Source organism: Protomyctophum parallelum (genome assembly GCF_964188405.1).
Source record: "Protomyctophum parallelum genome assembly, chromosome: 5".
NCBI lineage: Eukaryota > Metazoa > Chordata > Actinopteri > Myctophiformes > Myctophidae > Protomyctophum > Protomyctophum parallelum.
In genome coordinates, this window is record NC_139702.1 from 52,561,256 (window position 1) to 52,683,294 (window position 122,039).

General features: G+C 42.1%; 1 protein-coding gene, 1 long non-coding RNA gene and 1 pseudogene across 3 annotated transcripts; 2 read left to right on the forward strand and 1 right to left on the reverse strand.

Moving 5' to 3' along the window:
- The first annotated feature begins 4,616 nt into the window (after positions 1-4,616).
- LOC310858774 (A-type potassium channel modulatory protein KCNIP2-like) lies at positions 4,617-23,944 on the forward strand (annotated as a pseudogene). Its single transcript has 9 exons — positions 4,617-4,689; positions 17,650-17,762; positions 18,551-18,663; positions 20,453-20,522; positions 21,096-21,166; positions 21,422-21,529; positions 21,798-21,902; positions 22,705-22,767; positions 23,897-23,944. The product of its transcript is annotated as an A-type potassium channel modulatory protein KCNIP2-like (transcript).
- A 23,690-nt stretch (positions 23,945-47,634) lies between these two features.
- LOC310858523 (junction plakoglobin-like) lies at positions 47,635-82,619 on the reverse strand. The gene is made up of 16 exons (XM_083764674.1): positions 82,474-82,619; positions 60,496-60,548; positions 59,786-59,959; positions 58,581-58,834; positions 57,458-57,696; positions 56,223-56,424; positions 54,967-55,111; positions 54,245-54,348; positions 53,592-53,930; positions 51,323-51,475; positions 50,932-51,051; positions 50,502-50,652; positions 49,987-50,108; positions 49,749-49,788; positions 49,303-49,445; positions 47,635-48,835 (listed from the first exon to the last, which is right to left on the reverse strand). Exons 2-15 carry the CDS (start codon positions 60,506-60,508, stop codon positions 49,309-49,311), a joined length of 2,193 nt encoding a protein of 730 aa, XP_083620800.1. The 5' UTR covers positions 60,509-60,548; positions 82,474-82,619; the 3' UTR covers positions 47,635-48,835; positions 49,303-49,308.
- Positions 82,620-91,538: 8,919 nt separating this feature from the next.
- LOC310858686 lies at positions 91,539-114,032 on the forward strand. The gene is made up of 3 exons (XR_014569222.1): positions 91,539-91,980; positions 97,484-97,647; positions 113,856-114,032. It is a non-coding gene; the product is annotated as an uncharacterized lncRNA (long non-coding RNA).
- The last annotated feature ends 8,007 nt before the right edge of the window (positions 114,033-122,039 follow it).

Here is a 122,039-nt window from a genome sequence, read left to right on the forward strand (position 1 = left end):
GGCAAGACATATTTCTATATTCTAACCACACCTGGAAGTCTATTAGAGTAATGTAGACACACACAAAACAGAAAAAGTACAAAAATCACTTCACTCTGTCTTTAAGGAGGGGGAAATAGCTTCCTTAGGTTAGAAGCAGAGGACTGAATGTTAGCACCAAAGGGAGAAGACAGCAGTGAACAAAGGTGGGAGAAGTCATCTGATTGGCCAGTTTTGGGCCACTTACTTTCAGCTTCCCTGATACGAGTTCACTTCAGCTCTGGGAATTGCAGATAACCAGGAAGCTGATGGAAACAGACGTGCTGGCTTGAAGCCTCCGAATTGGCACTCCTGTGTCCGTCTTTGCCCTCTCTTCTACAATTTGGAGAAGAGAGGGTCAGTGATGGGGTCAGATGTAGTAGTAGAGAGAACGGACGAATTTGCAGAATATGTTGAGGGGGAGGGGAAGGAATCCAGGGATGCCTAGAAACAATAGCAAATATACATTGCTGCACAGTTATGGTTGTCAACTTGCATTGTTGACCGTGTTTTTTGCCTCCTGGAGGAAACAATAAATACTTTTTCTTTCATATTGTCACCCTCTCTGTCTCTCTGTCAATATTCTGTCTTTCTCGATTCGCCTTTCCTCTTCCTCCCACCGCTCCCTTGCTCCTCATTCTCTTGCAAAAGTATAATTAACCATTATCTCTGATAAACTTTGTCCTCAAGCCTCCTCCTAATGATGTATATATCCTCTGACACACACACACACACACACACACACGCACGCACGCACGCAGGCACGCACGCACACACACACGCACGCACACACACACACACACACACACACCATTCAGGAAGTCATAGGAAATCAGGCAGAGACTGTAGTGTAAATGGATATGCTTTTACAGGCATAATGTGCTTGTGGTTTCAGAATTCACCCCCAGGAGGACCATCACACTCAACACTCAGTGATCTCTGATGACAGACATCGGAGGTCTCCTGCCATCCCCTTATGACTAGTCTATTTAACCCATTCTGACCTGAGATCAGATTCATAACGAGGTTTCCGCCGGACACACACTGGTCTGATGAACTCATTCTGACCTGAGATCAGAGTCTAAAAATGTCAGTCGCTCTTCGATTTTTCAAAAATAGCAGACCTACAAGCTCGTATCGCGCCACTCGGTGGCGCGATATGAGCTTGTAGATCTGCTATTTTTCAATAGCTAAAGCATGACATGATGCTGACACCAAAATGGGTGCCCGTTCAGAATGGGTTAAGAACCCACTGATTTGACTGAAATTATATTGGCCTGTACATTAACTGCCAGATACAATGCGTGCGTGTGTGTGTGCTGACACAGCCAAGCACAAGGGTTTTACAGGGACAAGCACTCATTGTGTATTTATAATGTTTCATTTAAGTATATCAGCCTCCTCATCAAATATTAATCTGGAAGGAAGACGTGTACTTTGTCTCTCTCGTGTGCGTGTGTGTGTGTGTGTGTGTGTGTGTGTGTGTGTGTGTGTGTGTGTGTGTGTGTGTGTGTGCACAGACACAGATGGGTGTGAACTGTATATTTATATTAAATATATATATATATATATATATATATATATATATATTAATCAATCTGATTATTGGTTATCAGTCATTCCCTCCTAAAACCCAGGGAATCAGGGATCACCATCAGCACAGACATGGACTGCTCTTCTGTCCATACTATATCTCTTGAGTCCTTCCATCTATTATTCTCTGTCTGCAGTTCTGTACAGTAAGTTAATATATGGACCCAAACAAAAGAGCATTCGACTGCGCTTATGTTGTTGTCTCTCCACAGGCTCTACCATTATCTACTGTATTTTTTGCCAATCCCTCTCTTTGAAAATCTTTTTATCCCCCCCCACATCATCTGTGTGTGTCTTTCATCGCCCTTCTCTGCTTCCTCCGTCGCCTCCTTAAGGCTTTCCCTTCCTTCCTCCCTCCCTTCCTCCCACTCTTCCTCCAGCTGCTGAGAGATATATTCTTGTGCGCTCATCACTCCCTTGGCTTTGTGACATCATAATCTCTCGCCTGTCTGTCTGTCTATCAGCCAGTTTTACCTCATTATCACCAGAACGACTGGACGCGTTATCCACAACAAAGCTTTATTTTGCTTTGTTTGGCACAAGGATGTCATTTCCCCCTCCCAGCATGGTACAGCCATGATACAGTTGAGTGTATATGAAATAATAATGTGTATTGTGTAGTGTTGCCAGTCGTCTTCACTAGGGTATTTCAGTAACCCAAGTATCATCTATGGGTATACTGCTTTAGTTATTTAGTGGGTACCCTCCTGTAGATGTTGTGTTTGTTTGTTTAATTGTTTGTTTTAACTGAGGGCAGTACTTAGTATTTTTGTATCTATGACTGGGAGACATCATTGACACACATAGGAGAGGTAGCCTACTGTTAAGATTTTGATTGCTGTGGTTATATTGATTGATTGATTGATTGATTGATTGAAGTATTTATTAACAGTTTGCAGAATTACAGTACATTTCAAGCGCAACTCAATACAAAAACTGTTAACTGTGGACGACACCATAAAGCATTACACTTGTTTACATTTTCAATTAATCAGAACATTTAGAGAACATCTCCATAAATCATAAATTTGACACATTTCAGTGGGATCAGCCGCGTGAGATCATACTCAAATACCTAGCACTCACTGTTTAGAACTTTAGATCCTTAAAAGGATCCTTGGCTAATAAGAAAAATATGCCTTAAAACATTATACTTTATACCTTAAAACATTATAACATTATACATTATAACTCAAATTAAAATATAAAAACACCTTATATATTTTTTTCTTTCATAAAAAGAGACTTTAATTGGTCACTCAATAGGAACTGCTCGTGTCGCAAGTTGATGATGTCATATATGTCCATGTGTGGTCCAGCCCTATAGACTGATTCACAGAGGGGTGCCCTGGGCGCGGCCATTACTGAGGGGTAATCCATGGAGCAGGTGCTCCGTAGGCCAGGTGTAGCTAATCAGTGCTGCTGCACTCAATGGTACACCTCAGTAATGGCCGCACCCAGGAAACCCTCTGTGAATCGGTCTATATGTAATGTATGGAATGCACATGCTAATAAAAGGTATTTAAAATATTGCTTTGATGGTCATATTAACCTTTTTATTAGCATATGCATTCCATACATTCCATACCATAATGGGCATATGACATCATCAACTTGCGACCGGAGCAGTTCCAATTGAGTGAAAGATTCTCTATTCATGAAAGATTTTTTTTTTTTTTGTTATCAAATGTTTTTTATTTTAAGACAAAAATCACAAGACACGTTATGAAAGAAATATTTAAGATGTTTTTATTTTTGTATTTTAGTTATAGAGTATAATCTCACAGTTCTGGTTTGCTTTGTTTCTCTGTCACCAGAATTCTACACACTAGGCCTATATACTCACAGAGCCTCCCCCAAATGTAAGAGGTAGAGAGACTATTATGGGAAAGTAGAGAGTAGAGATATTATCATTGGCCCAGCATGAGCTCCTGTTTAAGTGTTATACAAATCCATTTTGGTAGCTTATGCATATTAAAATCATCTTGTTACAAGTACAGCTCACAGTAGTGGGTCCAGCTGCATGTCCCCTGTCTGTCGCCCCCTGCTGACAGAACAAGCTGGAAGTATCTGCTCCTGGAATATAAAATAAGATTCCATTGAGTTGCATTTACACATAAATGCGAGGTCTGAAAAAGTAGATACCTGACCCCAGTCTCAACAGTGGTGGGCATGTATTTCCCCCCAGGCTGCTAACCGGGCGCGCACACGCACGGGTCGCACGCACACACGCACACACCCCGTCACCTAGGGTGAAGAAGACATGTCACTTGCTTCTTCTAATTTTCCCCTCTCTTCTCCTCTCTTATATCTACAGTATAAGCACTGATGGATCATGATGGATCATGATGAGAGGAAAGATGAATGAGTCTTTTGGGCTGCTGTTGAATAGAGGAGAGAGGTCACATACTGCTCTGCAGTTGTCAGCTTGTTGAATTGGATCCCCATTCTCCTCCCTTCCCTTTTCTTAAACACAAGTTCTCAGTCAAACTGTCATCCACTCTCTAGTAACAACGAACCTCCCTCCCCCTCTCTCTTCCCTGACCCCCTCCCTGACTCCCCACCCCCCTCTCTCTCTCTCTCTCTCTCTCTCTCTCTCTCTCCCTCTCTCTCTCTCTAACTCAGCGCTCATTTGACTGAAATTTCATCTTCATTTCTTTAAGCCTGAATGCAGTCAAGAAAGAGTCAACAAATCACCAGATTTAGTGACAACGAACGAACTACGTCCAAACTCCAGGTCGTGTTATTTCATGCAAGCGATTTATTGTAGCCTATTGTATAATTAAGAGCGAATGTTAATTGGGCTGGACGGCTGTCGATCTTTATTAAACAGCGGAAGAAGAGCTTTTTGACTGGTTTTGAGTCTCATCATCTTTCTACATAGATCCAAGTTTGTGTGCGTAAAATGAATTAATGAATATCAGTAGCTGCACTGCAGTCTCCGACTCTTCTTTATTCTTCTTCTTCTTTTTACCGAGGATCTGGTAAGCATATCTCGCCCGAAAATGAAACAAAAAAGTCGAGATCAGAGTTTGTCTGATTCCCGGGAGCTGGATAGGTCTTACGATCCACTGACAGGTAGGTGCATGAAATGATTTCAGTTTTTCTTTTGAATGCCTGAAGAAAAGTTGGGTTTAACTTATTAAGCTATAGACTAATTTAAGAATGTTTATTTAGTTTGCTGGTCTGCCTTAAACGAAAGGATTCTTAAATTAAATGTAACTTCTTAAAACATATGTTGCGTTAAAAAGCGTGCATACGGACTCGTTATTAAATCATTGGACCTTTGAATTTCAAGTCGCCGCCTGCACCATAGCACCAAATCATCTTTGACAATGTAGGATTTTGCTCAATGCTCATAAATAAATTACTTATGGGTCAATAGGATGACACTCAGCAGCAGTTATTCCACAAATCACCACATTCTAACTTCTGACGCCGGCCCTTTACTTTTTGACCACTTAAGTAGGTAACAGGTCATCTCGCCCTCGGCCCAAGCCGTGGAGCTCGCCCTCAGAGCGTGGATATCACGCCCCACAGCATGGATATCTCGCCCCATGTTTATTTCACCTTATTTCTCATATTAGAACATTTAGAATCAATGTTGTTGTTGGTCAAATGAAAATGATGCATGGATAAGGAAAGTATGCAGCACCAGTCGGGGAAATAAATAAATAGGCTATAGCCTACATAAATAGACCTGCAGCCATCCCCCAATTCAGACATTCATTCAGACACTGTGTGTGTGTGTGTGTGTGTGTGTGTGTGTGTGTGTGTGTGTGTGTGTGTGTGTGTGTGTGTTTGTGTGCCAGGGAAACAAATACATGTTCAGAATCTACAGCTTGGTAGGCTGCATGCCCATAACCAACACAACAACATAGCCAACGCAAAATATATGCTTATCAACAACAGATAAAGTTTGGCTACTGCCATCGGTTAATGTCAGCTTTATTTGCCAATACCGATATTGCCCGATAATGGCAAATATCAGCCCATACCGATATGTGGCTGATACGTGCATCCCCAATAGTAACCTCTGTGTGTGTGTGTGTGTGTGTGTGTGTGTGTGTGTGTGTGTGTGCGTTAAAGGAAAAACCTGAATACATTTTATTCAGGTTTTTCCTTTAATTTGTCACCCATCTGTAACTCTGTATAATTGTAGGCTATAATGCTCAGAGAGAAAAATACATTAAAGCCCAATGATGGTGCTGCTTACCTGAAAATGTAGTAGAGTGAAAGTGAACGCTTTAATTTTTCATTCATCGTGACACTCATGACAGATTTAAAAGCTCTCAAACTCTTTATTTTCTCCCACATCCTCTCTCTCTCTCTCTCTCTCTCTCTCTCTCTCTCTCTCTCTCTCTCTCTCTCTCTCTCTCTCTCTCTCTGATTTCTTTTGTGCTTTAATTATCTCCATTCCATTTCCTTCTTTCTCTCTGGTCATATCTGGTTCATCTCTTGATCCAAGCCATGCACCCCCCACCCCCGCCCGTTACAGTCATCTCGCTCTCTTTCTTGGTGTGTGTGTGTGTGTGTGTGTGTGTGTGTGTGTGTGTGTGTGTGTGTGTGTGTGTGTGTGTGTGTGTGTGTGTGTGTGTGTGTGTGTGTGTGTGTGTGTGTGTGCGTGCGTGCGTGCGTGCGTGCGTGCGTGCGTGCGTGCGTGCGTGCGTGCGTCCGTGTGTGTTCGTGTTCGTTCAAAGCCCTGTTAAAACATTGTTTGTCTTTCCACAGGCAAGCAGCTGTTGTATGTATTTGACAGTTTGATTGGCATAAGTAGCCTACCCATGCAGGTCAACACACACACACACACACACACACACACACACACACACACACACACACACACACACACACACACACACACACACACACACACACACACACACACACACACACACACACACACACACAATTTATGTTGTGGTAAAGGAAAGCAGTGGCTTAATCACATGAACCCTATAGCATTGCTATTCTGGACATAATCTTCCACAAAATAGCCTAGGTGAACATTCTGCAAAAAGAGCTGATCTAAAGTTGCAATGCGTTGTGAGCTTGTAAATCCCCTATTTTCACTATTTTATGTCAAGGTCTTCCTTAAGGTTTGGATCACGGTGCTCTCACTCACTCACTTTTTTTTTTTGTATTGATTGATTGATTAAAGTATTTCTAACAGTTTGCAGAATTACAAACTGTTAATAAATACTTCAATCAATCTGTATAGTATTAAGCCAAGGAAGGTAGATTAAGGAAGAGACGCGCTGGATCATGGATGCTGGGCATGTGACAAACACTATTTCCGATTGCGACCGTTTTCATATAATTGATTCAGGAATATAAAAGAAGACATGTGACTGTCACAGGTTGTTTTGTGACCACTGGTTTTTCGATGTGCACAGTAGGTAGTTTTATTGAGGCATCTAAACAACGCCAGTGAGGATCGAAACATTGTCAACTCAATAAAGTGATCCTTACTTGAAGAAGGAGAATACCAGCACGCGTTTCGGCCAGCGGCCTTCGTCAGCGTTGATATACAATGCTGACGAAAGCCGTTGGCCAAAACGTGTTCGTTGTTGTGCTGTTTGCAATATACCTTACTAGAATGAATCAATAAACTAGAAAAAGTGCCCTTCTGGGCACAGGTCTCCACCAGGATAGGAATGTAGGACATTGCAGCTTGCCTTCATCTGGTGGTTGGATAAAAGGGCAACAAAAGTAAACTAGGGAGTTGGCATACAAAGTTATCCACAGATCCGTGCAGTTAGAGGTAAAAACACTTTTCGGCCAGTTATAGCGCCACCTTGAGGCTGAGTTGAAATTGTTCATGTGGCATTTCTTCCTCGGCCTAGTGGGAATGTGCTTGCACAATTTCACGGAAATCACGCGATGTGTTCATGATTTGCAGCATTTTGTTTGAAACTGAGCACTCCTGTGAACTTTGGAAGCCAATCTTAACCAATCAGGATGGAGTCTGAGAAATCTGAAAGACCCGTTTCGTTCTAGAGAGACTGTGTACCAATTTGCGTGATGTTTGGACAAAATCTGTAGGTGTACTGTGCAAAAACTTGTTTTGCACAAAGCGGCCTCCTGGTGGCGCTATAACAGGCCGTTTTGGAAAGTTTGGGGCAGAGGTTCATCGTTGGCAGTGTGTGTGCAAAATTTGGCATCGACCAGGTTAACGGTGGCTGAGATTAGCTGCTCACGGACACACACACGGACGGACACACGGACACACGGACACACGGACGGACGGACGGACGGAGTGCAAAACATTCTCCCCCCCCATGCCTTCGGCCTGGTGGAGACAATAAAGTGCCTTAAAGGACTAATCTGTGAGTGCCTGGTATTCTCCTTCTTCAAGTGACTTACTGACCGTTTGAGACAAGTTGGAGTCGTGCGTGGCGTGCTTCCTTCATTTAGAAACCTTTACCTTGAAGACCATTAATATTTTAACCTGGCAGCAATACTTGCTTAAGTAGGCTAAACAGGCTAGAAAGCATCACACTATAATGCTACAATGACATCTATCACCAGTCAGCAATACACACACACACACACACACACACACACACACACACACACACACACACACACACACACACACACACACACACACACACACACACACACACACACAGTACAAGCACAACAAGTACATTTAATATGAAGCCTTTTTGTTGCTGTACTACAGAATCTGTCAGTACAGTGTGAGACCTCCCTCTTGTGGCAGGAAGAAGGTATTACTGACCAGGGAGCTCTACAGTAGCCTGTACTTACTTCTGCTATTGTAGTATTGTAGCAAATCATACATACTGTCTAAGATGAACTAATCACCGTTATTATCAAATTGTATACTGTGTCAAACACTGTCATACATTTATGAGGCTTTGTTAGTCTTAAAATATAATTATGAAATAGAATGTAGGTATTAAAGACTTTAGTTAAGAGCATTATTTACAAGTATTAACTTAATACTTAGTTAATACTAAATTGTACTAATCTGTAAAATGTTGTAATTTAAACAATACTTACAAAGATGTAAAAAAGGCTCAATACTAACCCAAAACAACAACAAACAGAAAAGTATATAAAATGAAAAAAGCAGGAGTGATTTGTACAACTGTTCTCCATTCCAAATAAATAATAGATGCAGTGATCATTTGCTTCATGGCCTTAAGTGTCTCTGTTGGCTGAAGGCCATAGTTAATGTTGTGCTGCTGTTTGTAGCTCCATTGCTAGCCTTTCTTTCATCAAGGGTGAAGGGAGCTGTTGCCATGGAAACGCTAATCAACTGCGTTGTGGAGCCAGAGAGGCATGGAAGAAATGTACAGAGACAGACCGCTGCACACAGCAGCGCTTGAGGATTCAAAAGCTGATAAAAACAAATAAGAAGGTCTGAGGACATAAGAGAGAGAGGAGGGAAGGATGAAACACAGAATGGCTGTTTAAAGAAAGAGAACATGGGAAAGTGCGAAAGATACAGAGAAAAGATAAGAAACAGGAAAACAGAAAAGATAGCAAGAGGAAATAAGCTAGAGAGACTGTGGGTATAAAGTAGTGGAAAAAGGAGAAAAGTTGACGAGAGAAATAAGAGAGACAAAGAGGATGAGGAAAGGGAGAGAGGTCAGTCTTCAGACAAACTACTGGTCTAAACAACTCTGGCCTTGGATCAGAAATACGTGAAAAGAAGGAGCCATCAGAGAGAGGATAGAAAAACTAAGATATAAAAAGCAGACAGCTTGAAGAGAGGCCAGGGGGAGGGAAACAGGGAGGAGGGGAGGTTAACATCTCAGCAGGAGGTGTGTCAGTTATTTTACAGAGAATAGGAATGGAGGCAGAGGAGGAGGTGAGAGTGGGGATAGGATGGGAGAGTTGCTTCTGTTTCAATCAGCTAGGGGGAGAGAGAGAGGTCTGTAAGATAGGACCGGATAGAATTGTAAAACCTTTTGCTGATGTCCACAAGGATAACTGGAGAGACAAGTGGATGTTTCCAAGGAAGGTGAGACATTTACAAATGCCTGAGAGACAGTAGGAAGGATGTGCTCGAAGATAAGAGGAAGGTTTCTTCAAATCAGGATTATTTCAGACTGAGCACCTGGACTGACCTGGATTCTTAGATACAAACCACTTGGGTTTCAACAAAGGTCAAATAGTATTATTATATTATTACTGGTTCTTTTTTTAATCAGTTTGTATAATTGATTATTGGTTATAAATCTCGATTCTTGGCTTTGGAATAGAGGGTCATTTGACCAGACCAGAGATGATCGAGAGAGACAGAGGAGGGCAGAGAGACGGAGCTCCGCTTTCAGGACGCTTACTTTAGGCTCTTATCGAGACCATCTGAGCACCACACAGACCACAGGGAGGAACTGACACTCAGGCCTCCGGATAAAAACAAACAGGAATACAGGACATCCGCTGTCACATCATCTGGTCGCCTCGGCACAAGACGCTCATCGGAATTGGCATCAGGAGGATTATGAACTCACTTCAAAACCACACAGAAGAGCCGCGCCCTGACCTTCTGAAACATTCATGTCCCCTTTGATGACACTCTGAGACACTTGCTCAGGGTCCATCCACCCACTGGCCTAGGGTTACATGCTTCTGTCCTGTGTCTGTCTCCCGCTTGTCCTTCTGTAACGGGAAAGCAGGTACTAAACATATTTTTGACCAGAAAGAAAGATCAAGACTGAACTTGTAAGCATGGGCCGACGTAGGACGAGGTACAGAAAACGACTGGTGGCTTTGGGAAGATACCTGTACCGCTGGGTGACTGGCACACTGTTACCAGGTACTTTTTAACTAAATAGTTTGCTTCATCAAACTTTTGTTACATTGCTTCTCTGCAATACGTAGATTGTTGAACATGACTGAATTGATTTGGCTTGCTGCTAAATTCAGCACAAACATGATGTGCCAAATCATGTCATGTCATGGGTGTGTTTCTTCGGGTAATGTGGACACTGTCATTTATGTCATAATAACCTGTTGTCACTGTGCCGTCACAAGTGTGGCAAACGTTTCGAATTACAGTGCACCCTGAGGTGCAATTTGTTTTATCCTTATCCTTTGTTTTTATTTATGTTTAAAGCAGCTACCCTGTCCTACATTCAAACGCATGCACACATTCACAAGCTGCACTGCTACAACTGCAGTCTTTGCATTTTGCCACTATACTAGGGATGGGAAGATAATGAAAATTACACGTCACGATTATTGGAGGAAAAACATATTTCCGATTAACAATGTCTTAAGATAATCAAAATATGCTATGCTTTTTTGTAGGTTTTTTATTTGGCTTTTTGCCTTTATTGATAGTTACAATTGAAGATAGACATGAAAGAGGGAGAGAGAGAAGGGGAGAGACATGCGGTCATCATGAGCGGGACTTGAACACACAACACGCTGTCAGGCCAGAGCCTATATGTGGCATGCCGCATGCGCCTAGGACTTTAACCACTTGAACACCCCTCATCCATAATCTGGTGGGGCCAAGAATAGCCAATCTACAAGCTCACAAAGCATTGCATAGCCACACCTTGTGAGCTTGTAGATCTGCAATTTTTTGCCAAATGCGCTCTTTATAGGTCCGTTTTGATCAAGTATGGTTTAAGTGGTACTGAATTTGCAGCTCAAGTGGTCCGGCATGGACGGTTAGCTCAACCGTCTGGGCACCTAGGCTGCCAAGCCAGCCGGACGGCGTGAGCCTAACGGCCTTTGCCGCGTGTCACTCCCCATCTCTCTCCCCCTTTCCTGTCAGTCTACTGTTCACTATCAATAAAGGCATAAAAAAGCGAGGAAGCCCGAAAAATAAATCTTTAAAAAACTAAATTCATGACATTAACTAGAAAAAGTGCCCTTCTGGGCACAGGTCTCCACCAGGATTTCTTCCTCAGCCTAGTGGGAATATGCGTGCACAGTTTCATCGCAATCGGACGCTGCATTGAGGAGTTGTGGCGATTTGTACAAAGCTCCTGAAAACTGTAGGAGCAAATCGTGGCCAATCAGGATGGAATATGAGAAATCAAACAAACCTGCCTTGATCACATGACTATGGAGATCATGTGTACCGATTTGCGTGAAATTTGGATAAAATCTGAAGGAGTAATAATAGAAAATGTGTTTTACATATGTCGGCCTCCTGGTGGCGCTATAAAGAGCAGATGTGAAAAATTCCAGGCAAAGGTTTTTCCTTGGCCTCTAGGCACAGATCCGTGCAGTTAGAGGTAAAAACACTTTTCGGCCAGTTATAGCGCCACCTTGAGGCTGAGTTGAAATTGTTCATGTGGCATTTTGTCCTCGGCCTAGTGGGAATGTGGGTGCACAATTTCACGGAAATCACGCGATGTGTTCATGATTTGCAGCATTTTGTTTGAAACTGAGCACTCCTGTGAACTTTGGAAGCCAATCTTAACCAATCAGGATAGAGTGTGAGAAATCTGAAAGACCGGTTTCGTTGAATGGCTCTAGAGAGACTGTGTACCAATTTGCGTGATGTTTGGACAAAATCTGTAGGTGTACTGTGCAAAAACTTGTTTTGCACAAAGCGGCCTCCTGGTGGCGCTATAACAGGCCGTTCTGGAAAGTTTGGGGCAGAGGTTCATCGTTGGCATCCAGGGAGTGTGTGTGCAAAATTTGGCATCGACCGGGTTAACGGTGGCCGAGATTAGCTACTCACGGACACACGGACGGACGGACACACACACGGACGGACGGACGGACGAAGTGCGTGAAAGCACCTCAGAGAGAACATTGACGTTTGTGTTTGATTGCTGATTGCTGGTGGTGTTCTGCCCCTCATCAAACTAAAATGTTTGGTCAAACCATGTGACTCCCATTGGAAAAGCATTGTGGTACTGGTGGCCCAGAAAAAAAAAAATATACCAAACGTTTGTTTGATTGGTGTGAATGAGGCCCTAGTCTGCCTACTTCGTCTCCCTCCACACCGCTGATTAATGATCAATGACTCTTGACACTTTAGCTCCTGTCCTGTGTTTCATTAGTGGCTGCTGTTGCTGCCGTGACCAGTGTTGCCAGATTTAGCAAGAGAAACAAGCGGCCAGGTCTATGAAAACAAGCCCAAAAGAAGGTAGCCTGGGCAGCATTCCATTTCGGGTTTATGATCCGGTCTGTTAACTTTCATCTTGTTGTAGTCAATGATTTGTAGTCATCTGGCAGGAAACCACAAGGTGGAATCAGTACTATGAATGGATACTTCTTATTCCGCCTTGTGGTTTCCTGCCTGATGACTACAAATCAGTGACTACAACATGACGTAAATTACCATCTGCTCCAGACCGGTTCACATGGCGGTTAAAAGGAAGGAAGCCCCAATATTCAACTGCACTTTAGAAACAAGCCCAAGAAAACGCAACCCGCAACTACCAATATTTACAAGCGACTTTATAGAAGAAAAAGCCCAAAGTCGCGTATAATAAGCAGACATGGCAACACTGGCTGTGACACCTGAATCTCTGTATGGGGATTACATTGCTTGTTAACTAAGTAATTTGAATCAGCAGTGTAGAGGGAGACCTTGTAGGTTAAGTAGGCAGACTAATATGACCCTGATTTCTGTCTGGTTGTGTTACCACATTCTTGACTGATTTGATCCCTCAAATTAATGAGTGACAGGAATTGATGCCCAAAATGGACACGCGCCCCTTTTCCCCAGTAAGCTCCATTTGTTTGTTTGTTCATCTGCAGCTAGACCGAGTGCTGTGTAGCAGCACTCGTTCAGGTTCAGGTTTATTTGTCATTTGTATAGATACAGAGTATACATACAATGAAAATTGTTTTGCTCAGAGCACTCTCAGTCTTACATACACAGGACATAAACAAACATCTATAGTGCAAGAAAAGACAAAAAACAGGAAAAGAAAAGTGCAAGTGAAGTGAAGTGCAATACAGTTCAAGGTCAGCTGTTCAGCAGCCTGACTGCCTGGGGGTAAAAACTGTTACTGAGACGGGTGGTACGAGATTTGATGCTCTGGTAGCGTTTTTTGGAGGGGAGTAGTTTGAACAGGGTATTTGCGGGGTGGCTGGTGTCTTCCATGATGTTATGGGCTTTTTTCATACAGCGAGTGGTGTAGATGTTATGGAGACTGGGTAATTCTGTAGTGCCGATGATTTTAGCTGCTGTTTTAATGGTCCTCTGCAACCTATTGCAATCCTGAGCGGTCGTGTTACCGTACCACACTGTGATACAGCCAGTTAAGACACTTTCAATTATACAGCGATAAAAGTTCACTAGTCCTTTTGTACTTAAGCCAAACTTTTTAAGGCGCCTCAGAAAGTAGCCTACAGTCGCTCGTAGGGAGGAAAGGGCAGGGAGAGAAAACGGTTCCATGTTCTGTAACATGGGGCTTACAGTTAAGAGACCCTGTCCATTGTAGTTCTATGCACACAGCCTGCATGGGCCCGTTTGGACACTACACCAGTTGGACGAATGACATTTGCCCTCATGGTGTTACAGAGTGTGACTGGTATGTGTTTCCTCTCTGTGTCTCTCAGTCTTTGAAGCAGATGTAGCAGATTTACAATTTACAATTTTGGTAGACGCTTTTAATCCAGGGTGATTTAGACTTGTCATTCAGCAACAAGGGTAATTCAAGGTGCTTTACATAAAACATGAGACATAAGACATTGAGACAAGAGCATTAAGCATTTAGAGAGTGAGGGACACATTCACTAAGCTTTTATATAAATATTTTGGGTTGTAAAGGAATTTTCCAACTTCCCATGTTGGTAGTCTAGATATGTGTGTGTGTGTATGTATGTATGTATGTATGTATGTATGTATGTATGTATGTATGTATGTATGTATGTATGTATGTATGTATGTATGTATGTATGTATGTATGTATTTGGTTAAAATGGGTAGGGTTTAAAAAAAGGCAAGAGTTTGCTCTGGTGCACTGGCCTAAAAGTGGGTCCTTAAAAACTGCTAAAACTTCTGAAATGTATGTATGTAGGTATGTATGTGTGTATGTATTTTAAAAGGGGAGGCTTTTTTGTAAAAATCCCTGCCCGCAATACCTTCATATATTTAAAATTAGTCCAAAATAGGGTTACCAGTGAAGGGCAAACTGCCTATTCACTGGGGACTATGCAAGGCAGAGGCGTCCACCCCAGGAGGAGTCCAAGTTTAAGCTAGACCGCATACGTATGTATGTATGTATGTATGTATGTATATAGGCCTATACACCGTCTATATCTATATCTAGGTGTGCCCCGAGATTTTTAGGCTATGAAAAGTGTGCCCTGGGACAAAAAAGGTTGGGAAACACTGGTCTAGAATAAGGCATTCTAATGACATGTACTGCAAGCTTTGGTCCCATGGTCATTTCTTCTTCAGTGCAGAAGAAATTATTCACAAGGCTCAAACGTTTCCTGATAAGAAACACATACGCGCGGCGTAATATAGGCAGGAAACACAGGTTACTCTGATAGGAAACACCTCTCAGGTTTTAGAAACATGTCCCTAATAGGACCCTATTACATTAGGGAAACTAACTTTCAGGGTAAGCTGAAAGGAAAAACCTGCATTATCACCTTAAAGAAAGGAAACACCTATATCCCTAATAGGAAACACTCATTACACTGATAGGAAAAACCTATCAGTGTAATGAGTGTGACAAGTTGAGCTAGCTGGTCGCAAGCCGAATGGCCCCATGCAGCACTTCTGGGCATTTCCTGGACGTTCCTTTAATATCTTCTCGAGCTTTGAGCAGCTGTTGTGCCGTTTTTCTAGATGTGTAGTTCTTTGAATAGTGCTATTTGTTCTTAGCTTACGCATGTTTCATGATAAATGCTTTTTATGTGATGTATTCCCATGCTTTTTTGTTCTTGCTTAATGTAAGGATTAAGAGCGTCTGCTAAATGCCTAAATTGTAATTGTAAGTGAGGACAGAGGAATGTACTCAACATGAAAACATTATGCACATGCAATATCAAATATTAATATTATCCAGCAATATGAAAACATTAGTGCACCTTGACAAAATGAAGAAACTTACATTATTTGTGAATAGCATTAATAACCACATGAACCCCAACATGCCTATTCTGGGGGGAACATTTGCCAAAAAATTGCCGATCTACAAGCTCATAGATCAGCTATTTTTTGCAGAGATTTGGTGTAGACAGAGAAAAGCAGTCCAAGAAATGTGGGTCAGTTTTTAGTTTACTGAGAATAGAGGGTTTAAGTAGGCTACATGTGCCTTATTATCATATGGTAGAAGGGTGCAACTTATGACAATAAAGCATAGTTCTATTGTAGCCCACGTTGTGGAACTGTAGAATTAATTAAAATATTTTCATTTGGATAATTTTCTATTCTTTATTATGCTCACATAAACCATTCAGATCCGGTAAATAGTGCAAAGTATTCATGCCATTCACCACAAATATTGAAATCTTCTGGCCTTTGTTTTGGGTTATCTTCCTTGCATTCCCTCTACATTACTGATAGACAACTACAAGTGAAAACCCGCATCTGTCCTGATAGTTCACCAATGCTGAATCCGATCAACCAATCCATCAACTTATCGCACCGATACATACAGTCATACAGTCTTTCTAATCTAATGTTTAACCTTTAGATTTAATTTGACTTGGCAAACACACATCTCTAAGGTGCTCTAGCAATTTCACTTCTTTCGAAATTCAGCAGTGAGCCCTAACTCTTCTATAAGACTCTTTCTAGTAGTTTTAAAGGGATTGTGACATTAAAAAAAAGGTTTTGGAATTGTTCTTATTTTTTTTTAGGTTTTCTAATCTCAATTGCACCCAAAAAACATGAACTTTTAACATTCAGTTGATTTTCTGTGATCTGGGGTTTTCTGGCTCAAACAGGTGCTCTGATTTGCCGGCAGTAAGTGATGTAAGATCCTGCAAATCCCATATATGTCAATGGGATTTGCCAGCAGATGTCACTGTTTTCACTGTGTTGCCTGTTTTCATTGTAGCTCAAAAGGCTTCCAAACCACAAAGAAAACTTCAGACCACAGAAAATCCACTGAATGTTCAAAGTTCAGGTTTTTTGGGTGTAATTGAGGTCATAAAACCTAAAAGAAATAAGAAAAAGAAATGAAAATTAATGTCATAAAACCTTTAAAACTCACTTTCTTGACATCTCTAACTGTAGGTATTGTCCCAGACAATGGAAAGTAATCCTGCTGTTACACGTTTATACTCTCAGAGCTAAATTAACACCTATGATTTTATTGTGTACAATAAATCCAGCGTAAGCGATAGTTCATTGAGGCACGGAAGGCAGAAGGTTATTCTACATAGTTCCCCTCATTCATTCCCCTTAGTAATTCATTCTGCTTCTTTAATCAGCTGCCTCTCCAGGTCTCCCTGCTCACTCATTCGCTACGAGCTATCTCATCCATGCCCTCATTCCCACGCGTACAGTGTTTCCACACCTGAGCGGAAAAACGGCCGACAGCCGCAGACAGAAGAAGCTGTGTTTTACGTCATTTCCGAGTTCTTTTTTAGCACGTCTATAAAAGTGCAAAAGATAATGGTGGTTTCGTTTTATTATCCTAAGCTCTTCAGGCGTGTCATTTGACTCATTTCACATTGTGGTACAATGGCCAACAGTTTGGATTTGTATATGGCTCACAATGGGGCCAAAACCAGACCAGCAAACTAATTTGCTTAAGAAAAATCTTTTATAGTGTAAACATTTGTGCTGCAGTTTGTTTAGTATGTTATTCTCGTGACATGATGTAGGCAACATAAAGTGGACAGTTCCATATGAATGACTTTATCATAAAGAATAAAATATACATTACTAATAGTTCATACACTGAAATAATTTGATTTGAGTAGTCACTATTATATATGGTGACTACTCAATTCAAATTCGGCAATAATTATACTACTCCTACAGCAGAATACTGTATAGTAGGCCTACTATAGTACTGTATAGTATACAGTATAGACAAGTAATGTGAAAGAAAGGAGCAAATTGTGTAGTTATGCTGTCTCCCCCTCTAACCTTTGCTGTGATTGGTTGTTTCCTAGGGAACGCTCCATCTAAAGCCAATAAAAAGACCATAAAGCAGCGGTTCCTCAGGCTCATGCCATGCTGGCGCTCTTCCTCCAGCTCCTCCGTCAACCAAAGCAAGTGCTTGTCTGTGGACGTCTGGACCCCCGCAATGTCTGGCCTCGTTACAAAAAGCACTGTCCCCGTGAAACCAAGTCGTTTTTCCACTCGTGTCGCTCAACAAAAAATAATCGTACCTGTCACTCACTTAGCTAGTATACAGTATGAGAGCACACACACACACTCCTGAGTCCTGAGTTACTTTCTCTCTCCCTCTCCTCTGATTGAACCCCTGTTTTGCAAGCGACTACCTGGCCTCATTCAAATTAGGCCCCAGTATCCCCTCGGAACTGAGAATTTTAACATAGAATCTCAGCTAAAAAAAGACTACTCTATGTCCTACTTCTCTCCACCGCTCTCTTTTACTGGCCCTAGAAAGCAGGCTCTAGATCTCATATGTTTGACCCCACAGACACCCATTTGGTGTCACAGACCTATTTCTATGGGGTCGGGAGTCATTCGTTTTTGTTTTCCTAAAGAAATCTTCTTATTTCAAAAGACAAAAGACAAAAAAAGAAAAGAAATTTCTAAAAGAATTTCAGACTTAAAAAAAAAAAGAATACAAAAATCCATAAATTAAAAAGAAATGTAGTAGTGAAAATAATGAGCTGTGTTGCGAGCTTGTAGATAATTCATAGTGTATTTTTGGGTCTGTGGCTGAAAGGTTTGGGATCGTCTGTCTTAGTCGTACACCAGCTCTACTGAGGTTCCCGTGAACACTGAGAAATGTAACGTAGAGGTTCAGCTGTACTGATGGTGTTACAGAGTGTGACTGGTATGTGTTTCCTCTCTGTGTCTACTCAGTGTTTGATCAAGCAGATGAAGAAGAATCTTCTACTCAGCGTTACAGACCAGATGGCATGGACAAGCTGCTGCAGCAGACCAGCTTCGACAAGAGAGAGCTACAGATACTATATAGAGGTTTTAAAAATGTCAGTTACACGCACGTGCGCGTGCACACACACACACACACACACACACACACACACACACACACACACACACACACACACACACACACACAAAACTACAGACATAGTTTACTGTAGATTCCAACCCTCAGTAATTGCTATGTCACCATATTTTAGCTACGGTCCTGGAAAAGACAACTAATCATGTGTTATGTGGATGAGTAGCAACATCTTTGAAGAAGTTTAAGATATCTCATTCATACAGAGTGCCCTTCTCCAAGACACCAATGACCTCCTTTTAACTAGTGGACTATAGCACTACTGGGGATTGTTCTATTTGTGTTCTCTGATCGCAGTGCTGCTTTTGACACTGGACACTATTGGTAGTAGTACATGCAATGCATAGTTGTCGTAAACCATTAAAACCTCAGGCCGATTCTACAAATGTCTTCTAAATAAGTAGTTCTCAAACGTCCAAATCAAGTCCTGTGGTGTACCACAGGGCTTGATTCTACTGTATAGGTCCCATCTTATTATTGTATGTTCCCCCATGGCTTGATCATCTGTTATCATGTATTTCTCTTTCCATTGTTATGCAGAAGGCATGTTGTATGTCCCTATCAGATCTGGTGGTTCTTGCTTTTGATGCTACTGATGCTACATACATCAGAATTGTATTTCTACAGTATACAATTATTGAGTTTATTAGGATTTTCTAGCCCTCTTGCAGCAAACGATAAAACAATGGTAAAGAACGTAGGGGTAAATTAGGGGTCATTTTATTCTGAACTTTTATATCAGCTGACAAAAATATATATACACACAAATACATACACACACATATATATATATATATATATATATATATATATATATATATATATATATATATATATTGGCATCTGGGGACCTGGAGAAAGTGAGGCATGCCTTTATTTACACAATTTACATTTATGGAACTTCTCAACCTTTTCTATCACTCTGTCAATTCTTAGAGCACATTTATTTTAATTATCATTCAATCGATTGTGTTGCAGCTTGGATCAATGGAACTAACATAGTATACTACTATTAAGTACCCCCCCGTATCACAATGATAGTTAATTGTTATATAATAATTAAAATCTCTGTGATTTGTACAGTATTTTGGAGCCCACTTAATATTCTCAAGGCCAACCAGTGGGCCCTGGCCCACAGGTTGAGAATCGCTGAGCTATAGCAACCTACTTTCTACGCACTGCTCCAGCACTTCTTAATAGGTCAAGGAAAGGAGAACACATCACTCCTACCTACCTCATCTTTACACCGGCTGCCAGTCCACTTCAACCAAGCTGCGTCATGCTAAGGAAACAGGAGATAGGCTCCTGCCAGTATATACAGGCTTACATTTTATCACAAGCTCACAAAGCAAGCATTGCATCGCAACGTGTTGTGAAATTCTAGATCTGCTATTTTTGCTGAATGTTCATCTATTATTACATAATAGGGACACTAGATTCAAGTGATTAAATTGACTTCAAAGATTTATTGATTACTTTTAAAGGTTGGTTAGGGCTGACCCCTATCTGTTGACTGACATGCTCCTTCTACCTGTTCCCAAGGCCCCAAAACATTGGAGATGCCGTGTTAATTTTAAGAAAATCTCTTCTAAAACCACACTTTTATGGAATTGCTTTCACCCTTTGATTAGACATTTTGCGCTGTGCCCCTCTACTTTTACTGTATCTTTTTAGGTATCTATTGGTAACTTTCACACTTTTTACGAATGAATTGTGTTTTTTGCTCGGTGTGTTTCTTACTGCTCTTACAGGAGTGTCCCAGTGGTGTGGTGGATGAGGATGTTTTTAAAAGCATCTACGCCCAGTTCTTTCCTCAGGGAGGTCAGTTATGTTTTTTTTTTTCACTCAATTCTTCAAATGCCTTCATATTTGCAGAGATATGGCATACATACACTGTCTGAAAAGTCAGGAGAAGGGCACCAATATTAATGAGGTGCCAAAGGCCTAAGGGGATGAACAATGAAAAAAGAGGCAAAAGGCTGCACACTCATAGCCACGATGCTGGAAATGTATTAACAGAAACCAACGGCACGCACGCACGCACGCACGCACGCACGCACAGACAGACAGACAGACAGACAGACCAGTAGGTCTGTAGTTTGTAGTCTGTACAGTAACTGCTTTATTGCGTGCGTGCATGTGTGCGTGCGTGCGTGCGTGCGTGCGTGCGTGCACATTATAATGCCATTTTCAGGTCACGGAGACCCGCAATATTATGGGCCATTAGTAAATTTGCCTATATTAATACATTTTTGTAAGTTATGGGTCCCGGGGATACACAAAATGTATGTTTTGGGTCTGGAGCTGAAGGTTTGGGAACCCTTGAACTAGAGTGAAAGGTGCCACTATATCTTAGCGGTCACTGTACTCTACTGTATTTTCTCTTCCTGTCAGATTCCAGTATGTATGCTCACTTCCTGTTTGAAGCCTTTGACACCAACAACAACGGAGCAGTCAGCTTTGAGGTGTGATCTCATTGGCCTCTACTTTCCAGCCAACGTGCTTTGCTGTGCTCTGTCTCTCCTCTTACCCCATGGTTTATTCTAGTTAAATGAACACTTCACATTAAGTTTATCATGTATTATTCCTTGCGATGGGACTTTCTGCTGTTTGTTTGTGTGCACAGTGTGCTCTTTCAGTGTGTCTGTAACGGTATCTAAAACGATCTCTCTCTGTTTTTCTCCCTTCTTTCATGAATCCATTCATTTGCCCTGCTAAAGGACTTTGTAACAGGCCTGTCAATCATCCTACGAGGCTCCATCACTGACAGACTCCACTGGGCCTTCAACCTGTACGACCTCAACAAAGATGGCTGCATCACCAGAGAGGTGACCAGGGCCCTGTATTTGTGTGTGTGGATGCACATGTAAACCCACATGTGCCCACAGTGCCCTTAAACCCTGTTCATACTGTAGTGTATGATATTGTTGCGCTGCAAACCTATCTACAATCTTTCATAATAATAAAAAAGAAAAAACAGAAAGGCCTATAATGACATGCCCCAAAATAGGGACGCCAGTTTGAAAGTGGTTATGAGAGGTGTGACTTCTGTAGTGCTCTCCACAACATCACCCCCTCTTTCTTGGTCCTGTCCAGGAGATGACAGACATCATGCGTTCTATCTATGACATGATGGGAAAGTACACCTACCCCAATATGAAAGACAACTCACCCAAAGATCACGTTGAGCTCTTCTTCCAGGTAAACCAAGCAAACAAACACTAGCCAGGATATAACAATGCAATGTGATAGTCAAACAAAGAATGCAAAAGGTGAGGGCTGTTATCCAGACTAGGATATCCAATTATCTGATCACCAGGCTGGATAATAGACGTTTTTCACGACAGCCATATTGACATAGTTGTGTAATGTTACTTCCTTCAGGTGTTCCTTACTAATTAAGGTGCTGTTCCGTGTAGCAGAGCCTTTCCACAGCTTGGCTGAGATGGGGGAGGAAGTACTTTGTTTCATGTGATAAACGATTCTGTCCACCACGGCTTGCCAACATGGACAATGTGCTGGACGGCTGCTCGATGCTGCCCCTTGTTCGCTTAGCGGCTAACTCAGGCTACAGTAACATCACACATCCAACTATTGGCAATATGGCTGCCATGAAAAAGATTTGTTTGGAGTTTCATAAAATGTGCACCACACAAATGTAACTCGCAGAAGTAGAGTATAATCGCAGGAGTAGAGTATAATCTCCCCTCCTGAATCTTCATCATGAAGAGTTCACAAACAGTTCAAAACAGTATTTGTCTGCTAGGGCAGACCTTCAATGGTGCAGTGTGAGTTCAATGTTAAATCACACTGCTACAAAAGAATGATTGTCAGGTTTTTATTATTTGTGTAAAGAAGCCACAGTAAACCTGACTGATCAATTTAACTCAGAGTGTAAAAACATTAAACATTAAATGAACACATACAGTGCATCCATACTGTATGCCAGGTTCTGTGTCCTGGAGTTTGTAACTTGTTGAAGTCCTGTGTTTCATCTCAACAGAAAATGGACACGAACAACGATGGAGTGGTTACCATAGAGGAGTTCTTGGACTCATGTCAAAAGGTCTCCTACATTATACCCTATAGTACTATTCTTTGTTAACCTGAGTCCCCCGGGAATCTATACTAGGCCCCCTCCAATTTCCCCCCGCTACATCTCTTTGCAGAAAATAGCCAGTTTACAAGCTCATAAATTAACACATTGTGAGCTTGTAAATCTGCTATTTTCACCAAATGTAACGTTCACCCTCAAATTAGGACACTAGGGGCTGTATTTTGCGTGTCTTAAGTACCAGGTCTTATTACCCAACTTGAGTAAACTAAAGACCTGGAGGCGTGATCAATGCTCTTTGGCCACTCAGAATAGCCAAATGGCATTGATCACGCCTCCAGGTCTTTAGTTTACTCAAGTTAGGTAATAAGACCTGGTACTTAAGACACGCAAAATACAGCCCTCTGTTTCATGAGGTGAATTTCCACGTTAATAGTTGTGGTTAATCGTTAGAGTTACTCCAATTCTACTTCAGTTCGACAGTTCAGCTCAGGAAGAACCATTTACCATTTATTGCAGTTTGGCGGTGTGACTCTGCTCCTGTGATACTACAGATTATTCCTGCACAAGCATAACATAGAATCTGAGATCACAAACCCACCATAAGCAGAGCATGAGATACAGAGTTAATCATGCATCAACATAGAACCCTTTAAGGCATGAATTAATATACAGATTTACATACAATCCTCAGAAACAAACATTTAAATATTGAGCCCTTTAAAGACATGTGTATCTAAAAGCCCTAACACGCTAACATCTATTCTACATCATACGGTTCATAACAATGATGCCATCGACTTGTGAACTGCTTAATGCTTATAAAGACAGCCTAAGAGTGAACCATTAGATTGAAGCTTGTTAACTTGTCAGCAAATCAGAAAGAAGGAGCTGAGAGAGTTGAACGCTGAATTAATGGGAGGCTAACAGTGAACACCTCCTGCCTCATAAAATGGATTGTATGAGCCCTTGTTTAGTTTATTGGAAATGGGTATAACATACACTGAAAAGGGTATAGGAACTAGATAGAAATAAAATGGAAACAAACATTTTTATATAGCCCTGTTGTGAAATGTTTCTTAATCTGCCCACTGGCTTCTAAATAAAGCTGTTCTTTTGTTCATTTGTCCATTCCATGCAGGATGAGAACATCATGCAGTCCATGCACATGTTTGACCATGTGATTTAAGGGCACGGTGGGTGGACTTTGAGCAATATATGAGAATGTGGTCTTTCATCCCATTCCCTGGACTTTCTGGAACCTTTTTGCAGTAATTCCTCTCCTTCCACCACACCCTAACCCACTCCACTCCACTCCACTCCACGGAGCCCAGGGGAGAGACTATGCAAAGTAGACCTATGTTGAGGGAGAGGGACTGGCTTATACCAACCTCCTGTGGATCCCTGTACTAACAAGTAGCGTTTTTTATTCATGACCAAGAACATAATAACATGATTGAATTGATTCATCACTGTAGGCGAGTGTGTCTGATTCTTAAAGGACTCGAGTGGTTCACCCATTCTTGTGCTTTCACTGAGCTGTATTGAACACTGCATGGGACAATGAAGTGATGTCCTCCTGATGACACCACCGGGAGAAAACTATTAACTTGACCAATGATGTAATGTGAGACTTCTTGATCATTTCATGTGTAAATGTGAGTTTACTTGCAGAATAAATGTTATTTCTATGAAATGCCCTTTTAAATAACAATCCTATATGGCAACCTTTTCTGGATCAGAGCCCACTTGAATGGGCTTTGTCTGTCAAAGATGCCAAGTATATTAATGTCTGTTGTTAACTTTGCACGTGTAAAGAAACACTTTGTCTTAACGTGTTGAAGCATCTGTTTAAACACACACGAGAAACACAGAGCTCCACCCCCCGTGCAGGCAAAACAGACTGGATTTGATCCGCCAGGACATACATGGAGACTATCTGAAGAATTGGCTCGAGTCGTCACTGGGTGTATTGTTAATGTAGATGAGGTTAACCCGTCCCTCATGAACAGTTGACTCTGCCTCATTTACATCCATCATGGTCCGGAGCGGTTGCGCAAAGACCCGCCCGGAGGCAGCACTGTTTAATGCAATGTATTTGTGTGTGTTTAATATACTTTTTTTTTATTTTTTTATTACTCACTACAAAGTTGTAAAAGTCAACAGTATGTATATCCATAAAATAAGCAAGCATCATACTATATCGTTTCAGCCTGTATAGTTAGGATGTCGTTAGACATTCCGCATTTTAGATAACAAGATTTAACTTAAACCTTGAACTCCCAAATCATTAAAAGTTCTTCCTATTGAGTTCAGAATCATTAACAGTGGTCTGGGTCTCCCGTCTCTCCTATGGGCTATAATATAGTCTTTGAGTGTGAGAGACCACTCAGTAGTGGAAAAACTATTTGAGTTTAGTAAAAGTATCAATAAAAGAAAACCAAGACAACGTCTTGCATGTGCAAGACAACATGCAGAAAATTCAAGGGTAGACACTTCTTTGAGCGATTTTCGACGACATACTACGGTATGTTGTTTTTCATGGTTTTCGACGATTAACTTAAACGCCCAATGCATTCTCAATGGCAATAGCACAAACTTTGGCATGCTACTAGTCCTACAGACTTACACCTAGAAACCCCATTCAAACCTATTTAGGTTCATCTTATGGTGGACATGTTTGCCTGAAAAGGAATCTTTGAAATGTTTTATAGTTTTAGAAATATAGTGCTATAGTAGAGGGTCTATAGAATAGATAGATGTTGATAGTATTAAGTTAGTGACTTTGACAGTGTACAAATGGAACCGGTTTTCAGCAGGTCAAATGAGGTACAGAAAAACTCCCAGGCTGATCTCACTGGGGGAAAACTATGAGTTTATTTGTTTAAGAACTAACAATACATTGAAAAATATATTCTGGATGTGACACTTACAAGCCGAAATAGCGCAGTTGGGCATTAGACTGAATATCTAAAGGTCCCTCCCTGGTTCAATCCAGGCTTTCGGCAGTTGAAATGAGGTACAGAAAATCCTATGACTCTTAGGCTGATCTCACTGGGTGAAAAACTAGATGAACAAGACCAATTTCAGGAGAACATAAAAGCAGTGTGAATTGTCTGTGTGTTAGAACACTGGCCACATGTTTGGGAGATGGTGAGTTCAAACCCCACTCAAGTCTTTACTTTCAAGACCGATTTACAGAAGAACAAAACAAACAAAAAAGCAGTGTGAATTGTCTGGAGCCAGTGGCTCAGTGTGTTAGAACGCTGCCACATGATCGGGAGATGGTGAGTTCAAACCACACTCAAGTCTTTACTTTCAAGACCGATTTACAGAAGAACAAAACAAACAAAAAAGTAGTGTGAATTGTCTGGAACCAGTGGCTCAGTGTGTTAGAACGCTGCCACATGATCGGGAGATGGTGAGTTCAAACCACACTCAAGTCTATACTTTCAAGACCGATTTACAGAAGAACAAAACAAACAAAAAAGCAGTGTGAATTGTCTGGAGCCAGTGGCTCAGTGTGTTAGAACGCTGCCACATGATCGGGAGATGGTGAGTTCAAACCACACTCAAGTCTTTACTTTCAAGACCGATTTACAGAAGAACAAAACAAACAAAAAAGTAGTGTGAATTGTCTGGAACCAGTGGCTCAGTGTGTTAGAACGCTGCCACATGATCGGGAGATGGTGAGTTCAAACAACACTCAAGTCTTTACTTTCAAGACCGATTTACAGAAGAACAAAAAAAACAGAAAAGCAGTGTGAATTGTCTCGAACCAGTGGCTCAGTGTGTTAGAACGCTGTCACATGAACGGGAGATGGTGGGTTCAAACCCCACTCAAGTTCAAACAAAAAAATAAAGGGGCCAATCCCACCCCAGTCTTTACTGTGACACTTTGCATTCCACACTAACATCAAGTAGCACAGAAAAGCTGTGTTGTAGTAACCAGCAGTTAGCTCAGTGTGCTGAGTGGCCGTGCTTGTGATCCACAGGTCCAGGGTTCAAATCCCACATTAGTCATGTGGCTCTGTGACATTTTGCTTTGCACACTGACTTTCAGAAGGACAACTTTAAAGCAGCACAGAAATTCCCCATGATTGTGTGCCTCAGTGGCCCAACGGGTAAGTCAAATGTTATCCCTAGTATACCTAGTAGAAGTGTGCCGGTTCAAACCCGGTTCAAATCACAGACAGTGGATAATTGCTATCCATAGATCACCGACACTGTCCATATCCAATTATCCATATCCTAGTAGAAGTATGCCGGCCACATACTCCTAGTAGGATGCTGAGTAGGTAGGAGTGTGTGCAGTTAAGAGCCCTGGTGGATGAATCAGATAATATCCATAGAATACTTAGTGGGATGACAGGAGGAGAGTAGGCAAGGGGGGGTCAGGCAGGAGGAGAGTAGGTGAGGGGGGTCAGGCAGGAGGAGCGTAGGCGAGGGGGGGTCAGGCAGGAGGAGAGTAGGCGAGGGGGGGTCAGGCAGGAGGAGAGTAGGCGAGGGGGGGGGGGTCAGGCAGGAGGAGAGTAGGCGAGGGGGGTCAGGCAGGAGGAGCGTAGGCGAGGGGGGGTCAGGCAGGAGGAGAGTAGGCGAGGGGGGGGGGGGGGTCAGGCAGGAGGAGAGTAGGCGAGGGGGGTCAGGCAGGAGGAACGTAGGCGAGGGGGGTCAGGCAGGAGGAACGTAGGCGAGGGGGGGGGGGTCAGGCAGGAGGAGAGTAGGCGAGGGGGGTCAGGCAGGAGGAGCGTAGGCGAGGGGGGTCAGGCAGGAGGAACGTAGGCGAGGGGGGTCAGGCAGGAGGAGAGTAAAAAAGTCACTTTCACCTAGAAACTTTTTATTATTCAGCTTACTGTGGAGACACATGCTGGAACTTTTTACTTTGAAATGTTTTGTAGTTTCTGAGTTATTTCACTTAAACGCCCAATGCATTCTCTATGGCAATAGCAAAAAATTCGGCATGCTACTAGTCCTACATACTTACACCTAGCAACCCCATTCTAGCCTACTTAGGTTCATCTTATGGTGGACATGTTTGCCTGAAAAGGAATCTTTGAAAGGTGTCATAGTTTTAGAAATATAGTGCTTTCAAATTTGAGACATTTAACATGGGGCTCAATGGCAGCTCTATAGGCACGTCAAAAGTCACTTTCACCTAGAAACTCCATTCACACTTTTTATTATTCAGCTTACTGTGGAGACACATGCTGGAACTTTTTTTTATTTTTATGTTTTGTAGTTTATGAGTTATTTAACTTAAACGCCCAATGCATTCTCTATGGCAATAGCACAAACTTTGGCATGCTACTAGTCCTACATACTTACACCTAGCAACCCCATTCTAGCCTACTTAGGTTCATCTTACGGTGGACATGTTTGTCTGAAAAGGAATCTTTGAAATGTTTCATAGTTTTAGAAATATAGTGCTTTCAAATTTGAGACATTTAACATGGGGCTCAATGGCAGCTCTATAGGCACGTCAAAAGTCACTTTCACCTAGAAACTCCATTCACACTTTTTATTATTCAGCTTACTGTGGAGACACATGCTGGAACTTTTTTTTATTTTTATGTTTTGTAGTTTATGAGTTATTTAACTTAAACGCCCAATGCATTCTCTATGGCAATAGCACAAACTTTGGCATGCTACTAGTCCTACATACTTACACCTAGCAACCCCATTCTAGTCTACTTAGGTTCATCTTACGGTGGACAAGTTTGCCTGAAAAGGAATCTTTGAAAGGTGTCATAGTTTTAGAAATATAGTGCTTTCAAATTTGAGAGTTTTAACATGGGGCTCAATGGCAAATTTTGGCACGTCAAAAAATCACTTTCACCTAGAAACTCCATTCACACTTTTTTGTTTTTGTTTTTTAAGATTATTTTTTTTGCGGCTTACGCCTTTATTGATTTTTTTAAGGGATAGAAAGTAGGCTGACAGGAAACGGGAGAGAGATGGGGGGATGACATGCGGTAAAGGCCGTGTCGGGTCCGGGAGTCGAACCCGCGGCACACCGCGACTGGATCACCAGTCCGGTGCCCAGACCGTTACGCTACGGCCTGGGCTCCATTCACACTTTTTATTATTCAGCTTACTGTGGAGACACATCCTGGAACTTTTTACTTTGAAATGTTTTGTAGTTTCTGAGTTATTTAACTTAAACGCCCAATGCATTCTCTATGGCAATAGCAAAAAATTCGGCATGCTACTAGTCCTACATACTTAAACCTACCAACCCCATTCTAGTCTACTTAGGTTCATCTTACGGTGGACATGTTTGCCTGAAAAGGAATCTTTGAAAGGTGTCATAGTTTTAGAAATATAGGGCTGTATTTTGCGTGTCTTAAGTACCAGGTCTTATTCCCTAACTTGAGTAAACTAAAGACCTGGAGGCGTGGTCAATGCTCTTTGGCCACTCAGAATAGCCAAATGGCATTGATCACGCCTCCAGGCCTTTAGTTTACTCAAGTTAGGGAATAAGACCTGTTACTTAAGACACGCAAAATACAGCCCATAGTGCTTTCAAATTTGAGACTTTTAACATGGGGCTCAATGGCAGATTTTGGCACATCAAAAAATCACTTTCACCTAGAAACTCCATTCACACTTTTTATTATTCAGCTTACTGTGGAGACACATCCTGGAAAGTTTTACTTTGAAATGTTTTATAGTTTCTGAGTTATTTAACTTAAACGCCCAATGCATTCTCTATGGCAATAGCACAAACTTTGGCATGCTACTAGTCCTACATACTTACACCTAGCAACCCCATTCTAGCCTACTTAGGTTCATCTTACGGTGGACATGTTTGTCTGAAAAGGAATCTTTGAAATGTTTCATAGTTTTAGAAATATAGTGCTTTCAAATTTGAGACATTTAACATGGGGCTCAATGGCAGCTCTATAGGCACGTCAAAAGTCACTTTCACCTAGAAACTCCATTCACACTTTTTATTATTCAGCTTACTGTGGAGACACATGCTGGAACTTTTTTTTATTTTTATGTTTTGTAGTTTATGAGTTATTTAACTTAAACGCCCAATGCATTCTCTATGGCAATAGCACAAACTTTGGCATGCTACTAGTCCTACATACTTACACCTAGCAACCCCATTCTAGTCTACTTAGGTTCATCTTACGGTGGACAAGTTTGCCTGAAAAGGAATCTTTGAAAGGTGTCATAGTTTTAGAAATATAGTGCTTTCAAATTTGAGACTTTTAACATGGGGCTCAATGGCAAATTTTGGCACGTCAAAAAATCACTTTCACCTAGAAACTCCATTCACACTTTTTATTATTCAGCTTACTGTGGAGACACATCCTGGAACTTTTTACTTTGAAATGTTTTGTAGTTTCTGAGTTATTTAACTTAAACGCCCAATGCATTCTCTATGGCAATAGCAAAAAATTCGGCATGCTACTAGTCCTACATACTTAAACCTACCAACCCCATTCTAGTCTACTTAGGTTCATCTTACGGTGGACATGTTTGCCTGAAAAGGAATCTTTGAAAGGTGTCATAGTTTTAGAAATATAGTGCTTTCAAATTTGAGACTTTTAACATGGGGCTCAATGGCAGATTTTGGCACATCAAAAAATCACTTTCACCTAGAAACTCCATTCACACTTTTTATTATTCAGCTTACTGTGGAGACACATCCTGGAAAGTTTTACTTTGAAATGTTTTATAGTTTCTGAGTTATTTAACTTAAACGCCCAATGCATTCTCTATGGCAATAGCACAAACTTTGGCATGCTACTAGTCCTACATACTTACACCTAGCAACCCCATTCTAGCCTACTTAGGTTCATCTTACGGTGGACATGTTTGCCTGAAAAGAAATCTTTGAAATGTTTCATAGTTTTAGAAATATAGTGCTTTCAAATTTGAGACATTTAACATGGGGCTCAATGGCAGCTCTATAGGCACGTCAAAAGTCACTTTCACCTAGAAACTCCATTCACACTTTTTATTATTCAGCTTACTGTGGAGACACATGCTGGAACTTTTTTTTATTTTTATGTTTTGTAGTTTATGAGTTATTTAACTTAAACGCCCAATGCATTCTCTATGGCAATAGCACAAACTTTGGCATGCTACTAGTCCTACATACTTACACCTAGCAACCCCATTCTAGCCTACTTAGGTTCATCTTACGGTGGACATGTTTGCCTGAAAAGAAATCTTTGAAATGTTTCAGAGTTTTAGAAATATAGTGCTTTCAAATTTGAGACATTTAACATGGGGCTCAATGGCAGCTCTATAGGCACGTCAAAAGTCACTTTCACCTAGAAACTCCATTCACACTTTTTATTATTCAGCTTACTGTGGAGACACATGCTGGAACTTTTTTTTATTTTTATGTTTTGTAGTTTATGAGTTATTTAACTTAAACGCCCAATGCATTCTCTATGGCAATAGCACAAACTTTGGCATGCTACTAGTCCTACATACTTACACCTAGCAACCCCATTCTAGCCTACTTAGGTTCATCTTACGGTGGACATGTTTGCCTGAAAAGGAATCTTTGAAATGTTTCATAGTTTTAGAAATATAGTGCTTTCAAATTTGAGACATTTAACATGGGGCTCAATGGCAGCTCTATAGGCACGTCAAAAGTCACTTTCACCTAGAAACTCCATTCACACTTTTTATTATTCAGCTTACTGTGGAGACACATGCTGGAACTTTTTTTTATTTTTATGTTTTGTAGTTTATGAGTTATTTAACTTAAACGCCCAATGCATTCTCTATGGCAATAGCACAAACTTTGGCATGCTACTAGTCCTACATACTTACACCTAGCAACCCCATTCTAGCCTACTTAGGTTCATCTTACGGTGGACATGTTTGTCTGAAAAGGAATCTTTGAAATGTTTCATAGTTTTAGAAATATAGTGCTTTCAAATTTGAGACATTTAACATGGGGCTCAATGGCAGCTCTATAGGCACGTCAAAAGTCACTTTCACCTAGAAACTCCATTCACACTTTTTATTATTCAGCTTACTGTGGAGACACATGCTGGAACTTTTTTTTATTTTTATGTTTTGTAGTTTATGAGTTATTTAACTTAAACGCCCAATGCATTCTCTATGGCAATAGCACAAACTTTGGCATGCTACTAGTCCTACATACTTACACCTAGCAACCCCATTCTAGTCTACTTAGGTTCATCTTACGGTGGACAAGTTTGCCTGAAAAGGAATCTTTGAAAGGTGTCATAGTTTTAGAAATATAGTGCTTTCAAATTTGAGACTTTTAACATGGGGCTCAATGGCAAATTTTGGCACGTCAAAAAATCACTTTCACCTAGAAACTCCATTCACACTTTTTATTATTCAGCTTACTGTGGAGACACATCCTGGAACTTTTTACTTTGAAATGTTTTGTAGTTTCTGAGTTATTTAACTTAAACGCCCAATGCATTCTCTATGGCAATAGCAAAAAATTCGGCATGCTACTAGTCCTACATACTTAAACCTACCAACCCCATTCTAGTCTACTTAGGTTCATCTTACGGTGGACATGTTTGCCTGAAAAGGAATCTTTGAAAGGTGTCATAGTTTTAGAAATATAGTGCTTTCAAATTTGAGACTTTTAACATGGGGCTCAATGGCAGATTTTGGCACATCAAAAAATCACTTTCACCTAGAAACTCCATTCACACTTTTTATTATTCAGCTTACTGTGGAGACACATCCTGGAAAGTTTTACTTTGAAATGTTTTATAGTTTCTGAGTTATTTAACTTAAACGCCCAATGCATTCTCTATGGCAATAGCACAAACTTTGGCATGCTACTAGTCCTACATACTTACACCTAGCAACCCCATTCTAGCCTACTTAGGTTCATCTTACGGTGGACATGTTTGCCTGAAAAGAAATCTTTGAAATGTTTCATAGTTTTAGAAATATAGTGCTTTCAAATTTGAGACATTTAACATGGGGCTCAATGGCAGCTCTATAGGCACGTCAAAAGTCACTTTCACCTAGAAACTCCATTCACACTTTTTATTATTCAGCTTACTGTGGAGACACATGCTGGAACTTTTTTTTATTTTTATGTTTTGTAGTTTATGAGTTATTTAACTTAAACGCCCAATGCATTCTCTATGGCAATAGCACAAACTTTGGCATGCTACTAGTCCTACATACTTACACCTAGCAACCCCATTCTAGTCTACTTAGGTTCATCTTACGGTGGACATGTTTGCCTGAAAAGGAATCTTTGAAAGGTGTCATAGTTTTAGAAATATAGTGCTTTCAAATTTGAGACTTTTAACATGGGGCTCAATGGCAGATTTTGGCACGTCAAAAAATCACTTTCACCTAGAAACTCCATTCACACTTTTTATTATTCAGCTTACTGTGGAGACACATCCTGGAACTTTTTACTTTGAAATGTTTTGTAGTTTCTGAGTTATTTAACTTAAACGCCCAATGCATTCTCTATGGCAATAGCAAAAACTTCGGCATGCTACTAGTCCTACATACTTAAACCTACCAACCCCATTCTAGTCTACTTAGGTTCATCTTACGGTGGACATGTTTGCCTGAAAAGGAATCTTTGAAAGGTGTCATAGTTTTAGAAATATAGTGCTTTCAAATTTGAGACTTTTAACATGGGGCTCAATGGCAGATTTTGGCACGTCAAAAAATCACTTTCACCTAGAAACTCCATTCACACTTTTTATTATTCAGCTTACTGTGGAGACACATGCTGGAACTTTTTTTTATTTTTATGTTTTGTAGTTTATGAGTTATTTAACTTAAACGCCCAATGCATTCTCTATGGCAATAGCACAAACTTTGGCATGCTACTAGTCCTACATACTTACACCTAGCAACCCCATTCTAGCCTACTTAGGTTCATCTTACGGTGGACATGTTTGTCTGAAAAGGAATCTTTGAAATGTTTCAGAGTTTTAGAAATATAGTGCTTTCAAATTTGAGACATTTAACATGGGGCTCAATGGCAGCTCTATAGGCACGTCAAAAGTCACTTTCACCTAGAAACTCCATTCACACTTTTTATTATTCAGCTTACTGTGGAGACACATGCTGGAACTTTTTTTTATTTTTATGTTTTGTAGTTTATGAGTTATTTAACTTAAACGCCCAATGCATTCTCTATGGCAATAGCACAAACTTTGGCATGCTACTAGTCCTACATACTTACACCTAGCAACCCCATTCTAGCCTACTTAGGTTCATCTTACGGTGGACATGTTTGCCTGAAAAGGAATCTTTGAAATGTTTCATAGTTTTAGAAATATAGTGCTTTCAAATTTGAGACATTTAACATGGGGCTCAATGGCAGCTCTATAGGCACGTCAAAAGTCACTTTCACCTAGAAACTCCATTCACACTTTTTATTATTCAGCTTACTGTGGAGACACATGCTGGAACTTTTTTTTATTTTTATGTTTTGTAGTTTATGAGTTATTTAACTTAAACGCCCAATGCATTCTCTATGGCAATAGCACAAACTTTGGCATGCTACTAGTCCTACATACTTACACCTAGCAACCCCATTCTAGCCTACTTAGGTTCATCTTACGGTGGACATGTTTGCCTGAAAAGGAATCTTTGAAATGTTTCATAGTTTTAGAAATATAGTGCTTTCAAATTTGAGACATTTAACATGGGGCTCAATGGCAGCTCTATAGGCACGTCAAAAGTCACTTTCACCTAGAAACTCCATTCACACTTTTTATTATTCAGCTTACTGTGGAGACACATGCTGGAACTTTTTTTTATTTTTATGTTTTGTAGTTTATGAGTTATTTAACTTAAACGCCCAATGCATTCTCTATGGCAATAGCACAAACTTTGGCATGCTACTAGTCCTACATACTTACACCTAGCAACCCCATTCTAGCCTACTTAGGTTCATCTTACGGTGGACATGTTTGTCTGAAAAGGAATCTTTGAAATGTTTCATAGTTTTAGAAATATAGTGCTTTCAAATTTGATACATTTAACATGGGGCTCAATGGCAGCTCTATAGGCACGTCAAAAGTCACTTTCACCTAGAAACTCCATTCACACTTTTTATTATTCAGCTTACTGTGGAGACACATGCTGGAACTTTTTTTTATTTTTATGTTTTGTAGTTTATGAGTTATTTAACTTAAACGCCCAATGCATTCTCTATGGCAATAGCACAAACTTTGGCATGCTACTAGTCCTACATACTTACACCTAGCAACCCCATTCTAGTCTACTTAGGTTCATCTTACGGTGGACAAGTTTGCCTGAAAAGGAATCTTTGAAAGGTGTCATAGTTTTAGAAATATAGTGCTTTCAAATTTGAGACTTTTAACATGGGGCTCAATGGCAAATTTTGGCACGTCAAAAAATCACTTTCACCTAGAAACTCCATTCACACTTTTTATTATTCAGCTTACTGTGGAGACACATCCTGGAACTTTTTACTTTGAAATGTTTTGTAGTTTCTGAGTTATTTAACTTAAACGCCCAATGCATTCTCTATGGCAATAGCAAAAAATTCGGCATGCTACTAGTCCTACATACTTAAACCTACCAACCCCATTCTAGTCTACGTAGGTTCATCTTACGGTGGACATGTTTGCCTGAAAAGGAATCTTTGAAAGGTGTCATAGTTTTAGAAATATAGTGCTTTCAAATTTGAGACTTTTAACATGGGGCTCAATGGCAGATTTTGGCACATCAAAAAATCACTTTCACCTAGAAACTCCATTCACACTTTTTATTATTCAGCTTACTGTGGAGACACATCCTGGAAAGTTTTACTTTGAAATGTTTTATAGTTTCTGAGTTATTTAACTTAAACGCCCAATGCATTCTCTATGGCAATAGCACAAACTTTGGCATGCTACTAGTCCTACATACTTACACCTAGCAACCCCATTCTAGCCTACTTAGGTTCATCTTACGGTGGACATGTTTGCCTGAAAAGGAATCTTTGAAAGGTGTCATAGTTTTAGAAATATAGTGCTTTCAAATTTGAGAGTTTTAACATGGGGCTCAATGGCAAATTTTGGCACGTCAAAAAATCACTTTCACCTAGAAACTCCATTCACACTTTTTTTGTTTGTTTTTTAAGATTTTTTTTTTTGCGGCTTACGCCTTTATTGATTTTTTTAAGGGATAGAAAGTAGGCTGACAGGAAACGGGAGAGAGATGGGGGGATGACATGCGGTAAAGGCCGTGTCGGGTCCGGGAGTCGAACCCGCGGCACACCGCGACTGGATCACCAGTCCGGTGCCCAGACCGTTACGCTACGGCCTGGGCTCCATTCACACTTTTTATTATTCAGCTTACTGTGCATGGAGACACATCCTGGAACTTTTTACTTTGAAATGTTTTGTAGTTTCTGAGTTATTTAACTTAAACGCCCAATGCATTCTCTATGGCAATAGCAAAAAATTCGGCATGCTACTAGTCCTACATACTTAAACCTACCAACCCCATTCTAGTCTACTTAGGTTCATCTTACGGTGGACATGTTTGCCTGAAAAGGAATCTTTGAAAGGTGTCATAGTTTTAGAAATATAGTGCTTTCAAATTTGAGACTTTTAACATGGGGCTCAATGGCAGATTTTGGCACATCAAAAAATCACTTTCACCTAGAAACTCCATTCACACTTTTTATTATTCAGCTTACTGTGGAGACACATCCTGGAAAGTTTTACTTTGAAATGTTTTATAGTTTCTGAGTTATTTAACTTAAACGCCCAATGCATTCTCTATGGCAATAGCACAAACTTTGGCATGCTACTAGTCCTACATACTTACACCTAGCAACCCCATTCTAGCCTACTTAGGTTCATCTTACGGTGGACATGTTTGTCTGAAAAGGAATCTTTGAAATGTTTCATAGTTTTAGAAATATAGTGCTTTCAAATTTGAGACATTTAACATGGGGCTCAATGGCAGCTCTATAGGCACGTCAAAAGTCACTTTCACCTAGAAACTCCATTCACACTTTTTATTATTCAGCTTACTGTGGAGACACATGCTGGAACTTTTTTTTATTTTTATGTTTTGTAGTTTATGAGTTATTTAACTTAAACGCCCAATGCATTCTCTATGGCAATAGCACAAACTTTGGCATGCTACTAGTCCTACATACTTACACCTAGCAACCCCATTCTAGTCTACTTAGGTTCATCTTACGGTGGACAAGTTTGCCTGAAAAGGAATCTTTGAAAGGTGTCATAGTTTTAGAAATATAGTGCTTTCAAATTTGAGACTTTTAACATGGGGCTCAATGGCAAATTTTGGCACGTCAAAAAATCACTTTCACCTAGAAACTCCATTCACACTTTTTATTATTCAGCTTACTGTGGAGACACATCCTGGAACTTTTTACTTTGAAATGTTTTGTAGTTTCTGAGTTATTTAACTTAAACGCCCAATGCATTCTCTATGGCAATAGCAAAAAATTCGGCATGCTACTAGTCCTACATACTTAAACCTACCAACCCCATTCTAGTCTACTTAGGTTCATCTTACGGTGGACATGTTTGTCTGAAAAGGAATCTTTGAAAGGTGTCATAGTTTTAGAAATATAGTGCTTTCAAATTTGAGACTTTTAACATGGGGCTCAATGGCAGATTTTGGCACATCAAAAAATCACTTTCACCTAGAAACTCCATTCACACTTTTTATTATTCAGCTTACTGTGGAGACACATCCTGGAAAGTTTTACTTTGAAATGTTTTATAGTTTCTGAGTTATTTAACTTAAACGCCCAATGCATTCTCTATGGCAATAGCACAAACTTTGGCATGCTACTAGTCCTACATACTTACACCTAGCAACCCCATTCTAGCCTACTTAGGTTCATCTTACGGTGGACATGTTTGCCTGAAAAGAAATCTTTGAAATGTTTCATAGTTTTAGAAATATAGTGCTTTCAAATTTGAGACATTTAACATGGGGCTCAATGGCAGCTCTATAGGCACGTCAAAAGTCACTTTCACCTAGAAACTCCATTCACACTTTTTATTATTCAGCTTACTGTGGAGACACATGCTGGAACTTTTTTTTATTTTTATGTTTTGTAGTTTATGAGTTATTTAACTTAAACGCCCAATGCATTCTCTATGGCAATAGCACAAACTTTGGCATGCTACTAGTCCTACATACTTACACCTAGCAACCCCATTCTAGCCTACTTAGGTTCATCTTACGGTGGACATGTTTGCCTGAAAAGAAATCTTTGAAATGTTTCAGAGTTTTAGAAATATAGTGCTTTCAAATTTGAGACATTTAACATGGGGCTCAATGGCAGCTCTATAGGCACGTCAAAAGTCACTTTCACCTAGAAACTCCATTCACACTTTTTATTATTCAGCTTACTGTGGAGACACATGCTGGAACTTTTTTTTATTTTTATGTTTTGTAGTTTATGAGTTATTTAACTTAAACACCCAATGCATTCTCTATGGCAATAGCACAAACTTTGGCATGCTACTAGTCCTACATACTTACACCTAGCAACCCCATTCTAGCCTACTTAGGTTCATCTTACGGTGGACATGTTTGCCTGAAAAGGAATCTTTGAAATGTTTCATAGTTTTAGAAATAATGGGCCTGATTCTTCAACGTGTTTCCGCTGATATATTGCCGTGACGCTGGCGGAAAGGCATTTACGTGGATTTCCCACATTAATTTGGAATTCATGGAAATGGCCGTGAACTTGACGCTGACTTTGGTTCGTCGGTAACTCCGCTAAATCCTCCGCCACCTCTTTAGGTGGCGGAGAAATTTGCGGAAGCATACACTTGCAAATAGATTTATTCAGAAGGCTTTAGTCTTCATGCTGAATCAATAAATAGTCCCCAAATCTCAGAAAAAATATGTAGGCATGTGCCCCCAACATATTGGTCGATCAGCACAAAAAATCAGCACAAAAAACGATATATATATATATAAAAGCCGAGTGCACTTGTATGCCTAAATGCATGCATTATAGGCAAGTTAGCCTATAGAGTCCCATATACAGAAACTGCCCCGCAAGCCGACACCTTTTTATTTATTTATTAGGATATTTATATCATGCGCGATTGGGGATGCTCACTCGGCAGCCTTCTACTCGAAGTGCAACGGTTGTGAGCTTGTAGATCGGATCTCGCGGACTCGCGCTGCATGTTAAAAAACAAATTCACAGTTATAATAAGAACATAGGCTTATCTGCATTCTGCACTGTACGAATCCAACATAGTTTAGTGTAGACAGTAATGCCTGCAGTAGGCGGCGGCAGGCCTAATGAAATTGTTTTGTTACGGAGACTGTCGGTGTGTGTGTGTGTGTGGGGGGGGGGGGGGGTGCGTGTGTGTGTGTGTGTGTGTGTGTGTGTGTGTGTGTGTGTGTGTGTGTGTGTGTGTGTGTGTGTGTGTGTGTGTGTGTGTGTGTGTGTGTGTGTGGCGGAGGGCAGACAGCAGCGTACTGCCGATCCGATTCACATTGGAAAATGAATAGGGCTAATTAGCCCTATATAAAAAAATAGAAGACCAATATTAGCCTAATGAATGCAGCGTGTTTGAAAGTCGGCCAGTCATATCAGTTTTAAACCAGCTCACCTCCACTCGTGAACATGACGGACACACAGACAGAATTTATAATAATGTATATTTATATTGATCACTGCCACACACAGAATAGTTTAACTCACTGGATAAACTCACTGGATTATAATTTCTTCAGACAAGAGGATCCCAGGCCTACGAGGTAGGCCTAGGCCTATAATATATTTACTTATGAATGTATGGGCTACTGTTCTTTATCGCGCAACAGTGTCGAGGGCCCATGCAGCCCCCCTCCCTCTCTCGTCTCTCTCTCTCTCTCGCTCTCTCTGAAAATACGACTTTTGCATTGACATATCCGATATTTTCAATATCGGATATGTTTTACCTCTGCAAAGGTGTGAGTGAACACCCGCCTTGGTCCCGAACTTAATTAAATAAATTATAATTATATTGCTTCAGCGGAGCACGCACCATTGTAAGCTTGGATATAGCAGTGACCGCGGCTGTGATCTCAGACAAACTGCTGTCTGCTGAGTCATGCTTGAAGCCTTTTATGGTACGATATGGGGCGTGGATCAATGCAGATGAGGTTGTCGGTTGCTTTTCCGATCACTTTGCACCCGCTGCTTTCAGTATGACATACACCTGCGATACGCCAGCGCACCTGTGGTACACACCACTCTCTGAATAACACGTCATCTCAACGTAGCTTGATCGGACGGATAAATACGATATCTGTTTCCGTCACCGTTACACTCTGGCGCATTTCGTTTTTGAAGAATCAGGACCATAGTGCTTTCAAATTTGAGACATTTAACATGGGGCTCAATGGCAGCTCTATAGGCACGTCAAAAGTCACTTTCACCTAGAAACTCCATTCACACTTTTTATTATTCAGCTTACTGTGGAGACACATGCTGGAACTTTTTTTTATTTTTATGTTTTGTAGTTTATGAGTTATTTAACTTAAACGCCCAATGCATTCTCTATGGCAATAGCACAAACTTTGGCATGCTACTAGTCCTACATACTTACACCTAGCAACCCCATTCTAGCCTACTTAGGTTCATCTTACGGTGGACATGTTTGTCTGAAAAGGAATCTTTGAAATGTTTCATAGTTTTAGAAATATAGTGCTTTCAAATTTGAGACATTTAACATGGGGCTCAATGGCAGCTCTATAGGCACGTCAAAAGTCACTTTCACCTAGAAACTCCATTCACACTTTTTATTATTCAGCTTACTGTGGAGACACATGCTGGAACTTTTTTTTATTTTTATGTTTTGTAGTTTATGAGTTATTTAACTTAAACGCCCAATGCATTCTCTATGGCAATAGCACAAACTTTGGCATGCTACTAGTCCTACATACTTACACCTAGCAACCCCATTCTAGTCTACTTAGGTTCATCTTACGGTGGACAAGTTTGCCTGAAAAGGAATCTTTGAAAGGTGTCATAGTTTTAGAAATATAGTGCTTTCAAATTTGAGACTTTTAACATGGGGCTCAATGGCAAATTTTGGCACGTCAAAAAATCACTTTCACCTAGAAACTCCATTCACACTTTTTATTATTCAGCTTACTGTGGAGACACATCCTGGAACTTTTTACTTTGAAATGTTTTGTAGTTTCTGAGTTATTTAACTTAAACGCCCAATGCATTCTCTATGGCAATAGCAAAAAATTCGGCATGCTACTAGTCCTACATACTTAAACCTACCAACCCCATTCTAGTCTACGTAGGTTCATCTTACGGTGGACATGTTTGCCTGAAAAGGAATCTTTGAAAGGTGTCATAGTTTTAGAAATATAGTGCTTTCAAATTTGAGACTTTTAACATGGGGCTCAATGGCAGATTTTGGCACATCAAAAAATCACTTTCACCTAGAAACTCCATTCACACTTTTTATTATTCAGCTTACTGTGGAGACACATCCTGGAAAGTTTTACTTTGAAATGTTTTATAGTTTCTGAGTTATTTAACTTAAACGCCCAATGCATTCTCTATGGCAATAGCACAAACTTTGGCATGCTACTAGTCCTACATACTTACACCTAGCAACCCCATTCTAGCCTACTTAGGTTCATCTTACGGTGGACATGTTTGCCTGAAAAGAAATCTTTGAAATGTTTCATAGTTTTAGAAATATAGTGCTTTCAAATTTGAGACATTTAACATGGGGCTCAATGGCAGCTCTATAGGCACGTCAAAAGTCACTTTCACCTAGAAACTCCATTCACACTTTTTATTATTCAGCTTACTGTGGAGACACATGCTGGAACTTTTTTTTATTTTTATGTTTTGTAGTTTATGAGTTATTTAACTTAAACGCCCAATGCATTCTCTATGGCAATAGCACAAACTTTGGCATGCTACTAGTCCTACATACTTACACCTAGCAACCCCATTCTAGTCTACTTAGGTTCATCTTACGGTGGACATGTTTGCCTGAAAAGGAATCTTTGAAAGGTGTCATAGTTTTAGAAATATAGTGCTTTCAAATTTGAGACTTTTAACATGGGGCTCAATGGCAGATTTTGGCACGTCAAAAAATCACTTTCACCTAGAAACTCCATTCACACTTTTTATTATTCAGCTTACTGTGGAGACACATCCTGGAACTTTTTACTTTGAAATGTTTTGTAGTTTCTGAGTTATTTAACTTAAACGCCCAATGCATTCTCTATGGCAATAGCAAAAACTTCGGCATGCTACTAGTCCTACATACTTAAACCTACCAACCCCATTCTAGTCTACTTAGGTTCATCTTACGGTGGACATGTTTGCCTGAAAAGGAATCTTTGAAAGGTGTCATAGTTTTAGAAATATAGTGCTTTCAAATTTGAGACTTTTAACATGGGGCTCAATGGCAGATTTTGGCACGTAAAAAAATCACTTTCACCTAGAAACTCCATTCACACTTTTTATTATTCAGCTTACTGTGGAGACACATCCTGGAAAGTTTTACTTTGAAATGTTTTATAGTTTCTGAGTTATTTAACTTAAACGCCCAATGCATTCTCTATGGCAATAGCACAAACTTTGGCATGCTACTAGTCCTACATACTTACACCTAGCAACCCCATTCTAGCCTACTTAGGTTCATCTTACGGTGGACATGTTTGCCTGAAAAGAAATCTTTGAAATGTTTCATAGTTTTAGAAATATAGTGCTTTCAAATTTGAGACATTTAACATGGGGCTCAATGGCAGCTCTATAGGCACGTCAAAAGTCACTTTCACCTAGAAACTCCATTCACACTTTTTATTATTCAGCTTACTGTGGAGACACATGCTGGAACTTTTTTTTATTTTTATGTTTTGTAGTTTATGAGTTATTTAACTTAAACGCCCAATGCATTCTCTATGGCAATAGCACAAACTTTGGCATGCTACTAGTCCTACATACTTACACCTAGCAACCCCATTCTAGCCTACTTAGGTTCATCTTACGGTGGACATGTTTGCCTGAAAAGAAATCTTTGAAATGTTTCAGAGTTTTAGAAATATAGTGCTTTCAAATTTGAGACATTTAACATGGGGCTCAATGGCAGCTCTATAGGCACGTCAAAAGTCACTTTCACCTAGAAACTCCATTCACACTTTTTATTATTCAGCTTACTGTGGAGACACATGCTGGAACTTTTTTTTATTTTTATGTTTTGTAGTTTATGAGTTATTTAACTTAAACGCCCAATGCATTCTCTATGGCAATAGCACAAACTTTGGCATGCTACTAGTCCTACATACTTACACCTAGCAACCCCATTCTAGCCTACTTAGGTTCATCTTACGGTGGACATGTTTGTCTGAAAAGGAATCTTTGAAATGTTTCAGAGTTTTAGAAATATAGTGCTTTCAAATTTGAGACATTTAACATGGGGCTCAATGGCAGCTCTATAGGCACGTCAAAAGTCACTTTCACCTAGAAACTCCATTCACACTTTTTATTATTCAGCTTACTGTGGAGACACATGCTGGAACTTTTTTTTATTTTTATGTTTTGTAGTTTATGAGTTATTTAACTTAAACGCCCAATGCATTCTCTATGGCAATAGCACAAACTTTGGCATGCTACTAGTCCTACATACTTACACCTAGCAACCCCATTCTAGCCTACTTAGGTTCATCTTACGGTGGACATGTTTGTCTGAAAAGGAATCTTTGAAATGTTTCATAGTTTTAGAAATATAGTGCTTTCAAATTTGAGACATTTAACATGGGGCTCAATGGCAGCTCTATAGGCACGTCAAAAGTCACTTTCACCTAGAAACTCCATTCACACTTTTTATTATTCAGCTTACTGTGGAGACACATGCTGGAACTTTTTTTTATTTTTATGTTTTGTAGTTTATGAGTTATTTAACTTAAACGCCCAATGCATTCTCTATGGCAATAGCACAAACTTTGGCATGCTACTAGTCCTACATACTTACACCTAGCAACCCCATTCTAGTCTACTTAGGTTCATCTTACGGTGGACATGTTTGCCTGAAAAGGAATCTTTGAAAGGTGTCATAGTTTTAGAAATATAGTGCTTTCAAATTTGAGACTTTTAACATGGGGCTCAATGGCAGATTTTGGCACGTCAAAAAATCACTTTCACCTAGAAACTCCATTCACACTTTTTATTATTCAGCTTACTGTGGAGACACATCCTGGAACTTTTTACTTTGAAATGTTTTGTAGTTTCTGAGTTATTTAACTTAAACGCCCAATGCATTCTCTATGGCAATAGCAAAAAATTCGGCATGCTACTAGTCCTACATACTTAAACCTACCAACCCCATTCTAGTCTACTTAGGTTCATCTTACGGTGGACATGTTTGCCTGAAAAGGAATCTTTGAAAGGTGTCATAGTTTTAGAAATATAGTGCTTTCAAATTTGAGACTTTTAACATGGGGCTCAATGGCAGATTTTGGCACATCAAAAAATCACTTTCACCTAGAAACTCCATTCACACTTTTTATTATTCAGCTTACTGTGGAGACACATCCTGGAAAGTTTTACTTTGAAATGTTTTATAGTTTCTGAGTTATTTAACTTAAACGCCCAATGCATTCTCTATGGCAATAGCACAAACTTTGGCATGCTACTAGTCCTACATACTTACACCTAGCAACCCCATTCTAGCCTACTTAGGTTCATCTTACGGTGGACATGTTTGCCTGAAAAGAAATCTTTGAAATGTTTCATAGTTTTAGAAATATAGTGCTTTCAAATTTGAGACATTTAACATGGGGCTCAATGGCAGCTCTATAGGCACGTCAAAAGTCACTTTCACCTAGAAACTCCATTCACACTTTTTATTATTCAGCTTACTGTGGAGACACATGCTGGAACTTTTTTTTATTTTTATGTTTTGTAGTTTATGAGTTATTTAACTTAAACGCCCAATGCATTCTCTATGGCAATAGCACAAACTTTGGCATGCTACTAGTCCTACATACTTACACCAAGCAACCCCATTCTAGCCTACTTAGGTTCATCTTACGGTGGACATGTTTGTCTGAAAAGGAATCTTTGAAATGTTTCAGAGTTTTAGAAATATAGTGCTTTCAAATTTGAGACATTTAACATGGGGCTCAATGGCAGCTCTATAGGCACGTCAAAAGTCACTTTCACCTAGAAACTCCATTCACACTTTTTATTATTCAGCTTACTGTGGAGACACATGCTGGAACTTTTTTTTATTTTTATGTTTTGTAGTTTATGAATTATTTAACTTAAACGCCCAATGCATTCTCTATGGCAATAGCACAAACTTTGGCATGCTACTAGTCCTACATACTTACACCTAGCAACCCCATTCTAGCCTACTTAGGTTCATCTTACGGTGGACATGTTTGTCTGAAAAGGAATCTTTGAAATGTTTCATAGTTTTAGAAATATAGTGCTTTCAAATTTGAGACATTTAACATGGGGCTCAATGGCAGCTCTATAGGCACGTCAAAAGTCACTTTCACCTAGAAACTCCATTCACACTTTTTATTATTCAGCTTACTGTGGAGACACATGCTGGAACTTTTTTTTATTTTTATGTTTTGTAGTTTATGAGTTATTTAACTTAAACGCCCAATGCATTCTCTATGGCAATAGCACAAACTTTGGCATGCTACTAGTCCTACATACTTACACCTAGCAACCCCATTCTAGTCTACTTAGGTTCATCTTACGGTGGACATGTTTGCCTGAAAAGGAATCTTTGAAAGGTGTCATAGTTTTAGAAATATAGTGCTTTCAAATTTGAGACTTTTAACATGGGGCTCAATGGCAGATTTTGGCACGTCAAAAAATCACTTTCACCTAGAAACTCCATTCACACTTTTTTATTATTCAGCTTACTGTGGAGACACATCCTGGAACTTTTTACTTTGAAATGTTTTGTAGTTTCTGAGTTATTTAACTTAAACGCCCAATGCATTCTCTATGGCAATAGCAAAGAATTCGGCATGCTACTAGTCCTACATACTTACACCTAGCAACCCCATTCTAGCCTACTTAGGTTCATCTTACGGTGGACATGTTTGCCTGAAAAGAAATCTTTGAAATGTTTCATAGTTTTAGAAATATAGTGCTTTCAAATTTGAGACATTTAACATGGGGCTCAATGACAGCTCTATAGGCACGTCAAAAGTCACTTTCACCTAGAAACTCCATTCACACTTTTTATTATTCAGCTTACTGTGGAGACACATGCTGGAACTTTTTTTATTTTTATGTTTTGTAGTTTATGAGTTATTTAACTTAAACGCCCAATGCATTCTCTATGGCAATAGCACAAACTTTGGCATGCTACTAGTCCTACATACTTACACCTAGCAACCCCATTCTAGCCTACTTAGGTTCATCTTACGGTGGACATGTTTGTCTGAAAAGGAATCTTTGAAATGTTTCAGAGTTTTAGAAATATAGTGCTTTCAAATTTGAGACATTTAACATGGGGCTCAATGACAGCTCTATAGGCACTTCAAAAGTCACTTTCACCTAGAAACTCCATTCACACTTTTTATTATTCAGCTTACTGTGGAGACACATGCTGGAACTTTTTTTTATTTTTATGTTTTGTAGTTTATGAGTTATTTAACTTAAACGCCCAATGCATTCTCTATGGCAATAGCACAAACTTTGGCATGCTACTAGTCCTACATACTTACACCTAGCAACCCCATTCTAGCCTACTTAGGTTCATCTTACGGTGGACATGTTTGTCTGAAAAGGAATCTTTGAAATGTTTCAGAGTTTTAGAAATATAGTGCTTTCAAATTTGAGACATTTAACATGGGGCTCAATGGCAGCTCTATAGGCACGTCAAAAGTCACTTTCACCTAGAAACTCCATTCACACTTTTTATTATTCAGCTTACTGTGGAGACACATGCTGGAACTTTTTTTTTATTTTTATGTTTTGTAGTTTATGAGTTATTTAACTTAAACGCCCAATGCATTCTCTATGGCAATAGCACAAACTTTGCCATGCTACTAGTCCTACATACTTACACCTAACATGGGGTAGTAACTAGTAAAGTTTTCAAATAATTGTAGTGAAGTAAAAGTAAAAGTTTTGGGTCCGAGATGTAGTGGAGTAGAAGTAAAAGTACTGGGAATTGGAAATACTCAAGTAAAGTACAAATACCTCAAAATACTTAAGTACATTACTTAAGTAAAAGTACTTAGTTACTTTCCACCACTGCATACATCCATGCAGCTGACCTCGCCATTGGTGGATGTGATCCTGGGAGCCGCACCTGTGTTCCGGTCCTCTTGATTGAGCTGAGCAGGACCTAGAAACCTGGCTCCTGCTCAGCTCAATCAACAGGACCAGAACACACACTCATTACTTTTCTTCCAGTTTATTATACTCGTTGTCAGAGTCTTCTTGGTACAGACGACTACAGAGCGTCCCCTTGTGACTGTGGATAAACGTCTTCTTCTATGATGTTGGATTTCATTCAGGGATCAAATAATGAATGCATGCATTTCTTTAATATTATATTTACACAATCTGACAGATTACAGATACGCCGGTTATGCTTGCTTATGTTATGGATATAGGCCTACATACTGCTGACATTTACAACTTTGTCAACAAAAATACTTATACATGCAATGATGCACAAATAAATTGCATTAAACAGTGCTGCCAGGTGGGTCTTTGCGCAACTGCTCCGTCATTGGAAAACTTTGAGTTATTGACCAAATAAGAAATAATACATTATTTCAAAGGACATGATCCCCTTATTTTTCAGATGCATATTCTACACCATTCATCACCCTCTAGGCTCATCCTCTCTGCCATTACAAAGAAGTGTGATCACCATATCACATTCTTTCACTCAATGAAAACAGACAGCACAATTTGTTTAATATATTCTTTATTTTCTTAAACAAATTTTAGGTAAAAACTCTTAAGTATAAAGACAAATTCCCTGTCAGTAGTTTGATCTAGTTCCTGGGATGTACCAACACATGCTTTTTAGTCAGATCATTGTCTCAGGACATCGTTGGCTAATCCAACTGTCAGTTCAACTTTACTCCCCGCACATCAATATCCTCCTGCAAATGAATACAGTTATGCAAAAACTACACCTCAGGTGAACCGTTTATAAAAGACCACATTTATATATTTGTGAATGTTGTCATGATTTGCAGGTAACAATTGTGTACGGATGTATTATGCAATATACACACAACGATGAGAAACTATTCAAAAACTCAACTATGATCCCAATCACCAATTAGTTGATAAATTAATATTTAAAATGAACTGACTGACAAATTACCAATTGAGAGTGGGGGCAACCGTATACTATAAAGGTCACAATATAATTCTTCCAAAGACCTTCCGATCACTTAATTCGTATTCGCTGCTACTAAATAAGTGTAAATGGAAAACAGAGTCAGTATTTTAATTCACAAACTAACCCCTAGTTAGAGGAAGGCAGGTCACAGTGGGAGAGGTGGTTTGATATACTGTATATATAGTGTTAAAGGTATGGTAATTAGACTGTAGCAGTGTCCTTTGCAAAGGAGCTATAAGGAAGAATGATTGAGCGGTGTGAGGTGTGTTGTACACGTTTATCCACCTCTGGCAGTGTTTTCAACTAATATTCGGTTTAACGTTTTATTTGTTTAAAAAAAAAGAAGAAAGAAAAGGGAAAAAAGCTACATGATTATTGTCTCAAAATAAAATCTCTTTGGCATAGATTACCCACCCAAAAGCTTACACTCACACACACACACACACACACACACACACACACACACACGCACACAACGCATACACACACAGTCACACACTTGTTGAAGGTCCTCCTCAACCTACATGCATTATCGTTATCATCATCATAGTCAGTATCGCCAGCATTATTATACTATAAAACAAAGTAAAAGCCCTGTTAAGATAATTGAGTCCCACAGTCAGCAATAATTGCATATATTACATTGAAGCTGAGGGGAGAGAGAGAGGTGGATGAAATGGATGTGTTCACTGCTTATTGTTTCTTCTCCCCCCAATCTCAGGTCTTCCTCATCTTCTTCCTCTGTTAGTCTTCTGGGTCTAGAAGGAAAACGATCATGTTAGCGTCAGAAAACACACAGGCGACTATGCGCATTCGCATTTATGAGCACATTGACTGACTGTTGAGTTCAACAGCTGAAATACACCCATGGCCACAACTGACATTTACAATTAGCGGTTAGCCAGCCGTCCTAGGCCACTGGTTCTCAAAGGAGTCCATGGGGGCGTTGTGGAAGTCCTCAACAAAATAAGGAACACTTTAAACATTTAAACGCTATATTTTTTTTACTTCTGCTATTCGAAAATAGCCAAGTTGTGAGCTTGTAGATCTGCAAAAAAATGTTTTAATGTGGTCAAATCTTGACAAATCTTATCAGGGTCCCTGGCACAAAATATAAAAACAAATGCATATCCATTTGGGGATAATTGACATGAAAATGTTTGAGAACCACTGCCCTAGGCCACCTGCCTCCTCCATGAATCCATGGACTCCTGTTTGTATGTACCTTCTGTTAGTATGCGTCAGAGTACTGCTGTCCGCCGTAGACCATGTTCGCCTGACCATAGTCCTCTGGCAGCATCTCTCCCTCTGCATCCATGGCCATGGGCATGTCATTTGGAAGCCATTGACCTTGGAAACCGTCCAGCTCTGCAACACGGGATACATGTAGTATTAGCTTCGTTAACCACTTAAGCCCTGTTTTTTTTTAAATGGCAAAAACCGAAAGATCTGCAATGCAAAGCACGGCGCATCAGTGTCTGAGAGTAAGTGAAGTGATGTAACAAGTCATTTAATGTAACTATATAGTCATTAAAATAATATATGAATATGAATTGGATGAATGTTTTTGATCAGCTAGGGAGGGCGTCGTGTACTCATGTGGAGAGCTGGATAGACACAGGAGCCTGCCTGCCTGCCATGTGAGCAGTTCTGCTCCAGCGATTCACTCACCATCTGGATAGCCCTGGTCCATGGGTACATTGTTGTGGGCCTGTGGAGTGTTCATGAGAAAAGAAAAGGTTAAACTACGGGTCATCTCAACCTTTTAGCAACAAACCTGACCACATAATTTCCCGCAAACTTTGCACTTTATTCTAATCATGGAATGATTGCACTGGACAAAGCAAACTCCAAAGTATTAAGATCTGCAGTTTCCACTTCCCGCCAACAGATGGAGCCCTTCACTCACCAGTTCCCAGGCAGCCGGGTCATGTTTGAAGAGGGAGTGAGTGAGCTCCACGGACACGCGCTTCTTGTAGTCGGAGTTCTTGTCCTCGGAGATGCGGAAGAGGACGGCTGCAGCGTAGGTGGCTAAGGAGGCAGAAACATGTGTCTGAGGTCAACACTGGGACAAAGTTCCACTCCAGCATGCTCAGATACACACAGCAGTGTAGTGTTTATAGATCCCCCGTCTTTGGAGACCTGCCTGAATCCCACCACAACATTCTCTACTGTACCACTCGGGCCGACTTGCTCTCAACTTTCCTGCAATCGGTTTCATTAAAACAACAATACTTAACAGAGTGGGCTGCACACTTCCATTTACAAAATGCTTCAAGGTTGGATTTACTGTTTTACTTTAACTGAAAAGATTAAACTGATCTTGCGAGCCAACATTGCAGGTTGTATATCTGTCTAGTGGCTTCACAAGACTACTTTCATTTGAATGGTTACAGTGAGAGTAACGGTCCACCAGGTGCATACCAATGCCCTCGTTGTTGGAGTGCAGCAGCTCCATCAGTGGAGCAGAGGCTCCCTCAGCGTCAATCAGCTCGGCTGACTGTTTATCCAAGGCCAGCTCACACAGAACGCCCGCTGCCACGCGCTTCACATTCTCCACCGGAGAGTACAGCAGCTATACAGGAGAGAGAGAGAGAGAGAGAGAGGCGGCCAAGTCAGTCAACACATTCTGGAGATGAAACGTCAAGAATGACAAACTAAAATCGCACTTTTGTGAAGTGAGCGTTGCCTTTTAGCATGATTATGATGATGTATGGACCCACAATGTCCACATGACGTCACAGGGGGCAGAATAGACAGACAGGGGCCGGAATAGACATGAACACAAAACCACAAAAAAAAAGATCCAACATTTTATATACATCTGGGTGTTGGATCTATGGTGTTACCATACCTGTACAAACAGTGGGATGGTCTCCATGTCGGCAACGCTAGCTCTGTTGACAGGGTCTCTGGCCATGATGTGCAGGGCTCCCGTACACCCCTCCACAATCTCCTCCATTCTCACACCATCCTGAAGCAAACCATTACTCAGACGTAGCTATATGCACAAACTGAACACAACAGTGTGTATTTTGTTGATATTTGGTCGCCAGACTTTAAAACTCAATGGTGTGTTCAGAAGATTCCGAATTTTCGGACAAAATCAACACTGGAACACACCAGTAAATATCCATCGTGGCATTTATTATTCCTCATTTCTGAAAAGTAAAAGTATTCCTAGCTGTTGTTTGCCTTTGTAGGGTAGTACAAAAGCTATTATGCGTGTCTGTCTGTCTCCGAACCTGGTATGTCTGCTGGGCAGAGGAGCCGTGTTTCTGGGCATCCTGGTGGGCTTTGAGCAGCAGGTTGACGAGGCGGGGGATGGCTCCTGCGTCCCTCAGCGGGCCCTGGTTCTCCACGCACAGCGCCAGGTTACGGATCAGACCAACCACAGCCTGCAAGGGAAGGATGACAGGTGGGGTTTAGGGCATGGTTAGTGATATTAGGGAGCGTCCAATTGAGTCCATCATTTATCCGAACCCCTCCCCGAGCACTTTGACGCCCAGGACGTGTCCACACGTCTTCAAAATTACACCCATATGAGGCCTAGGACTTGTGGACACGTCTTTAGGTCCTTTTTAATTATGTAAAATGCGATCGCTAAAATCAATTTTTTTACAACGGCCGTTGCTAGGCAACGCCTTGCTCGTCGATCCCGGAGCCGTTTTGCTGCACTCGCAGTGTATGTCCATATTTCAACTTCTTATGTTTTGAGTATTTTGACATATCCTGAAAAGTAACCGTTTCAGACATACATGGTTCATGTCAGAAGGCAACGATGTGTAATAAAATAAAACAAATATATAAAATATATACTGCATATGAGATCACAATAGTATAGAGCTACTGGCTTGTCCCGCTCAGGACAGTGGGGCAGTCCATTCTAGTCAAGTAAGTAAGGATGCTTTGTTATTGTCGATATGGACAGTAGGAAATCCAAGCGAGGGGACAGTAGAATGCAGCATTTTGTACCAACCTACCCGCAACAGGGATACATGTGGGTCTTGCGGGTCACTCTACATCACTGGGTGCACAATCTGTCTAGCATGTGTGTTTCATGCTCTTCCGCTCTTGGGCTCACAGAGAGGCTGGTCCTCCATCTCCCCCTCTCTCCATCCATCTGTCTATTCCTTTCCCTCTTTCTATCTCCTGTTTCTTCCCATAAAACAACCACTTAAATCCTCTATACTTGGTAAACTTGCCCCGATGTGGCTCTGTACCTGGTCTGCTTCCCCCCCCCCCCCCTCTGCACCAAATCTCTTCACTGAAAATAGTAGTTCCGATGTGTGTGTGCTTGGAGATCTGGTATTTCAAGTGAAAATTGAGATGCCTAGGATTCAAGTTTAATCCTCCCTGTCCCTTTAGGTCTCTCCACAGATCAAAGGCCTGTGCAGGGTTTCCTTCCTTCCCGTCTTTCTCTCTTTCTTACTGCCTTTCTTTCTCTCTGTCTGCTGCTGTGTGGTGGTGTTTATCCAATACCATCTGAGTCAGTCTATATGCCGCCTGTACAACCCCACTCACACACCTTTTCCCTCCTGCAAGATATAAACCAGTGGTTCTCAAACATTTTGTCAAGGACCCCAAATTGATATGTATTTAGCTCATAGTGCGCCACCGAGTGGCGCGCTACGAGCTTGTAGGTCTGCTATTTTTTTTAAACTGTCAGGATTTAAGACATTTTTTGAATCTGATCTCAGGTCAAAATGCGTTAAAGAACCACCATTCTTCTGTGCGTTAGAATCTGATCTCAGGTCAGAATGGGTTAAGCTCTACAACATGGTGACACATTATGAGCCTAAGTGGTTAAACTGTTATTGATGCTATATTAACTAGATTTTCAGGGGGCACGGTGGCACAGTTGGTAGTGCTGTCGCCTCACAGCTAGAAGGTCCTGGGTTCGATTCCCGCTCGGGACGCTGTGGGCGCTGGCGGCGTGTTTCCTCCTCCGCGTCATCAGTGCCCATACCCGAAGGCGGGGTTGGCGAAAGGGCCTTTCTGTGTGGAGTTTGCATGTTCTCCCTGTGTCCCCTAGGGTAGGTACCCTCACAAAAACATGCAGTAATCCTGGTCTCTAAACTGCCTCCCCCTGGCCAGCCGGGGCGCCTGATGGAGGGGAAAGGAACTGGTTGGAATAACGTGTTCCTTCCACGCGCTACGTCCAACCAGGGAAACTCCCCCCTGTCAGGTGTAAAGGAGCAACTTGGACACTCAGGCATGAAGGAAGCATGAGTTCAAGTCCGTTGCTCTCCCCAGGTTGGCGGAGGGTGTGTAGAGCCCAGGATCACATTAGATAATTGACACAGGGGTGAAAAATGGGTTACAAAATCGTGGGATAAAAATTATATAAAAAAAAAATATATTAACTAGATTTTCTGGGGGCCCCCGAACCCCCGACTGATCCCTGGGGGTCAGAAACTCTGTTTCTCTTTAGGACTCTCATCCTAACCCACCCCCCCCATCATCCTTTGTCTTGTTTAGTAATAAACACCACCATCTCTCTCCACGCAGTACCTTGATAACAGGCCAGTAGTAGGGCTGGTTGAGCAGCTTGACGATGGCCGGTATGCCGTAGTGCAGCCGCACAGCATTCTGGGCCACCTCTGCGTCTGGGTGGCGGGAGGTGAGGTGGCGCAGGGCGCAGACAGCGGGCTCCGTCACGTCCTCCTTCTCCCCCGCGCGCAGCACGGCGTGGATGAGCGCCTCCACCCCGTTGCCCTGGGTGACCAGCGCCTTGTTGCGGGCGTTGTTGCAGGTGAGGTTGGAGAGGATGCCGGTGGAGCAGGTCAACATGTTGATGTCGTCGGAGCTCAGAAGGCCCACCAGGACCTGCAGCAGGCTGTCCAGACCCTCCTGGATGTGGAGAAGCTTTTTAGTTCTAGCTCATCTGCTTCGGTAACACGGTTTTCATGACAATAAGAAGTGCTGTGACAATGAATATACATATTAAAAAAAGAAAACTCCCGTGTGAAGTGAGGGGCGCTAATATATTAAAGTCTAACTCATGTTGATTAGGTTATGTAATGGTGATGGAATTGGTTTTTTTTTCTTCAAAATTCAGTATTAAATCCATCGCCAGCAACATGCACTGTATGACTATTATTTTTAAGTGACAGGAACAACTACAATATAGTACTGAGATAACATTGACAGACAGACAGACGAACCTGCTTGGTGGCAGCATCAGACAGGTTTCTGAGCGTCCACAGACAGTTCTGCATCAAGCGCTGACTGGAGCCAGTCAGGTGTTTCCCCAGAGCCTGCATCCCACCTGGAAAGAGAAAGACGTTCAGTTAAGCTCTTTGCCTGGCAGCTAAAAAAAAACTGTTATTCACATGCATTTCAATGTGATCCATTTATTTCACAAACAGAAGCTAGCTAAAATCAACTAGCTAGCTAGCAGACCTCTCAGGAATACTTTTTTTAAACGAATATGACAACATAATTGATAGGCCTATTTAGTCTCAGAAAACAGGAGGAATCATTTACAAATATAGTATGAGTCACTGGATCATAAACCAGCAACTATGTTTAGAACATGATGAAAGTCCCAGAAGGCCAACGGGACAGATACAGGGTGGGGTAATAGGTCACAGGAGAGATTCTAGCCCATTCTGACCGGGCACCCATTTTGGTGTTGGCATCATGTTATGCTTTACCTATTGAAAAATAGCAGATCTACAAGCTCATATCGCGCCACCGAGTGGCGCGATACGAGCTTGTAGGTCTGCTATTTTTGAAAAAATCGAAGAACGACTGACATTTTTATAATCTGATCTCAGGTCAGAATGGGTTCATCAGACCAGTGTGTGTCTGGCGGAAACCTCGTATGAATCTGATCTCAGGTCAGAATGGGCTAGCAGTGGTAAGAAGTGTAAACTCTTCCTACCAGCCTCTACGATAGCAGGCTTGTTGCTGGGGCAGACGGAGAGGACCTTCAGCACACGGCTGGTGGTCCACAGCAACTTCTCATAGCTGTAGTTCCTCATAATGTGAACCAGACCCTCTGGACCTCCATTAGCCAGGATGATCAACTGATGGGGGGTAAAAAAACAAATACCTTATGTGACGTTTCCCTTTGTGAGTCGCGTTTTGGACAGTATTGTACATCGACTTGAGAGAAAGATTGAGTGAATGGCACAAAGGCAGAGAGGAATATGGAGAGTGAATTAGCAGGTGAAAGTCAGTGATATTGAGTTGAACGCAGGGCATCATTATTAAAATAAGCTACTCCCTATCCATACATATTTTATATCCATATAACTTCCATGTAATGCGTAAGTTAAGATCATTAACTGTTGCTCCTCATCTCATCCCATTATTGTACTAAAGCATTATTCAACCTGTTCTGTTGTACTGTTCTGCATGTTTCTACACCATACTGTCCATGCCTAACAGGAACAAACTTTTCAGTATTATCAGTATTGCTTCCAAGATCATCGGACTTTCTACACCCACTTTCTGATATGAACAAAAAGGCCATCACACGGCTAGCACTTTCAATATCAAATGACACTGATCATCCTCTGTATCGCTTATTTAACCTCATGCCATCTTGACAAAGATTACAAAACCTTGCCATGGAAAAAGGTCAATTTTAGTACGAGTTTTGTTCCCTCAGCCATCGCAGCATTAAACAAACTGCCGATAGGATGGTTCTGTATACTGTGGGGACCTCATGTTTTTGTATTTATTTATTTTGTCTTGGTGTTATGTGCTGTGTTGTTTTGATGTGGGTGTTTGAACAGACTGTGAAGACGAATATCCTTCGGGACAATAAAGATTATTATATAAAAAGTAAATTCTAATTAAAGAAAGCCTTGTAGTACAGACTAAAGAGAACTTTGAAAAAAAAACTGGCCTATCAGGATATACTTAGTGTACTACAGTAAACAACCCCACCCAACCCATAAATGCACCACGCAGTTGGATGACTCAGTTTTACACACCACATTAACCGAATCAACACATGTACCAACTCGTTCAGTGGGTTACTAGGATGTGGCAGTACAGAGATAGTACAAGAACTGAAAAACATGCCGACTGTAGCAGTAAGAACATAATTGTATGTGTGTGTCTCACACACACACACACACACACACACACACACACACACACACACACACACACACACACTCACTCTACCTTGCTCTCTTGGTTTCCGTATGACAGCAGTTGCAGGCAGTCGGTGGTGATGGCCAGGAACTTGGGGTTGCTTTTCTTCAGCAGGGGCACCATCCTCTGGAGGCCATCCGCCAGACGCACGGCCATCTTGGCCCCTTCCTGGTGGAGAAGCAGGTTGTGGAGGGTGGTGATGGCGTAGAAGAGCACCGACTCCATGGGAGAGCTGAGAGAGACAAGGGGAGATGATTTGTTGCTGCTGCTGCTCTTTTACAGTCACACACATTCACACCTGGAAGCTGCCCAGGACAACCAAAGTGTTGCTTTTTCTTTAGACAATGGCTTGAGGCAAAGCCGTCTAAAATAGGGGTTTGTATGTCTCCTCTAAAGGTAGACTAATCACAGCTCAAGCTTCTATGTGCATGAGGTCACCAAACCTTTGGTCATGAACGCCTGGGAATGTGCATCTCATCTCATCTCAGTGTGTGAAAATAGTAGTTGACAACTAGAGATGTCCCGATACTGTATCGGAAAAGTATCCGTATCGGCCCTTATTTTCTCATATCGGGATCGACAAATATGCAGATCTAACCACCAATCCAACACAGGGGTAAGTGGTTGACACTATGGCAGGTAAATAAAATGTTGGGGCATGTGGAGTTTGCTTTGGAGTTGCCCAAACTGACAAGTGTACATTTGAGTGAGGAGTCTGCTATAAACACGATATATATAGCTATAAACACAACACAAGATCACAACACTGGTATCGGTATTCGGTATCGGCTAACACAGAAATTGTGGTATCGTGATCAGATCGGGAACGAATAAAGTGTATCGGGACATACCTATATGGGACATCCCTATCCCTACCTATAACTATAATATCGTTTTTTTAGGTATATTATACCTAAAAATTGTGAATGCCTTAGTTATAACTACATTGTTCTTGTGACACACTTTTGTTCTAATAAGCATTTATAAATAGTGCCATTTCTATTGGTCCAAATGAGATGTAGACTCACTATACTGTACTAGTTGCCCTATACTGCGGCTTCACCACTGAAGACAACAGGCATTGACAATTTCTGTTGCTTCAAGTGCACATAGTTACTTACTACCGACAGCTAAAGATTGGACATCGACGCTGTGCCATTACTAGACTATGTGTTGGCCACTAAGGGGCTGCTTGAATTTCACCAAGGACCTCAAAAGACCCAAATGTCGACTGATCTATCGAGTGATGCATCCATCACTCATACCTGAGCATGCGAACCAGGGCTGGGATGCCTCCAGACTTGAAGATTGACAGCAGCCCCTCCCTCTGATGAGACAGGTTGTGGAGGATGCTGGCTGTGGCGCGGGCTGTGTCCATGTCTCCAGTGTTATTCATGGCCCTGACCACGGCCGCCACCATCTGGGGCGACTGCATGAGGACACGACGAGATGCCTCTTTCCGGGTCAACTGGTTCACGATCAGAGCCGCCTTGTTCACCACCACCTGAGGAGGGACATAGACACAATGACTAAGTGGTTGTAGACTAGAATGTGTGTGTGTTCTTTTTTCTTTTTTTTTAAAGATTATTCTTTGGCATTTTATGCTTTATTGAGATAAAGAAACACAGGAAACCAAGGATAGACATGCAAGACATGACGATAGCTGGATTTGAACTCTGGTAGCTTGGAATGAACATATAGTCAGTGCCCTAACTGGCTAAGTCACCAGGCACCCCCATTGGGGTATTTAGGGGGACATTATTGGGAAATTCTGTTTCTTTTAAGTTTATCAATTCTGTATAATTTTGCACTTTAAGCCAAATTTAAAAAATTGGTACAGAGCTATGGTTTTATTATCTTACATAATATAATACAATATATTATTACTATCATTATGTGATATTGATCATTTGGCCACTAGAAGCTTCTGGCTGTTAAGCATTTGCACTTGGCCTCAACATTCCACTGAGCAGACCAACGTGACCATGATAAGTGAATATACATTTATCTTATCTAGTCTGCCTTGGGATGGCATTTGTCAGCCATGGAGTCAACAAGGGGGTATTAACGCATTCATTAGACTATTCCGAGTGAGTGATGAGAGACGTTATTAATAGATGTACAAAAATCAAGGCCAATCTAACACATAACCCTGGCGTTCCTATTTTGGGCATGTCATTCTATGCGAAAATAATTCACATTTTAAAAAATAGCAGATCTACAAGCTCATGACGCATCAAAACTTGAGCAGTCAGCTTAAAATTAAGTCTAAAATGCTTTGTTACCCAGACAGCGGAAATAGATTATAAAAAAGGTCAAGGTACTGCTGTTTTGGACTTTCCACCAGACATCCTATCTATCCGTGTGTCTTTTTCTGGTGTTCCTCACCTGATCTTCATCATTGAGCAGCTTGGTAAGCTCAGGCACAGCGCGCGTGGCCAGCTCTGCATCATCTTGGTAGTTGATCAGGTGTATGATGGCTGTCTTCAGCAGCTGTGATGGCTCGGCCAGGCGCTGCACATTGGTCATCTGAGACGCGTCCGTCTGCGTGGACAAGATGCTTGTGCCCTCGGCCACAGTCTCTGGGAACATGGCCGCCCGCACTCGCTGGGCTCTGGTCATGGCATACTGGGACTCTAGTTCTGGGAACAGATGGACAGAATGGAACAAAAGTTGGGATTGGACAGTATGCATGTGTATACAGTATGTGTCTTTAGGTCAATTTTATTTACTTATTATTCTGTTTTTACGGGGATAGTGAACATTAATCAACATCACTGTAAATATGTGCATTTTCAGCTGTAGTCCATCCCTGGGCCAGAAAAGGTCAAATTCAGATTTTTTATTCATCCAAAAGGGCAGTTCATTTTGCAACAAACCCAGGCCACAGAAATCACACAAAGACTTACAAAGAAGATTTACTGGCAATGCAGTTAAACTGATAAACACACTGTCAACATAAGGAAACAACGAGCAGCAGCAAACAATTAAAACTAAAATAAACATTACAAAAATATTATAAAAATGTTGTCATAGTTACATATAAATAACAGAGTTCAAGGAAAGACATTTAACTACTGTCAGAGTTTAATAGCCTGTTAGCGGAAGGAATAAAGGACTAGACTGTCTGTGAGTAGAGCTTTCTTTTCAGCCTAAGGTTCATTACTCTGAATTCACTGGACAGAACACGGTCAGGTTGGGTAATAATGCCCTTTTCTTTCTTGGCCACCTGTTTCTCACACAAGTCTCTTAGCTGTGTTCCGATTATATAGAGCAGACGTTCACAATACAGTTTTATTCTGGTCTTTCACAAACAACCCATTAAACCAGTAAATAAATGAGAAAGTCAAAAGACTTTCAAATAATGTTTGATAAAGAATAACAAATTAGACTTAAGGACATGAAAAGAGTTAAGGCGTGACACACTAAAAGTATTCGATTCTCGCATCATCAAACACACTGGTCATTCGTTGTGGCCGTGAGAGCAGATTGTGACTGTATGCGGTTTGGTGTTGCTGCTATCCAAGGGTGTTTGTGAAGTGTCAAGCGTGTGCATCTGCGTGTGTGTGTGTGTGTGTGTGCGTGCGTCTTACCACGCGGGTCATCTCCTGTGACAGTCGTAGTGACAGTGTAGTGTTTGGTGGAGGTGCTGTACTCTGTCGCGTCATCGTCTCTGACTGTAGTGGCACCAGATTGGATACCAGAGTCTGTGCCATAGTACGTCTGCTGCCACTCGGACACTTTCACCACGCTTTCAGGGTCAGCCACTGGCAAACAGAAAGAGAGGGCCATTTTGAGTGAAGGAAAATAGACAACAGCTGATTCATGGTTCTTGAACCAGTTCCCAATGTCTACAACCTCCAGGAGCTTGAGCTCAGGTGTTATCGGACACCTGACATTGTTATCCCAGATCCTTCCCTTGACCATACCATAGTAACCATACCCATAACGAACCATCTCTGAGCTTATGCCTGGAAACCGTTTAAATGTTATGCAATGATACAGGTTCAGTTTTGTAATTATGACTACGACCTTCTAATTTGCTCCGTTGTTAGTTAGCAGACAATAAACATAAAAGGGCCATTCAACAGCTGCAACCATTTTTTATTGGATCAAGTATCGGAGACTTTGATAATATCAAAACAGTAATCCAGTCCACAGGCCATGATTAAATTGTACATTCCAAAAGAGCCTAATAACCATAATACTATGAACTGACGGTACATCAGAAAGAGAAGCGACGTAGACAGGTCCAGGCCAGCATGCAAGAACATATTTGAATGGAAATAAAACAAACACTTACTTTGCATTTCCATTCTAGCCTTGTGGGCTCAAACCAACAGCAATGGAGAAAACCTGGAAGACACAAAAGAGGATTTTTTTTAAAGAATTGTGGAATTATTGTAATAGAACTGTACAGATATGTAATATAATACTGCAGTGTAGACTCACTCAAGAGCACTCAAGAAAGCTGGCCACAATATGATAAAAAATAAATTGTTGGATTAGAATCTTGTCCCAACCTAGTTTCATCTTTTTGTATGTCAAGCAACTCTGTTCTGCAACACTGAATCATCAACTAATAGCACAGCGTCAAGGCTCCAACTCAATATCTGACATATGGTGCAATATATTCGGCTAAAGTTCAATACCAGAGTATATTTTTAAGAACACTGACCAAGGTGACGTGTTTCAACTATGCTCACCTCAGTATCCTCTTTCTTTCTATTTTTGGCAGTGCCCCCCCCCCATTTTCTCTCATGTAGACACCATGTGGCTCCTCCGATATGAATTCATTCACAGCTAGGCCCCTTCTTTTTTCATTGGGAAAGTGCAAGTTGGCACCATCTCCCACAGATGCCCTCTCCACTGAACGGGTGCCCCCAGCAGAGGTCACTAGCTCAGCAACGAGGACAAAATCCCTCACTGGCATCCTACAGAACACTGCCAAAGGACCTTTTCCACAGCATACATTTTGACTAGAGTTGTCCCGATGCCAGTATAAGTATTTAAATTTGAGTACTCGCCGATACCGAGTACCGATAAGAGTACTTTTTTATTTTCGTTGAGTAACCACTTATTTTACCCCCTTTTTCCACGATTTAATTTAATTGTCATGCATACACTTGTCAGTTGTCCCAATACCGATACCAGTGTCGGTATCGGGACAACTCAAATTTTGTAATTTGCTACAAAATGCTGCGACACAGCTGATGGGTAATAAAGGCATGTGAGCTAACACTGAAGTGACAAACCCACAATTAATGTTATACCATAAGCTGGTGTTTACCGTTTACCCATCAAAATGACCACTGTGAAAAGGTCTAATATATATTTGGAGCATCTGACCAAGCCGGAGGCACCGTGGCTGGGAATCAAACAACGTCCTCTTTACACCACCCAGTTTACACCACCCAGGTACAACATCCATCTCAGAATAGGAATCAGAATCTACCAAAACCATGCTCTGATACATACAGTACTATGTAGACTACTTGATACATGCAATATACAGTACCTCTGCTGCAGTAGTTGTTTTTTTTAAGCCAATTTGGGAATTGTGTAGTTGGATACCAACATACTGTCACAACTAAAATATATTTAAGCACTGAAATATTCAAAAAAAGCACACAGTTTAGCAGCAGTGGGTGTCCTATGGGAGAGGAGAGTGTATGAGGCACGGGAGGGGAGACAGCTGTGTTACAGGAATGCCAACCTCTCATCTCAGCTTGAACTTTGACCCCAGCCACCACCCATAACAACCGTGGGAGTTACACTCCTGTTGCTGACGCACCAGGAACCAGCTTGTTAGGTTTCGACTCAACGGTGTATCTGTGTGTCCATGACACACATGCCAGCTCCCCTCCCCTTACTCACAACCCCCCAAAAACACCACACAAATACCACAACCTCAGCTATTTATTGGTTCTTGATTTCAAATTCCAAAATGCCTTACTATTCACAGTATGCATGCTTCCCATGTCCCATCAACATCAACCATCAAGTTCTTACTTCTAATATCACTTTTACAGCATGCACAGTCAAATCCTCAGCACTACTTCAACTCAATTTAACCAAAATGGTTAAATGAATGCAGAGAATGTTACTGTCTGTATTCAGGACATCTATCAAATGCATGTTTTGCTGTATGAACTAAGTGACGTGGTGCTTGACTTAGTTTTCTCTTATTTTGCCTCTGGCGTTCCAGGTCCGAACTGCTTCAATGGTCATCCCCACAATAACCTCGGATCCTAGGCTTGAGTTCTCAGAAAGAAAGCCTGGGGTATGGTGAAGTGAAAAGGTCTTAGGGGGCAGGACCCTTGGAGTGGAGCGAGTCCTGCCCCCTTGGTCCTGTGATGTGCACTCAGGTGTGCACATCAATAGAGCCTGCATGAAACTAGTACTCAGTGAAACGAACATGGCGACTCACTGCAGTAAGTAATGTAACACCAACAAAAGCTGTTGATGTGTCGGGTTTGTTTATTTTGTGCAGTGCAGAGTGCACATACCTCAGCCAATGTTTTAATACAATTATCTCACTCACCTCCATTCGGAGTGGAGCGAGTTTGGAGGGTTGGCTAGACAACACCCTGGTAACGCCCCCGTGTCTCCGTTTCTTGTACGTGGCCAAGATGAGGAACATCGTTTGTAAAAAAGTTATCTATACAAGTTTAAAGATGGAAGATTTATAGTCATTGTAATGGGAGTGAAAATGTGGCACAGCAGGAAGGAAGGCACACTAGTGGGATTGGATTCTGTATCTAACCACTAAACCACAGGCTCTATTCATCATTCCGTTTTTCCTACTTCTTATTTTCCAACAGGGGTGGATGGGTGGGAGGGTTTTATCTCAAGGGGCGTCAATTAGGGGGGTCCATAAAGGCAATCGATACCCCCTAGCTTCTTGGTGTAGTTACTTGGCGTTTGACCTAAAATGTGTTTTTTCTTTTTAGCATATATTTTCTACACCTGTGTCACAGTGTGCCCAATGCTGCACTCCATTGTAGTATCTCACAAATACTCTTCATTGTTCTGTATGTTTCTAAAACATGCTGCTGCCCTCGTTCAACATTACAAAGGCTGTGCACTCAAAATTAGTGTTAACAATGTGTACACTGTTGGGCAGCCATGATGTCCTCAGATGTTTGTGGTGTCGGGAGTGAAACTGGAGGGACAGCATTCTTTGCTAGGGACATTACTGGCATACTGCTGACGCGTGTCAGTCCGAGTGTGTGGTGAATACGATTGTCTGTGTGGCCGTTTGTAGTATGTTCGACATATGAATGTTTATGAGAGTATGTCTGGTAAATGTGTGTGTTGAGTGTGTGTGCGCGCGTGTGTGTGTATTGAGGAGCAAAGCAACAGGTGCGCAACACTGACTTGCAACAAGTATATCCGGTTTACTGTTTGGGAACATTTAACTAAAAATGTGGGGGCCTGGGGCCAAGTGTCTGTTCAGTGCTCACAATGTACCTCAGTTACAATGATATGGTGTGGATTTAGAATCAGTTACCTATACAGTAGACCTCATACTGTAGCTCCCTAAAGACAAATGTATGCATTAGCATAAACTGTCAAAGTGTGATGGCATGACAGTGTCATGTGTCACTTTACAAAAAACGTCACATTGAACGGTTTAAGCGGGCGGACGGGGGGGGGGGGGGGGGGGGGGGGGGGTCTAGTTGAAAATACATACGTTTTCACCACTATGTTGTCAAAGCATCAATCTGGCTTTAGTCTCAAACCCAGGTCACATCCTGTTTGCCTTCTTTTTTAAACAAAAACTTCTTTCTCTACCCCCCCTCCCCTCTCTCTCTGAATATTTCTTCTTATAGCACAGAATAATTATGTCTAGAATCAGGAATAGTGTCTCTGGGCACTGCCGAATGTCTTTGATTGTATCGGCTGCAAATGGTTTGACCTTTCCAGCTACAGTTGCACTTATTTCACTGTAGGCGACGTGTCAGCTGAGAACTTGAAGCTGAAAAATGTTTAAAAGTGAGTCATTTATGTCGACCAAATGACAAGAAAACAAGTAGATGTAAAAATGACATTTTAACTGGCTTAAAAAATCTGTGTCTGTTGCATCATGCACCCATTTTGCAGCCATGTTCCGACTATTTTTGACTCTTCTTATTTTGAGACTTTGAGTCACTGAAAACCTCCCTCTCAAAGGGCCCCATACAGGCTGCTAAGTTACGAACACACTCCAGCATCAACAACAAAATGCACAACTTTGAACTTGTTTATGTTTTCAATAAAGACCCATATAAAAAGAGCCGTCTTTGATTTCATGCTTGTCAATTTGTTATGTTTTATTTTTTTAAGTTATACTTCCCAATTAATTGTAATGTTAATTGTAATAGTTATACTGTCTTGTAAATTTACAAAGGGTTAGCCTATTTAAAAGTTTAATTACTAGTTATTAGCCCAATCTGAGAGGAAAGGGTGTGTACAGCCCAATAACATAACAGTCCAAAGAGAACATTCAAGAACGCATATAGTCCAACCTTTAAAATGTTTTACATTAATTGCGTAACTACACTTCCAACCTAATAGCAAAGTGACTGACTCCCAACAACACAGCTCCCATAAACCAAAGAGATATCCTTTTCTTCCCATGCTTACTGTTTAAAACAGTAATCTGACTGGTCACAGCTTGTGGAAAGCACAATCAGCTCATGCCAAAATAATTAAAATGATCAGTCTCCCATCTGGAAGTCAAATTCTTTCTACTAAACAAGTTGGAGCGTAACAGCAGCCTGGCATGCTGGCTCATGAGTCGTGATGCAGTCGCAGTGAAATTGCTATCTTGGAATTTGTTCACAATGCCTCAGACATCATCTTGTGTATTTACAGGATTACGAATTGTATCACATCACATCTTCATGAAAAGAAAGATTCATACAAACTAATGAAAGGAAACCAAGCTGTTCTGCAGATCTGGTTTGCTTGGTGTTGTAGTAGTGTTAGTGAAAGTACCACTCCCTTGCTTTGTGCCCTGGGGCCTGGCACAGGGACATGTCTCATCTTATGTTTCACTCCCACAGTCAGAAAAGCATTCTGGGGTTTCTTTCTACAACAACTCTGTGCATGTGCAGGCGCTGCGATAGGTGTGTGTGTGTATGTGTGTGTGTTTCATTGTAGCCCCTGCTGGGGCCCGTTTCTCCAGAGGGAAAACTATTGGAAAGGAATTGGGTGTTCCATGTGTTTGCTAGTGTGTATGCGTGTGTAACTGTATGTGCGCGGGTGGCGGTGCGTGTGTGTGTGTGTGTGTGAGAGAGTGTACTTCCACATTGTGTGTCTGTTCCCCTCTAATAATAAGTGCTTATCTCTGCAACTCTCGGTTGTCCTGGTGAGTCACTGGCAAGTAACCACATTCTCCTATGCAACTACAATTCCACATCATGCATCTGGGTGCATGCATGCCTGTCTGAGTCGTGAGTGTGTCCGTCAGTGTGCATACTCAAACCACATACATCTCATGCTGAACCTACTTGCACGTCCCAGTGAGTCGGTGGAACTCAAGCAGCAGCAGTGGTGAGTCAGGCAAGTAGTCACTTAGCCTGAGGCCCTGCAGCACAACACTGTACCACCGCCAATAAAGACTGTCTGTGCTCACTGCACACATCAGCTTACAAGGTACCGTAACTCCCTGACTCACCATGGCTAAGGATAAGATTTCTAGTATACACTAAACACTTTTGTGTTGTGTTGAGCTGGGTTGTCAATGGGAGGGTCTCACATCTAAAGCACCTAAAACATCTGTCCCTACATGAGTGAGTCACATTTGCCTTTCACAAATATAAATTACAGTGCATTAAACACCTCTTAAAGATTACAAACTCCAAAACGATGCCCTGCCACACTGTTCTTTGGTTTTAGCCCAAGTCCCTTCCCCTTATTCTTTGTTATCCTGGCTGCCACTGTCTTTAGTGTGGTGCACTGTGTGTACTGCCAAAGAGTTGACAGATTCACAGGGTCAGACATCTTACATCATCAATTCCATCAACAGAGGATCTCAGTCACAAGTCAACATGTCTGGGTTTTGCCAGAGGAAAAAAGTCAGGTAAGCATCTGATTGGCTCGGCTACAAAATAAATCCATGGTTGGTCTAAGGAGGTCAGTGGTTGGTTGGTCAGTTCCTATGTCTGTAGTGTCATGTATTGTTTTTTTGTCCTTTTTACATGGATAACTGTCTCTAAATAGATTACTTTTGAAGAGTGATTGAGTTGGACAAATGGATATCCCCCTCTAATTGTCTGGCTGGTTGAGGTAGCCATGTTGGTCGTTACGTTGGTCTGACACATTGCGAAACTGGGACTGCTAGACTGCTGCGCTGTGTGCTCTGCGGCCTCTCCAACATACTTAGTCGAGTTACTTTAGGCTAACATTTTGCCTAACTTTTATGTTGTGTGGGTGTAGTTAGTGCTTTTTAGTTTATATTTTATGTAGTCAGACTCATACATCAATACCAAGGCCAGTGAGTGCCAGTACTGCTCTGTTGTCAGACAATCACAGTGCTTGTGTAGTCTTTTGTTTTTCTGGGCGAGGCTGAGAATTTAGTCAACTGTTGCAGTGCCACACCCTGTGCGTTGCCTAGGTAACACAAAGTCTGTGCCCAGTGCCCACTCAGTCATTCTACTGTAGTTGTTTTATCAGTTGGCTTTGTGATGCTCTGCCTCGATCAGCGTTGGTTCATTCGATTCTTTTTGACCAGGCCTCATATACATGCATGTATGTCATTAATACAACTTGACACACCCACTTACTTTCATTCCTCCCCATACGATCATAACAATGCATTGAAACACACACAATCCCTCCATGGTATATCAGTCCTGATGACTGTGCCCTCTCTCTCTTGGACTGTATAGATTGTTCTGCTGATACAGAAAACCAACGTCAGAGAGCAGACAGGCAGGCTGGGACATTGTGGGCAGAGTCAGACTGGACCTCAGCCATACAAACACACAACAACAGGACATAATTTATATGCACCACTTCAGATGAGCTACTGTACTGTTGCTTAAATAATTTGTTTCCCATTTTTACTGCAAACGCTTTCAATGGTTCACCCTTTCACTCATTTACGTCTACTGTGAAGCCTGTCTGGCAGCCTGTACAGTCCCTTACAGACCAATAATAAAGCACTGACTGAACCTTCCCCGACTGGCACGTTGATCATGAACACTGAGGCCATCCCTGCCAGGCAGGCTGCCACTAACCAATGTTTAGCTGATATATAGAGCTCTTTGTTGTGCTGTGCGGTTTGAAGTGGACCTTGCTCTCTTCCCATCAGTGGCACAGTTAATGAGTGATATGTTTTCATTTTTCACTGCACCTGGGATCATTACAACCCCCCACACCACCACCACACCACTCTCCCACAAATCACGTTCATGTTACACATGCCAACAATCCAGTCCACCATTTTATTTTCCTAGATTCTAAATAGACTTTTTTTTGTCATAAAATCAATCAATTAAGACATGAGCCATACTTTTCTCCGGAAAAGTATAGCCGTGGGTGTGGGTCCCAACTACTCCTAGCACTGAGGATGACTGCTGATATAGAGGGGCTGCTCCCTCACACACTGGCTACAGTACAGAATGAAAAGGAATGTGCTTCAGTGGCAGTGCAAATACTCAGTGTGGACAAGTATGAACAGCAACAGGCGAGAGCAATAGAAAAGAGAGATGACAGTGAGAGTTTATGCTTTCTGAATAAAACATTCATATTGGCATGTGACAGTCATTCATAGAAAATAACCGGTCTTCCTGTAGCTATTATCAGCGAGCATCAGGATCAAATAATGACTTATAAGTTAGTCTTAACTGTGTGAGAGTGATACAGACACAGAAAGAGAGGCAGTCAGAGAGCGTTTGGCTCCCAGCACTATAATCCTGCTGTGAGATTCCACACTAACTTGGCATATTCAATCTGTCCTGCTCCCATAAATCCTGAAAGACGAAACATGGACTTCTCACCTCTCCCTCACCCTGTTCCATTTACACACACATGTGCACGCAAAAGCACTCATGCTCACTCTGCCTTCCTAATTTCCAAACATTCTCTCAAACCAATACAGCCTGAGGTAAACTCTTATTTACACTTTCACAGCAGTGAAATTAACATTGGGTCATTGTTGATGACTAAAGTCATACAATGACTGGAACAATCTAACAACTGACAACACACCTCTCTCCACCCCACAGGCATTTCAAACAGGGCGTGTCTCCACAGAAAGCAGTGACAGAACCCCAGCTCAAAGGTGTGTCCATGCAGGGTGTAGGGGTGTGTGTGAGTGAGGCTGTATTCTGCTGAATATACCCAAGCGCCAGAGGGGGTGAGGCTGCCGTATTGCAACGTTTGTATTTCTTACCAGTGAGACTGTACAGCAGCTGAGCCACATTTACAGTAGACTATGCATCAATGCATGCATTGTGTTGCTTGACGAAAATAACGGATCTGCGAATGTGCCATTTCCTGCGACGCTGTGCGACTAAGCTTAAATTAGGCCAGTGACGTTTATCACTCCCCACGTGACCTACTCTCTCTGTGGTGTCTGACCTTTTGAATAAACTCTACCCAAAGTCACGCTGCCCCAGCATGAATTAACAGGTTGGGGGGGACCAGGTGGGGTGGTGGTGATTAAGCTGCTTTTGAAAGGGTTCCAGAATGTGGTATAAGCTCGACCAACTAGTCACACATCCAGCCGTCCCGGCCCGCTAGGCTTTGGTACCTCTCCTCCCCGTCATACATTTGTTTAATCTTAATAATTTCTTAAAACACTGATTTGAGGCTTCTAGCCTATATATATTTGTTTCCCTTGTCATGCAGTATTGTATTTCTTTCACATTAACATAATATTGATTCTCCAGCTTGCCATTATCAAAACTGCAAAATTAATAAGATGATTAGTATTATACCAATAATTAATTTAGTACTAGAAACAATAGTGTAGTAATATTAGTACCATTGCACACTTATTTAAGTTCAAGGTTAGCTTTATTGTCCCTTGCGGGAAATTGGTTTGCAGCCAGATCATAGTAAAACATACACACAACATTGTAATCCCAATCCCATCTTCTGTAAAAGAATTTCATTCTCTCTTAAATAAGGTTTTGTAAGTAAAGACAATGCCGCTCATTGTCTTCACTTTCAAGACCACTAATTTGTATTCAATGTTGTTGGATGTTCTCTTCTATGCACCCGTTCCTTGTAAGTACCTGTATGCAAAATGACTTGTCTATATAATACAGGAGAGGCACAGGTAAGAGTAGATTCAAGCGCCAAAGATAAGAATACAGATGAAGATACTAGTAGGACAGTTCCTGTTACAACAACCCCACAGTCCAGCCAGACAGAGATAAAACAGACAGATATAGACCACACACAGATTTTAAAAAAAGAGTTGGTTATAGCTCTGAAAGTATAACTTGACCCAAAATGTATCCAAATGAGTCAAATGGACCGTTATGGGTCATCTAGGTGATTTCTTTTGTAATATTTACTATATTTGTGTAGCACCTTTCATGAAATACAGCTCAAAGTGCTTTACAAAAAAGAAAAAAAAAAGAACAATAAAGTAAGTGTCTACTGTACAAAATAGGATTTTACAATGTGGCTCCAGAAAATGGGGTGGGTGAGGGCAAAGGTTTCCATGCATCTGTATTGGACCAGCCTATGCCTAGTACAGTACAGGCAGACATACATTCTATCGTCATGCACTCTTGAAAACATATGGTTCCCAACACACACTCCTCTTTAACACAACATCCTGTATGCTTTATGCACACACACACACACACACACACACACAACAGTATGACAACTCCTGCATGTCCGTCTGCTTCTCTTGCTTTTTTGATGCCATCCCTTTCTTTCTGTGCCAATCCATCATCTCAAACTAGTCTTCTCTTTCTTTTGCCCCATCCATCCATCCATCCATCCATCCACTCTCTCTCCCCCTCCCTCTCCGGCTTGATGATTTTGGTTCCACACACTCTCTGGGGGACAGCTTAACCCCTCCACCCCCCCAGGCCAGCCACACACATCCATCCATCCATCCATCCATCCCCCCCCCCCACACACACACACACACACACACACACACACACACACACACACACACACACACACACACACACACACACACACACACACACACACACACACACACACACACACACACACACACACACACACACACACCATTTATTTATGTCCACATAAGAGATACAATACAAGGTCAAGGACACAAATATTTACAAGGTGCTGTACAGAATGCAATCAGCAAATCCCTGACAAATACCCACACCCCCTACCAGCGTCTTCACCATATTTGGCGGCTACTGATATCAGAAGAGATTGCAGAAGAGATTGCACAGAAGTTCGTACGCCGTTTAGCTGAATTTTTGGCATCCCAAGTTGTTGGAAGCCTCTTACAGCAAACTATGTACATGTCCTAGGCTGCCGAAGATAAACACAAGTAGATTTCACCTATAGCCTAGCTCTATGATGGTCTGTAGGAGCGGCTGGTATTTAATGACTTTGGTCATAAAGGCTTCCTCTAAGCTAGAATCAAAGGTGCAGGCCCATTCAAGAATGAAAACTGATCTGTTCTCTTCATTGATCACAACGACGCCATCCCTTTCTTTCTGTGCCAATCCATCATCTCAAACTAGTCTTCTTTCTTTTGCCCCATCCATCCACTCTCTCTCTCCCCCTCCCTCTCTGGATTTTGGACCCACACACTCTCTGGGGGACAGCTTAACCCTCTCCACCCAACACATACCCTCATTCAGTACCCCCCCCACACACACACACACACACCCTACTGTGGCTCTGTTGTCTAGCAGCAGCACTGGGGGCTAATTGGCTAGCTGTTTGCTATAAATCAATAAGTGAGGATGTGAAGTGGTGTGCGGCTAATGGATGCATTGTATTATTTGGGACAAGAAATCGTGGTCATCAAGGTCCATTCGAGGTTTCACCCTCACGATCATCACAGGGTTATTATGGGCTGGCTAATATTGTATATAATAGAATTTGTAGTCAGACTACTACACTCCACTTTGTATCGAGGGAGACGAGGAAGAGGATGGTGTGTGACTGAGGGTCTCTGGAGGCAGAGGTCTTAACCATTCGTCCATACATTACACAGGAGTTTTCCATTTAATCATTCAGCTCAATGCTCTTAAAAAGAGTAACCTATATAACAAATGGAACAATAATAGAATTTATATACAATTTAGCTATATAATACCGGCAATAAATAGCAAATACAAAGGTCAGAATCACAGTGCCAGTATTCAATATCCCTTTTAATAAGATAAGATATTAAGATTTACTGTGCTCATAGATAGTTGTCATCACAATCTACTTTCTATGACTTTGTTCAAAGGGTCCGATCCAAGGAAAGGACTGGGGGGGAAAGACATCAGTCTTTGGGAGAGAATTCATCAATATGTTCTGTAACAGAATCCAGCTGGCAGCAATATGGACATGCCAAGAAGAACCCTGAACAGTCTCACATTGTGGAAAATGAAGAATGAAACGCTGCTGTTGTACACTTGTGCAATATACAGTTTGGAATTTTCATGACTGATGAAATATTGTGAATATTCCATCTGCCATTCGCACTAAGATAAGGGCTACATTCCCTAACCCATTCTGAACGGGCACCCATTTTGGTGTCAGCATCATGTTATGCTTTATCTATTGAAAAATAGCAGATCTACAAGCTCATATCGCGCCACCGAGTGGCGCGATACGAGCTTGTAGGTCTGCTATTTTTGAAAAATCGAAGAGCGACTGACATTTCTAGAATCTGATCTCAGGTCAGAATGGGTTCATCAGACCAGTGTGTGTCCAGTGGAAACCTTCGTATTAATCTGATCTCAGGTCAGAATGGGCTAAATTCAAGAACAAGCAATTGTGGAATTTGGCATAAAACACAACAAGAATATCTAGTAAGCTGCATTCAGGGGGCATATCAAATGAGTGATATGAAGTACAGAAAATGTTCAAGACAGTTAGGCTAGTTGTCGACCAGGTTCACATACAGTACCACCAAGGGGAAAAAAAGCAAACTTCAGCCTGTTAGAGATTACGATTACGATGCGTTTAACTGCCAGAACTCTTCTCTTGCCACAATTGTCCACTTATCCTTGTTATTGTTCTTTTCATTACCCCTCTAGGTCTAGGATCAAATGAATATTTTATGAATGCTATGACTCTGACCCATACGGTGCCTGGTGCGGTGACCTGGGAACTGAAACCAACTTTATTGTTGCGCTCAATTCAAGTCACAAAGCTAAATGACTATTTGCCAAAACATTCTAAATGTAGTGAACATAATCTCTCACCATTTCCTCCAACTGTTCATATTCATAAAATAAACAATAAATAAAGCAGTGATATACATAGCCCTAGATATGTCAATGCATTAAAAGCACTTTGAGGTGAGAGTTGAATCAGGTCAGTGGGTACAGAATAGTACTGTAGTAGAGTCTGTACAAACTAGATGTTGTTTATTCCCACTGGAGTCCCACTGTAAATCAAAAGGAAATGTGAGTTGTCTCTTAGGAGATGTGTAAGTACAGAACGAGATCAGATTACGAGGAGGGCGAGATAAAGACTGGGGGGGGGTTCAGGTCGGGGGTAGACCTTGTGAAGTTTTCAGTTTTCAAGATTTCAGTAAATCTGTATGTCTATGACACGTACATCCATCCATCTTCAACCGCTTATCCGTATTCAGGTCGCAGGGGCAACAGCTCCACCAGAGAGCGCCAGACGTCCCTTTCTACAGCAACATTAGTAACTTTATTCTGGAGGATCCCAAGGCGTTCCTGGCTGATTTTGGAAATATAATTCCTTCATCTCATCCTTGGGGGTCTCCTTCCAGTGGGGCGTGCATTGAGGGGGTACAGGCTTTAGTTCCGACATACTATTGGTCCGACATGTCATTATGTCCCTATGGAATGCACTTCCCATCACAGTCAGAACTGCAGCCTCACTCCCAATCTTCCGCCGTAGTCTGAAAACCCACCTCTTCAGACTCCACCATGGCCTGTAGCACTTGCCCTAGCCTAGCCCCTTAGACGGCACTTTATGTAGACTTAGATAGTATTTTAAACAGACTTATAGCTTGTTACGTAGACAGCACTAGAATTGCATTTTATGTAGTCATAGCACTTTATAGTACACATGTATAATATATAATATAGTATAGTATGTATAGTTTACATAGATACTCCACTGTTACGTTCTTAGTTTATACATGATTCATGATAACTACTTTATATAATATGTGATGCATGTATGCCATGCTTTTGTTATTGCTTAATGTAAGTCGCTCTGGATTAAGAGCGTCTGCTAAATGCCTAAATTGTAAATTAGACCAACAACCTACCTAAAAACCCTACCTAACCTAACCATAACCCATAACCACAAGCATGGGAGCAGCGCATGTTCGACTGCATGTCCGATTGTCCGACAGTTTTTTCCGCATGTCGGACCTTTGATGTGTCGGATCTGCATGTGCATCGGCTGCATCCACATCGAGGACCACTACCAAAACCAAATTCTTTATATGACCTCATTATAGAATGTGGGGAAAGATATACATATGAGGGATGCATATCCACAGATGTTCGAATCTCTACTCTAACCAGGGAAGTCACAATCAACATAACAGCAGTGAGTGAGTGTCCTGTCCAATTTGGTGGGTAACTGGATAAAAATAAGAGCTGTGCAGCGAGTTCAGTAAACATGCAATAATAAGTGGGAAGTCATTGACATGCCCTTTTACATGGAAGATGATTAGGCAGGATGCCCCTGCCCCAACCCTCATGTTTGGTGGAGGGTAGGAAGGGAAAGAATGATCTTAACCACTGATATAGCATGCACACACACGTGCTCATGCACGAGCGCACACACATGCGTGCGGCCGTGCGCACAAACACAGAGCTTCTGTGTCCCAGTTACTTCTGCATCTTGGGCTGGGGGAGAGCAAAGAGTAGCAGCTTTACCCTATTGACTAGCGTGACTGCGAATGGGAAGCCTGGCTCTCAAGTGTCTCTGCTGGATCCATCCACAGAGAGACAGGGCTGCAGCACATCCCTGGACAGCTCCGTTTGTTCACTGGCCAACTTGGATGGCTCCGTCTTAAAACGGCCTGCTGCATGGAAGTGGGCACTCCCCTTAACTTTTTCTATTTTATTGACAGCTAGTATGAAAGGCAGAGAGGGAAGAAGATAGCATAGGCATAGTAGAATATAGGCTCTTGCTGGATTTGGTTACAGCCTCAGAAGTGACATGTGAGCTCAGATGCTGAACTCTGAGCCAGCCCATTACACTTGATTAAGGTACTTGGATGGAGGGAAGGGGATGTTTCTCATTGACCATATATTCCCACAGTGATGCTGGCCATTTTGCTTTAAACCCCTATTCCCTCTCGCTCTCCACACCCAGATATTATCAGCCAGCTTGAGGATTCGAACCAGTGACCTACATGCTTCACTAACCTCTGGCTGTGTTGCCGCACAGAAGTTTCACTGCCTCGCATGGCTGTGCTAGTGAACGCTGAGATGAACTGATGGGTAATAAAACTTTCAAAGAGATAGGAGGCTCCTCGGGCCTGGGAGAGCGGAGCAAAATTCGAAGTCCAGAGTCTAGCAGTGACTTGAAGGTGTCATCACATGGTACAATGCAGGGCTTAAAGCCAAAAAGAATCCAAAGACTGAAAATTATTTTTTTGCAAATCTACAGTCCCCAGGACTGAGAACTTTAAGCCGTGAATATGGGAGGGGAGAGAAAGCAGTGAATATGTTCACTCTTCACTGTCTCACCAGAGTAGAGATCATAGCAAAGTTACAAGGTCAGCATATTGTAAATGGACCGCTGCTGTATTTTCCTTTGGATTAGTTCTGAAGCTTTATTGGACATTTCAGTGACAATCAAGAGGATGAAATGCAACGCACAACTCTGCTGAGGATAAGCTGCTTCAAGCCTAAAGCCATGGAATCAGAAATAGATCTGTCTAGACTACTGACAACTAGGCCTATGCATGCATCGCATCAAGCGCATCACCTCTCGTGCACACAAATACAATCTTCTCTCCTCTTCAATAAGTCGTTGGTCCTCTGCTAATAGAGTGTGTCCAACAAGTAAAACATCTTCAACACTTAGCATTCCATCTCCACCACACCCGCTCTCTCCTCCCTTCTCTCAGCCTGTCATTGGAGTGTAATTAAGAGAAGGATGATTAGGAGAAGATAGGGGGTGTACCACCACCACAGGACTCATCAGAATCCATGTGTTGAGAATGTACTGCTCCGCCCACTGCGCCCAGGCACCAAACTGACAGAACATTTTCCTTTGAGTCAGGACTTGGAATCTAGATCAAACATACACACAATTCGTTACGTAGATGTCCCAAAGCTATGTCAGCCATGTAAAAAAAATCTAATCATCAATAGTAATTACTACTGAAACGGCAGGATCCAGCATAACTTCAGGTTTCACACTGTCGTTTTGTAGTTTTGTTGTTGACCGTTTTAATATGGGAGATGACTTGAAAACAATGGGTTGGCACTCGGCACTTGGCACAGATACACACCGGCATCCTAAAAGAGTCAGTGATGGGGATATAAGAACACTACCATTAGGCCCTCTTGACATTTTAAGTAGGCGTCCTCCTTCTGTGATCCATCCCTGGGAACTGTCAGAGGTGAATAATTCATATGCAGGGCTGTAATAGGAGCACAGCAGGGCTCAGCCAGGCCAACACCAACTTAGCTAAGCTTCTTCAGCATAATTATCTGCTACTGCTCTGATGACCTGCTGCAGTTACGCTGCCCTGTGCTTTCCCAGAACAGCGCCAAGCGCCAAGCGGAGACTCCACTACGCATTCCAGTTAAGCACAAACACAGAAATGTGGCGTGTGAAGGAAGGCGAGGCGTCTATAGTGGTAACGCACCAACAGCCAATAGAATCGCATCAGGTTTTCCCCAAGCAAGGCCCTGCAGTGTCAATGTCCGGCCAAGTGGAGGCAGGCAGCATAGCTTGATAGGGCCACTTTGAGGCCAGCACACATTACACCAGTATAACTGCCTACCAAATGGTGGCAGTATTGCACTGTAATAACAGATAAATAAAGCTTTGCTATTACAGGTTAGTTACTATCCACTCCTGCCCAGTGAACGGACGGCCGCACCTGGGTGTGGCGGGCGGCAGGGTCATCCCTGTCCATCATGGTAGTAAGTGATATCAGTCATGCTTCACCCTGTCTTGCAATATATGTAAATGTACACAATATACAAAACATGTGGTAAATTTCCTTCATTTCATGGGTCTGAAAAGGAGATAGTGTTGTATTATCCATCGTCAAATTATAATGTATGTTGAGTTGATTGATACTACTGAAGACACTTTCGCAGCAATTAGCCCTTCGCTAGGGCTTAAAGCCCCAAAAAATCCCAAGACTGAAAATGATTTTTTGCAAATCTGCACTGATGCCATTAAATGACCCCTATGAAATCCTCAGGACTGAAATCAGTCCCCAGAAATGTAAGCCCCCACCCCAAAAGCGATTGTCCAGTACTATCCAAATAGTTTAGCAACCGCTGCTAAGGATGGCAAGCTTCCCAGCAAGCACGGTCAGGAACTGGACAAATTAGTGACATTTCGATTGGGGCCAGATCAAATCAAACCAAGACAAGTTAGATCTGGCCCAGAATATCACCTGATTTCAACCAACATATATTCTGCCCACTAAGAGGGGCATCCAGAGAGAGTCTGATCGAGTCATATCATATTCTGGCACAGAATAAGCTATATTATTTCAACTGGTGAATAAGATAACAGCATTGTCTGAGAATGCTGGGGATCTATGATCTTAAGCTGATGAAACGTAACTCTCAGAGAGATTATATGATGAAATCACACACCATCACCTTCCCCTTTGATTTACAACCACAGAGACCGCCATCATCCCTGACCAGAGAAACCTAATCTCCCTCCGACCTTCAGTCTCCATGTAAAACACATACGTCTCTCACACACTCACACTCACACTCTCTTACTTTGTTGGTCCCCACTTTGTTGGTCCCATGTGTGCACAAGGAGTGAGTGGAACTTAGGGCTTGTTGATAGACAAAATAAAAACATCACAATATTTTCTTACAAATACTTTAATGTCTAAAACAATATTAAGGAATATGATATTGATATTCAGAATCCCAGACGATATCTATTATAACGATATCGATGTAATATCACCCACGGGAAGTGCTCAGGTGGAAAGAGGGGATGAATGAATGAATGAGAGAAGACAAGAATGGACAAAAAGAACGAGGGAGGGCACAAATCCACTCTGAAGAGACATTCTGACTGAGTTGAGGACAGCAGTCAGCAGCAGAAGAGACATGGCATAAAACCAACCTCCCTGTGCAAAGTTTAGAAACCCGTTTCTAAACCAGGATCTCCTGGTGTGCGGCCTCTTGCGATGCTAATGTAGGACAATATCAGGGAATTAAACTGAGGGTGTCATGATGGGGGGGCCTAAAATGAAGAGGGATTATCGCCAGTGCCACCAGCACCACAGCTGGTTGCCTGTGAACCCACTTTAGTCCTAGAGACACACACACACACACACACACACACACACACAGAGCAGCATCTGTGTCAGACCACAAGTTACAACTCTATATATGAAGTTTGTCTGCCGTTCTTGTAGGTATGCGCAGAGTGCCTTAGCCTGGTGTTGCTCTAGGTGTAGGACCTGGATCAAACCAGGTGTTTTGCCCGGGGACCGCTCCTTATGTCCTGCATCACATAAATGTCATGCAGGACATTGGTTAGTGTTGAAAAGCTAAGCTAGCTACATTGAATGTTTACAAGGTTTCTGAACCGAAGAATTTATACCTCATAAGACTTCGGCACATGTCACAGACCCACTTTGGGTCCCTGGCCTGCCTCACTGTTTGATAATAATGAGAAATATTAGAATGTTCTGTATATTAAAAGTATCTATAGGCATCATGTACTGAAAACCGTAGTCATGACGCTTGCCTTAAAAAAACATTTTAACTGAAGTAGTCCTCCTGTTTGTCTGTAGCGGAGGCCCCAACCGGCAGCAGTATGCTTCTGTTCTGGCACAGTGAAGTTAACACCCTGCTTAAATTCAACCTGTGTGACACATTCACTGGAACAGCTCGCTTGTTCCAGAATGGAGCACGGTGCCAATGAACTTATTTGTTTTGGACCCCTCCTAATATGCAGTGTCAGGATCTATAAGTTACAGATGTTACTGTAACGCAATTACTTTTTGTGGTAATTGTCTCCACCAGGCCGAAGGCATGGGGAGAGAGTATGTTTTGCACTGTTTTGCACTTTGCATGGGGAGAGAGTATGTTTTGTCCGTGTGAGCGTCCGTCCTTCCGTCTGTCCGTTATCAGCTAATCTCCGCCACCGCTGGCCCGATCCATGCCAAACTTTGCACACACCCTGGATGCCAACGACGAACCTCTGCCCCAAATATTCCTCAAGGGGCCTGTTATAGCGCCACCATGAGGCCGATTTAGGCAAAACACATTTCTGTAGATTACTCGTACACATTTTATCCATACATCACACAATTCGGTATACACTATCTCCATAGTCATGTGATCAACATGGATCTGCACCATTTCCCATCTTCCATCCTGATTGGCTAAGATTGGCTTCCAAAGCTCACATGATTGATCTGTTTCGAACAAAATGCCACAAATCACAAACAGTGTGCAATTTCCGTGAAATTATACACGCACATTTCCACTCGGCCGAGGACGACATGCCACTAATGTTTTTCCCAAATCAGCCTCACGGTGGCGCTATAACAGGCCAATTCCTGTTTTTAGCTATAACTGCTTCGATCTGTATACAACTTATGTATGCGCACTCACTAGAGGCCAGGGAAAAACATTGTCCCTGCATCCCTCCACATCTGCCGGTTATAGCGCCACCATGAGGCCAATTTCTGCATAACATATTGCTTATGTTAGTCGCACAGATTTCATCCAAATGTCACGCAAATCGGTACACATTATCTCTGTAGTCATGTGATCAAGACGAGTGTTGGATTTCTCTACACTGATTGGCTAAGATTGCCTTCCAAAAAATTCAGGAGTGGCCCGTTTTGTACATAATTCTGCACATGTCCTGCTCATCCAGAATTCTATCCTCAGAGATGCTATGAGTGATCTGGCTCTGCATTTCCTCAACAAAATGAAGAAAATTGTTGCAAAAAACTAACAAAAAAAAAACATGTGTTTATATTACTCCTAAACATTTTGCCAAACATCTCACACAGTCCTATCCTCCTGGTGGAAACCTGTGCCCAGTTAATTGTGTAACTACTCTTTCCAATTGACTAACGTTACTGTTAGTGAAATTTAAATGGGCTTGTTGCGAACGCAGTGAGCCACTTACTATGAGACCCTGCTGCTCATGTCTGTGTGTCTGTCCCGCTGTGACACCACCCGCCCGCCACCAGAGGGCGCAGCTGTAGCACACACACACACACACACACAGGGCGCAGCTGTAGCACACACACACACACACACACACACACACAAGAGCTGCGTTCGCTTCCCGCGTTTGCGCGTCTTACTTGTTACTTATCTGAATATGCATTAGCCAAAAACCTCAGAGGATGAAAGATTTATTATGGTCCGACTTCTACTGTCGCCATCTGTGACTTCCCCTTCCCGTGTTGGCGTTCAGATCTGGCTGAGGGGACGATTGGCTCGTCAATTATACATTTTCTGTCCTAGTATACTACAGATGTCTGTAGTTACGAGTGTTGGGGGGGGGCACATCCCGTTAGTCTGACTACGTGGCCGGTTAAGACTTACTCACCTGCCGCTTCCCTGTGCGGTTAGGGTCTGGGGATGGGGTTCTATGGTTGGAATATTGGATAGTCGGATTTATGGGTCAGATTATTGGGACATCGGCCAAAGCTACGCACCCACGAGTTTCTGGAAAAATGTACGATGGGTTAAAACAACCTTTCGAACCAGGCTTTTTGCTGGCCAGTGCTGCATTTAACATGATACGTTCTCAACAGGAAAATTGATACATTAAAACTAACTATAACTATTTACTCTTTAAAGTAACAACAATGGCCCAAAGGCCCACACAGGGTTGGCCAGTCTGACCACTGGCCTGGTAGACAGATATTCTGGCCCTCTAACTGGCATTGTCCATCCTTAAAACTCCTTTAGCCATCTAGTGTTCACATGCTCACACTGCTGATATGCCGTCCGTCTGCTCCCACTCTACGAAGCTTGTTTCCCTTCCGGGTTAAACAGGAAGGTGGGGGCCTCCGGGAGGAGAACAACACCACTCGCATTAGCTCACAGCCTTTAGCTAGCAGTACAACCAGCTACATGTTCTCAGCGATGCGGTACAAACTCACAAATGATTTACGATCGTCGGGTGCGCACCATTGAACCTTTGGAGATACGACGCTTTGAAAATCCTGTCATAATGGAGGCGCTGGATTTAAAAATCGCATCGCTGGTGGGGAGGAGCTCCTTCTGTAAACAGACAGACGGCGTGTTCATATATGGAGTAAACGGTTGTCTACGCATATACGATATTAGATGGCACAAAAATAATTAAGGGTCCAGTGGAGGACTACAGTGAGTTTTTCTTTTCTCTTCATTATGACAGATCTGCTTAAACAAGCTTGAATGCCACACTGCCCCATGTCAAAATTGACTTTCACAGTACAATAAAGTTGTCCCTTGGGTAGTATGGGTCCAAGAATGCATGTTGTGACTTAATCACATAAGGAGGACATGTAGATGAGAACATTTGAACAGATAGGAAGAACAGATCTTCCAATAAAGTATGACATAAACGGTTCATCATCACAGATGATGAGAACTTGTCACTGTACATTCTTTAGAGTTGGCATACATTCAAGATGAAAGATAGCGTGCATGTGGATACTTAGAGGGGGGGGGGGGGTCATGGGCTTGTAAAAACACCACTATGTGTGTCATTGCTCATCGTTATTTATTATTCAGTGTCATTCATTATGGATCGTGTACAGTAAGTCAGGTTGTTAACCATAGGGTTGCTGTGGACAAACAGCAGGAGGGAGACATGGCTCATTTACTGTGACTGTCTGCAACCCATTACATTACACTTTCAACGATATGTCATGTCTCATGTGAGCTTTTCACCATTTTTGAAAACTATCATGCCATGATAAAGACATGGTCAAAACAGAGGTGCCAAGTTGAAGGAGCAAAACAGTCTCAAGAAATATGCTGTTGGGTCCTGACTCATGGTATACATACTTTTTTTGTTTTAGCTGACACACAAAGAGCAATTTAAAATCTAAGTGCATGTTGTGGGGTCAGTGCCTTGCCCCTAGTACATATTATCATCATAGTTGTGTTTTGGACTACCAAAATATTATGCTAGCTAGAGCTACAAGAAGACATACCTGCTGGCAAAACAAAATATAGCAGCTTTCTTAAAATAACAAATAACTTTGTTGTAGTAGTGGATGTTTTCCTTTGAGTGAGAGCTGGAACACGTTAAATCTGCTTTAATTTGGACTGATTATTCCCTTTTAAAATGTGCGTACGGTGCGCATTTTATGTTCCCCTGTCCATGGGGCATTGGGGCCACTCAGACAGGGCCATACGCGCACAAACGCGCACAACCCCCCCCCCCCCCCCCCCCCCCACACACACACACACACACACACACATACACACATCCTATTGACATTTAAGTAACGTCAAACTGATCGATACCCTTGTTCTGATCGAGTAGAGAGCGTTTGACACAGGCTGACGTAGCTATAGGCTACTGGCAAACTTTTCCTTGCTGCTTGGTTGGAGCACAGCACTCTGGAAGCAAAGAATGGACATTGTGCTGCTGTGACGGGCTTTAAGCCGCAGCATGCGGAAACGAATCCACAAACACACTACATACATTCACAACCAGGTAGGGTCCTTACAGTATATAACTCTACTACGGGTAGGATACGTGGTACGTTAAATGTATAGCCTATTGCAAAAGCCATGCACACACCCGACAAAACACAACGAGAAAAGCAGGCTCACGTACGACGAAAACTCTTAAAGTAGGTTATGCCTAAAAAGGAGCCAAAAAAGCGGACTGAGGAACTAGTAAATTCGTTAAGAGCAAGAATAGAAATAGCCAACTTGAAGAGCAAGATTTAAAACGTGGAAGAAGAATATAATCTTACCTGTCGAAATACAAGTGTATTTTTGGGAGTTAGTCCACGTACGAGTTGTTTTCGAAGGGACACTTTACTTTCTATCGCTGTGTGTCCGACAGTCCTGTGAACAATGAGTCTCAGCGTCACCTCAGCTCCAAACTCCGCCCCTCTCCACTACAAGCCTTTTGAAAACGACCCCACCCTGTCTACAGCTCAATAACCTTAGCACGACAGAATGTGTGCGTGGATATCAAATGAACAGTAGTAATAGTATTAGTAGTAATATTTTAATGTGACCTAACAATGCTAAAAAGCTTAATTAAATGTGTAATATTGTGTATCGCTCTTGTTCAGAATGCGACATAAGTGTTGTTGATGTTGACACACTAATTACCCTATAGTTTGTTTAACACCTGTAGGGTGTTGGGGGAGGGGGTATGGGCTAACCTAACCACACCTAGATAATTATGTCACGAAACCTGGCCAGTGAGTCATTCTGGATAGTCGGGAAGTTGCACACTCACTCACTGTCTGACGGTGGCTGATACTGTAGATTCGCTGAAACAATTGTGATGTCATAGACCAAAAATCTGACACTTATTAAGGTTTCTATTTTTGTTTAGGGAATTATAGGGGCCTCAATCTTTTCAATCATCTGACTACTAAGAGGCAGTGGAAATGGAGAGAAGGAAAGAGAGATTAGGGGGGGGGGGGGGGGAGTTTACCTATTGTCAATCCTAAAAAACTATTTGTGTGGTTTTTTTATATTATTATTTATTTATTTATAAATTATAAATAAATACTCCAATAACTTGAATCATTCATTACAGTGATTTATTGCCATACGATGCAATGTGCAGACTATAGCCAACACCAACTCGTCGTGACCCCTATGACTTGCTGCCCTCCATACCCTCCTGTCTGGCAGCAGGGTCTTGAGCTCTGCAGTGTTGTAGCCTAAGCTCCACCGTGTCTAACAGGTGGTTCACTGTTTTCCCTTGGGTTGGCTCAGGGTGCCTGACACAGTGTCCAGTTCTCCCTAGCCTGACCTCATCAAAGTGAAAATTTAAACAATCCTATCGTTTCCCAATTACCCTCCACCCACTTAAAGCTGACTTCATATCAAAGTTAAGCTAATGATTTGGACTCTTTGGAAACTGAATTTTATTTGGATTTTGAATCCAAATAAATCAGTCAATAACTTATTTTCCAAATTTACCAGAGAGAGCAGTGAAACTGCACAGCAGCATAGAACAATGTAGAGCAAACATCGCTGTCTAGCTGTCTGTCTCCATGACACACCCCATACTGTATGAGAAACCCAAATAGGTCAATGTGATTTCTGCCCCAGGGTGAGTATTGTCACCGTTCTTCTTTCCCATCTGACCACTGTGGCTGGCGGTCATCATCTATCTGTGACTGTCAGCCTGAAAGAGAGAGAGAAAGGGGCAGAGTCATGGTTATATAGGCCATTATGTTTGAGCTCTAACTGAATGCCAGGCCACTCATGGCTGTGCCCTAGGGGGACTTATTGACAAGGGAAGAGGTTTGTTGATGTTGTTGTTGTTGTTGCCGATTCATAGTCTGGATTTTCGGTGGTGAGGTGACTACCGCTCCGATGGTGAGGTGACCACCGGAGCTGTAATAACGTGGAGCAGTGGTGAGTAAAAACAGAGAGAAGGGTTTGCTCTTCACAGCAGCTCAGTGACGTCATGTTGTAGTTCGGTGGTCACCTCACCACCAAAAATATTAGAATATGAATAACGCTTTAGTAGTATCACTGTATTTTATATTCATCAGGTATACACCATATGACATAATACACTATTAAAGAGTACCTACAACAAGTCCTAAAATATTGTTGTACATCCAAAGATCCAAATATCTTGTGACATACAACTTTCCTTCACTAGCCACTCTAACGTGACCATGATTTATTATACATTTTTCAATTTTTTCTGCTCTTCTTTGCTCTATTCTGGGTCTTTAGTCCTTCACCTTTAGGACTTTAGGAGGGCAGGATAATAAGATATATTGTCTGGACAGTGGACACTGCAACACTGATTGTTCTACTTCAATACTCATGTTGAATCTATGTTGGTAACAACCAGGAACTACAGGGTATTTCTCTGATTAAACTTGTAATAAGTTATTCTGAATAAGAAGACAACCTGCAGCCATAATGCCTAAACAGAAAAGAAGAACTGTAAATATATTAAATGTTGTTCTGCCAAACATTTTTCTCTCATAATTTAGTTTTCATTCAATTTATTCCCAGTTCCGTCTGACATCAGTGGGGAGGCAGACACATCTGCAGGAATGAATGGGGTTACTGTCCTGAACACAGCAGCCTCTTTATTGTGAACAGTGGCCAGGACTCCAATATTTGGGGTTCATGGGGGATAATATACTGGGATATTTATACGGACATGTCAGTAACACCTGTGATTGTAAGTCGACATGCAGCGAAGTCAGAAACAAACTGCAGTTCCATTATGTTTTGATGTCCTAACATGTTCTTCTTATTGAGTCGTGTGCAATAATTTAATATTCTCTCTCTCTCTCTCTCTCTCTCTCTCTCTCTCTCACACTCACATGCACACACACCACGGTTAACACTAGTGTCTCAGAGGCACAGGTCAAGTTTTACTTGCCCAAAGATCATGCTCCTTTGCCCGAAAAGTAAATTTAATTAATGTTAAATCCAATCGATAACTGGCGAGTGGTGACAGTCAGTTGGCAAATCTGAATGAGTGCTGCAACTGCTACTTGTAAAACAGTAGCATAATTATTTCATGAATAACCAATTGCTTCCCTATTCAAACGCACATGCCCGTTGGGCAAACTGAAATCAAACTCCACTTGCCCATACGTTTTATTTACTTGCCAGTTGCCACAGGCAGTTGGGCAACCATTAGTGTCAACACTACACACACACACACACACACACACATATGCACGCACGCACGCACGCACGCACGCACGCACGCACGCACACACATACACACACATACACACACACACACTCTCTCTCTCTCTGTCTCTCTATTCACTCTGTACTCTTTGACAGTCACTTCGTTCAATTGAATTCAATACAATGGGTGCTTATCTGTCTGGACATGGACATTCCACACATTGCCAAAGCATAAGGTTATAATAAGAGTTGCATTCACTATAGAATATGGTCATTACATCAATCATAGTAGCCTCGCGTAGCCATAGCCTACTAATATCACTGCGTGGGGCAATTTGCTGGCTACGCAAGGCTACAATCATAGTACAACAACAACATGGTATTTTTAATATTGCTCAACATTGCTCAGCATTGCACACTTTAATTACCGGATGGTAATAATTGACTGATTTCGCAGCTGTGCATTAAAATCCTCAGTAACTCTGAGTGTTGAATTTGACCCAAATAGGTCATCCCCCCCCCCTTCTCTCTCTCCCTCTGTGGCCTTCTTGTTCTCTCGCTCTCGTTCTGGTTCCTTCCTGTGCGCCTTCTACCTCTTCTGCACAGAACCGCCCACCCCAACCCCCACCACAGGAAATGGTTCTATTGTCCTAGAGACAGGAAGTGGTCTTGTCTTGTCCAGAGCAAACCAGCAGTCGACTGGCTGGATGAAGATTGGAGTAAATAATTAATGGCTTCTACCAGATGGGAGGCACACACAGAATACAGACACACACGCTGTAAGGGAGAGACTGTCCGCTGTGGAATGTCACTGAACAATTAACAGTAGCTTTGTCCTACAAAGTCAAAGAACAGTGGGAGTAGAACCACAGAGAACAGTAATGTCAAAGATTATCTGTCACTTTCACCAAAAGTGTTGTAATGAATTCATGGTGTTAGGAACTAAAACTAAACTAAACTAAAAACATTATATATATATATATATATATATATATATATATATATATATATATATATATATATATATATATATATACATTTCCCAAGTCACACTGTATAGCATGAATTAAGCTTAATCACAGTCCACACAGACCTCCTCAAAGTTTTCCACAGAATCATACTGGAAAGGATGAAGGACATCCTCAGCTCCGAGACCACCAGCTGGCTGGCTTCCGCAAGGACTTATCTTGAATAGATCAGATTGCAAGACAGTGCATTATCCTGGAGCAGAGTGGAACTCGCCACTATACAACAACTTAATTGAGAGACCCCCTGGAAGTTTCTCAGACACTATACAGAGCACCAGAGATTAGGCCTACACCAACATCATCAACAACACCCATGAGGGAATGACCTGATGGTGATCCATGACGGCCAACTCATCAAAGGGTATGAACAAGAATGTTGTTGTTCCTGCTGGCAATGGATTGCGAATAACAGTATTAGCAATATGAATGAGGTGGTTGATGGTTTCAATAAGTTATTTGTTAATGTGGGTTTAAAGCTTGCACATTAAATAAAAAGCACATCTGCCTGGGAAGAGTACAGAGTACAGAAAATAAGGAAATAATAAATAGGCCTATTGTAAAGTGTAAAGACAAAACATGATATGTTTGGAATGATATTGGCTGCATTTAGTAAAGAAAGTAATTGATGGAATAGAAGATCCACTAACCGATATTTGTAATGTATCTTTTAGAACAGGAATATTTCCAGAAAAAACAGCTGCCAAAGTCATCCCAATAAATAAAGCTGGTGACAAACATAATCTTACTAAGGCATGTTTCCCTACTCTGTCTCATTTACTTGAAAATGTTTTTGTTGCAAAACTGGACAATTTAATTGAAAATTAAATGAAAATAATTACCTTAGATCAGCCAGATCAACATCAATGGCTTTAACAGAGTTAAAGGAGAATATATAGATATATATATAGAATATATTTCCTCTACCATAAGCCCTAAATGAATTGCATTGAATTGAATGGGATGTATGGGGTGTTCAAAATTAACAGAGTTAAAGGAGAATATATAGATATATATAGAATATATTTCCTCTACCATAAGCCCTAAATGAATTGCATTGAATTGAATGGGATGTATGGGGTGTTCAAAATTATATATTTTTTGTATATATCCTCTCTTCATAATGTAAATAATAACCCAAGCGGCACACTTTACTACTTATTTCGATGGAAATAAGCGAATTAGCACAACACCCCATACATCCCATTCAATTCAATGAAATTAATTTAGGGCTTATGGTAGGGGAAATAGCCAATGGAGCTTTTGCACAAAATAACACCTGGACCTCTTTGATGGGGACGTAACAACTACAAAGAAAGGTAAGAAAGCCTTTTAGTATGGAATTCTCCTTTAACAGAGGAATGAACTATATGAAAATATGCAGTGGAAATATTTATTGACTTAATTCTTTTTTGATACACATACATACATACATACAACTTGGACTCAGGGGGGTGGACGCCTCTGCCTTGCATAGTCCCCAGTGAATAGGCAGTTTGCCCTTCACTGGTAACTCTATTTATATAAATATATGAAGGTATTGTGGGCTGGGCTTTTTACAACATACACATTTTACATACACACATACATACATACATACATACCTACATACATACATTTCAGAAGTTTTAGCAGTTTTTAAGGACCCACTTTTAGGCCAGTGCACCAGAGCAAGCTCTTGCCTTTTTTTAAACCCTACCCATTTTAACCAAATACATACACACATGTCCTGTGGTGTCCCCCAGGGGTCAGTGTTGGGCCCCAAGCTATGTATGTTATATACCGGTATTAATGATATTTGTAGAGTTTCACATGACTTGAATTTTGTTGTTTTCGCTGAGGACACAAATATGTTTTGTTCCGGGGAGGACACAAACAAATTAACCTTCAATTTGAACAAAACTAAATTTATGGTATATTCAGGTGGAAGATAGAAAGCCGGTATATGAAAACACGTTTTTGGGTGTTATGTTGGACCACAAACTATGCTGTTTGTCAGATAAATTATCTGTGCTCTAAGATGGCCAGGAGCATTGGCATCTTGGCCAAAACAAAGCACATATTGAACCATGAATAGCAAGGATAGTTCACAGTGTTGGGTATCTTGAGCACACAAATTGTTGTCTGTGGGGTTACTCTATGGAATAAACTACAGGAAGAGATGAAATAGTATGCCACAGTTTAAACATCAATATAAGAAATGCATTTTTACAGAAATGTTTATTTTAATATATTTTGTATCTTTACTTTTATTGTATTGTGACTACTTTATTTATTTGTTGTGCCTTTATTGATAGTTACAGTGAAGATAGACAGGAAAGAGGGAGAAAGACATGCAGCAGAGGTTGTCATGAACAGGACTTGAACACGCAACACACTATCAGGCCAAAGCCTATATGTGGCATATACGCATGGACCACTCGGCCAGCAGGCCCTGTGACTACATTATTGTTCGGTGTTCCAAACAAAAATAAAAGAAAGAAAGAGAAAGAAAGAAAGAAAGAAATCAACGATTGGTTGTGCAGGCATTTTCAAACAAAAGACAAAACTTAAATGAATTTGGAGCCAAGGAAGAATAACTAAAAGACAGTGCTCAGCTTCAGTTGAGAAAACCTACAGGGATGCCCCTGTAGTCAGCTGGTCCAGGGCAGGGACCGTGTTCACAAACTACCAGACGGAAAACTCATTGAGAGCTACCTGACATACTGGAAAGAGTCAACCAAAAATCAAAGCAAAATGGAATGCATCCACCGGCGTAGGGATCCATTGGGCCACGCGGGCCGTGGCCCAGTCAGTTTAGAGATGGCCCAGTCTACTTCGAAGAGAGGGGGCGAAAAAACAAGAAAAACAACAAAAGATAGCCTACTTTGGCAGAACTAAAAAGAGAATAAACACTGTCAGAATGAGAATACCTGAGTCCTGAGCCTTGACTAGGTACAGACTCAGTAAACACAGTCTTAGTTGCAATAGAAAAAGGCCACCACAGGCAGACCCCGCTCACAAGGGAACACACCCACTGTTCTAGACACTAGAATACAACCACTGCACACAACATGTAGTGGAAACAGAGCTACAGTTTCTAACCATGCACACACACACACACACACACGCACGCACGCACGCACGCACGCACGCACGCACGCACGCACGCACGCACGCACGCACGCACGCACGCACGCACACACACACACACACACACACACACACACACACACACACACACACACACACACACACACACACACCCACACACACACACACACACATGCTTCTCCACGTTTGCTTTGCACCATATCTTTTATGCATCATATCTGGAACAAACTCCAGATCTGCTACAATTCTCAGTTCTTTAAAATCAAATTGATATTTAATTGATGTTTTGCTTTCATCATCTGGAGGAGAAATAGGACACTGTGTATTCATGAAAGTGTTTTATTGACTCTAGGATATGAAATAGTTACATGTTACTATGGTATGTAGTATGAATGAATGAACGAATGAACGAATGAACGAACGAATGAACGAACGAACGAACGAATGAATGAATGAATGGATGGATGGATGGATGGATGGATGGATTTACCAGATATGAGCATGTGCGCTTGTGTGTTGTTGTTTTCTGCTGCTAGAGGGAGACAGAGACTGAGAAAACCAGATCTGTGATCTGTGATCTCTACTGATTGATTGACTGAAGTATTTACAGTATTAACAGATTGGAGAATTACAGTACATTCAGGCAGAAACTCAATACAAAACTGTTAACTGTGGACGACACCATAAAGAATTACACTTGTTTACAATATGGTCCACCATGTTCAATTCATCATAACATTTAGAGATGTACAAACATACACTTATAGCCAAAAACAGGAAATCATCATAGAGGAGGTAAAACGGTAAAAAAAACATATACAGTGAGGAGGAAAAGGTGTGGGGGATTCACATTTTACGGGGGCCAGTTTCGAATTGCAGCCGTCCGTAGGTGCCCTTTGAGAGGAGTTAAGGGATTCCCATGTCTTAATGACTGTTTAGTCCCTTCTTTGTGCCGAATCTGGGTTTCACACTGTGTTTCTGGATTTGTTGAACTCCCTCTGGTGTTGTGGGTGTGGACTTTGCTGACATTAAGGAAGTATTTAGACATGCAGGTACCTTGGTGGTGTATCGAATCTTGTGGACTGGACCCAATGCAAGATGCTGTACTCTGTCGTCAACCCTAAGCCATTCCGGCCTGTCAAAGTGGGCAAGGGTGAGGTGGGTTTGGGGAGTGAGGCCAAGTAGTAGCCTGCAGGGACGGGGCTGGGCCAACTAGCGCTCTGGGCAACCCCCCTCTGAGGCACCCCTGCCTTTTTTCCCTGCACCCTTCATAAAATATCAACAGCATGCAATGCATCTCTCACCTTCTTTCCTCTCAACTGCAGCACTGACACACATAGCAATTGTGTGTGTGTGTGTGTGTGTGTGTGTGTGTGTGTGACGTGTGCGTGTGCGTGTGCGTGTGCGTGTGCGTGTGTGTGTGTGTGTGTGTGTGTGTGTGTGTGTGTGTGTGTGTGTGTGTGTGTGAGAGAGAGAGAGAGAGAGAGAGAGAGAGAGAGAGACTGGAAGTAAAGTAGCTCTGGTCCTCTAATGTGTTGCATTTAGAAGAACCAGAGCTATAGCAAAGGGAGCAGTGTGTCTACATTCTCAGTCTGGTAAACAGTTCGGCACGGTCGGTCGGCAAGGCAACATTCTGGGTTTTAAAATAGCTTGGAGTTTTGTCCAGTCCATTAGACGTGACATCACTAGTAGTGGATGGGTGGGACAGTCTCTAGATATAGACTACTAGGCCTGGCTGTGCTGGCAGTGTCACTGGCAGTGAACTCCAACCCTAACTTAATTTAGAACTTGAAATGGCACGTGGGTGCAGGGGATGGAATTAGCCCTGTTCCAGTGCTTACAGCGTGTCTCTCACTGTGAGAGACTCGCTGTAAGCACTGGACCAAGGCTAGGCATGGAATGTGTGAGTGTGTGGGTTGCGTTGCATTATGGTGGTATAGGTACAATTGTACAATTATGCGTGTGCGTGTGCGTGTGTGTGTGTGAGAGAGAGAGAGAGAGAGAGAGAGAGAGAGAGAGAGGGATATGCTAAGGCTATGCTATGATATGATACGGTCATACGGCGCTGGCTATGTAAGCGGGACAGTTATTGGGTCAATTTGGCTAGCGTTATACGTGACATTATTTATTATTTATTTTAGTCGAATGACAGGAATGATAAAAGTCACTAGTCTCAAATAGATAGCGATAGGTGTCCTTTGTAAACCTTTGTAGAAGGAGTAGGCTACAGAAAATAAAGGCTGCCAGCCTGCCGCTATACAGTCCAGTGTATAGTGATTCTAAAATGATGTAGGTTGATTGAATACTTGATTGATTGCGTGCGTGTGGAAGTTCCACAGTGGAACAAGTTAACAACTACATTTCCCATGATACGTCAGTAGATGACTAAACAGACAACAGAGCAGCTTCATCGCTTTGACAGCTGAGTCGGAGTTAGTTTGCTGCTAGGAGGAAAAGTTGTGAGCGGACAACGACCGTGAACAACGCCGAGTACATGAATATGTAAGTTTATCTTGTGCTTTCTGCTTACTTCTTAACTATCTATGCTGTTCTTCCCATGGAGAGCTTCCTTACTATCCGCCTGGCCTGATACACCACAGACGTAAAGGGAAATGTCCAGATAGCACTCAGGGTGGGAACTCTTTGAGTCTTTGGTGGTAGGAAGTGGAGCCTAGACTTGTCCCTTTCTTGAGGAGTTTAATTTAGAGACATTGTTTTATTGTCTTACTTTAGACTGAAGTTGATCCACTTCACTTCACACTCACAGTTAGCTAACAGTCTACCTGTGACTGTGAGCTGATGTTCGAAACCTTAATTATTATTTTTTTGCAGACGTCGCACCCCACAATGCTTTCTTAACTGATATTATTAGGCTATTTTTTGTTTGCGCTTGATTTGACCATTATCCTGTTGGTAGGCGATCTTGTTTGTTGCTGTCGTGGCTGTGGACAAGAGCATCCTCCATGTGTGTGTGTGTGTGTGTGTGTGTGTGTGTGTCATGGGATAAATCTATGAGACACTGACTATCTCAGCCGGTAATGCTTACATACTGACAATCACTTTCTGTCACATCACATCATACTATCCTGAAAGCATTAGGCTTATTAGCACAATGAATGCAAAGGACAAAAAGTCAAAGCAAAAAGCATTAGGGGACAAAAATCCATTGCCTATTTGATCAATCTTCCCCAGTCAATACTGTTTAATGTCTGTGTCCTATCGGGGAAACTGATGTTTAAAATAGTGGTCTTGCTCTTAGTGCTACAAATAATAAAATAATGTAAAACAAGGATTGCAAGCCTTTAACATTTTTTTAAATGTCTTTACTGTGAAAACATTAGAAAGCTGGGAGGGAGACATTGTAAGGGAAAATAAATTTAAAATCAATCCTAAAAACAACCGGATGAAACGGAAAGCTATAGTGATGATGGGATTAGCTTCTAGATGAGCATCAAGTTTTGACTATGAACTATACAGTACACCGTATACTGCATAGTTTGTCAAGAGAAGAGGGCAATTAATTGCTATATGGAGTTTTGGGAAGGCTGAGCTGATACTTATTGTGCGAACAGTAGGCTACTCTATAGTATAATATGCTCAGCTGTCTGTATTTCCACATGAAATAAACTTCAGTCCTATATCTGTATGTGACATAGTACCACACACAGCCAAGCTTGTTCTTAATTTAAAGACCATTGAGATATATCAATGTAAATGTCGATGAATGCATTGTGGAAGAAGCACTTGCACAACCTCAACTAAAACCCAAATAGGAAGCCTGACTAACACGTAACAGGAGATTGCTGTCTGCCCTTAAGGCAAAACCGCTAAAGACAAACTCCAGTTCAGTAAATTAACTTGTTGCCTATAGGCCTACATTATTAGTTTGTTTTGTAAATCTTTCTACTGTACCTATCTGGGTACAGGGTACAGTAGAATAGACCGGTTAGGCCGAGCAGCTGAAAGAATGCAATGTTTTGTTAGCCACTTGCATGTGTGAGCATGACGTAATGTAGATTCTAGATAGAATATCTGCTGTGTAATTTGACGTAATCAAAGCCAGATCATGAGCCATGAGTCAAAAGACACTCACTTCTAGAAAAAAGAAAACAAATCTGCATGCCAGGGTTGATGAGAAACTTTAATGCCATTTATGGTATAATCACAGCATAGCACAAAGCCATCATTTAGCCTTGATACAAGACTGTTGTGTCCGTCTTGATCCAAGGCTGAGCCATCATTATGAGACTATTAGAAAAACATCTGACAGCACAATACAAACAAAGGTGGTAAAATGTTGGCTTTGGGACAGGATGAAACTTTCACTTACCAAAATATCCATAGACATTTAACAGTAATTTATACATTTTTTTATGTCCTCATATGAGATTTTTACTACCAGATTAAAGGTATATTCAGTGATTTCACTCAAAAAACCTTAGGTTTCGTTTTTGGCTGGGACCTAAGCCTTTCATCCAATCAGGATAGAGAGCCAAAAACGAAACCTAAGGTATTTTGACCCCCAGGGGTTAACTGGGGACAGGGAGGAACTCCTTATATGGTCAGCACACTCTATAGTAGAGAGGATTGTCACAACAAAACAAAAAAATAAGTGATATTTGAATTAAGTGGAATCACTGAATATACCTTTAAGTGTTTGCAGCTAAAAACTCACATTGCCTCTTCGTCAGAGCTGTACATTTGTTGCCATGAGTACATTGCCATTACTGTATGCTACATGAAAATAGTAATACTTGGGGAATTGTGATACAAATTAAGTGAAAGATTTAACAAATAACATATTTTGTATATAATGACACAGTATTGTATTTTATAACAGTCAAGTTATATGAAAACGTAAAATAAGTTAGCTGCGTGTAGTCCTAATCTCGCTGGCCTGATTTCATCATGAACTCTGATTTACATTAACACTGGATTTGAATGTCAAGTAGCCTCTTATGCAATTTGACCTTTGTACTGCTTACTATCACTTGATTATAATATTGGTGATTAAGGAAATTAAGCATATTCTCTGATGTCACTACTTGTAATTCACTCTGGGTGAGAGATTCAGCTAACAAGGAGCTTGAATGAGAGTCAATTACTACACGGAGTACACGCACACAATATTTGTCTTTGTTTTATGGCTAGTTGTCAGTGTGTCCTCATTTTCTGTCTGAATTTACCAGTACAGTGGATCATTGTCTCCAACATTTAGCTAAGCCACTTTTAATGACCATATTGACCTGTAAACAGTAGGCTGTTCTGTGCCTTACTCTTCTAAGCCAGCTACAGTGTTGTCGGCATAAAGGTTAATGTAAGGCCAGCAATTGTTGTAAAAACAAATATCTGGATTTTAGTCAAATCGGGTCTCTCAGACTTCCATGGCTTTGCTTCCCACTACAGCTGATATGGCCACCAAAAGCCTAGTCTGAGATGCTGAATAACAGCGGGCGACAGCCAGACGAATTTTCCGGACTGTAGAGCATCAGTCAAATGGAGATACACATCGGCTGGTGTGGGGGATTGAGTGTGCAACGTTACATAATTGTTGCTGCTCTAACCATTAGAGCAACAGTTTCTCTAATGGTTAGAGCAGCCATCCAAAGTGCTGCATGGTGGCAGAGTCATGTCTATGCCACACTGCAGCCCTATGTTATGTAACAATAAGCATGCCTACACGCATAAAACATTGCAAATCTTATAAAATACATCATATTATATTTACTGTTCTCAGAAATTTACAGAAAATCACAAAGAGGATACAATTTGACCCAGTAAATGGTGTAGTATGGTTGATCAAATGTAATCCCTCCTGACTTCAGATCAAAGCCTGTTTCACTCTGCTTATAGACACACTGCGTCCCTGTTCTTCATTATTGAATGAAACAAAAATTGCACTGTTTTGTTTGATAATGACAAAGTCAATAATCTGTTAATGGAACACATAAATATGCCTTTGACCTCACTTAAGGCTGTAATTAATCAGTGCTTGATCAACAGTCAAATCAGACAGCCTTGCATTAATCAATAAGCCACTGTGTTGGGAACGGTGATAGTCGTTTACCTGCGATAACAAGCTAAGCCTGCCAATGTGTAGATCTGCTATTTTCACTACTTCTTAAAAGTTTTCTTCCTAATTTGTTATGGCTGAGAATTTATTTATTCATTAAATTCTTGCTATTCATCCAATGTCTATGCATTTTAAGCATACTTATAATTCGTTATAATCTATAACTGTATAATTATATATAGTTACTACTAGTTTTTAGGTACAAATATAGGTACAGTGTGGGTAATGAGATGTAATAGATCACATTATTGATTGGGAGGGAATTGTTAATGGATGATCGTGGGAAGGGCACAAAGTTAATATTATTAGGCAAGTGGTCTGCGGAGCATTCCCTGGGGGAGGGCCCAGGGTCTGTATTCCTGGGACTCACATAAATACGTCTCTGTATGGCTGAGACACGAAGGCACACACGACAGATATTCGAGGCGATGCTGCTGTTCATTGTATCACATTCGGTGCAGTAGGCTATTGTAACATTGTCCTTGGCTTTGACTACTTCAGACAGGACATCTGTAACCGCACGTCACCAGGCTTTCAGCTGTCTGTCTGCCACCACCCCCCCCCCCCCTCCACAATGCCTGTGCTGTTTCACCCGTGTTTGGTTTGAAGTGATATCGAGTGACATTCGAATTTGCAAAGTTGTCGCTATGTTATTGTGGAGGAAGCGAGGCTGCGAGAGTGAAGGCACGTTACTTGTCAGTATGGCTAAAGCCAGGCTAGAGGCTTGGGGACTGAAGGTGTGTTCAAACCTGTAGATACAGTATATGTTTCCAGTTGCTTCACGTTGGTCACGCAGGTCAGCATTTGTTTAAAAAACGTTGTCAAACGACCGACTCGAGGCCAGGCACTGCACTCCGTGTGGTGATGTGGAACGCGTGTGTCGAATTAGAAGTCGGTGGATCGAACGGTTCACAAGTTATGATGTGTACACAGTACACACACACACACACACACACACACACACACACACACACACACACACACACACACACACACACACAGACGTGGTGAATTTATTGTAAGACATAAGCATACTATATTGATTGTAATTATAATGCATAAATAAGTTGTATATAATATTACAAGAATTATTGAATTATAATGCACGATGCCGTTTGGCGGAAACATTACTTACGTATGTCCAAAACCGTTCCTTTTTTAATACCAGTATTATTTTTAAAAACATGAGCTAGTTGATCTGCTATTTTACTTTTGTGTGACACTCTTGTGTGGTGAAGTTGGGCATTAATTGACATGTTGTTACATGAGTTGCAAGGTTTCTGATACAGTATGATTGGAATAGTGGGGATGGACGGACGTCGGGTTGACTGGACAGACAGACTAACCAATGGGCTGAACGACATGGCCATCCTTAGAGCCCTAGTGGGGCTAAAAACAGGTACTGATGTCTGCCGACACAGGGTAGTGTGTAGATCTGATTTCACGGCACAAAGACCAGTGCTTTGTAGAATTTGACTAATGCAAATGACTTGGATTCAGTAGTACAGTAGGTGGAAGTCTATAGGACCGACTCACAGAAGTCTGGCTTCTCACGGCATGCTTGCTGAACTATTTCTGCACTAAAAACATGAACTGGGACTTCTACGATAGCTAAACACTGTACGTTTTGCAGACCATGGAGTTGGAGAGCCCACGCTGCTCCACATCGATTACTTGATGCTAATAACTGGGATGCAGCTGTGCTAAACATAAACTCTGTCATCTGTCTTCTCTCTCTTCTTAACACACACACGCACACGCTTCCTCTCTTTCTCTCACACACACACACACACACACACACACACACACACACACACACACACACCATAATAAACACGCCCTCTCCCTCCTCTCTGTATATTTCCTTCCCCCATCCTCTCTCCTCTCCCCCTCTCTTCAACCCCACCCACCCACCCTCTCTCTCTCTCTCAGGCAGGATACAGACTCCTGTCGGGACAGTAGCTGAGAAAGGCAGCTACAGGCAGCAGCAGCAGCAGCGGCGAAGGGCCTTTCATCTGACGTGCACTTTTACTGAAGGACACACAGGCCAATATGTGTACAATGCCCTCTACAAGGGTAACTACTGGAGCCACACAGTAAGTCCCTGACATATACTAACATACAGTATGTACTGTACATAATACTAATTGGCTATTATGTATGTTGTTGTTGTGTTAAGTCCGCCATACCTGGCCAATGTTGTTAGCATCTGATAATAGTAGTATACTGCTGGACACAGAAGACAAACAAGAGTTTCCTGTGCAAGGTTAAATAATATTACAATTCAGCCAGTTTCTGTAATGCATACATATCATAAGACAGAGACATGCTGTATTATTTTGTTACAGTATTTCTAGCTTTGCTACTTGATTGGTCAATACTGATTAATCAATACTGTGTGTTTCAGCACTGTAAATCATCCTACTAAACATTGCAAGTACAACATCCTGCAAAGATAAATGCTGTAACAAAAGACTCTAACCTTTCACATTGGGTATCTTATATAGTTCATATTAAACCTATATTAAAATGGTCTAGGAGCCATGATGGTTAATACTTAGATTATAAAAGTTGTTTTAGACAGCACGGTGTGTGTCATTGATGCTACATTTGTTACAGTGTCGCTGTGTCTTTTTATGTTGATTGTTTAGTAGCCAGGACAGAGGCCCCAGTGTTCTCCTTGATTCTTCTCATGTCAACATGCCAGAATCCTAAACAAAGTCTCATTCTATTGGCGTGAGTCTATGTGGAGTGGAGTGGAGTATACTGTATGTGGAGGTGTAGACTAAAATGACCGACTTGTTACCATATTCTGTGGATGGCTGTTTAAACTCTGACTCACTCAGAGCAGGTGAGTGAGTCAGGTTTATTGAGTCATTGTTCATAGGCTACCTCTCTGTATGTTTTTCAACCTGTCCTTTTGAATTGACCTCCATATACAACGCCTGACTGTGTGACGTTCTGCTTGTGTGTGTTGCTGTGACAAGGTGGTCCGTCACCTTCACAGACATAGTGGGAGATAATGCAGGGTTTTAGTGTGTCACTGTACTCGGCATGAGTTTTCAGACATACTGAGGAACTTCTACCACTAATTAACAAACTGAAGGTGCTTTGGTCTGGTCTCAGGGTGAATAGTTTGGCACTCCTTGCTGAACGTGAAGCACTGTGCATTGTGTGTGCCTGCATTGGGTTGATTATTGACTCGTGAGTCGTGACAGGCTTATAAGCTGACAGGAGAGTATTCCGTCACAGTATTTGTTATACGCGGACCAGGTGAACCCAAGTGCAGACTCGGACAATTAGACAGGGTTAAGGTTATAAAGGTATTTATTAACCGTCTTCCTGCCATTGCCGAAGCCCTTCGGCAATTGAAGCATTAATTTGATATTAACGCTTGCTGCCATTGCCGAAGCCCTTCGGCAATTGCCCTTTATTAGTGCATATGATTGATCAAGCCATAATGCTACTCACGTTAGCCGGTTAGCTAGCACTGTTGTTAGCACTGCACTGGATCGTTCATATTAATTCACCGTCGCCATAAGAATCCATTCTATCCGTTTCTTTCAATCGCCTGTATCTCCTATTCCTTGTCCCAGATGGCATTTTTGGTCAAAACAGCGTTTCTTTGACGGCACGAGCCGACGTTGTGGAGTGCAAAAATGTACCGGCATTTTTCGATCATGTAAACAAAGGTTGTCTTGGCAACGTAAAGCTGGCAGGGATAAGCTCACTTCCGGTTGAGGCAAAATGTGGCTTTTCAAAATAAGAGCTAAAATTAAAAAAATGCTGGCATGAATTAGGTCCTAATTTCTCAATAAATGGCAGCAGTAAAAGGGTTAACAAGTTGGGGTTGTGTGGGGTGCAGGTCGCTGGAAGCTCAGCTTTATGGGAACCAGCAGCAGTCAGTGGAGATGGACGCAGGAGCAAGCCGAGTTGGGGCAGGCTAGGGATGGCAAACCTGGGCAGATGAGATGGGGGACTGGAGACAGGAACCAGAGTTGGAATAGATGTCATGAGCAAAAGGCTAGGATCAGGCAGTGTGGAAGCCAGGTATCAGAACTTTTGCAATTGGCGGGGCTTGACTTGAGCACACCTATCTCCACTTAGACAAACAGGCAGGCATGCTCTAGCTGGGTGGAGCAGACATTTGCTAGCATAAGCTAGCTATCACGTGCGCTGCCAGCAAGGAGTTGCATCCTTTACGAGCAAATGCCTGAACCGATCAGCAAATGACCAACTCTGTCGACCAGTGCGCTGTCCGAGTTGTAAGCCGAGTTGGAATAGGTTATAATGTACTTTGAAATTGCACATAGTACTTTAATTGATGTGAAACATAATTTTGGTTCAGAAACCCTATTGACATTCAACATAGCTACTTAGGTTAGCTTAGCTTGACAAAACGAGCCGATGAGAATGAGTGCATCATCACACTATCTGTGTGTGACCCAGGATGTAAGGGGCAGTCCCGAGGGATGTACTTGCATGTATAGATTTACATTCCTTAGTAACGGTAATTTTAGACCTTGTAGTGCCCAGGGCTATGACCAGGTTTAGTTTTGCTGCCCCAATACGTTTTTCTGAATCACAGTCCATGTATATCAGACGTATTTCAGAAGCAGAATCAAAATCATCACAGGTTTGCAGGTGTAAATAAGTGGGTGAAATACTTTTTTTCCCCTCTCAGGGGAATGTTCCCTTTTATCTATTATCCTGATGGTGTAGAATAATAAAAGCTAAAGAATACCCCCCAAAAAGGAAATAAATAACGTGTTGTGGAACTCACGCGGAAGTGCTACCATTTAGTGCACATTACAGAAACTTATCATAAAAACAATTCTCCCCTTTTTAAGATTTGGCTTTATGCCTTTATTACGATAGCACAGTGAAGAGTGACAGGAAGCAGGGGAGAGAGCTTAGTATCTGTAGCCTCTTTTTATTCCCTGGGATGGGTTTCCACTCCAGATATATCTGTTCCAGTTGTCTGGGTGACTGTAGTGAGCTGTGAAAATAACCTGCAGGTCTTTTCTACTTAAAGGTCTTCTGGACACCTCCCCTGTTCTTTTCCCAAGCTCAGCTCACAGTTTTATTCCTTTTCATCTTGTCTTCTCTGGCCTTCCATCCATCTAGTAAAATTGGTTCTTGTACAGCTTTACAGCTGTGTCTCTACTAGTCAACACATGTTTGACTAGAGTAGACTGTCCTCTGTCATTATGCCTTGCCTAAATCCTCATCTCAACCCTACGTATCTCTGTCTCCCTCTTTCTCTTTTTACACACAGCTGGGCCCTTTCGTTTTGTTAGTTTATTTCCCCATCTCTTTCATGTAGCTAACCTTTGTGCTCTTATTATTTGTATTGTCCACTGTCCGGTGGCCAGTACATCATATCCTGCCTTTTGTCATGCTGATAAAGCTGCTAGGATAAGGCTGTGACTGTGAAGAACTGCTGATGGGATTGTTGGTGTGGAGCTGTTGGGATCTCTTTGGGTGAGGGGTTTGATGTCACCCTGTGTCCCTTTGAGCAAGATACTGGACACCTTCCTGCTCATATTTTCCTCTGTCGGTCTCCTTTATCAATAAGGTCAGACGGTAACAAACCCTGTCTTTATGGGCAAACTGGGCAATTGGATTTGTTAATGGTTAACTGTACATTCTCTGTACACAAGAGCCTGATAACTATTAATACAGCTGCACCATTATGAATACAATTATTATCATATGGATTTTTATTATCTAATATCTATACGATTTGATTACACCTTTTGTGTTCTGTATCAACATGTTTTCTATTTTTAATCACAGTGCCAATATAAGCGTTACAAAGAGTCAAGATGTCATAGTTTGATGCAATAATGAATGGGGCCATAAAAAGACAACATTCACCGTATTCACACACTCCAGACAATATACTCCTCCTTCATGCTCGAGGGTTAACTATACTATACAGTATGTGTATTTGTCTTATCTAATTGAGTGCACCAGTCTAACCTTGCCGTCTCTCACGTAGTGACCGAGACACATGGTGAGCGTGCAGGAGAGCTCGTAGTCATTGTGTATTGTTTGCCGAGTTAACAGTTTGCCAGATAGTGAACTGATACCGATAACCCCACCACACACACACACACACACACACACACACACACACACACACACACACACACACACACACACACACACACACACACACACTATTCTTGTTTGGTTAAGATCAGATGTTCCATCCAACTTGAGATTTTGAAACTGGCAGTAGGCTATAATCCAGTAAAGGTCTCACAATTAAACTAGATAAAGTGCCCCTCGGGGCACAGGTTGTGGCCTCCTGGTAGCACTATAATAGGCCAATGTGAAAAGGGTGCCATTTCTTCTTACACCTTGGATGATTTGAGACATTTTGTTCCAAAAATGGGTTTTGCAAAAATCCACATGTTGGTGGCACTATAACAGGCCAATGTGAAAAGGGTGGGATATATTCCTCAGCCTAGTAGAAAAGTCTGTGAAAGATTTCACATAAATTGCATGCTGCAATCTGGAGGAGTAATATAAAAAAAAAAGTTTTACAAAGGTCTGCCTCCTGGTTGCGCTATAACAGGCCGTTTTTGAGGCAGAGGTTCATCGTTGGCATCCAGGGAGTGTGTGTGCAACATTTGGCATCGACCGGGTTAACGGTGCCGGAGATTAGCTGGTAACAGACGGACTGATGGACGCACACACAATGGATGTGTGGCTGGAATATGAAATATAGGACAGATTCGTCTTGAACACATGACTATAGAGATACTGTGTAAAGATTTGCGGGATTGTTGGACAGAATCTGGAGGAGTAATATCCAAAAATGTGTTTTACAAAAGTCGGCCTCCTGGTGGGGCTATAAGAGGTCGTTCTGGAATATTTGGGGCAGAGGTTCATCGTTGGCATCCATGGAGTGTGTGTGTGTGCAAAGTAAACTGTTATTTGTAAAGCCTTTTTATAGCATTTAATAAATAGGGGGTCCACCCTGATGTCAGCCTCCCTTGCTGTAAATGGCTTCCCGTCGAATCCTGCACGTCTGGCACTGGAGGCCTCTGGAGTGGGCTGTATTTTGTATGCCCTGGAGCAGTTGAATAAGCTCGGTTACACCCTTTAGTCAAAGCACTTGGGTGAGCCTTAACTTCTTCTGACGTGGTCCCTGATGAACAGAAAACAAGTTATCTTCACATCGTCATTTTCTCAGATCCCTGTGAGACCGAAATACAATGGAATATCTAGGGGCAGATCAACAGTGTCCCTCTGGAACTTGTAACAAGTAAAACAAAAGAAAAGGAAGGCAGCCATGTTTCCTGGTCATTATAAGTAGGCCTAAAGCTTATCGTTTCACAGGGTGTAGACTTCCACTAAGAAACAAAGTCTTTACTTTTGGTCTACTGGTTTGGGGTAATGTTTTAAAACACTAATTGCATGTTTCCTACAATGTTTTTAGCTGTAGTCCAATTTTCCGACTTTCACGTCTCTATCAGTGAGTACTCTGAGCTATACTTTGGGGACGTGCACATACGTGACCAGGCATGCATGTGCACGTGGCCACACATGCGCATTAGCGGCAAACTGCCGTCATAGTTAAACATAAGAACAACAAAAGAATCACACCCATGTGAAGTGAGTCCGTGCTCGACCAATCAAATCACAAATGTCATTCCGGCCAATGACAATTTGCATCTTCATTTTTCTGTCCTAACTTTTGGCTTAACCCATTCTGACCGGGCACCCATTTTGGTGTCAGCATCATGTTATGCTTTAGCTATTTAAAAATAGCAGATCTACAAGCTCATATCGCGCCACCGAGTGGCGCGATACGAGCTTGTAGGTCTGCTATTTTTGAAAAATCGAAGAACGACTGACATTTTTTTAATCTGATCTCAGGTCAGAATGGGTTTAATCAGACCAGTGTGTGTCCGGCGGAAACCTCGTATGAATCTGATCTCAGGTCAGAATGGGTTAAATGTTTGTGTTTACACGGACACCAAAAGCTGGACATGGGAGGGGCTAGCGCACCAAAAAAAAAAACAAGCAGTGTACAATTTAGGAAAGTGAAAAAGGGCTTCGCAGATCTTGTGCATAAGCTAATGGTCAATGGCCGTGTGCAAATTCAGATCAATTGGTCCAGCCAGTGAGGAGAGGACAGTCAGACACCTCTATTGCAGTAATTATGCCTGATCTTGTCACCATAGGTGAAATGAGGCCTTATAAACCCAAAGAGAATCCAGTTAATTGTGCAGGTTTCAGGTGACACATAATACTATGGGTAAATGATAGCTATCCAGTCCGAAGCATTATTGTACTTGGAACACCAGACCAGTGATCAAATGTACTGTACTGCCTGAGCAGATGGAAGCTATTATTGTAAATAAAGTTGATATACCGGTAGTTCATGATGTCCGATTGACGTAGAGGTCAAACCCTTGCCCTGAACATAACATACCCAATGGTGCACGTGCCTCTGGCTTGGGCGGCATACACCCCAAACAAAGCTGGCAAGGGATCATGTTCTTGTCGCTGCACTAGCGACCTGTGACTGGCGGAGATGTGGGGGGATGGAGTAAACCTCTGTGCACATTACGCTTTCATGGTGAAACCCCTTGCTGTCAGGTGAAAATAATTTGTAGGAGTAGGTACTGTACGTACATTCAGTAGTAGTTTACTAGTAGGATTGGCAGCTTCAGGGGAGCATAGTACACATGGGAAATGGATTAAATTGAGGAGAGAAAAAAAGCTGACATTTCAGTTTGAACAATGCATACAGTATATATGCTGCTATTTATGATGATAATGAGCTTTTGGATGGAGGTGGTTTCTATTCATGACGAGAGCTTTCGGATCATGACGAGTTTATGAGTAGTGATATTTTGACGTGTGTGTGTACCTGTATACAGATCAGCATACTTGTCATGATTTCAACACAAGCGTTTTATTATTCATGCAGGAGAAATTCATGAAAGGGGACACTGTTTACAGTAATGCAGAATAGATGTATTCCAACACATGCACGTCCCGTCACCGTAGCACGAACACGCATACAATACAGTCACCCACACACATGTCCTGTCGCCACATCGCAAACTCATCCCTCCTCTGATAACTCAGTCCAGCCCAGTCTCAACCCCTACATCAATTTACAATTTACAATTTAGGCATTTAGCAGACGCTCTTAATCCAGAGCGACTTACATTAAGCAAGAACAAAAAGCATGGGAATACATCACAAAAAAGCATTTATCATGAAACATGCGTAAGCTAAGAAAGTAACAGTGGAATCTCTATATTATGAGACTATACATATAAACTATATATCTATACTACTATGCTATACATATGTACTATGGCGTGCTATGACTATATACAATGCAATTATAGTGCTGTCTACATAACATGCTATAAGTCTGTATCAAATGCTATCTAAATCTACAGAAATGCTATGTAAGGGGGTAGGATAAGTGCTATGGGCCATGATGGAGTCTGAAAAGGTGGGTTTTCAGACTACGGCGGAAGATTGGGAGTGATGCTGCAGTTCTGACTGCAATGGGAAGTGCATTCCACAGTTTTGGAGCCAGAAGGGATAAGAGTTTGGGACGTGTGGAGCGTTGTCCCGGCGTTTTTAGTGAGGGTACTTCCAGCTTCCCTGCGTTGGCTGATCTGAGTGAGCGGGAGGGTTTGTAGGGTTCAATTACAGACCTTTCCAGGAAACCTGGTAGGTCCGGTCGGTGAGGTAGGAGGAGAACCACTTTAGTGCCGTTCCACCGATGCCTAGATCCGCTAGGGCAGGGGTTCCCAAACTTTTTTGGACCAGGTACCCCTTTTGGGGTAGATATTTTTCCAGGTACCCCCTCATCCTCGCAACACAGATAACAATATATTTACAACCACAAGCAGTGTTTCCTGCAGGAAAAAGCTTTGGCATGGTGCTGGGCGCAGGCCGCAGGGGGGCCTTCTTGCGTCGAACATTTTGATGAATTAATTAATTTGATTCAATAATTAATGAATAAGATTAATAAATTAAGATTAATTTGTATTATTGCTCTTGTATTGCTATTGGAGACACTGGGGGGACACTGGGCAGGCACTGGGCAGGCACTGGGGAGGCACTGGGGAGGCACTGGGGAGGCACTCGGGAGGCACTCAGGGGGACACTGGGGAGGCACTGGGGAGGCACTGGGGAAGCACTCAGGGGGACACTGGGGAGGCACTCAGGGAGACATTGGGGAGGCACTCAGGGAGACACTGGGGAGGCACTCAGGGAGACACTGGGGAGGCACTCAGGGGACACTGGGGAGGCACTGGGAAGGCACTGAGGGGACACTGGGGAGGCACTGGGGAGACACTGGGGAGCATGGGGAGGCACTCAGGGGGACACTGGGGAGGCACTGGGGAGGCACTGGGGAAGCACTCAGGGGGACACTGGGGAGGCACTCAGGGAGACACTGGGGAGGCACTCAGGGAGACACTGGGGAGGCACTCAGGGGACACTGGGGAGGCACTGGGAAGGCACTGAGGGGACACTGGGGAGGCACTGGGGAGACACTGGGGAGCATGGGGAGGCACTCAGGGGGACACTGGGGAGGCACTGGGGAGGCACTGAGGGGGACACTGGGAAGGCACTGAGGGGACACTGGGGAGGCACTGGGAAGGCACTGAGGGGACACTGGGGAGGCACTGGGGGGACACTGGGGAGACACTGGGCAGGCACTCAGGGGGACACTGGGGAGGCACTCGGGAGGCACTTGGGAGGCACTCAGGGGGACACTGAGGAGGCACTGGGGAGGCACTGGGGGGAAACGGGGAGGCACTGGGGAGGCACTCAGGGGGACACTGGGGAGGCACTGGGGAAGCACTGAGAGGACACTGGGGAGGCACTGGGAAGGCACTGGGGAGGCGCTGGGGAGAAACTGCAGCCACTGGGGAGACATTGGGGAGGCACTGGGGAGACACTGGGGAGGCACTCAGGGGGACACTAAGCAGACACTGGGGAGGCACCATGGCGGACACTGGGGAGGCACTGGGCAGACACTGCAGGGCAGACACTGGGGTGGCACTTGGGGAGGCACTGGGGAGGTACTGGACATTTCATATCACACACACACCATGATTCACTAGCCCCTCAAAAACAAAAAAAAAAAAAAAAACCTTTTTTTTTTTTTTTTTTTTTTTGAGGGGGCTTGGGGTACCCCCTGGCTATGCGTCGCGTACCCCTAGGGGTCCGCGGACCCCACTTTGGGAACCGCTGCGCTAGGGTGTCTAGGAGCAGCTGGTGGTTCACTGTGTCAAATGCTGCCGATAGGTCTAGGAGAATCAGTACTGCAGAGTGGGAAGCAGCTTGGGCAGCATGTAGTGCTTCTGTGACTGCCAGCAGGGCAGTTTCTGTGGAGTGGGCCTTCTTGAATCCGGACTGGTTGGGATCCAGCAAATTGTTCTGTGAGAGATGGAGAGAGAGCTGGTTGGAGACAACACGTTCAATGGTTTTAGAAATAAATGAAAGGAGTGATACCGGTCTGTAGTTCTTGACATCTGAGGGGTCAAGGGTTGGTTTCTTGAGGAGTGGTGTTACTCTGGCTGACTTGAGGGCAGATGGGACGCAGCCTGAGGTTATTGAGGTGTTGATGATGGAGGTGATGAAGGGGAGCAGATCAGGTGCGATGGTCTGGAAGATTGGAGACGGGACAGGGTCAAGAGGACAAGTGGTAGGTCTAGAGGATGTTACTAGTTGTAGAACCTCGTCTGGGGATAGAGGAGAGAAGGAGGACATGCATGGTATGTTGGGGTTAGTGTTGGTTGAGTCAGATGCCACTTTATGTGGGAGGGGAGGAAAGGAGCTGCTGATATCATCAACCTTCTTCTCGAAGTAGTTGACAAAAACATCAGCAGTGAGGGATGAAGGTTGAGTGGGGGGAGGGGGTTTAAGGATGGAGGAGAAAGTGGAGAAGAGCTTCCTTGTGTTAGAAGTACAGGATTGGATTTTGGTGTGGTAGAAAGAGGTTTTAGCAGTGGTTAGTGAGTGGGCGAAGGCAGAGAGGAGTGAGTGAAAGTGGGAAAGGTCATCTGGTAGCTTTGTCTTGTGCCACTTTCTTTCGGCTGCCCTTAGAGGTGTTCGTTCAGATCTGAGAGTTTCAGATAGCCAGGGAGCCGGTGGACATGAGCGAGCTGGCCTGGATGAGAGCGGGCAGTGTTGGTCGAATGCAGATGAGATAGAGGAGAGGAAGGATGAGGTTGCAGTGTCAGGTGAGAGGGAGAGGAAGGACTCCAGGGAGGGTAGAGAGGAGAGAATAGAGGATGAGAGGGAGGAGGGGTTTAGGGACTTGAGATTGCGTCGGGAGGTGACGTTCGGAGGGTTAATAGGTTTAGGCGGGATACATCATACAGTAACAGTGAGTAAGGTTAGAGAGCCCCCCAAGACTGGGTGGCTGTTGACGTCAGAATACACTTCTATACCTAGGTTGAAAAATGCTCCTTGACCATGTACGAGGGTGAGAAACGTCAAAGATCCCCTTTTTGTATTATACTGGTATGCACTTTGTCCTACGCACCTGTCATCAACCTATTGAGGTGTGCATCGGCCTTTTTCTAAAAACCATAACGGATTTCCAAAACTATTTATATTAATTATTTTAAGCCTATAATCTAGGCTTAAATAAATCATTTAGATTTTATCTAGTTAAGGATTAATATAAAGAAAAGAAAAAAAATATATTTCTACACTACAGTGGCTATTGCTTACAGTACTAATGCAGGATATGCATGAAGTTGGACTTCTACAATGGCGGCCACTATCCAGCACTTTATTTCTGCTTTGTCACATGAACAAGCCACTCACTCTCCTACAGTTCCCAGGGCAACAGTAGGTCCAGAGTCCCAGACCTTGTCGGCCAATTATAGAAGAGACCAGAATGCCCCTCCCACTCCCCTCCGCTAGCTAGCAGATAGTGATTTATCCAGGACTGGTTGAATACAGACTGGAACCAATTAATGTATTTACCCCCCCCCTTCCCCCTGCTAAGTAGACACCATCTTTCAAATGCATTCCAAGGATCCTTTTGGCATTTTTTCTGAATTTTCTTTACTTAAGCTTTTCTCTTCCGCTGTCAGACACGCGGATGCACGCACGAGCACACGCACACGCACACGCACACGCACACACACACACACTCTTGCTCTGGTCTACAGTATAGTAGAATGTTCCTGCCCCCTTCCTCCGCCTCTAGTTCCTCCCTTCACTCACGCTCTCTCTGCCCTGTGTGCCCCCTCTCACGTACACACACACACACCATCTTGTAGGCAGATTGTTTGTAGAGTACCACGACCTCTCAGATCTCAGTCTGACACTGACTGAGGTCAAAGGTGCTGTCAGACACTGCAACAGTTGCACCTTTATCCACTTGCTTTATGTGTATAGGGATTCATGCAGTTTAGTTTGATATTACGGTTTGTTTTTAGCTTCACTGAGTTATTTTTGAGGGGTGCTCCTCCAATGCATGGCTTTTGAAAATTATGTCATATAGCAGCCAAGTCTATGTTTAATGTTCGTTTAGAGCAGCAGTTAAACAAACTGTGTGTGTGTGTGTGTGTGTGTGTGTGTGTGTGTGTGTGTGTGTGTGTGTGTGTGTGTGTGTGTGTGTGTGTGTGTGTGTGTGTGTGTGTGTGTGTGTGACACTGTGTGTGACACTGTGTGTGCGTGCAGTATTGTACAACCACAATACTAATCTCTCCTTGAGCTTCGGTGAATTGTGCAGCTCTGAAGCAGAACCAGAGTAGTTCTCTGCTGACAGGTTGGGTCTGTTCCCTGGCTTTATGCCTGTGCACTGAAGAGAGAGAGAGAGAGAGAGAGAGAGAGAGAGAGAGAGAGAGAGTTCAAAACAGGGGGAGAGGCTAATGATGCTATCCACCAGCGTGACAGTTGAAGTGTCACAGTTAAGTGGGCAACAGAGTCTCGCAAGTCTGGCTGTTTGACAAACCAACAGGCAACAACACTCGCCGCCAAATTAGACTTGACGGAGGGACAATGTGTTAGACAAAATAATGAGATGGATGGGCGTGTGTGTGTGTGTGTGTGTGTGCATTTGTATCTGTATGTTTTGGAGTGTCTGTATATCTGTTTGTGCATATGTATTTACTTAGGCTCAAGCAAACCCCACGGGACATAAACATGCTAAACTCTTCACCCTATGACACTTTCATGGTAATTTCCAACAACTCTAGTTTTATGCTATTATGTAGCCTACACTGTATTTCTCTCTCTCTCTCTCTCTCTCTCTCTCTCTCTCTCTCGCTCTCTCTCTCGCTCTCTCTCTCTCTCTCATATTCAATGGCCTGGGGGAGAGGGTAACGGCAGATCTTAAACATGCAATGCAACAAGACAAGAGCCATTTACATAGGAATAATGAGTGCAGTGGTGTGTCCTAAAAGGAATATTTGTTAGCAAACCGAATAGCAGTTATAAAGAACACTTTCTTAAGCTTGTGTCAATTTGTGGGAAATGGCTGTTGCAGTAAGCATAAAAAGCATAAAATACAGTTCATACAATGCAGTCATAACGTATTTTTCCTACTGCGTATTTTACTGCATATTCCAAAGGGGTCAACTGTAAATGATGCACTGCAGTCTGTTTCCTACTGTAGAGACAGAGCACACATAAGTACCCCTACTACTGTAATGGGCTGTATGATATAGTAGCCTCTGAGTCTCGTGTGCGAGCTTCCCTCTATGACAGCTCTAAGTGCAGAAAGAAATGATGTGTGGCAGGGATGGCTGGGACAGGGACCAGGGTGAACCTGGCCAAGACCCATTTCACTCAGCTGATTGCATGCGATCAGGTTGGGGGATGGATATGGATATTGTAATGGAATCTGCGGACATATGCTCAAAAGACAAATCACAAGCGTGAATAATGAGGCAACACAAGAATTCTGAGTTATAGAATATAGAGATTTACTCGAGCAGGAGACAGACTTACACAAACCTGTATCATGTATGGAAAACCCAGTCTGACTCCCCGAGTGACTGTCTACGACGGCCTTTTATAGCTCTCTCTCACACAGACAACCCCCAACATAGCCACAAGGCATTCACCACATGGGACAGTGACGTCATAAAGCAACAGGCCACGGCATCAAACCGTAACATGGAGTATTATTACATGTTTATCTATAGATTTCCACGACAATATGTAAAAGTGACATGGGTGCTTGGGGGGAGGGGGGGGGGGGATGACGACTACATAAGCTTGTCTGCATCACGACTACACTGCACACTAAAGGCAGTGAGCCTGTGTTACCTTACTTGAGAGAAATCGATGCATTTCCTAAACTAACTGTGCGTGCGTTCGTGCGTGTGTGCAACAGTGCGTGCACGTGCGCAAGAGTGCTATCCAGTGGTATTGCTGAGGTGTCACAGGGACACGAACACACGCATACATAGCGAGGGACACACATAGCTGCTTAATGGAGCGGAGGCACCGCTCAAAAATGTACATTATGCTTGAGTAAACGACATGAGTTGTTACAATCCTAATGATTTTATTTGTTGAAATAGGCAAATAACGGATCTCTTATAAAGCGTACTTATTTTATTCTCTACTCTTATCATGATGGTGGTGGTGATTTTCCTTTTGGTGTGACTAAAACCTCTGACCTGAGACCTGAAATCCAGCTTTTTACATGCGATCCCCTCGTTAACTGAAGTGTGTGTGTGTGTGTGTGTTTGTGCATCTATAGTATGTATATATGTATTCTGAATACAGTATGTATTCTGTATCTATGGTTCTTCGTTTATCGATCTTGGATTTACCTGCTGTCCTTTTTAAAGTTCTATAATATATTATATGCCGTCAAGGCCTGTGCCGTGGCTCAGCGGTCCAGGCACCTTGGCTGGCAATCCCGTCTGGCAGTGTGCCGCTGGTTCGACTCCCGATCCCGACGGCCTTTACTGCATGTCTTCCCCCCCCCATCTCTCTCCCCCATTTCCTGTCAGCCTACTCCATAAAACATATAAAATAAAGGCGAAAGCCACAAAAAAACAATCGTCAATCATTTTGTACATTCAGGTGTCACCTTTTCATTTTGGAACAAAGTTGATATTCCCTCCCTACCCTGTTAGGCATGTATTGTATAAATACAGTCTGTTCCTTTGGCCTGCATGGGGCTCATGTTTTATTGACTGACAGCTCAGGTATCAGCTGTCTCTTTGTCACTGGTCTGCTAAGCATGAAGCCTTTGTGTTCATTTCGTCGCCCTGGCATTATTCCCGCAGAAATGCTTGTCAATTTAACGATATGAAAATGTACAGGGTTGTCATCAGTTATATCAAATAAAGTGTAAAAGGACTTCATGTAATGTCAGACTTTAAACCATGGGATTTCCCTGGAGCATAGCCATATGTTCTGGCACAGTTAAGTGACCAGTGACTGGTTTCCCCTTGCAGCCATTGTCTCTGTAGCGTTACATCATTATTTACAGTGTCAATTACAGATCAATACCAACGCATTGGCTGGCTGACTCACAGTATACAATATGAGCTTAGAGTCTTAGACAGTCTCCGGTTCACTCAAACACAGCCTGTTTTGTAAACAGTACAGTATGAATGATCTTTGTTCATCCATTTACATTCAGCTGACACTCCAAATCCTCACATTAAAGAAGTACAGAGATCGGAGTCATAGTGCCCAGACCTTACTCATGTAATCCTGGATGTTATAGGTGGTGCAAGTGATTAAATTAGTTATTTTGTTAAAATACATAAATAGCTCTATATTCCCATTGTAGTCATTGCTAGAGTGTTGTTGACTTGAGTAACATGGGTCTCAACATCTCTCTCCAACTCTTTAATAAATAGAAAATACATTTTCAGATGGGGATACCAATCATATCCAATCAAGAGAGAGATCTATGGCTTCCTGTATCCAGGATACAGGATAAACCAGTCAAATTAGATGTGATGACACAAATGATTTACTGGTATGGGAATGGGAATTAGAACACTATAACTTTTAAGCTGTTAAATGGGTTCTCTCTCCGAGACCTGATTGGTTGGCATTTGTAACCCACCCGAAAATAGATGTTATGTACAGTATATTAAAGAGCTGTAGAGACAGGGAGAGACCTCTGTTACTGAATACATCTGATTGGAGGAACAGTGGTGGGATGTCAGGTAGCTCTTGTTGGTACAAAGTTTTCTCTACACACAGGATGCGCTGCCCCCTGCTGTTTGGTTTTATAGGACTTTATTGTTTATAGCACTTACTTGTTTTATAATGTGTCTAATTCCAGCAACATGCTGAGCAATCTGGGAACCCATTGGCAAAACAAAACGGCGTCTGATCTCCTGTGTGTAGCTAGAGGCTGGTCATGGAAACTCTGAACTCTCTGACCCTCATAACACAGTCCCCAGCCTGGGCCATGTGATTCTTACAATGAAAGAGTCTCTCTGAACATCAAAACACAGTCCCCAGCCTGGGCCATGTGATTCTCACAATGACATCAAACTAAAAGGCTTTATATACCTGGTGTCACCCAATTTTGCTCAGTCACATCGCTGTTTATAACTTGCCTCTCAAGATTATTTCATTTGTTCTAATGTAGTTCAGTTTGAATGTATAATGTCCCGCCAGTTACATACTGTTGTATTCATTAAAAGATTCCTGACAGACTACTGTAATTTGTCAATAAAAGCCAGAAAGGCTAAAAGAATATCTTAAAAAACCTATTTAACACATTTAATTATAGCTATTCCGGTTAAACAAAGGCGGGTAGCAATGACAGTGATGGGGACTTGACAAATATTCCGTAATAAATCCTTGTTTTGTGAGCAGCTTACTGTAGATGGGAAGGAGTATGTACAGTATGTACTGGCCTTTACTATCTGATCATGGCCAGAATATTGTCCTTTGTATCGCAGTACAGTAAAGCCAGCATCCCTAGAAGCACAGAGCATCTCTTCTCTTCATGGGTATTGAAGATGATACTAAAGTATTTTCTATAGATATAGATGGTAACCAGCAGTGATCTGATGCAGCTTCACAAAATTCTCTTTGTCCCTGTTCGAGGGTTATAATGTGGGCCTATTGAGTTTGTAACAGCAAGTTCTACATAAATACTTAAGAGTGGAGTTGAGTTGGTTTGGTACAATCAAACTGTTTCACAGATACACTATCTGCTGTAGAGTGGAAGGTGGAAATCAATTAATCTCTCTCTCTCTCTCTCTCTCTCTCTCTCTCTCTCTCTCTCTCTCTCTCTCTCTCTCTCTCTCTCTCTCTCTCTCTCTCTCTCTCTCTTCCCCCCCACCCCCCCCAGATCCTGATGCCCTGGCAGCCTGCAATTATTCCCTGAGCCACCAGGGGGCCTCGGTCCCTCCCTGGGACGCCCACCCTTCAGTCCCCTGCCTTCACCCTGAATCCTCCAGCACCAGTCAAGCTGTCCCACCCTGCTCCCCCTCACACCTCTCCTCCTCTTCCACTGTCTGCCTCCTCCTGGCCACCACAGGCCCTCCTGGCCTCCCAGCTAGACTTCTCCTCCCTCCATGAGGGGCAGGGGGAGGCGTCAGGGGCCCTGGATGAGCTGGGCTCCGTTCATCTTCACTTGGGCTCGCCTGGGAACAGCAGGCAGCCGGGACCAGGGGGCCTCCACCATGTTTCAACCATCACCGGTAGGTCACACACAAAGCTGTGAGTTGGATGGGAAGAGAACTACCCTAGCTCACTTAACAGCCAAGTAAAGAACATGAATTTGTGTTTGGTGAGACATAGAATAGGTGTCATTATTAACATAACACAGAATCAGAATCATCTTTGTTGTCACATCACAGTTTTACGTGTAAAATAGTGGGTGAAATTAGTTTTTGTGCATAGTTCCCATCGTGTTATCTTTCCAAGAAATCAAAGAAAGGGAAGAAGAGAGGGGGTGGGGGGGGGGGGGGGGGGTAAGGAGATCAAGGCAGGAAAGAAAATTCAGATGCTGTGTAACATGAGTGCACATTTTGAGAGAACACATGTTGTTGTAGTGGAATGAAGGTCTGACGGTTAATATGATTTACATCAGGTCGACGGGAGTAAATGTACACCTCACCTCTAGAGGGCAGTGTCTGTTCATTTCATGTCAGTCTGAAAGCTGTCTGCTTGTTCTCCCTTTCTGTCCCTACTTCTGTACTTATAACACACACACACACACACACACACACACACACACACACACACACACACACACACACACACACACACACACACACAGACCTTTGCTCAGACCTGCCAGAGTTGGAGCTAGTGAGCCTGCTGTCAGAGGGTCAGCCTAACTACCGCCTGCGTGCTGACTCTGTGTTTGGCTATGACAACGATGACTGGCTGCACACCCCTCTACTGCCCCCAGAGGTCGTACTGGGACTCACATATGAGCAGATTGAGGAGACATTGAAATACTTCTGTGAGTGCCATTTCATTTTCATCTGTAAATTGATATTTTATGAGGTTTCTATTTGTACGACATTTCAGCTTTATAGAGGGTATGCATGTGACAGCATCATCAAACCAGGAAGATATGCAGGAATGCCTACTGAGTAGCAAAAAACTACTTTCTGGTCTTGACAGCCCATACATCCACATAGAAAAGTCATATCTGATTGCATTAAACAACGTTAAACAATGTTAAACTCACTTTGCATGTTGCTTTGCCACTCTGTGTGCCATTCACTTTAAGCATGAGCATACCCTCTATTGGACAGTACAATGGAGACTAAGACGGAGGGGGAAAACAGGAAATCCCTTCCCTTATGATGGAAATTGTAATGCATCGATTTCATAAACATTTATTGTCATAATGGTACACATAGAATCAGATCTCTCTCTTGTCATGTTTTTGCCCATAAATGAAAATGTAACTGCAGAAAGTGTTGGCTCCTCACCCACTGACTGAAAGGATGTGATGGGATACCCTTTTTTATTTTATTTTACCTCTGTGGTAACACACACGTGTTTTCTATTTTGAAAAACATTTTCAAATAGTTCAAATAGCCTATCTATAAGCTCACAACGTATCGTTATATTTAACTATGTAACTAGTTAAAGGTTTTATGACATTCATTTTCATTTCTTTTTCTTTTTCTTTTTCTTTTTTCTTTTAGGTTTTATGACCTCAATTACACCCAAAAAACCTGAACTTTGAACATTCAGTGGATTTTCTGTGGTCTGAAGTTTTCTTTGGGGTTTTTTGGGCCTTTTGAGCTACAATGAAAACAGGCAACACAGTGAAACAGTGACATCTGCTGGCATTGACATATATGGGATTTGCAGTAAGTGATGTCACTTACTGCCGGCAAATCAGAGCACCTGTTTGAGCCAGAAAACCCCAGATCACAGAAAATCTACTGAATGTTAAAAGTTCATGTTTTTTGGGTGCAATTGAGATTAGAAAACCTAAAAAAAACAAGAACAATTACAAAACCTTTTTTTTAATGTCACAATCCCTTTAAAATGCTTTTCCAAATAGGAAAATATATGGCTACTAAGGTTAGGAATATGGGGTTAAGGCGCAATATAGGGCCCCCTAATCTCTCTACCTTCCCCCTCACATCACCATACCCCGGGTCACAGACACCAAATGCCACCAAGCTGATTACCTTTGCTGTTTCTTCTTAAGCTCTGTCCCGCTGAAACCCCACAACCATATCCATATCCCATACAGCCTCTGTGGTGAACCTGGCCCACTCTAACCTCATAGTGATAGGGTTAGCAACCCAAAACATATTCTAAATGCAGAAGTGTAAAGGCCTGGTTGTACTTTCTGTGTCCATGTAGGCGCGAGGGTCGGCAGACAGCAGGGCTATCAGTTGTGATTATACTCAAATGTGTGTCTGCAGACGTGTAACACCTTCAAGAGCAACACACTCCATACGAATCGTAATCTAATTAGCTTCTTCCAGACTAGTGAAGGATTTGTGAGCAGAGGTCTACTGTCCTAGTTAACGCTACCTTGCATCAATGATTTCTGCAGTGCATTCCTGTTATTTTCTTAAGACCTCAGATTCTAATGGATTCCTTCAGCCATGCTTTGAGGAGTCATTTTTTTTATTTCTAACGCCCCATCGCTCAAGCTTTATTGTCAGCCTTTTTGTTATGGAAACCGGTTCCTGCTGATGATCTTATGTTATGGGATGAAGTGATTGTATGGCTATTGGCTAACTAAACTATTCTGTACTAAACATTGTCGAATCCAACAATCAAACCTTATCCATACTACACATACTGTAGCACGTGCTTATCCATACTGCACAGTGTGTGCATTATGTGCTTGTCCATACACACATACTGTAGCACGTGCACTCTCAGTACAAGAGATTAACTTTGAAGTTTTGTTTATGAAGTGTAAGACCTGAGGTAATTACTGCTCTTTGGCCTTTGGCCTGAGTAAAATGCTTTATACCCAGAGGCGCCGTCGCCTGTTTATTTTAATGCTACATGATTGCCTGCTCCAATGCACACCTTTGTCTGTCTGTCTGTCGGTTCGTTTGAGCACGGAATGTCCGTGATGTCATGTTGTTGACATCATCAGACATCGTCATTGTGAAGAAAGGCACCGCTCACTTGATTTATTTTTAAATGATGACTGAACCGAAAGGGAGGGACCCGTGAAATTGTTACATAGATCCGAGTAGAGCCGTCATTTAAAAAAAAAGACGCACCAGGACGCTAATTTCCCCGTTGTGAGAAAATATCCGGCCAACAAGCTCATAACATAATGTTAAAGTCATATGAAGGGCCCAGGCCGTAGCGTAACGGTCTGGGCACCGGACTGGTGATCCAGTCGCGGTGTGCCGCGGGTTTGACTCCCGGACCCGACACGGCCTTTACCGCATGTTATCCCCCCATCTCTCTCCCGTTTCCTGTCAGCCTACTTTCTATCCCTTAAAAAAAAATCAATAAAGGCGTAAGCCGCAAAAAAATATCTTAAAAAAAAAAAAAAAAGTCATATGAAGGACACAGTGGTTGGTAGTGCTCACAGCTAGAAAGTCCTGGGTTCGATTCCCACTCGGGACGCTGTGGGTGCTGGCGGCGTGTTTCCTCCTCCGCGTCATCAGTGCCCATACCCAAAGGCGGGGTTGGCGAAAGGGCCTTTCTGTGTGGAGTTTGCATGTTCTCCCCGTGTCCCCTAGGGTAGGTACCCTCACAAAAAACATGCAGTAATCCTGGTCACTAAACTGCCTCCCCCTGGCCAGCCGGGGCGCCTGATGGAGGGGAAAGGAACTGGTTGGAATAACGTGTTCTTCCCACGCGCTACGTCCAACCAGGGAAACTCCCCCCTGTCAGGTGTAAAGTAGCCTGACCTAAGCAGAGACATTTCTGGCCTAGATGGGAGGGTCGCGTCTCAGAAAAGCGCGCACCCTGATTGGATCTCATCGATCTGTCCGTCACCCCCGGCCCCTCCTCTCCCCCCTAGTGCAGCGCTACGTCACATAATTTAGAGCGACGCCTACGCGGAAGGGTTGACTCCCACTTTTAGACTGGTTCAGCCCACGGCTTTTTCCAGGCTTTCATCTTTCGCGCAGACGAAATGAAAGCCTGGGTATCGAGGCTAGGTGTAAAGGAGCAACTTGGACACTCAGGCATGAAGGAAGCATGAGTTCAAGTCCGTTGCTCTCCCCTAGGTTGGAGGAGGGTGTGTAGAGCCCAGGATCACATTAGATGATTGACACAGGGGTGAAAAATGGGTTACAAAATCGTGGGATAAAAAATATATTTAGAAAGACATATGATTGTCTGTGATTTTCTTTTAGACTTCGCAAAACTATTTTGAGATGTTCTCACATCCTGTGAATCCTGATGTCACTGCCTGGCCACGCCCACATTAAGGTCCTCCTACTGCAGTGGTTCCCAAAGTGGGGTCTGGGGACCCCCAGGGGTCGTTGAGGGAGTTCCAGGGGTCCTTGAGGGAGTTCCAGGGGGTCCCCAGCTAAATGATAGTTTGGAACCAAATTAATGGACCCTTATGGGTCTGTAACTGTTAGGGTCCATTTGGTTCCATTTGTACGCTCAGAGTTAGATTAGCATTGATTTTACAATATACATTTCGGGTCCCAGAGATAGAAATGCTATTAAATGGGGGTCCGTAGACTAATGCATGTCAAACTGGGTGTCCTTGAAATTAAATGGGTTGAAAATCACTGCTAGAGCTGTACAAATCTTCTCTTATTGGGGTCCCTGGCATATCTTTTCTAATGGGGGTCCGCGGGTTATTTATATTTAGTGTCAATTTGGGGGTCCTTGACATGACAATGTTTGGGAACCACTGCCTACTGTATGTTATTTTCCAGTCAGGCGGGCCTGTTTCTACCGGACTGTGTATCTGATATCTTGTACTAATGTCAAATAACGTTAGATTACACTTTCTTCACTTCTTTATAGTTTATATGCTGATGGTTAAAAGATGTTCTAGCAAGGTAAAATATTTCTAGTTCTTAAATTAAAAGTGGTATGTTATTGTTTGTTGAGTAACAGGGGTCTACTCTCTATACGTCCAGGTTTTCTTTAGTAAAAGAAAATACAGTTTCAGGTCGGGATACCAATTTGATCAAATGAGGAGATAAATCCCAACATAATTTATTCGTTTTAATTTTAGCAGTGTTCCATTTTCAATTTTGTGTGCTCATTCTTTTTTAAACGCAATTTTTTATCAACCCATTTTTTTAGTAGTAGTAGTTTAGAGACCAGGATGTTTTTTGTGAGGGTACCTACCCTAGGGGACACAGGGAGAACATTCAAACCCAGGACCTTCTAACTGTGAGGCGACAGCACTATCGACTGTGCCACCGTGCTCACTTGTGTATCCTAAAGAGTAAAGAGCTGGAGAGACGGGTAAATGCCTGTTACTCAACAAACACACTATAGCAATGATTTCTATGGGTATATAGAGCTATTTGACACTTATTTCAGAAGAATCCACCTTTAAATAATTGATTTTAGATGAAATATGTCAGCTAAATTTGAAAGCATGCTTTAAAGTGAAAGGTTATAATCAGTGCAAGTCAATCTCCGGAACAGTTCAATGAGATTTATAGTTACTGTCTAAACAATAAAGTGACTATGGTTCATATTTCAGTATTCAGTTGGCTGACCAATGACCTCTCTCCATAGTGGTTAGGTAGTTTGCGTTCAAACAGTACAGCATGATGGAATAGTATAGCTGTTACATACATGGACATGTAAATACTGTAACTAGACCAGACAACACATACAGGACTTCATACTGACAAAAGGACATCATACTTTTGTGCCCATATGGCAAAATCATCAGATATTCTAAATTCCATTACTTCAATCAAATCAATACAGATATTGGACATTTAGAACACATCTGCAGATTAGCGTTAATTATGTTGTTGTTACTTGTTATGGATATCTTTTAGAGCTGCATTTCCATAGAAGCCATTGTTGATAAAACTAAGTGACCATTGCCCTTTTATAGGGTGTGTGTTCAAGTCAAAGTGATACAGTATCTGTTTTTATTCATGCCCAGGCTCATATCAGTCAAAGTGGCTTGCCATGTCAATATTGAATGTGCTTTCATATCTAGTGACACGTATGGGTCCAGACAAACTGTTAAGAAGCTGTTGCTCAAGCAGTACTTACCTACATGTAGAATGTGGATTTATTGTTTTGCTATACAAAAGCAAATAGTACTTGTACCTACATGTAAGATTTATTATTTTGCCATAGGAAAGCAAATAGTATTTGTACCCACACATGCAGATTTATTATTCTGCCCTACAAGAGTAAACACCAGCTTGGGTGTTCACAGGTCACAGATTATCACTTGATTAGGGATCAACAAAAGCTACACCCATGAGACAAAATCACGTACAAAGCATTTTCTTGTCTGTACTTAAGCAGTTAACCTAGTATTTAGAATAATTTTCTTGTCAATCCATATTATAACCCTTCAGTGACCATGTTTTCTATTTGCTCTGTTGTGTGGTCACAAACTAAGTTTAAGGAAGGCAATTCAAAGAAAGTATTAACCAGTTGACTACCAAATGGGCTTAAATCTCCTCTCTTGACTTTAAACTCCGTTAATCTCAGTCTTTACCATGACCTCTCTTAGTCCTAAATTACATTTCCTTTGTGGTCTGTTGTCATTGTCACTTTGTTAGTTATCTTAAACTCTCTTAATCCTTAATTGTCTCCACCAGGCCGAAGGCATGGGGGGAGAGTATGTTTTGCACTCCGTCCGTCCGTCCGTCCGTGTGTGTGTGTGTGTGTGTGTGTGTGTGTGTGTGTGTGTCCGTGAGCAGCTAATCTCGGCCACCGTTAACCCGGTCGATGCCAAATTTTGCACACACACTCCCTGGATGCCAACGATGAACCTCTGCCCCAAACTTTGGTCTGTTGTCGGTTACTGTACAGTACTGACCTCAGTACTGACTACTGAGTAACAGAAAAATCTGTATGAAAAACATGGTAGTAAAAGAGGAGGGCACAGGCCATGATGTTTGGGGGATGAAACAATCTGAGTAAGTGTAATTGAGAGGCAGTGAAAGTTCCTCCCACCCACCCATTGCGTGCTGTAGCTGACCTAGAGGAGACCGTCTGTGTGTACAATATTGATGAAGGAGACACGGTAAATATTTGATGGTGAGGTGGACACTGCAGTACAGTGTACCAGGGTAACAGGGGAAGGAGGTCTGGGATGGATGGGGAGATGAGGATGTTTTGTTTCCGTTAATAGAGCGATTGAAGGCCCCCCTCTGGCCCTCATGGCTTGACGCCTGTGTCCCTCTCACCTTCTGAAATACTGAAAAATCACAAAGGGACGAGAAAAGGCCTGGGTGTGGAATGATTGTCACCAGAAATGATCTTACGTTTGTATTATTTGTATGGTAATAAAAATTATATCAGACTTATAGGGATTGCCTGCAAATGCAGCTAAAACAACATGGTCATCAAAACATCACTGAAAAATTCACATAACGGGCATTTCTTGTATTCTTTACATAAGCCTGACATAACAAATGAATTATTGATTTCATACAGAGAATTATGTGAATGCATCTCTAGACAATGAAATGCCTGAGTGACAATAGCTAGGTTAAAATGGTGCATGATTTGCTGCAGGTAAAACATACACTACAGGAGTGCACATTATCTCTCTCACTCCTCATACCTCCAGCCGAACCACACACTGTATGCGTGCGTGCGTGCGTGCGCATGAAGAGGGAGTTGCTAAGGGTGCAGCAGTGTTACCAGCCGCAGACGTTGGCAGGAAGGTACCACCTCTCTGTTTCATAGGGGTGTTCAGGATTTCTTGCAGCCTGCCTTTAGACCAGATTAGCTTCCCTTCATGGATTTTTTTCACTGTGTAAAATATAATAATGTTAGTGCCTTATCTGTGAACAGGACTTCATCATCCTTATCAGAATCTCTGTGTAACCCCGCCCTGCCCTCCTCCACCACCCCTGTGTCTCTTCATCCTCTTGCCTATCCCCGGAAGTCCAGC

Bases quoted from the DNA above. Each gene is read 5' to 3' on its own strand.
- LOC310858523 (XM_083764674.1), bottom strand. The intron at 55,112-56,222 runs GTAGAGTGAGTG...ACCCCCCATCAG, and splicing joins ACGGAAACCAAGAGAGCAAG to TTGATCATCCTGGCTAATGG. The intron at 49,446-49,748 runs GTGAGTGAATCG...CCCGTGTTGCAG, and splicing joins GGACCAGGGCTATCCAGATG to AGCTGGACGGTTTCCAAGGT.